At 50.4% G+C, this 102511-nt stretch overlaps 6 protein-coding genes across 15 annotated transcripts; 4 read left to right on the forward strand and 2 right to left on the reverse strand.

The window, feature by feature from the left end:
- The first annotated feature begins 658 nt into the window (after positions 1-658).
- NRROS (negative regulator of reactive oxygen species) lies at positions 659-10055 on the forward strand. 2 transcript variants are annotated; one of them, XM_038146241.1, is made up of 5 exons: positions 659-1105; positions 1242-1426; positions 3678-3788; positions 4227-4350; positions 4585-10055. In XM_038146241.1, the coding sequence occupies exons 4-5, from the start codon at positions 4243-4245 to the stop codon at positions 6541-6543; spliced, it is 2067 nt and encodes a 688-aa protein (XP_038002169.1). In that variant the 5' UTR covers positions 659-1105; positions 1242-1426; positions 3678-3788; positions 4227-4242; the 3' UTR covers positions 6544-10055. The 2 variants fall into 2 exon arrangements, with proteins under 2 accessions (XP_038002169.1, XP_038002168.1); XM_038146240.1 differs by lacking the exons at positions 659-1105; positions 1242-1426 and adding an exon at positions 2169-2986.
- Positions 10056-10186: 131 nt separating this feature from the next.
- CEP19 (centrosomal protein 19) lies at positions 10187-13057 on the reverse strand. Its single transcript, XM_038146242.1, has 3 exons — positions 12757-13057; positions 11212-11373; positions 10187-10940 (listed from the first exon to the last, which is right to left on the reverse strand). The coding sequence occupies exons 1-3, from the start codon at positions 13040-13042 to the stop codon at positions 10579-10581; spliced, it is 810 nt and encodes a 269-aa protein (XP_038002170.1). The 5' UTR covers positions 13043-13057; the 3' UTR covers positions 10187-10578.
- PIGX (phosphatidylinositol glycan anchor biosynthesis class X) lies at positions 13041-17702 on the forward strand. Its single transcript, XM_038146088.1, has 5 exons — positions 13041-13110; positions 13736-13799; positions 14219-14351; positions 15039-15299; positions 17559-17702. The coding sequence occupies exons 1-5, from the start codon at positions 13041-13043 to the stop codon at positions 17700-17702; spliced, it is 672 nt and encodes a 223-aa protein (XP_038002016.1).
- Positions 17703-23518: 5816 nt separating this feature from the next.
- PAK2 (p21 (RAC1) activated kinase 2) lies at positions 23519-65529 on the forward strand. Of its 6 annotated transcripts, none has more exons than XR_005257976.1 (16): positions 23519-23600; positions 44108-44318; positions 49299-49399; positions 49871-50021; positions 50588-50619; positions 50976-51083; positions 52345-52477; positions 52918-52981; positions 53410-53458; positions 55301-55413; positions 55578-55695; positions 57543-57642; positions 60096-60292; positions 60956-61093; positions 62003-62593; positions 63220-65529. XR_005257976.1 is itself a non-coding variant. In XM_038145777.1 (16 exons), exons 2-15 carry the CDS (start codon positions 44132-44134, stop codon positions 62087-62089), a joined length of 1578 nt encoding a protein of 525 aa, XP_038001705.1. In that variant the 5' UTR covers positions 23519-23600; positions 44108-44131; the 3' UTR covers positions 62090-62117; positions 63220-65529. The 6 variants fall into 6 exon arrangements, 5 of the variants coding, with proteins under 5 accessions (XP_038001705.1, XP_038001700.1, XP_038001704.1 ...); XM_038145777.1 differs by having other exon boundaries at positions 62003-62117; XM_038145772.1 differs by having other exon boundaries at positions 62003-65529.
- A 4585-nt stretch (positions 65530-70114) lies between these two features.
- Positions 70115-73259, forward strand: LOC119704805 (aquaporin-12-like). 3 transcript variants are annotated; one of them, XM_038146555.1, is made up of 3 exons: positions 70115-71113; positions 71430-71546; positions 72364-73259. In XM_038146555.1, the coding sequence occupies exons 1-3, from the start codon at positions 70392-70394 to the stop codon at positions 72488-72490; spliced, it is 966 nt and encodes a 321-aa protein (XP_038002483.1). In that variant the 5' UTR covers positions 70115-70391; the 3' UTR covers positions 72491-73259. The 3 variants fall into 3 exon arrangements, with proteins under 3 accessions (XP_038002483.1, XP_038002485.1, XP_038002484.1); XM_038146556.1 differs by having other exon boundaries at positions 70125-70998; XM_038146557.1 differs by lacking the exon at positions 71430-71546 and having other exon boundaries at positions 70118-70998.
- A 1678-nt stretch (positions 73260-74937) lies between these two features.
- On the reverse strand, positions 74938-78820 carry LOC119704527 (galactose-3-O-sulfotransferase 2-like). Of its 2 annotated transcripts, XM_038145906.1 has the most exons (3): positions 78291-78820; positions 76704-77625; positions 74938-76038 (listed from the first exon to the last, which is right to left on the reverse strand). In XM_038145906.1, the coding sequence occupies exons 2-3, from the start codon at positions 77466-77468 to the stop codon at positions 75211-75213; spliced, it is 1593 nt and encodes a 530-aa protein (XP_038001834.1). In that variant the 5' UTR covers positions 77469-77625; positions 78291-78820; the 3' UTR covers positions 74938-75210. The 2 variants fall into 2 exon arrangements, with proteins under 2 accessions (XP_038001834.1, XP_038001833.1); XM_038145905.1 differs by lacking the exon at positions 78291-78820 and having other exon boundaries at positions 76704-78143.
- Between the last annotated feature and the right edge of the window lie 23691 nt (positions 78821-102511).

The following is a 102511-nucleotide window of genomic DNA, read 5'->3' on the forward strand; positions in this document are numbered from 1 at the left end:
GGACACATCCCTAGCTACCCCTGCGGGTAAATTCCCTTTGGGAAATGCAGCCAGATGAAACTCCAGAGCTCAACTTTAAACTTCAGGCATCCAGCTGTCCATTTTAGCTTTTCCCTTTTGCCCATGGAACAAATTCTGTTTTCTTTTTTGTGTTCATAGTTCCTCTTAAATTAAAGGCAACTACTGTTGCTGGCAGCTCCTGAGATACAGGAGACCTCAGGCTTGTTTTATCCCAAGCAGGTGATTAAATAAAATTAATTAAATTAATGATATTTTGCACCATCATCCCTTGCAGAACCATTTTTTAAATTCGTGCCAGTTCTCCATCCCAGTGGGAGTCAAGGAACCCCATGGAGAAATATTTGTGTTTCCCTTTTCCCCCACTCAACAGGTCCTGCTGCTGTGTGAACCATGAGTGACCCTTCTGGTGCTTCCACTTGGGAATAAATCCCATTTCCTGCAGGAAAACACATGTTCAGTGATGGGGTTGCTGTTTCCTGTTGCAGTTTCCCTTTTCCCAAGGGTCCTGTGCTGGGTGCATTCCAGGAGAGACCGGGAGCCTGCCTTCTTATCACAGCTTTGCTCTTGGAGCGTGTTTGACAACTTGAAGGCTGTTAAGGGGAAAAAGATTGTTTGGAGGAGGAGGGGGGAGGAACGGAAGAAGCTCACTGGGTGTAAAACCATAAGGGGATTCCCAGTCCTCTCCTACAGCTGCAGGAATTGCAGCTGCGTGTTTGGACATGGCTCCAAGCAGCTGAAAATCCTTCAGTTTAACCCAGCCGTGCCATTGAGCTGCCCGGGAGCTTCCTGAAGGGCTGATCAGAGGAGCAGCTCCTGGCAGCCCAATCCCTGTCCCTTCCCCGTGCTGGTATTAAAAAGAAATTACCTCCCCCTCGAAGCACACATCAAATCCTCACTGAGAGGGCTGGGTGGGGGTGTGAGGGAAGGAAAAGGAGGGGACCAAACAGCAGCTTCAGGACCTTTTCAGAACCATCCGGCTGCAGGATGTGGGGAAAGTGTGAAGAGCAGCAGCGCTGCTGCCGATGCCCCAGCGCAGAGCCGTGGGGTCAGCCCTGACGTGGGGCTGCTCTCCAGGAACAGCAGGGTGGGGGAAAGCTGGATGGGCCCTGCAGGGGCTCTGCCAGCCCACGGTGCTGCTGGGGACAGGGGTTACACTGCCCGGGCTTTGGGGATGGGCTGGGGGCAAAGCAGGGGATGAAGGAGGTTGTTTTCTCTCGCAGGTCCTGCCTGCAGGGCTGCAGGAGGAAGCTGGTTTGACCCCCAGGACATCACCTTGACGGTGGCACCACCAAAAGGAATCCATCAGAAGGTCTCCCAGAGCCTCCCGATCCAGAGGGCGGAGTGGTCACGGCTGAGGATGCCCAAGTGCTACAGCTCTGCCTGCTCCTGTGTCTCCAGGCACCAGGTGAGGGGTTTGAGTGTGGGCTCCTGGCAGGGTTTGGGATGAAGAGTTTGTGGTCATCAGCTGGTGTCAGCCTTTTGTGTGCCCTTGAGCAATGCCATGGGAATTTTGCCCTTCTCTGAGCTTCTGCCAACTCCTGTTCGCTTCTCTCTTCTCCTTCTTGATTTTTATACATCAAACTTCCTTGAAAATGGAGGAAATGAAACCACAGGGCTTTTTTGTGAGTGACAAGGGAGAGGTCAGCCTCCTCCCAGAGAAGAAATTAAATTTAGGGGGAAGGCAAGACAATTATTTCCCTGGCCACTTTTGCTGGTTTCAGGAGTTTGGGGGCCATGTGGTCTGACAGTTCATCTCCCACCTCTGCAAATATCCCAGTGGCTCCATGGAACACATGGCATGTGGAGCATGGACCTGCTGATCCCAGACAGGTCCTGCTGCAGGGCCGGATGGATCCTTTCTCCATAGTTTTGAACCCTTTCCCAGCTAGGTAGATCTGGGCAAAGTTTTCCTCCTCAGAGGCTGGATTTGCTGGAGACTTGGGGGTGTGTGAGGACCGTGGGAAGGGGGAGACAGGAACAGAATGGGGTGGGGAGATGGAGAGCAGAGGTGATGGGGCTGAGGAGGAAGGTGCATAGTGCCTTGGAAATGTGGGTCTTTGTTTCCTGGCAGCTGGAGGAAAAGCCATTTCTGCTGACTTTCACGTGGAGACTAGCACTCAGGAGGTCCCTCATGTGAGTGGTTCTGACCCGGGCCCTGCGTGCTGGGTTTGCTGAAATCCTGAGCAGCCCCAGGGCATCCAAAGGTCTGAGAGCAGGAGGATAGGAGCGTCCTGAATCTCACTTAGACAATGTGAGGGACAGGCACTGTCTTCCCAAAGTTACTGGAGACTCAGCACCTGGGACGTGTCCAGCCTCGGCTTGGGATGCAACAGGAAATAGCAGCACCTTCTTCCCCCATGGGACACACATCCCTTGGCTCCTGTCGACCCCCTGAGCTGGGTGCTGGAGGCAAGAGGGGTCTGGAGGGACACAAGGGGAATAGGTGCCATGCAGGGTGGCATTTCTCCATCCTGCAGGAGCGATGGCATGGCTGTGCAGGGCAGAACCACCCCCGGTCACCATCTCTGTGGGCTGAAACCCCGGGCGGGGGTTCTCCTGCTGGAGCCACGTAGAGGAGTCAAGGCTTGTCCCCAGAGCTGGCTTGTCCCCAGGAGCTGTGTGACACCCTGTAGCCCTCGCTGCCTGCTGGGCCCCGTGGTTCCTCCTTGCCGTGTGCGAGTGCATGACCCGGGCTGGGAGTGCTGCGATCAGCGAGCCAGAGCAGCAGGGCCGCGCTCGCTGCCTCCATGTGACTGCAGCTTCCGTTGGCTCCTTCCGCAAAGGCTAAATTGGTGCTCAGCGAGAGGGCGGGTGGCACACGGCCCCGCAGGGTGGCACACGGACCCCGTGGGTGGCACTCGGACCCCAGGGGTCACCCCTAGCCCTGTCCCCAGGACCCCCCTGAGCGCAGCTGAGGGGCCGCAGGATGGACCGTGCCAAAGCGCGCGCGGTGCTGTTCCACGCGGTGAGTAACTGCCCCCGATGCCTGTGCTGGGGGAAACACCACGGGGGTTCCCTGCGCCAGGCTGGGGACCTGTGGTGGCTCTGTGTCACTAACAGCCATGCTCGAAGGGCTGTGGCTGCGTAGGCTCACGCCGGGCTGGGTGTGAAGCGTGGGGAGCACGCCGGCAGCTCCCAGAGCTCTTGGATGTGGGCTCTGGTGTAGGGCTGCGGGCAAGGGTTTCCTGCTGGGGCTGCTCCCTCCTCTCCTGGCTGGCCGGGTGCCATCCCACCAGCTCCAGGGAGCACTGGGAGGATGGAGGTGCTTCTGGTGTTGGAAGAAGCTGAGGGAGGTTGAGCTGGGTGAAGGAAAGTGGAGCTTCTTCAGAGAACCAAAACTGGTGTTCTTTGGGTGCAGCAAGGACCAAGGTCCAGGACAGCAGGGTCCCTCTCCTGCCGCCGTGCCTGGGATGAGTTGCTGCTGGACTCCAAGGACTTGAGAGGGCAAAAGGTGCTGTGTGTCAGTTGCAGCCTGGGGAAAGGGGACTACCTCTCCATCTTTGCCAGAGTAATAAATCCTGCTTTGATAAGGCACCAGCTCAAGAGTTTGGCTGTCCCAAGGAAGGACACAGCCCAGGACATGCCCTGCTCCCTCTGTGCTGCGAGGCTCTGGCTACTTGGGCTGCCCAAAATAACCCTGTTTCTCCTTCATGCAGTGGCAGCTGTGAAAGTGCCGTGTGTCAAACACTCGCTGAGCCCTCACTGCTCATTTGCCTGAGTTTCAGCTTTTCCCCAGATGCAAATGCCGTCAGCTCCGCTCCCACCAGGTCAGTAATGGAGCAGCTCCTGCTGGAGAGCCTCTACTTCCCTGGAAGGGTCTGCAGCAGGGATGGGCACTGCGGGGACTTGGTGGGGGGTGGGTTGGTGTCCCCTGGGGGAGTGTTTGGTGCCGAGAGGGGGCACACGAGCCCTGCCGGGGGGACACCCTGCTGGAAGGATGCAGCTCAATGGCCTTCACGAGCAGCTGTGCAGCAGTGACGGTGCCTTCCCCCTGTGCGCTGCCAACCCTGTCCCTGCTCTTCCCCTGCCTCCCGGGCTCAAACTGGGGGAGCCCCACGAGGGCTTCTGCTGGCTGGCTGGGCTCAGTCCCAAGGCTCTGTGCCCCTTCTTCCATGGGCAGCTCACGGTGGCCCAGGTCACCTGGGCCTTTTGGGGTGGATGGTTTGCAGCTCCTGACCTCCTCACCTCTGCCTCCCTCTCCACAGGAGTGCCGCCACTGAGATGGAGGCCCCGCTCCCTGGTCTCTCCCTGCTTCTTCTCCTCCTGGCAGTGGGATGGGGAAGCAGGATGGACGCAGCCTGGGCACCATCTCCTGGGGGCTGTGAGCTCGTAAGTCCTCTTTTGTGAACCCTCACCCCTCTGAGTGCTTGGTCCTGCCTGGCAAAGCCCAGGCAGCTCAGCATCTCCAGACCTTCTCCATCCCTGCTACTGGCTTGGAGTGGACTGGTGTGCCAAGGCTACAACCAAAGAGCCGCCTCCTCCCCCCTTACTGTGCTCCCCAGACTTCTCCCTCTTCATCTCCTGCCTCCCATGGTGGTGTTATATATTCTCCTCTTCCTTCAGGTGCAGAGCATCATGGACTGCACTGGCAGATGGCTGAGTTCCATCCCAGGAAACCTTCGAGGCGATACCGAGGAGCTGTTTCTTGATGACAACACTATCCAGGTCCTGGGCAATGCCTCTCTGCTCCTGTATCCCCAGCTCTGGCATCTCAGCTTGACCAGGAACCGGCTGGAGCTCATTGAGCCCGGTGCTTTCCTCAGCAGCCAAGGCCTGGAGGTGCTCTCCTTGACAGACAACCTGCTCTTCACCAACTACTCACTGACAGCCGCTGCTCTTTCTGCTCTGCCGGCCTTGAGGGTGCTGGATCTGGCAGGAAACCAGCTCAGGGAGGACATGGTATCAGTTTTAGTCTCGAACCTCTCTTCCTTGGAGTCCCTGTCTGTGGCCAGGAACATCATCATGAGGTTGGACTCATCCATCTTCACAAACCTGACAGAGCTGCTGGAGCTGAACCTGGAGAAGAACTACATCTTTGAGATCGACAATGCTTTCGAAGGGCTGCAGAGGCTGCAGAGGCTCAACATAGCTTACAACTACCTCCCGTGTCTGGTGGGGTTTGACCTGACCCAGCTCAGGGTGCTCAATGTCAGCAACAATGTCATTGAGTGGTTTCTGACTCTGGAAATTGATGACCTCTTTGAGCTGGAGGTGCTGGACCTGTCCCACAACCGCCTCCTGTTCTTCCCTGTGCTGCCCCGGCAGAGCAAGCTGCACTCCTTGCTGCTGCAGGACAACAGGATGAGCTTCTACCAGCGTCTCCCCAACGGCACCTCCCTGGCCAACGTCACCATGCAGTTCCTGATCATTGATGGCAACTCCACCAACATCACGACGGTCAGGCTCTGGGACGAGCTCTGCCACAGCAACCTCTCCTCCCTGCGCCTCCTGGACATGAGCCAGAACGAGGTCTGGGGCCTGCCAGATGATTTCCTAGCACAGATGCCCTCCCTGACCCACCTGAAGCTCAACCAGAACTGCCTGGAGGCATTTCACCTGTCGGAGGAGGACCCCTTGGCCATGCTGACAGAGCTGGACCTCAGCCAGAACCAGCTGGTGGAGCTGGGGGTGAAGGTGGGCGCTGGGGACATCCTGCCCAGCCTGCAGCTCTTCAACCTCAGCTCCAACAGGCTGCAGGCTCTTCCTCCCGGGATTTTCACCCACACCAGGAAGATCACTACTCTGGACCTCAGCCGCAACCGGGTTGACCTCTGTCCCCAGCCAGGTGAGACCGAGAGTCTCGCCTGCGTGGACATCAGGGGTGTGGAGACCTTGACCCATCTCTCCTTGGCTGGCTGTGGTCTGCAGGGGATGGGTGGCCGCCCCTTCCAGGGGACATCGCTGATGCACCTGGACCTCTCCGACAACCGCCAGGTGCTGTCTGGAGACCTGGGGTGGCTGCAGGACATTGTCCTGACACTGCAGGTGCTGTCCCTGAGGAACACCAGCCTCTCTTCCACCGCCGTGGACTTCTCTGCCCTGAGCAGCCTCGTGCGCTTGGACCTTTCCGGGAATTGCTTGGCTGCGTTCCCCACCTCGCTGGGCACGCTGAGGCTGCGCAGCCTGGACCTGCGGGACAACTGCCTCCCGGCGCTGCCGCGGGACGTGGCGCAGGTGCCGCTGGGGAGGAGCCTGCGGGAGCTCTACCTCAGCCGAAACCCCTACAACTGCTGCACGCTGGGCTGGTGGGACGCCCTGCAGCAGGCCGAGGGGCTGCGCGTCCCCGACGGGCGGGAGGTGACCTGCAGCCACGGCTCCCGCGCGCTGAGCCCCGGCGCGCTGCCCGAGCCCGTCCTGCAGAGCTGCCGATGGCAGACGGCCGACCTGGCGCTGCTCTACCTGGTGCTGGCTCTGCCCACCTGCCTGACGCTCCTGGTGGCCTTCGTTGTTGTCTTCCTCATGCTCAAGGAGAGGCTGCTGAAAATGGTGAAAACCCAGTGTGGGGTGTCCAGCCCTTACTAACGGCTGGGGAAGAGGAAGGGCTCGGGAATAGTCAATAATAGGGGGTAGTCAAGAGTACAGGAGTACACCCTCTGAGGTGGTCAAGATGGAAACCTGATGGATGCAGGACAGGAGGTGCTGGGAGAGCTGCCATTCCTGCCCTAATGGTACCCAAAGGGTGAGGGCTGTGTCTGGTGATGGAGCACTGGGAATCCTCAAGGAACACATCTTCATCAGAAACCTTCAGCTGGTGCTGGTGAGAGCTGAGTGGACACAACATCAAACATTCCTTGGCTGAAAGGACAGGTCGCCCAGAAAAACTGGATGCCCCATCTGTGGAAGTGTTCAAGGCCAGGCTGGAGTGGGCTTGGAGCAATCTGGTCGAGAGGAAGGTGTTGTAACCAGATGGGTTTCTAAGGTCCCTTCCAACCCAGATCATTCTGGGATCCTGTGACAGTTTTCTCTAGCTCTGCTTTCCCCTCACACCTTCCAGCAGTTCCTTTTATTTATTCCCACCTGTAGCCAACTCAAAATGTGCTCCAGATCTGCAACCAGCCTCCACAAAGTGCTGGAGCTAACATCACCTGGGCGCTGTGGAGAAGGGTCTCTGTGGTCACAGCTTTCCACACTGCTCTTGCTGGCACTGCCAAACTCGCAGGCAGCCCTGATCATGCACCGTGTGTGCGTGCTGATAAAGACAGGCGTTGTCAGCAGGGCCGAAAGACACATTTTGGGATGTTGTTTCTTCACTAAGTCACAGGCTGGGCTAGAAAAGTCCATTAGAAACAGCCCAAGTTGCAACGACAGGAAATGTTGATTGAAAAGCAGGAGAGTAAATTATATCCCTCGGTGGTATTTTATCATGGATTTATGTTTCTCCAGTGACTGCTGGATTAAACATACAAAGGAAACAAGAGAAATCCTTCCTCCGTGTTGTGCAAGCCCTGCTCCTGCGGGCAGTGCCCGGGGGTTTCCTCCACCCAGCTCTGCCCACAGCAGCTCTGCCTCTCCCAGAGCAGCAAGCACTACCTGGGGAAGTGCTGCTCTGTTCCTCGGGGGTCACTGAGGGGAAAGGAGAAGTGGTGGTGGTTTGTGCTAACTCAAAAGCCCTTCTGAGAACTGGAGTGCCTTTATTCCTGTGGCATTGTTGGGATTTTTCTAGTGAAACGCGTTTAATGGGAATGGGGCACAGAGAAGTGTGCAGCAGTGTTGGAGTGGGAATTCCGGGGGCTTGTCCTGCCTGGGTGTGGGCAGGCTGAGTCGGTGATGTGGGGTGTGCTGGGGATCAAGCCCAGTGGAGTTGTCCTGCGAGGTGGTGGTGGGAGATGCCCAAGGCTGCCCTGAAGCTGGGAGGATGCCAGGATGGTGCAGGTGGGGGAGCCAAGGCTGGCAGCAGGGCAAACCCGTCCCAGGCACGGGCGTGGGACTGGGGTCATGGGGAGCCTGGTGTGGCTGGTGGCTGTGCAAGGCTGGAAAATGGATGGGTCACACCATGCTAGACCATCCAGCAGCTCCACTGGGGCTGAGTGCAGTACAGGCTCTGGAAAACCACCTGTCCGATCTGGCTCGGAAATGACCGCTTTCTGCCCCAGTTTTAGACCGAAATAGCCAACACCAAAGCAGGCCCCAGCTGGGGAATCCCTCAGCCTATTTCAACCCTTCTTTTGCCGTAAGCTGCACCCTGGGGGACAGCAGTGACCTATAAATACATCCCTGCACCATCCCCCAGCTGCATTCCGGCGTCTCCCCGCCAGCAGGGTGAGCGGGTGCCCCTGCGAGCTCCTCTTTCCCTGGGGCTGGGCTTGGAGGGGATGTGTGTCCTTCCCCACCTCCACAGCCACTGCTGCTGCTCCATCCAGCGTGGGGTGCAGGGTGCAGCTGTGGGAGAACACACAGGGAGCAACCCAGGCACCTAGCACTGCCCAGGACATGGGTAAAAGGAGGGATTCTTAATTGTATGGAGCTGATGGGGATATTCAACATTCCCTCTTCAGAGTGACTGGAAAGCTGTGGCTCACCTGGAGCTGTGAATGGGATATTGGGGCAGCAAGAGGAGATTCCACTTTCTGAGGTGTCCTTACAAAGCTGCTCTCAGCATCTTTGCAAGGCCACGGTGATCAGGGAAGGTCCTTGGTGACTGGAGAACCCAAGGGTCTCCCCCAGCTTCAGTAACGGCCAAAAGGCCATCCCAGAGAGCACCAGGGCAGTCACCTTCGCCTTGGGAAAACCATGGAATGAATGTTCTTTGTTTGGAGCACAGCTCTAGAAAAAGAGGGTGGCTGGAAGAAGTCAGAATGGACTGCTGAGGCTAAGTTATGCCTGCCCAACCTGCTTTCCTCTCATGAAATGGATGGACCTGTAGGCAAGGGGAGAGTGTGCTCAGCAAGGCTTTGGACACAGAGTCCCACAACGTTCTCCATGCAAGTGCAGATGTCACGGTCTGGATGGGTGGGCAGCCAGGCAGGTCAGGATCAGTGGGAGTGAAGTGCAGAGGGCTGTGCTCTACCAGGAGGCTGCTGAGGGGACTTTTTGGGATCTGTCCCATTTCATGTCTTTATGCATGATCTAAAGCTGGCTGTGAAGTGCCTTCCTGTCAAGTTCCCAGAGGATCCCAAACTGGGAAGACCAGAATGGCTCCCTGCTGAAGGTCTGGGGTGGGCTGGAGGAACGGGCCAGCAGGGAGCTCACAATCCAGGCACTCGTTTGGCCTCATGTAGCCCTCACTGGAGAGAGGCCATGGCTGGGGCTGGGCACAGGCCATGTCCTGGTCAGGATGAAGCTGGTGGCAGGCTGGAAGTGAAGGAGAGGTTCCCAGGGGAACCCTCCCAAGTGGGAGATCTTTCTGTGTTATGTTGCAATTGTTGAGGCAAGGCCTATGCCAGACCCCTGCACGCCCTTTCCTGTCCTAGCAGAGCTGAGTCAGCCTTTACATTTTCTTGAATTTTGGCAAGTGAGGCCTCATCTTTCATTTCTCTCCTGACTGAAGACCCCTTTGGCCAAGTGTGAGCTCCCTCATCCTCTCTGGTGACAGAAAAGCACTCTGGTTTAACTGACACTTGCTCCGTGTTTTTCGCAGCAGCGACTCATTTTGGGGTGTAGGAGGAGAGCTCTTCCAGCTGCTCCTCCAGCCACTCCTCTTAGTTATTATGTCAGGCAGCAGTTTGCTGAAGCCCCTCAATTTGGGATGAAGGCCCATCTCACCCACAGCCCTCACAGCTGGCTGAGTTCAGAAGGCCAAAACCCAGGAAACTTTTGGAGCTGTAAAATTTCCCAAAGAATCCTAATCTCAGTCCTCCAGTTCTTACGAGAGCAGGACTCATCTAGTAGAGACCAGCCAAGGTAGACAGCTGGATTAAAACCTTCAGTGGGACGAGTTTGTCTTACTCTAGAACCACCCCCAGCCTCTGACCTTCTACCACTCTGTTTTTTCAGACACTTTAAGCACATTCTCCCAGGGTTGAGCACTTATGAGGAAGCATCACCCACATCAAGGAGTGTAAGGATCCAACTATCCCATTGCAGCAGTTTGAAATCACTGTGTTTTAAAAAGTACTTTCAAGACAAAATTAATTTCAAGATATTCATTCCCTTACATGTAAGGACTTATTTTTGTGTAAGCTGAAACTGGGGATTTAAGCATTGCTAGGGAAACGTGAGAGTAATATTCTCAATGCAGAGTTGATTTATCCAGAATGACTGATACATATTTAACTTCCCAGCAGGCAATAATAATCACCCTATTTGTACAGTACAGCTTTAACAGTGTCCTCAGGACATGAATATTTCATGCCTCATTTTCAGCCAAAGCTGACTGAAATGTAAAAAAAAATGAAAGATTAAATAATTTAAAATTCTTTTATGTAGGAAAAGACTAAAACCAGCCAACAATTTCAGCTATGCAGTTTCCATTTAATCAAGTCTGGCTTCTTAAACAAAGCTCACTTAAGCCTGGGATTGCTGTGGCACCTCGGGTTCTCCCGAGCCAATGGATGATGACATTGTTCTCTCTGCTGGGACACTGAGATTTGTCTCTGAACCGCCCATCTTTGTCTGCAATCAGATTTCTTCATCTGACTCCATGTCCCAGGCACAGGACTCCAGCTGCTCATCCTGTGGGAAATCCACCTCAACGTTGTAAACAAAGTCAGGGTCATCCTTCCTCTTCCTGTTCTTTTCATAGAGCTTGTCCATGATGCTCTTCCTTTTGGCCAGTTCCTTGTCATCCAGTTTGTTCATATCCTCCTCTGGGTCAATGGTCTCTTCCTGATGAAACCTTTCCAAGCTCTCAGCCAGGCTCTGTCCTCCCAGATGATCTCTCAGCAAGCTGTAGAGCTTCTGGAGCTGCTGCAGCGAGACCCCTTCCAGGTAGGCCTTGTGCCGAGGGTTGTTCTTCAGCTGCTCGGCAGCCCGGCCGCAGTCTGGGGAGAGCCAACACAGGCACCCGCAGCTCCAACAAACCTCTTCCCATGGCACATCTCCTCCCAAACCCTTCCCAGGGGTCTCTCCAAACCCTCCAGGCTCAGAGGGTCATTGAGATGTAACCTTGGAGAGGCAGTGTTAGCCCAGCACCCCCTCCCTGCGCTGCTAGGAGGGCACTCAGCGTTACCAACAACTGCCGCCAATGGGCTCCTCTGCAGGCAGCTGGAGGAAAAGAGGGAAGGAATGCATCCAGGAAGGAATGCCCCTCACCTGAGAACCTGGAGAAATTCCTGACGGGCATGATGCGCTGGCGAGTCTTGTCCTGGCTGTTGTCTCTGTAGATGAGGATGATGGACGGGGGCTGGAAGCAGATCCCGCATTTCTGCGCGCTGAAGGTCACCCTGGCTCCATCGGAGCCCGCAGCAGCTCTCCCTGGGACACAGGGGGAAGGAAAACTGGCAGCAGAGCCTCTCAGTGCTGCTCTTTGTGTCAGGAGTTCAGCAAAGTCACAGAACCCCAGAGTGGTTGGGGTCAGAACGGGCCTTAAAGCTCATTCTAATTTAATTATGAAATTAAATTAGAGGGGACTTAAAAATCCAGATGTGCTGCAGATCCCATTCCCAGCTCAGCGGACAGCACTGAGTGCAGGTGTTACTTTTATTTTGAATAAAATAAATTGGTTAAAACAACTATTTTTTATTGTTTTAAATGTTTTTATTGTTTTAAATATCTTTATTGGTTTAAATACTTTTATTAGTTTAAAACCACTGGAAAAAATTGGTTTTAAATGAGTGAAAGTATGTAAAACATGAAGGTGACTTCCAGACTGCAATAAGGCAAAGTAATGTATTTTACCCCAAAAAAATCAATGCATTTCTCCACATCAAGAAAAATCACATTAATGTTGAAAAGCTACTTTGGGGCAGAATTGGAAACACGTCCTCCTTTGTAAAAAATCACAAAGGAAAGAGTTCGAACATGCAGTAATGTCCTTAATAGTGAAAATTTCCAGTGCCAGGTTGGTGGGGATTTGGAGGAACGTGCTGTAGTGGGAGGTGTCCCTGCCCACGGCAGAGGGTGGAACGAGAGAGGTTTAAGGTCCCTCCAACCCAAACCATTCCGGGATTCTACGAAGATGAGAAACACAAACGCGAGCGGCTCTTCGGATCTGCGGCAAAGAGCGTTTGGATCTCCCGGTAAGCCGGGCTCAGCCCTTCCCCGCCGGCCTCACCGGCACAGGGCCGCTTTTCTGTCACGGCCAGGGGCGCGGCCGAGCGCGAACTGCGAGCCCGAAGGGCAGCGGGCAGGGCCGGCTTGGTCACTCCAGCCTGGCCCATCCTGGGAGAGGCAGGAGGGACCTCAGCGCTCACCTGGTGCCACCTCCCTGCTCCAGCAGGGCCATCCCAGAGCCCGTGGCACAGATTGTGTCCAGACAGCTCTGGGGTATCCCCAGTGAGGGAGACTCCACACCCTCTCTGGGATCTGTTCAGGGCTCTGTCACTGCCCAGGAAAGTTCTTCCTCACGTCCAGGTGGAGCTTCCTGGGCTCAGTCCCTGCCCGTGGCTCTGGTGCCATTGCTGGGCCCCCAGAGCAGAGCCCGGGCCCTGCTCTGCCCCTCCCTGCAGCCGGGGACAGCCAGGGCCAGCCAGGGCTGAGGGCCCCTCTCAGCTGGGGCTCCTCTCCAGCCTGAGCAGCCCCAGCTCCCCCAGCCTCTCCTCATCACCGAGATGCTCCAGGCTCTTCCTCCGAAGCCTCCGCTGGCCCCGCTCCAAAACCTCCCTGTGTCTCCCTTACACTCTCACCCTGTCCCCTCACCTCGGGCGGCGCAGAAAGCCACTTCTTCCTCTTCTTCCTCCTCCTCTTCTTCGTCCTCCTCCCGCTGCTGCTGCCGCTCCTCCCCCGGGCCGCTCCGGCCTCTCCGGGCGGTTGCCATGGCTCCGCCGCCGCCGCCGAGCCCCAGCCGCAAAGGCCCCCTCCGCCCAAGGCCCCCTTCGGGCTGCCCACAACAACGCCTGCGGGACCCGGCGCCGCGGAGCAAGGGGCGGGCGGGCCCCGCGCGGTCAGGCGGCGCTGGGGCAGCCCGCGCGGAGCGGGCCGGCATGGCGGGCGGGCGGCGCGGCCCGGCATGGCGGGTCGGGGCCGGGCTGGGCGCGCTGCTCTGCGCCCTCCGTGAGTGCCGCGGGGAGCCGCGCCGGGAAAGCAGCCGGGAAAGCGGGCAGGGCCCGGCCGCTCTGCTCTGGAGCCAGGCTGGGAGAGCTGGGGGTGTTCCGCCTGGAGAAGGGAAGGATTCGGGGAGCGCTCAGAGTCCCTGCCAGTGAATGAAGGGGCTCCAGGAGAGCTGGAGGGGGACTGGGGACAGGGGATGGAGTGAGAGCACACAGGGAATGGCTTCCCACTGCCAGAGGGAAGGGCTAGATGGGTTGTGGGGGCGGAATTCTTCCGCGTGAGCGTGGCGAGGCTCTGACACAGGTTGCCCAGAGCAGCTGTGGCTGGAAGTGTTCGAGCACAGTCCTGGAGCACCCTGCTTTTGGGGAAGGCGTCCCTGCCCAAAGCTGAGGGCTGGAACAAGGTGGCCTTTAAGGTGTCTTCCAGCCCAAACCATCCTGTGACTCTGGATTTGGGAGCTATGGCTCGGCCAGTGAACCAAGAAGCCTCCTCTGCTCTTTGATCACAGTCAAGTACTGCTTCCCTTCTTCGGGGAGAGGGTTTGCAGATGAGGCGTTCGTGAGTTTTAAAACTTTTCCAGCCCCTGTGGACGCTGTGCTGTTACACTCTTGGCTCTGTGTCACCTTAGATGTGCAGGCAGCCTGTCGGGACACCACTGTCACCCAGGAGCTCTTGAAAGAGGGGTTTCACAGGTGAGTCCTCACCCTGCCCTCCACCAGCATAACGTGCCACGGGATTTTCTGTTGGAAGAAGCTTCTCTTCTTTTCATGTGCAGTTGTATCAACTCCCTGGGCCCTGATCCCTGGGCACATAACAGGAATGTATTAACAGCATCAAGGGATTAACCAGCTGTAGTGCAGGGAAAACGGGAGGCCCCTTTCTAAAGCTTTTGTGGGGGCCATTGGTGGTTCTGAGACCTTAACAAAGAAGTGAAACTTCATTTTGGCCATGGATGTGGGATTGAGGTTAAGAAGGCTGGACAGGGAAGTGTGATCAGAATGAGTTGCGCTTGGTGTGAGAGCTCATCTCATCTGAGAAATGTCTCTCGGGGGTCTTGTGCCACACTTTTGACGTGTGGGTGTAAATTTTCTGCTCCTGTTGCTGTTTGAAGGGACCTGCTGGTGAAGGTAGAGCTGGGGGAAGATGCAGGAGGATGTGCAGTGGCCGCTCAGGTGCATCTGCCACCAGGAATCTACGTGGATCCCTACGAGCTGGCAACGCTGCAGCAGCACAACCTGACAAAGGTAATGGCCCCCACACCAGGAGATGATGTGGCACTGAGTCAGGTGAGCACTCAGGGACTTGGAATGTCTGGTCATTATCTGGCTCGTGTAACCAAGGTGATTATTGCTGGGAGGAGCTGCCAAATGCTGTAATCTGCCTGGTGTCTCCGTGTAGCTGAGCTCTCTGGGCATCCCCTGGTGCTGTGCTGATGCACCAGGGAGCTGCTGCTCCTCTCTGAGCCCCAGCTGTGGCAAAAGGGCCCGGGGTTCAGAAGGTGGAAGGGAAACCCCCAGAGAGGTGCTGGTGAGCTCTAAGTCACGTGCTGTGTGTTTGGGCTGAGCAGCTTCCCAGCTTCGTTTTCATCCCAGCTTTCTGTGCTGCTTCACATCAGAGAGGTGTGCAGAGGCTGTGGCTTTTATCTGCTTCGGTGCTTCATTGGTCTAAAACGTGGGAGCAAAGGCTGTGGGCAGCTCCTGCCCTTGAGGTGCAGGTGACACCATCGTTGAGCTGACACCTCACAGGTTGTAGGCACAGTGACACTGTGAACTTTGTCCTTGAGGACATTCTTGAGAAGGTATTTTGGAACAGCTTAAGGAATTCCCAACTCGATCATCCTGACCACAAAATCACTCTCAGTGCTGGGACGAGGGAGGGAAACGGTTTTTGATTCCCATCACAGCCACTCCTGTGTCTCTCCCTGCTTGCAGGCAGTGTTGTTTCCTGACGCCGTTGACGTGGAGGCTCCCGAGTACTCGGCCAAGGCTCTGGTGCTGCTGCTGTTCCTGGAGCCGGACGCGCGCCGCTCCCGCGGCTTCCGCGGCGCCGTGCCCGTGCACGCCCGCTACCACCGGCCAGCCCGGGGCACACGCGAGGCCCTGGTGCTTCTGGAGAGCCCAGAGGTGCTGCTCTGCTGCTGCCACAGTGAGATCCTCATTGCTGCTCTTGGGCAGTCCCAAATCTGGCTGTGTGTGAGATGGAGCTCTTGGTAGTTGCGTGAACGTAAGCAGAAGGCGTGGGGTCTTCTGATGAAGACCTCGTTGTCTTCCTTGCTGAGTGCTGCTGCCTGGCCAAAGGCAGGGGGTTGTCAGAGGCTGCTCTGTGTCAGAGGCTGCTCTGAGTTGTGCTGCTGCCATTGTACCCCCGTGCTGCTTGGGCTCTTCCAGCTGGAGGACGTGGCAGTTGTCACGATCCGTGTTTGTCGTGATCCTGGTTTGCCGAAGGCCCCCTGCTCTGACCACTGTCCCTTGGCAGCTGGAGCTGTGCAGGGTGTGTTCAGTAGCCACTGTCACCTATTTGTAGTCATCAAAGTATTCAGATGGCTTCTAACACTGTTGCTGCATTCCCTTTATATGAAGGGGGAATGTAGGAAATTGCCTGAGGCTTGGAATGGTTGGAGTCTCAAACTTTGGTGAAACAAGAACCTGATATCCACTACAATCAATATTTCAAATTATGTGAACAATGAAATTCTATATTTTTGTTATAAATTTTGTGTCCCTTCACCAAATCATTCCTGCCCAGTCAAGCACACTAATGATTTTCAACTCCTTTTTCTTTACTTTGTCATAATTTGAGCAATGATTTTCTGGGATAAGCACAGGGACAGGCAGGACTACCTGGTCACTTAAAAAAGGGGTGTTAAATCTTCCTGGCACATTTACTAGTTATGAGCAGGAATTATTAATCATTAATGGAGAAGGATTTAAAGTATTGGAAGGGAGATCTTTTATGTGCTGACAGGAGGCCAAGAAGAGAAATGGCCTTACTTATTCTGGGGAAAATTCTAACTACACGCCTAAAGTTGAGAAGTCTGCAGGCTAACCAGGAATTCTTTGCTCTGTTAAGGACAGAAGGGCCAAGATATCACACAGGTGAGATTCTTTCTTGGGTACCTGCTGTATCAGGAAGGGAAGAGTTGTAAAGGCCACAGCAAAGACTGCCCAGTGTCACTTTGGCCATGCGGAGGTGTTTCACCACTTGGCTCCCAGAGAATAGATTCTCTTGGGCTGATGTGGGGGAAAAGATCTCTTATTTGGAAAAAGCTTGCAGGCTGATGGCTTATCCTGCCTGGCTCCTGGTGATGCAGGAATGCCTTCCCTAGGTCAGCTGTCTGCAGAGTGCTGGGAACCTGCTGAAGTGGACACTCCCTGCTCATCTGACACCACCAGTCCCTGTCAGTGGCACACCACAAAACACAGACCCGTGAGTTCCCCTCTGGCTCTTTTTAACAACTGCTGCCTTTTTGCTGTGATTAACACCTTTCTGGGTTAATTTTTAGGATTAATTCCTAGCAGGAATGAATCATTGAGAGACTAGCTGGGTGGTTCTCCCTTTGTCAGGCTCCTTTTTTTCCTTTCTGACTGGCTTTTAGTGGGGGTCTGCCCTTCTGCTGTGTTCACAGGGATTGTGCTCTTCTGGCCCTTTAGCATGGCTGCTCTTCTGACCTTTTTTTCCCCTTACTAGTTCACTTGGAATCCTAGGACATACTTGGCATTGGTAAAATTAAGGGAACTCTTTACAATGCTGGTGCTTCAGAGGAGAAGCAAGGTGGAAGATGATAATCTAGTTTAAGTAATGGTAAAACTGCAAAGATTTAAGGAGTAGCATCCTAAAAAAGGCCACTTCTATTTGCTTGGTTGTTACCTGGTTGGGTAAGTGTCTAGGAATAGTTGAAGTTTCTTATTGTGTTCAAAACCAAGGAAAGTTGGATCTTTAGTGTGGCCAACAACTGTCTTTGATGTCCAAAAGTGCCACAGCAGTGTAGAGATTCCGAAATTAGACTGAGTCATAGAATAAAATAATCTGTTGTTGTTGTAACACATGTGCCTTCCCATATTTTAAGATACCTGCAGACCACTGGTACCTCTGTAGCTGGTGTCCATAAACATTTTGCAGCTTGCTGTATCAATGGTTTCACTTTGGAGAAATCTGTGTCCTTCGTGGTCTGAGCTCACCTGGGGAGCTGCTCTCCCTGCAGCATTCCAGGCATTCCATACCCTCAGTGGCTGGACTAGGAGCAGAGATCCAGGGATACAGATGGCAGCAGATCCATTTCCTGAGCTCTGCCGAGCAGCAGTGGCTGGGAATTATAAGATGTCCCATCCTGGTTCTGATATTGAATCTCAGAAGGAGCTAATTAAATCAGGGTCTGGTTCCTCATCCTCTCGGTAGCAGTCAAAAAGAAACAGCTGGACAAACGAGTGTTATATATTTATTTTTCTTTGTAGGTAAATGAGGAATCGCTGCTGAGGGTTCCTGTGGGGCTCAGGGAGCACGATTCCCTGGTGTGTGCCCTGACCCTGCTCACCACAGGGCTGTGCTCTGCCCTGATCCTCGCTGCTGCCTGCAAGTACGGACACTTCTCGCAGTGACCTGAGGACACGTGGCATGCCTGACCTCCCTGCAGCACAGCTAACTGCAGATTACACTGGGCTCCTGAACGGATCCTGCTCTGCTGGTTTTTATATATTAGGGGGTGCAAGGGGCCCACAATGGATTAGGGTTGCTTTGGCTCATAATGCTTACAAATGCCTTTCACAGCCCAGAAGACATTTTGGGTGTGTTCTCAATATCCAAAGCGGATGGAGAATAGGAAAAAGCCTCAAAAAGCTGAAAGCACTGCTGGGGGCAATGAGACAACAATCAGGAGTGGGTTTGGGGCTCCTGTTCCCTCCTCCTGGCCCGCAGCCTGCTTCCAATACAGTGCTGCTCTTGCAGAGGTGTTTGTATTTCTTCACTCAGGGATTGGTTATTAAGGGTATGAAAAACATCATTGAGTCATTAAAATTTTTGAATTTTAAGCTTGTTGTGCAGATGGGTTGCATATGAATTTGGGAAGAGACGTTCTGTGCCTACCTGGGACACGTCAATAATCTCTCCCATCCTGATGACCCTGAGGGATTGGCTGCTCTTGGCCTAATTAGAATCACAGAGTCGTTAAGGTTGGAAAAGCGCTCTAAGATCATTGAGTCCAACCATTCCCCCAGTGCTGCCAGAGCCACTCCTAACCCATGTCCCCAAGTGCCCCATCCACAGGTCTGTGAAATCCCTCCAGGGATGGGGACTCCACCACTGCCCTGGGCAGCTGTGCCAGGGCTGGACAGCCCTTCCCAAGAGGAGCCTTTCCCGATATCCAGCCTGAACCTCCCCTGGCACAGCTTGGGGCTGTTTCCTCTTGTCCTGTCCCTTGTTTCCTGAGAGAAGCCAGACTGTCACCTGGCTCCACGTCCTGTCAGGAGGTGTGGAGAGAGTGAAGGCTCCCCTGAGCCTCCTTTTCTCCAGGCTGAACAATTGGTCAGAATTGAAAGAGTTTAGAAAATGTGAAGAAATGTCACCCTATTTCATGAGTGGAAAGAAACCCTTGGAAGATGAAAGTGAAGGACAGGATAGTGCCTAGAAGCAAATATTTAGAAGAGGTACATTCAGTCTCCAGGACAGTTGATAAATAGAAGGAAATGGAGAGGAAATGACCTAATGGCAAAGCCGAGAGGCTCCAGAGCAGCGGAGCTCGGGCGCTGGCTGCAGCTGTCAGTAGGTGGCACTGGGAGCCCACGCTAACCCCGTGTGCAGAAAAGGGATTTATTCCCCATTAACCTCGAGTTAATTACTCAAAGCAGGTAATCCGGGTGAGTGTGTGTGTGTGTGTGTGTGTGTGTGTGTGTGTGTGTGAGGGGGTGAATGAAAATTCCTTTCGAGGGCTCCCTGTGCAGCCTTTCATCGATGTCCCTTGGGCATCTCTCTCCTGCTGGAATTCAGCAGAGTGAATTCCTTGTGGCTGCTTCCATGGCAGGGTGGAAACCATCAAAGAGAGATTTGGGCTGTCAGCACTGGGACCAGCACGGTGTCACTTGTCTCCAAGTGGGATGTTTCATTCCCAGAGCTGGGTTTGTTCCTGTGATCTGGAGGTGGCTCTGTGTTGGAGCCTGTCCCTTGGAATGGCAACATCCCAGATTGCCAGAGCTGAGGGACAGGACTTGGCTGCCTGTTTTTAAACACCAGTTGAAAATCACAGGCTGAATCCCTCAGCTAAATCAACCTCCCTGACAAAACCTAGGGAAAGGGAATGGAAATGAAACCAAAAATACTGCAGGTGGAAAAAACATGGAAGTAAAGTGTATATCAAGATTACCTTTTCAACTGAACCCAAGTAATTGATTCTGATTAATGTAAAAGATGAGAGGAATGGCAGAGCTTCACAAGGGGTGTATTACCGTGGGTCTTCAGGGCAGTCAGGACTTGGTGAAGGGAAGGAGAGATCTTGACTCCATTTCAGAAGGCTGGTTTATTATATTATGATATATATTACATTAAAAAAGACCACACTATAACTAGACTACAAAGAACAGAGAGAAAGATTCATCAGAAGGCGAGACAGGAATAGAAAGGAATGAATAACAAAGTTCTGTGACTCCCAGAGAGTCCCAGAGCTGCTGCCTCCTCGATTGGCCACCAAGCAGAAACATCCCACACTGACCAATGGAGGAAGCACCTGCTGCATCCCACAGCAGCAGATAACAAATTGTTCACACTTGAAGCTGAGGCCCTTCAGCTTCTCAGGAGAAGAAAATCCTAGCAAAGGGATTTTCATAAAATATCACAACCACAAGGGGTGGTTTTTGTTGTGGCAAATATTTGGTGTTTGTAAATCCACGGCACTTGTATTATAGCAGGCACATTTTTCCTTACAAACTAAGGAAATAAATAAATCTGTGTAAGTCTGTAAATAAGTCTGATAACCATAGCAGTGTTAAGTACAAAGGAATTTGCCAGTGAATCTCTGTCTCTGAGCAGAAACTGCTGCCACTAAGGCAGCACAGAATTTAGCAGGTGTGCCATGCAGGAGGATTCAAGTGCCAGCTCCAGAGGGATCACAGAGATCTGAGGAGGATCTCTAAGTCCTGTGCAAAAATTCTGGCAGTTTTGGAGACAGGAATGAGGTGTTCAGGAGTTCTTGGCAAGAAACCACCAGGAGGAGGGTTGGACACAAACATCCCCATCCTTAATATGTGTAAGGACTGAATCAGAGCAGGGAAAGAAAAGGGGATGGGGCATTAAAGGCCGCGTTGGGAATTAAGGCTTTCTGAATCACAAAGAAATTGGTATAACAAACAAACAAACAAACAAAAAAAACCCCAAAACCATAATTAAAAACCCTCCTAAAAAGCAGTGTTTGGGGAGTCAGGATTCTCCAAATGGAGCTGGAGCTGAGAGGGGCTGGGTGTAGGAGGCTGAGGCAGCACGGAGAGGTGAGGAGGGATGGGGAGGAAGGCCAAGGGAAGGGTGAAGCCACAAACCTGCTGTGGCTTCTCCAGGGCTGTTGCACAGGTGAGTTAGCAGTGGCTGGGCTGAGTCAGAAAGGGAAAAGCAAACACGGGAAGAGAAGTGAAAGCACGGCTGTGCCCGCAGGGGATCGGATCGGGGTCACTTGGGAATGCTGTTCCTGGGAAATGGGCACATCTGCCGGGACAGGGGTTCTGTGGCTCTGCAGAGCTTCTCTGGAGAGTGAGGGAGCAGACAGCCAGCAGGTGTTGGCTGGAACCCACAAGCTGGAAATTGGGATGTGCCTGGACCTGCAGGGAGGATTGGGATGTCCACGGATCCTTTCCCTGAGAGCTGGGGAAGGGGAGCTCCTGGTGTGCCTCCTGCTCCTTCCACAAGGAAAATGGGCTGTTGCTTCAAACCTGGGTGCTCTGAGGAGCTGAGATCCAGCCCCCGGGGCAAGTGGAAGCTTGGAGGAATCATGGAAGATTAAATGGACCATGGGAATTCTGGGGGAGAAGCCTTGAGGGCATATATGTGCTGTGTTCCTACTGGATTTCTTGGAAGCTGAGTGTCCAGCTGGAAGTGGCAGCACAGAGAGCTGGGCTCTGAGAGCCAGGTGGGCTCTGAGAAGGTTGGTGGGAGGAGGGTTGATTTGTTCCCAGCTGCATCCATACTGAAGATACAAAATGAGCCCCTTCCAGTGCAGAGAGAGCCAAGCACGGAGGAGGAACACCAACAGAAGTCCATGGAACTGTCCTGGAAGTGTTCCAGGCCAGGTTGGACAGGGCTTGGAGCACCCTGGGCTGATGGAAGGTGTCCCTGCCATGGCAGGGGTGGAATGGGATGGGCTTTAAGGTCCCTTCCAACCCAGCACAGTTGGAAATAGGGAACAAGGTCTCATAAGCTCTTGGAGATCTATTTCACACCCAAGATAGCTCAGCTACCTTAGAAGGCAAGAAATCAGCAGGATGGCTTCTGGAAGTGTTGGAAACAAAAATGGTTGTAATAAAAGGCAAAATAACAAAACTCTTTACAGAAAAAAACCGAGCCAGGTGCAAGTTCTTGCTCCTGGTACAACACCTCACAAAAGCGATTCGTGTCTTTGTTCTCTTCTTTTTCCAGTAAATTGCGGGACTTTTTGGCTCTTATCCAATTGGCTATCCTTAAGTTTGAGGTGAAGTCCCCCAAGTGCTATGAGATGTCTTTTCACCTCATTGAAGAGAGAAACTTCTGAGCTCTTTTCCTTTTCAAGGAGACCAAAGATAGTTTTGTCACTCCGTCAACAAAAAGCGCATTCCTACCACATTCCGCGATTCCGTGAAGCCCCGTGTGATTGTGATAGTTTGTGAAAATCCCTTTGCTAGGATTTTCTTCTCCTGAGAAGCTGAGAGGGCCTCAGCTTCAAGTGTGAACAATTTGTTATCTGCTGCTGTGGGATGCAGCAGGTGCTTCCTCCATTGGTCAGTGTGGGATGTTTCTACTTGGTGGCCAATCGAGGAGGCAGCAGCTCTGGGACTCTCTGGGAGTCACAGAACTTTGTTATTCATTCCTTTCTATTCCTGTCTCGCCTTCTGATGAATCTTTCTCTCTGTTCTTTGTAGTCTAGTTATAGTGTGGTCTTTTTTAATGTAATATATATCATAATATAATAAACCAGCCTTCTGAAATGGAGTCAAGATCTCTCCTTCCCTTCACCAAGTCCTGACTGCCCTGAAGACCCACAGTAATAAATGGTGACCCCAGACGTGGCAATAGCCCCGTGGTGCTCTGACACCCCCACACTCCTGGGGAAAGGTGGGGTTCCCCTCCCTGAGCCGGGGCAGAGCTGCAGGAGATGCCCAGACCCAGCAGGAAGCCCCCGAGTGAGGCTGAACCAGTTTTCATCACCAAAGAAAGCACTGAGGAAATGAACTCCAAGCTAAGCACCATGAGATGGGTGGAGGAGAGCCCGTTCAGATGGGTGCTGGATGCTTTAGGGTGGTGGACTTTCCCCCCTGCAGGTGGTTGTTATCCACAGGCAGAGAAAAATAAGAGCTGCAAACAGCCTAGAAAAAGGGAAGTGTTATATATATAACATATATTTTAATATAAGAAATATATCATGAAGCAATAGATATTACATATTATATAATAAATGCTGTTTGTAATATATTTTGTATGTATTATATAATAAATGTTACAATATTTATTTTATATATATTATAAATGTATATACATGCATATAATACATATTATACACATATATTATGTATAACATTACTATATATGATATATATTATATAACATATACACATTAAATAAATGCATTTTATAGATTCAATATAAATTACTATACCACACGATATATATAACATTTATTATAAAACATGCCATATGTGAAATAAATATACGTATATTATATATGTATATATAATAAATATGATATGATGTATATTATACATAATAAATATTATTTATTCATACTATATATGTATAGAAAATGAAAAACAGAAAATATTAATTATATATTAATTAATATATAATTAATTTTTAAATGCCTTCAGCCTCTCTTATTTTTCTCTGACCCTGCTCCAGACAAATATAACATTTTTTAAATATATATTAAAAAACCCCAAGCAACAATAATAAATATTTATAAATAAAGATTTATATAAATTTTATTTATATAAATTTATTATGGGTTTATATCTAAATATAATTTTTCTCAATAAATAAATGCTATAGTTTATAGGTAGAAAAGACATTCCCCACCAGCAAGGAGCGAACTACAACTCCCGTCATGCCCCGCGGTGACCCACTTCCGGCGCACGGCGGGCGGTGCCCCCGCGGCAATGCTCCGCCCGCCCCCGCCCCCGCGGGCTGTGGCCACGCGCGGCGGTTCCGCTTCCCCTCCGGCCCCGCCGCCGCCGCCCCGCCGGCTCCCGGTCCCGCCGCCGCCGCCGCCCCGCTCCGCCCCGCTCCGTCCGTCCCTCCGTCCGTCCGCCGAGGCGGCGGCGCCGCCCCACCCGGTGAGTCCGCTCGCACCTGCCGGCCGCGCCCCCCGCCCTTTGTGCGGCCCCGGCCGGGCCGGGCCTGCGGCGGGCGCGCCCGGGCCGCGGGTCGCCCCTCGCTCCGTGCCTCGCTCTGCCGCCGCTCCCCCCGGCCCGGCCCCGCCGCCCGCGCCCGCCGCGGCCCCGCCGCTCGGCCCCGCTTCCTGCGGGCCCCTGCGGCCCCGCCTCGGCCCCCGCCCCCGGGAGCGCCGCGCCGGGCTGCGGGCAGCGGGGCGAGCCCCGGCAGCGGCGGGGGCAGCGCGGCCGGGGCGGCCCCGCCGGGAGGGACCGCGGGACGGCCGCGCTCGGCGCTGTCAGAGCCCGCCGGCCCCGGGCTCGGCCGGCCCGCGGCTGTGCGTCCCGGCGGAAAGCTGCTGCTGCTCCGCGCCCGCCGCGTTGTACTGCTCCCCGTGTTTCTGCCTGCTCTCCGTGGCTGCTTCTTGTGTTTATCCCGGGGAAGACAAGCAGCATGGCTTGGAATCACAGAAATGCAGCACGGTTGGTGTTGGAAGAGATCTTAAAGCCCATCCAGTCCCATCCCCTGCCGTGGGCAGGGACACCTTCCACTATCCAGGCTGCTCCAAGCTCCGTCCAGCCCGGCCTTGGACACTGCCAGGGATCCAGGGGCAGCCACAGCTTCTCCAGGCAACTGTGCCAGGGCCTCGTAGAGAACAATTGCTTGCTAATATCTGACCTAAACGTCCTTTTCGTAGGTTAACGGCAGCGAGCAGTGAGGAGAGTAAAGCTGGATGTAGCCTGGTCCATGTGGCAAGTGCCCAAAGGCTGGCTCGGGAGCAGAGAGCTCATCAGCTGCTTTCGAGGAGCAAGGCTGTGCTTTGCTGTAGCCAAAATAAACCAGTTCACCAGCTGCCCTACGGCCAGCGCCGTCTGGATGTGTAATGTAAACATTGCTTTGGAGGTCCTGCAGTGATAGCAGTGTTAGGTGCGATTCCAACATGGTATTTTGTGATGTTTTTATCGTTTCTGTCTTTCTCAGGTTTTGCCTTTTTTTTTTTTAGTATTTTTTTAATATTTCAAAAAAGCAATGCTTGCTCTAGAGAGTCTGGGATTTGCTTTGCAGTTGGAGTGTCCTCATAATGTGAGTTCTGGGGTGGTATCTCCTTAAAAAAAACTGGGTTTAGCTACTTTGTGCTTCAGTTTGTTCATTTTAGAGACAATAGTAATGAAATTACAGGGATCTTGTGGAGACTGGTTAAAGCATATGTTACAAGGGAACTGGCTGGTCATTACTGGCTGAAATAAAATAGAAGGAAAGTTGAAATACAAAAATGCAAAGCCGTTGCTTTACGAGCTTTTGAGTAGAATCTTTGAGATAGTAAAAGCGCTTTAAACAAAATGCTCTGGGTAATGTATTTTAGAGGCAGGAAAAACCTCACTCCGAAGTTCACTGGTTGGATATTGCAGTTCTGGAGGGCAGAACAGAAATGCTTGAGGGAGAGTAACTTGGATTTTCTGTGCTGTTGCCTATGGAATTTGGCTGGTCTTTGTACAGAGGTGGTTGTTAAAACAAAAATACCAGGCTGTTAACTGTGGAATATTGGCTCTGTCTGTATATTTAGCACTTTTTATCACCATGCAGTTTATTCAGTGCTTCTGAGGCTTGTGCTCTGCTGGGCAGCTGCTTGTCAGAGGCAGATTTACCAGGATGAAATTTGTGCTGGGATACAGCTTGGACCTTTGACCGAGAGTGGGAGCTTGTTCTTGCACCTGCTCGTGCTCCCTCTCTGGGCTGGATGCTGTGCTGGGTGGGTGGATGCTTCAGCCACGTAAGGCAGCTCCAATCTTGGGCACATTTTAAATCAATACCCTTTTAAAATCCCAAGTTTTAAAACTTGGCTTGTTGTTGGTCAGCATTCTGGTTGTGTTTAAAAGGGAAATTATTCAAGCACCTTTGGTTTCAAAATAACTCCGCAATTAAGAGCATTGGTTGATGCTGCAGGTTTTGTTCTTGTGACAAGAAAGGCTGTAGGAAACCCAGTGTAGGTCTGTGTGTTACTAGCAAGATTCCTCTGCTTCAGAGCCCTCACGCCTGTCCTGGGTTGGTTTTGTTTGGGTTTTCCCTCCTTTTATCTGTTTAGGGCACGAGGAGGTTTCTGTGCTCGGAGGTTTGTGCCAGTGTTTTCTCGCTGCTCACAACACACACAGTTCCTGCGTGCCCGTGAAGCAGCTCTTTGTTCTGCAAACAAGCCCGAGTCACAGGGGCTGCTCCGGCTGGCTCGGCCCAGGGACAGCACCAGCACAGCTCCCAGGCCTGCCTCCCACACCGGGACAGCTTTGGGAGGGAGCTGAGTCTCCCTGGCATCCCTGGGCAGATGGAAGCAGAGGCCTGGTGCCGGGGAGAGCCAGGGGAAGGAGGGGACATGAGCAGCCGGGCACCTGCTGTGGGTTACATTCATCCCGGCCACTGCTGGCAGCTGGGAAGAGGCAGAAGTAAGGTGGTTGTGGAGCTTTCCCTTCTTTCCTGGAAGCATGATCAAAGCAAAGGCACTCCTTGGGGCTGGGATTGATTCAAGGCTGTACCATGCTCCATTTTTAGTTTCCATGCAGGCACCTCCCTCCTAAATCTGAATTCACAGAATCACTGGGTTGGAAGAGACCTTAAAGATCATCGAGTCCAACCCAGCCCCAACATCTCGACTAAACCCTGGCACCCAGTGCCACATCCAGGCTTTGTTAAGCCCACCCAGGGATGGTGACTCCACCACCTCCCCGGGCAGCCATTCCAGAACTTTATCACCCTTTCTGTAAAAAACTTCTTCCCAATATCCAACCTAAATTTCCCTTGGTGCACAGCTTGAGGCTGTGTCCTTTGCTTCTGTCAGTGCTGCCTGGAGAAAGAGACCAACCCCACCTGAGCACAGCCACCTTTCTGGGAGCTGTAGAGAGTGATAAGGTCACCCCTGAGCCTCCTTTTCTCAGAGCAGAATGTGGCTGCCTGGCCCCGGGCTTGGAGGGCACGGTGTCCTCTAGCAGGGGTTTTTGTGCCAGGGACTGAACTTTGCAGGTGCCTTCAGCCAGCTTGCCACTGCCGAGGTTGCCACTTGTCCTCCCAGAGATAACCCGTCAGCTGGCTGCCGGGCTGAGCTGCCAGGCTGGCTCCAAGGAAAGAGAAAAGTCCAATTTATGCCGAGCTGGATTGGTTCTGCTCTCGGCAAGGGCAGGTTGACAGGAAGGCACCTTTGGAGGAGGCAGCATCTCCTGCCAGCTCTCAGGAGGAGGCGGGGAAGAGTCCAGAGTACTCACCTGGGGGCAAAGGACAAGAAGCCCTTGGGCTGGGCACTGGTTCATTTTAGCAAGGAAACTCTGCAGTGTTCCCTGGAGGCCTCAGGATTCTTATCGTGCTGTGCTTTCCTCTGTCTTGAGCTTGATAAGGCTTTTGAAAGCTCTTATTTGCATTTAAATGCAGGTGCTAAGAGGTAGTAGACGCTTTCAGGTGAGAAGAAATCTCCTAGTGACCCACTAGGTATGAAGTGCAAATGGAGCTTTGTGCAAGCTTTATTTCATTACTCATGGTTTGTGAGAACTCAGAGCATAATTCTACCTAAAGCTGTTAAAGTTGTTTCCTTTAAAGGGAAAATACATTCTTCAGTGTTTGTATTTCACTGATGTAGCGGGCAGTGTCTGCCACTGAGAGCTGGAAGTGCAGGTTTTGGTCCTAGTTCTCTATCTGACTTGATTTTTTTTTTTAAAGTGGATCATTCTTAATGTTTTCTCAGCTTCTTTCTGTTTTCTCAGCTGGAAATAGGGATTAACCAGGCTTTGAAAATGTCTCACCTAGCAGGCAGGGATGTAAGTGTTAAGAAGATGCCTTAAAACTGAGTTTCAGTTTTTCTGTTGAGATAAATTTTGATTAGATACACTGTGAATTCATAGTAGGAATTCCTCATGCTTTTTAAAGGTTACAGTACATTGAAATCCTCCAGAAATTGGTGAGGCAGCTCTTTACCTTCAGGCAAAACAAGTGGATTTTGAAATTCTCAGGTGGATATATCTAATTTATGATTGTGAATTTGAACATGCTTTTAGAAATCTTCACTTCAGCCTCTTACGATGTGTTGGTGCTTAAAATTGTTCGAATGAATACATTTTACTGGGGAAATACAATATTTTTAATACTCATGGAAATACTGGGGGCTTTGTGTAATTGATAGATCATCGTTTCCCAAAAGATCTGAGCCCAGCACTGCTGTTGGTGTAGCCCAGAGCTGAGTGATACTTGCACCTTAGGTTGGGGCTAATTAGGTCTCAGCTAATTAACAGAAGTTGTTTTATATCTTGAAAGGAGTTACTTTGATAAGACAGGTTTAATTATTTTTAATTCTGTGGTTTGATTTAACACAGGAGCAGCAGTGGTGAGTGAGATTGAAGTGGTGCTCAGTGTTAGAGAGGGATTTAACATCGTGTGAATCAGGTGTAGTAAGGAATGGAAACACACTGAAAAGTTTTTCCAGTTCAACTTCTACTTTTTTTTTTTTCTTTTCCCCCTAAAGTTTTCTGCTTCCTGTTTTAGGTGCTGGATGTTTGACTCAGTGTGTACCCACTGTCAGCTTTCCCCAGCTTCTTTAACGAGTAGAATTGGAGTTATCTGATGGTGTGGGGTTTATTTTAGAAATGGGCTGGTATCTACTCTACGTTGCACTAGTTTTTCATTTACAGTCAATTTAGAACTGCTTTAGCTGGCAGAGGTATCTCCTGGACAGGAGCAAGAAAAAACTGCTTCTGGAAGATGCTTTTTGAAGTCACCTTTGAATATTTAACCCATTTCCTTTTGAAAAGGTCTCCAGTAAAGTGAGAACCTGGAAGAATGACAGTGTCTTTCCCCTAAGCCTGCCTGCAGCAAAAGGCTGTTTAAAGGGATCTGGGGATTTGGGCTCCAGGCAGGACCTGGCTGGGCAGATTCTTGTGGAAATAGCTCATTGGCAGGGGCTGCAGCTTGTGAATTACCTGCTTTACCCTGAAAAATAACCAAAATAATAAAATAAAACCAAAACCAAATAAAATAACCAAAATAATAAAATACAAATGTATTAATGTTTGAAAGTGAGCAACTTTTAAAATTCAAAACCATTACTTAAAAGGTAAACTTGGTATTTTCTACTTGTGTAAAATAAGCTGAGTTCTTGAGATTTTACCAGGATGTTAAATCCACCTGCTGGCATTAATTTCGACAAAAATACGTGACCATGAATTTGTTACTTGGGGCCACCTGGGCATGTGGCACCAGCCACAGTTTGGGTTTTGCCCTCCCCTGGCCCCAAACCAGTTATTCCAGTCATCCCAAAGTCAGGGAATTGACTGCTGGAAAAGGAATCCCTGATGTTAAACTTGGCTTGGGAATGCTGCTGAGTGATCTGACACTAAAGCTCTGGAACAACCCGGGAGTGTGTCTGCCTTTCTGCTCCTCCTGCCTTTTCCACGTGTTTGCTGAGCTTTTGGGAATGCTGCTTCAGATCAAACACACAGGAAGGAGCAGGATCTCACAAAATACCGCCGTCGTTTTCTGTGGCGCAGCAAATAGGTCCCTAATGTTGTTAAATGATTTTTGGCTTTGAAACAGCCTTTTATTTTCAATGTGTGAAGTGCTAGCTGTCACTACTATAAAAATAAATTATGTGAAATCTTTGATTTGTCAGAGCTGGGGCATTATCACCAAGTGTGAAATATTTTCTGCTTCTACCCCTTCAGTGAAAAAAGCAAAGAGGAGAGCGAAGTTGGGGATTTTCAAAGCTCTTTAGCAGCAAGAACAGTTAATTTTAATCTGATGCCAATGTGCTAAGGCTCTTTGATACCAGTGCCCAAGCTTAGGAAGTAATTCTTTGTGGTAAAGAGAGCTTTGACTGCTGCAGCCAGGAAGTTCAGGCAAGTACCTCCTTGTGATTTTTGGGATGAGGCTATTTCACAGTAACCCAAGTATGTGTTGGCTGAGGACTCATTGCTTTTGTGAGCACTGCTTTTTCTTTTCAGCCCTTTTGGGCCTATTTACAGGGATTTTATGTTTATACATAATTTTTTTTAGAGGGAATTGGTGTTGAGATTTTTAAATGTAGATTATTTTCCCAGGTAGCTGCTGGAAATGAAAAATAAAAATTAGGGATAGTTCAGTAGAGCTGGTTTGGGTGGTTTCTTTGCAAGCAGGGCTGTGTGTTTTACTGTGTGGTTGTGATGTCTTTTATGTCCTTGTTCATTAATAATTATTCCATTGTAAAATATTTTACTTCTGAGAGGCATAATTCTCATTCTCCTTGGCTTGTTGTGTGCATGCTGGAATGTCTTTTTGCAGCACAAGGAAATGTACTCAGTCTCGGTAAAGCTGGATGGAGTTTTGCTGTGGAAGAAGACTTCTGGTCAACCTATACATCCACATCAATCTGACTAGAACTTGGAACATCTCATTTAATAAAGTTTTAGTGTCTTAAAAGAATTAGAATGAAGGGTTAGGGAATAAACTGGAAGAATGAAGGATAGGTTAAAATACTGAGATGATTTTTAATTCAGTTTTATTTGTGGTAGAGATGACTGTTACTCCTGCAAACCAAAATTTTTACAAACACCATTGGGATTTAAATTACCTTTTTTTTCATTCCCTCATTGCTGCTAAGAGATACTTGTCAGACACATGGTTGGCACTGAGCTTTATCTTGTAACACTTTGGGCTGGGCTCCTTGGAGATCTCTCTTGCTCTGGGACTGAGGATCTTTGGCTGTAAGTCTTTGGCAGCACCTTTGTTCCTGCTCGTGCTTGGCTGAGAGACTGATGGTGGATGCACTTTACTTCCTCAGCACTTCTGAAGCCCATGGACCAGAGTGAGATGCAGCTTTCTAAATTTAAACACATCTGAACTGGAGAATTCTTTGTTTTGAGGATCTTGGTCAAGATTTGAAGTAGATGTGACTTTGACTCCACGCTGCTCTGCTTAACAAGAGCGACCATGTATCCTGCACTACTGAAGCAGATTCTGCTGCCCAACCCTGAAGGGTTTTGTCAAATAACTTGTCAATAATCCTCAGCACTTGGGGTCTTTAGTGTCCCTTTCTCTTGGCCGTGTTTTTAATTTCCTGAATGATCTGAGGATGCCATCAGTGCTTCCTTTTGGTTTCTCACTCGCTGCCTCTGCTCTCACACATACCTGGTTGTAGAATCCCAGGATGGTTTGGGTTGGAAGGGACCTTAAAGCCCATCCAGTCCCACCCCCTGCCACGTGCAGGGACACTTCCCACTGTCCCAGATTGCTTCCAGCCCTGTCCAGCCTGGCCTGGGACACTTCCAGAGGGATGGGGCAGCCACAGCAGGTTGACAGTGGATGATGGGTCATTCCCCAGTGAGCAGAGTGGGACGGGCTGGTGGCAAGGGGCTGCTCAGACTGATACTCTGTGGGCTCTGTCTTTGCTGCCAAGTTTAATAGAGATCTCTATCTCTTGTTTTACTCTATTGAAATGGCTTACTGAAATTTGCTTCCTGTTTTCTTAACAATTGAAAGGACCTGAGAAAATTTTCCTTTAGATGACAAACTCTTGGAAAGCTGACCACTCCTAAAGGTATGGCCTTCTTCCACAGTTACTATAAAATTTATGAAGAGAATTTTTTTTAAATTAAAAAAATACATGCATTTGGATTTTCATAAACACAGAAAGTGTAAGCCTTCCATGCTCATTTGTTCCAGCAAAAATGTTTTATGCCCTTGTTTCTATGTTCACCCTTTCTGGTAGCAATTGTGAATTAAAAAGAGGAAGATTTGGAAGGCATCAGATTATTGTGCTGGGTGATGTGAGTTACCCCATGTGGTGACTGCAGTGTCATTGTGATGGGTACCAGCTTAGTGGGAGGACTCTGTTAAATGGGTTTTTGGGGCTGGGATGTGGCCCAGGATTTGCTTGGGCTGCTGTTTGTATTCTTCTGGCTGGAGGAATGGATTATTAGTGCTGCCTCCCCTCACCCTCCTGTGATGAGGGCGCAGTGAGGCTGAAGGTGAAGGCAGTGCTGTGATGTCTGAAGTTTTTCCATAATTATCATCATGCCTCCCTTGCAGTGGAATTAGACCTCAGATAACTGCTGTCTCTCTTATTTCTGTTAAAATAAATAGCTCTGATTTGGAATTGGGCTGGTGTCTGTGTGTGAAGACATCATGGACACACACCTCAGTGTTGTCACTGAGTTTGTGTTTTGTGGCTGTCAGACATTGGACTTGGAGGTCTGCTTTGTGTGAGTTCAGTCTCACCCTCACAAACATCTTCATCTGCTTTAGAATTGCACAGCTGTTACTGGGGCAGGGTAATAAGGTAGAGCAAGGTCTGAGAGCTGCATTCTTTTGGTGTGTAAATGCCTGAGCTTCATGAAAATGCATTTTCTGGAGCTTTACTCCTGCTGTGTCCCATTTCACTGAAATCTTCTAATTTTGCCTATAGGAATGCCATTGATTGTTTAATGAACAGGCACAGTTACCTATGCTTATGTGTTAAACTCAGAATTTGTACAACAATACAAGTAGATTTTTTTCAAGTCTTTTGCAGCTTTCTAAGTGCAGTATTATGTTTTGTCAACTGTTTCAATATTATTTTAACTTGACAGCTTCCTTTGGAAGCTCTTCAGATTCCCAGGGTGCTGGTTATCCTGCCTGGTGGTAGTTTTCACAGGCCTTCTGCCTATTCAGTTGATAACTGTGTTTTTCATTTTGTATTTTTATTTTTTAAAAAGTATTTCATTCCTGAACTGTACAATAAATTTTTGTGGCTGTGGTGCCACTGCATCCTATATAAACAGCCATGGATAGTAACTCCCTCAAAGTGCACTAATATTGGTGGGAGGTATTAAATTCAATTTGTTTAACCACTCACAAGTAGTGTTTAAAGCATTGTACATTTATTTAAATATCTATGTTTAGGGCATTTTTATCATATATTTGATTTGCAGATTGTAAGTAGTGTGTGGGGTAGTGATGTTAACAAAAATGTTGGAGCTTTTAATGTTTTTTCCCTACGTACTGGCTCCTGTACTTGTCCCCTAGGCTTGGCAAAAATCAATTTCCACATCAGCATAAGAATTATTTATATGGTTTTAATTATGATATAGTTTCAGGCTTTTTCTGGCTGTTTAATCTATTTTGATGTGTAGCCTGTGTACCAGTTCTAGTTGGTTTGGATTATTTTTCTTTGGCACTTCAGATAAAAATCTGTTTATGGGCAAGAAGAGTGAGAGAGGTCGTTTTACAGGGAATGACTTAAAAAAGAAAAATCAGAAATTTAGTTTAAAAACTCATTCTGGCAGCCAACATTTTAAGTGGAAATGGTTATTTCCAGTGTCCAAATGAGTGCTCTGGCTCCCTGAAAGGCATGCAAGAACATTACCCCAAATTTCAGGGAATTTGCTGCATTAAGCTGTGAGTGAATGTGTTGTTTATGTGTGTGCAAGTAATTTTAAAGTAGAAAATCTGTAAGACCACACAAGGAAAACTCTGGCAGTGTCACAAAGGAGTACTGGGGTGTGAACTGCAGCGAGTGATTTCCAGAGCACCTCTGCCTTGCTCATTTTCCCTGTTTTTAAAGGAAAACGTGATTACATAATTTAGTTTTTCTGTTGAGGGTTCCAGGTCTAATGTTCAGGTTTGTATCTGAGTATTCAGGATCATTTGAATTTGTGGCAGCTGTGCTTTGTACTTCTTGTACTGTTCATTTTGGCTTGAAATAATGGGCAAGGGGTTGCCTGGGATGCTCTGCACTGGCTGCAGAATTGGTTGTATACCTCATCTAGATACTTCACCTCTCCCAATAGACCTAAACATGCCAGGAAAAAACAAAATAAGAGGTTCTATCCTTGTATGAAATTTGTGAAACTTCAAACCTCACCAGTGTAAGGAAGATGTGGCAGTTCTGAAACACCCGTGCAGAAGTGTGAGCGAGGTTTCACCACCAAGCTCTGAGAGTACTTTACTAAGATCTGATTTCATCCTGAGCTGCTGTTGGCAGGGAAATATTGGGCTGATCCTTCCTGGGTGTGTTGTATTCTCATTTAATGAGAAGATCTCACTGGGAATATTGCATCCAGCTCCTGAATCCTCAGCACAGGAAACGTGGACCTGTTCAAGTAAGTCCAGAGGAGACTGTGGAGATGTTCCGAGGGCTGGAGCTTCTCTGCTCTGGGCACAGGCTGGGAGAGCTGGGGGTCTCCAGCCTGGAGAAGAGAAGGCTCCAGGGAGGACCTTCCAGTGTCTAAAGAGAGATTATAAAAAGAGGGAGAGGCTTTTTACACAGTACAGCGGGGAATGGTTTTAGAATAAAAGAGCAGAGATTTAGATGGGGTGTTGGGAAGAAGTTCTTCCATGGGAGGGTGGCACAGGGTGCCCAGAGAAGCTGTGGCTGCCCCTGGATCCCTGGAAGTGCCCAAGGCCAGGTTGAACAGGGCTTGGAGCAGCCTGGAGTAGTGGAAGGTGTCTCTGCCATGGCAGGGGTGGAAGAGCTGTGCTTTATGGTCCCTTCCACAAAGAAGCTTTCCCAGCTATCAGCAGTGAACTTCCTGGTGCAAAAGTGGGATGCTGCAAGGAACCCAAGTCCTGTAGAAATTTCCTTGTGTGAAGAAACCTGTGTAGTCTGTTGTGACACAAATGGAATAAAGCTCTCCCAGCAGAAATGGTCTCTAGTTTCTGTGTGGAATACACTTGGGAATGAGCTGCTGGAATACACTTGGGAAATGAGCTATGTCCACCAAAGCCATCTCTGGAGGGCAGTTTGTTTTTGCCATGCTTTTGGTATTTTCAGCTCCTGCATTTGATTTCTTGAAGCCTTTTCTCTTTCTCTGCCAGATTTGTGTCCAGTGTGGGTATGAGAAGGGAAGCACCTTGAGCTTGTGTCGTGCAGGGGTTTCAGCAAGCTGGTGAACCTTTCCCAGGGGCTGTGGCTGTGTGATCAGCAGCTGTACTGGTGTCCCCTGGGGTTTCCCTCGTGGCGTTTTGTGGCAGGTTGGCACTCCTGTAAGAAGAATCAAGGTTTGGCTCCAGGACTGCTCTGCTGAGCGAAGTTCCCAGTGTCCTCTGGTTACTGTGGTTGGAGCAGGCCTTGGGCAGCCACTAGCCAGAAACAAAGAGCTCCATTCTGAGTGCCTGTGAAAAAGAGAGCTCTTCTGGAGGGAGATGTTTCATCTTTCCCTTTGTCTTCTCCCTTGTTACTCCTTTTTCCCTTAGCTGACATTTGACAGCTCTTCCAGTGTGATGGGGGAGTACCAACTCCCTTAACCTTGAATTCTTTCTGGTTTTGCCACCCTCATAAACACTTCGTTTTTCAGTTACCTCTAATCTGGATGGGGAAGCCATGGCCTTGTCTTACCATTGCCCAATAATATTTCTGGAGGTTAAAAAAAAAAGCTTAAAAAAGCACTTTCATTCTTTGTCGGCGTTACTGCTGAGCCTTCTGCACTTTGCCAGCAGCCTGAGGTTTTTAGAGCTCTGTTGCATGGTGAATCTCCAGGTTAAAGAGCTGGGAATGCTCTTATTAACACAGAAAATGCACCAAGCTGTACAGGTGCCTGTGCAGGGCAGCCTTTAGTCAAATAACTTTTGCTCTGGAATGTGTGGTCCCTCCCTGCCTGTAAATGTCAGCTTTAATTAAGAGCGAGATGCAAACCTTTTTTTTTTTTTTTTTTTCTTTTTTAAAATTTTTCCTTGTAAACTTTCCGTGCTTGCCCTTTTCCCTATTATCCTTTGATCTTTAGAAAACCTCAGCTATAAAAATAAAGGCTGAGAAGTGTCTGCTAGGTGGTGAAATATGAGTAAGCACAAACACCCCGACTCGTGGATTTGCATGCGCTGCGCCGCCGCCGGCTGCCTTGTCTGCCTTTAGTTGACTCAGGAGTTTCAGTAGGCAGAAGAAGGATAATTTCCTTGTTCGTTGCTGAACGGGCTGGTTCAAACACCTCGGAGCACGTGTTATCATTACGCATCTTTGCACAAGGGTTCCTTGAAGGAAAACTCTGGCTGCGGGCTGGATGAAACGGAGCGTGGCCTGAATCTGGTGGGGAGGCGGCAGCTCCCCAGCCCTGCGGCAGAGGGTGGGAATGGATCCCTTGGATCCCTCTTGCTCTCATTCCTCCTCCACCACGCTCCTTGCACCTCTGTGCTCCTGCAAGGGCTGTCTCCGAGAAAGGTGGGAATGAGCTTTTGTATCCCTCTGGCTCGTGTCTGTGTGCTGCTCTCATCAGCTGCCTTCCAAAGTGAGTTTTCCTGCCAAATTTAGGGGAAATGGGAAATCAGTCGCTTGTGAGGCCCATCTGGTGCTGTCACCTGTGGTGTTTGAGGTCTTTCAGAGGCAATAAAGCAGAGAAGAGGTTCCTGGTTTGCTGGTGGTGAGATGCCACCACAGTTCAGTAGAGCCACATTTATTTCATGAAGCAGAAGTGATGACTCTGGTGGGAGTTGAGTGCTCTGCAGGGTTAAAGGGACAAAGTGAGGATGAATCACAGCTTACAGGTGGCCCCAGTATTCAGTGAGCCAAATATTGTTAATTTGCTTAAATTTGCTATTACTAATGGCTAATAACTTACTGGCTTTTACCAGGACTCTTGCACATCTGGGCCATCTCAGATTTTCCCTGTTTATTTTTATCAGCCATGATCCTCCTCAAAAGAATGCGATCCCTTTTTGATTTCAAACATGGCATTTTTGCAGCCCGGTTGCTCGTTTTTGGTGCAAGACTTTGCACATCTGCTCAGTGCCTTAGGGAGTCAATAATTGCTTCAGGTTGTAATGGACTTTGGCAATAGGTTTGAAGAATATTTTCCTTTAGGAAACCTTAGGAACCTTTCAAATACCCCTCAATACACATTTGTCTTGTGTAACTCAGTTCATGCTAAGCACATTTATTACGGTTTTGGCTATTTCCTTCTTCTGTGCTAAAGATAATTTCCTCTCTGCTTTTTTTATTCCTTGCACTCAACTGTGATTTTTATCTTCTTTTTTTCCCCTAAATCTCTTTATCACTTGGCAATTAACAGTTGTTTGTGCTATGTTTTCCTTCTGTTTGACTGACTCAGCAAAAATCGTAAGGAAATTAATGGGTTGGAAAAAGACAAATTGGAAAGAATTTAGCTGGGTATGTTCTGTGGGTCATCCAGTCAGATTTTGCCAAATCAGGCTGAGGTTCTCCTACCTCTCCACCTTGTTAAGAGTGGGAATATTATGTGTTTCCTCTGCCACCTGTAGCAGTGGGAAGAGGCAAGGAGGGACCTGACCTGATTATAAACTTCATGGTAGGTGGTTTGGTTACTGTGTCCCTTTGTAAATCTTAATGACAGATTGGTTTGGCTCAGATATTTTTTATTTCTGGGTTTTTTCAGCTGTTGTCTTAGCTGCATCATTTGAAGAGTGAGTGTCTTGCCTGTTTGTGGTTGTAAATCTGAGCTCGGAGTATTTTAGGTTAGCGTAGGTTCCTGTGCGCCCCCTGTAAAGATAAGCTAAATAAAAATAACTTGTTTTTCATGGCTGTGTGGTTTGGCATTGACCAAATCCTCTTTTCTGAGACCCCCTAAAGCTGGAAGGAGAGGTTCCAGCACATCCCATGGAAGTTGGTACCTGCTTTTCCAGAGGAGGGCTGGCTCCGAGTGCCGCGTTGGAGCATCGGCGGGTGTTTCCAATAACCGTAGGTGGAACAGATTATCCCGCTGCCTCTTCCTGGCCACTATCACAGTTACTCTTGTCCGTGCCTTTGCACAAGTCCTCTCTTGGCAGGCAGAAGATCTAGGACTACGTTTGCCAAGTCTGCAAGAAAGCAATTCTTTGTCTGCCTCTGCTGGGTTTTTTTTTGCACGGTTTCTCAGTTGAAATGATGAGATAAGTATTTTCAGTCTCTGAAGGTAGTCTCATTCTGTTCCAAAAAACTCCTTTTTGGATCTGATTAAATAAATCTCGTGGATCCAAATGCTTCAAGTTGGAAAGCTAGACATCCCAAAAGACTTGCTTTGTTTTTCATGGAGAAGACAGTCTGAGATGTGCTGGTTTTGTGAGTTTTTCTGCAGCAGTGAAATAATTTCAAGCTGTTGAGCTGCTGAACTAAGAGGCTGTTAGTGATGGGGCAGGAAGCTGTGGCTAGGTAGCACCATCTGAATAAAAACTTGTCAGAAAGCTGCTTTCTGCTAATCCCTGGGAGGAAGTGAGCTATAATCAGCACTAAGTGAGCTAATCACAGGAAATCTATTGCTCAACAGGAGCCTTTGAAAAAAAAAAAAGGAGGGGGGCAGGGAGAAAAGAAGAATATCCATGGAGACTTTTCATTCTGTTTTTGGACTACAAAATCTGTTTGATCTGAAAAAAACGAATATCTGATGAGGTAAGCAGCCCTCCAATCTCCACCTTAAAACTGCACCTCTTTTCCAGAATAATGAAGCATCAAGTCTCCTCTCTTCCAGTGTGGTGATTTTCAGGTATTAGAAGGCGGTGGTGTGGCGAAGCTGGGTTTAGGCAAACTACCAAAACCACAGGAGGCCTGGGGGGGGGAATGGGAATGAGTCTCTAGGCATTTTCAGCGAGGATTTTTATAATATAAAGCAAGACTGGGACATGACTACCTCAAATCTGCCTTGTCATGCCAGTCTTCCCTTGGAGCATCACATGCTAGCTGCTCCTGTATTGTTCTGTGCTCTGTGCTCCATTTCACGTGACACCTTCTGCCATGGAGATTTCTTTCCTGGACGCCTCCTTTGCTCTTTTCCTCTGCTCTGGTTGTGGCTGTCTCTGATGCAGTGACAAGTGTTGCCAGTGGCCCCATGAGGCCCCCGGGGAAGTGGTGAAGCCGCTGCCTGGAGATGCTGCAGTGGAGCCCTGGTGTCCTCTGCAGGGACTGCACCCACCAGCAGCCCTTGCTTCACTTTGGGCCTGTTCTCTTTTCTTCAGTTCCTTCTGTCAGGCCACAGGCAGTTTTGCTGTGTTGCCTTCAAGCTGTGTGTGTGGCCCAAGTGTTTCAGGTGTTGTCCCAAAAGTATTTTGCAGCTGTAGTGGCATATCAAAAGCAAAGTAGTTGTTTCTTAATGCCTTACTAGACTCAAATGTGTTACTCCTCTTTTTTGGTCAGTCATGCCAAATGGACTTAAATGTGATGTTTGTGCTGCTGATAGTAAATGAGCTGAGTAATACTGACCTGCAGTGAAGAGCAGACTTCAGTTTGCAGCTCTCTGAGGCTCCCGTGACAGATTTATTTGATGTATTTCACCGATTCAGCTCTGGCTCCTCAGAGATCAGTGGCAGTGTAAAGCACAGTATTTTGTGCCAGGAGCAGGAATTTAGGGACACATTATCAAGCAGCTCTAATCTGGATGTGTTGTGTTTTGGTTTCTTTTTCCAAGCAGTAGCCTGATGTAGTTTTGCATTGCGTCCCAGGCAGTGAAATACAGGTGCAGCCTGGACTGCTCAAAGACATTATTTTGAACATCTTAAGAAGACAAATTCATGTCATTGTGATGTGAGAACTTTCTACACCAGCTGTTTGATTTGGCACACAGTGCCATCTTCCTACCTCTGCTCAGGGCTTTGTAAGGCTCATGTGTGTGCACTGTAGTCCGGATTTAAAACTGAATCTGCTCAAATACAAGTGCTCCAGGGAAAATGTGAGCGTGTACTATAGCAGAATGATTGACTTCTGTTTTGTTTTATTTACTTTCATTTTTTAAATTCAATTTTCCTTTTATTTCCTTTCTTTGTCTGCAAGTAAGTTGGAGAAGAATAATGTTTGGTTTTTTCCAGAATCAGGGGGGCTGAGCAGCAGCACAGAGCTTCAGCTGGGATGGGAGTGCGTGTCAGGCTCCATCCCTGTCACGAGGGAGCCGGGCTGGCACAAGAGCCGTGCTTAGGAAGTCCTTCAGGAAGCAGCCCAGCTTTATGCTCACACAAGGGGAACTGGGGGGACAAACAACAAAAAAGGGCAAGTCAAAGCCAAAGCATTCAGACTGACGTGCTGCAGCAGTGTGTGTTTGTCAGCTTTGTGACAAACTGCCCAAGCCTCACTTCAGCTTTTACTCACTGGCAGGGTTAGGTTTCTCTGGGTGCTTTCCCACCAGGGACAGGGATGGCTGTCTCTCTCCTGAAACCTGGCCATGGCCGTGGGTTTTCGGGCCCTTTCCATCCCCAAAAGAGGAAAGACAGTGAGCAGCAGGATGTAGATTGTCAAAATGAAACTTGGCGCATGTGAAGGTGGTGGGCAGGTCCCTTCAGGGGCTGGGAGGGACGGGAGGTGGGTTAAAGCACACAAGGAGCTCCCTGTGCATGTCTTGCCTCAGCCTCTCTGGGCAAAGGTGGAAAGGCTAATGGTGCTGAGTTAACTGTTGGACTCAGTGATCTGAGAGATCATTTCCAAGCTTGACGGGAGAGAGGCATTGCAGTTGTGAGGAACCTGGTTCCAGGTCTCCAAGCATTGGTGGTGAGGGATTTGGAACACCCAGGCACTGCTGGATGCTCGCTGCTGCCTCTGCGGAAGAGCTCATTTGTTCTTTGGCTGCATAGGAGAGAGCACCTAATTTTCACTGCCCCAGTGCAGGGCAAGAAACCTTTGTCAAAAGGAGGGAGGAGTGTCGTGTACTGGGGATGGGGACTGAGAATCAGAGCCCTGTGGTCACCAGCACTGGCACCTGTGACTGTGTTTTGTGGGTTCAGCAGAACTGTGGGGAGAAAAGCTTTTAGCTTTTTTTGTCTGTCTTTCTGGGCTGCAGTTGTGTTCTGTGGTGGGACTGAACCTGTCTGAAGGCTGTAGTTAAGTGTTATTTGCAGCTTCTCAGCTCATGTCTGTGGTTCAATGCATTGCTTTCTAGTTCTTGTACTAAATGCAGTGTGAGTAGTGATTGTGGGGGAGCTGCTGATGTGCTTGAATACATTATTATTACTGGCATTTCCTTCACTGGCAAAGATGAAAGTGAATCCCTCTTCCATGTATTACCTTTAGCATATTTTTGTAGGGCTGCTCAAATTCAGGTTAACTTTTTGGGTAAATGCCTTTCAGCCAAGCTAAAAAAACAGCCATTACTGGTGTTGTCTGATTATGTCAGAGAAATACAAGCCTGACAACCCCTTTGCTGGATTACAGATTCCTGGCAGCCACTGGAAAAAAAATCCCCATGTCTTTGCAATTCCCTGCAAATCAGCAGGGCAGGCAGTGGGTGATGGTGCAGGAGTGATTCTGTCTGGCTGCTGTGATCTGAACAGGCTCCTTCACCTCTTAGGAGGCTGAGAGAGCAGAAACAGAGCTTGGGGGGGATATTTGCAGTCTTCTTTTAAATTTCTTTTTCCTTTTTTCAGTCCCTGCTCCAGTCATTGCCTATAATGCCAAACCTCTGTAGCTGTTTCCAAATACTTCCTGACACCATGGAAACTTCCCTTGCGTGAGGAAGGCAGGATAAGGATAAAGGAGAGGGGAACTGCTCTCTTCTTCAGCTGAGTACAGAAGAAAGAGGGTTATTTGGATTTGAACCTGGACAAAATGATTGATTTTTCACTTCCCATGATGACTGAAGAATCAGAACTGTGCTTCATGATGTGCTTGGCCTGAGTGGATCTATTATTTATTTAAATGATGAATTCAAAGCTTTGAAATGGGCCTTTGCGCAAACCAGGTTTGAATTCAGCACTTTTATTTTATTAATGATCTTTGAAACAGCCACTCAGAAATTCTACCATGTCTTGTTAAATAAATCACAGTTTAAATTGTTCCTTGAAGCTGAGGTTTTCCTAGACCACAGATTTAACGAGCTGGGAGGGTTTTGGTGCTGGGGGCAGTCCTCGAGGTGGGAAGCTGATGCCTGAGCTCAGGTTGTTTTCCTGCTGGAGCTCCTGGGCTGTACTTTGAGCGAGGTCAAGGATCTCAGTGAGCACTTGGAAGAGTCAGCAGCTGCTCAGAGCTGCAGCTCTCAGGGTTCTGCTCAGATGCTCTACACCAGTTCCTTGGAGCGCTGATTTTCTCCTGAAATAGATGTGGATTTCCATATCCTTCCTTCCAACTTGTTATTCCACAGTCTCTTCCCTTGAGCGCACAAGATACTAAGGAATAATTTGTTTTGGATCAAGACTGAGCTGCTTGTCGCTGAAAAGGAAGGATTTTTACTAGAGTGAGAATTTTATTTTAAAATTACATCAGCAGAAGTGCAGTTGGTTGGTTTTTTTGGTGTGTTGCTTTTTTGTTTTTTTTTTTTTTAATTTGTAGCCTGAATACCACATGACAGTGTTGTTAATTTAGTGACTGGCCTCTCTAAGGGAGTGTGTGGGGAGTTGCTGTGGGTTTGGAGTCCCAAGTCTGTTCTTGTCCAGTTTCAGATGCAGCTGAGTTGTTTATTCTTACATCCTCCTCTTGCTCTTATCAGACAGCTCAGAAAAACTGCTCAGATGGAGGAACTAATAGGGTTTGCTTTAGAAAAATACAAAAGGCCACTCATGATGTTGTTTTTTTTTTTTTCCCAGTGTACCATTTGGGCATTCAAGTTATGTGATGCACTTATTTACCTGCTAGGGTTTATCTGGCTGTCTAATTGCATTTGTTGCAAAGAGGAAATTTTTTGTTTTACCTGTCCCCATTTGGATACCTAATGACCCTATATCCACCTCTTTTCTGAGTTTTGATTGACAGAAGGGGCATAGATTATGGTTCCCTGTGTTACCATCACTCCAAACTCGACTTCAATATATATCTGTATATATCAATACATATGTATAGGAATATATACATATATATTAATATATCAGTCTTTGCTGCAATGTCTTGTAAGGGAAGCATTTGGAATTAAAATCCCTGTGGATTGGCTGCTCAGGCCTGCTGTTGGGTTGCAGGATACTTAATTTTTGTACCCCATATTACGTTGGAAAAGAAGACAATCTTGCAGATAACTTGCCACGCCTGAAATAGCAGTCAGTGAGTGGATTTGGAAGAGTGTTGGGAATCAGTGCCTGATTCACAGCTGCGTCCCTGCAGCCACGTTCAGGTGGCAGGTCTGTTTGCAATTCCATCAGCAGAGAAGGGCTCCAAGGCAGGGCTGTGCAGGTGGGTGCTGCACAGTTTGGATTGCTCTTCCTCCTGGCCTCCAAGTCATGGAGCAAGCAGCACATGTCCAGTTTCTGCTGCTCTGCCAGAACATTGTGCTGCTTGTGCCTCTGATGATATATCACAGAAATTACATTCTTTCATGGTCATTTATGGGGATAATTAACGTTAATCTCCTTGAGCTTCACAACATAAACCAGAGTGCTGCTCCAGTCCAGGCTGCTGGCCTGACTTGTATCTCTCTGTTGGGATTTGGCAGCATTCAGCCACCCTGTGAAATGCCAGGGAATGACAGCCCACGTTGTTTTAGTTGTGCTGCTGGGCAGGATGCAGGTGTTGTGCTGTTTGGAGCACAGTAATTGAGAGGGGATGGCACTGCCTTGCTGTGGCTCTTGTGAATGGCACTGATCGTGTGAGTCATGCCTTGAGATGTGATGGGAAGCTGGTGGGCACCAGGAGGCCATTCATTTCCTAATGAAATTCCCATTTCCCTCTCCAACTGTTGTGAGAGGAGAAGGAAGTCAATGCAAAGATGTGTTGGCTCCTGTCCCAAAAGGGGTAGCTTGTCATTTGAGTGAACTGAGGAATTGAGGGTACATTTGTTACTGTTTGTTACCTGTCCTTGAATATTTTCTTTCTGCTCTTTACTCTGTAGCAGAGAGGCTGCCTGTTTCCTGGTGATCAGAAAAAAAAATCCCTGAAATACTCCAAGGAGGGAGGAAATGCTAGCAGAGATCTTTTTGAATGGGGAATGTGTCACGTAGATGTTTTATTGTGCCGTGGTTGCAGCTCTAGCAGCTGTTTGTCCGTGTTTTCACTCATGTTTTTGTTGAGGATTCAGAGGATTGTGGTGATACTATGTGTTATTTTCTGCAAGTGGAGAAAGTTTGGCACCAAGCGGGGAAGCAACGCAAGCCTCATTCAGAAGTGGATGCTGTGGATCTCAGTGCTGAGCTCTTTAAGTAGGATGTGTGATTTGGATAGAGATGTTTTGAGTGCCACTTAATGTGGATAGTGTGCTGAATTATGGCTTACAAACATAAGCTGTTCCTTTGTCCCCAAGGTCTTGTCTGATAAATGACAAGAAGGAAAGCATCTAAGGCTTTTAAAGCTGTTTGGTACTAGAGCATGAAGCTTTTTGGACTAGAGCTACCCTCAAAGGATGTTGCACTTAGGCCTTTTGTGTGAACAGAGAGTCAGATCAGGGAATTGTTCATTTGGTCTGGATTACTTTTATCACTGGAAATGTTTGTGGCTCCATCCCACAAATGCTGCTGCTGGCACAAATGAATGGGTGGCCCAGGAGTGGGAATGAGGAAGGGATTTGCTTCCTTTGGTGGAGGCGGCGGTGTCTGCGTTCCTCAGAGTTGAATTCACGCCTCCTTCCCCTGTGCCAGCAGATGGAATGGTACATTCATGTACTCCACGCTCTTTTCCTGTGTTCAAATCACATTTTTTTTTTTTCTCTTCCAGGGCTTCCCCTAGCTATTGAGAACCATGTCTGACAACGGAGAACTGGAAGACAAGCCCCCCGCCCCTCCCGTCCGGATGAGCAGCGCTATCTTCAGTGCGGGGGGCAAAGACCAGTTACCCACCAACAACAGCTTTAAACCCCTGCCCTCTGTCCCAGAAGAGAGGAAACCCAGGCATAAAATCATCTCCATATTCTATAGCAATGAGAAAGGTAAGATGCCTCCTTTTTCCACCCCTGCTTGTATTCCTTTGCTCTCCTTGTAAGTTTTGGTGGTGCTTTAGATGTCAGAGTCCAGCCTGTCCAAGGGTAGGGGATTGGAAAACCAGCCCCCCTGTTTGCTGCCCATCTTGAAGCAATGCATCTCCAAACAACCCGTATCAATGTTTGGCATTCCTGGGGATCATGTTGCTTAGATGCAGATTTCTGGTTCAAACTGAGTACCCAGATGGTTTGGAAGTTAATTCATGTTGCTGGTGGCACCTTGAGGAGGAAAAAAAGTCAGTAAAGAAGTAGTGGTGAAGGTGTAGTTGCACAAAGGAAAACTTTTTGTCAGTGGAACTGCGCTGTTAGGATTGATTACTAGTGGAAATAAACTGGATTGCTGTAAAAAAGACTATTTCTGAGAAAAAAAAACTTGCTGTAATGAATACTAGATTGTATTTGTGTGTTATTTATCCTCTTTTCTGTATGGGAAGTCATGTAGAGCAGTGGAGCTCTTGCTCCTGGCTCTCCAGGACGTGTGTCCATGTACAACAAAATAGTGCATAGATAGAAACACCACCTAACATCTGAGATGGTAAAACTGCACAGGGACTTAAGCCTGACCTGAATCTGCTAAGCATTTTATTAATCTACTGGTTAACATTACTTTTAATGTGCACCTTGGAGAGGACCCTGCTGCTCTTGATGCCTTCCGTGCTCTTGGCTCCCCGTGCCTCGCTGCTGGTGTGCTGGGCAGGACTGGTTCAGTCATGCTGACACAGGTTTGGTTGTTTGAAGAGATTCTGCTCCTCTGGTTGATTATTCTCTTGGCTGAGTGTTTTCCCCAGGGCTGGTTTTCACTCTCTCTCAGCTGTGTGAGCAGCTCTGCAGCCCTGCCTCTCCCTGGAGATCAAACCCAGAGACAGGTTTCTCTCTGTTCCCAAGATCTGGCTTTCTGCTCTCAACAGTAGGTGTGTTTCCTTTTTTGGAGGATGGAAGGATTTGCCCAGTGCAGCTTCTGGAGGCAGAACAGTTATTTCACAAGGTCATTTATTGTGCAATAGCCTGTCTGTGGCTGGGCTACAGCAGTAGCAGTGGTGGTCTTTCTACTGACATGGGTGAGCCCCAAAGTACAAAGTCTGTAAGGAGAACATGAGAAGCTACCACAGGCTGGTGGCTGCACCCCAAGAGAGAGTCCAGCCCTTGGGGTGCTGAATTTGGGTGCTGAAGGTGGTAGGTCTGGGTGCTGTCAGGTCGGTGTAGTGCTCTGTGTCTGGAGCAGCTTCTGCCTTAACCTTGCAGTCCTGCAGAAATGGGTGTTTGACCATGTTCTTGTTGGTCCCACGAGGAAATACTGCAAGGAAATCTCGTGGAAGGATCAAATCTGTCCATTTTCAGGCAAATAGAACAGTTTAGGAGCTGGGATGGCACTTGTCTTTATGCTGTTGCATTGGTGGCTCATCAGAGCATTTGAGCCCTTTTACAGACGGGGATGAAGTAGAACATGATGAAGGAGAACATAAATCCCACGTTAAGGAAGGTTGTCCTTGCTCTGAAATAGTAACAAATGAATTATTAATGCAAGTGAGAGCTTTGTGACATTCCATGACACCTTTTCTCTCCAGGGACATTTTCTCTTTTCATTTTGATGGTGGGTTTGGTTGTTGCTGGAATGGGGAGGTGGTTGAAGAATTACCTAAAGTTGTATTGGCTCATCTCAAGTTGCTTTGGAGTCCTTTGACGATTATTCAGACCACTCTAGATATTGACAAGTACCAAATTTAGGCAAATGAATCTGCATATTTATTTAGCATCTACCTACTGATTCTTTGTGTTGCAAACTGAAAGTAGGAGAAAGGATTTCTGCTGAGAAAACTACATTTTAGAGGAAATGGGTGTCAGTTTGTGTTTTCTAGATGTTAGAAAGTAATTCAAGTAATGTCCTCCTGAAAGAAAAGCAGGCTTTCCTGCATGGCAAGATAGTAGGAAAAGTGGAAATTGAATTACCCGAATTAGAGAAACTATCTGGAAGTTGTATCTTTTTAATTTGGAAGAAACTTGTCTATTGCATGACCTGCAGCAAGGCTAATATAAATATCCACAGAAGGGATTTTGGCCCTCAAGTCTGCAAAACTGGCTGTTGAATGTAAGCAGAACAGAAGTGGGCACAGTGTCTTTCTGGCACTCACACAATAGTCAGATGTTAGTTGTTTTCTTCATTAGCATGGCTGGGACGCACCCTCCCCAGAAATGCCCATTTAAATCCTTCTTTTCTTTAAATTCATCTGCTGGGAAGCTTTACAGAAATATTAACTTCGTGCTCAGATTTAAAAAATACATCGGGACTAGATGCAAAATAATTTGTCAACCTGGGGTAGAAATTTTGTCATGGGAAAAATGTCTCCAGGCTTGACAGATCACTACAGAAATGTTCAGTTTTCCTTTTCAGAAAATGAAAAAATCCTTGCCATTATCCAGGAATGTTGTTTGGCTCTGCACATCTCTGTCCATATGATTTTGCAAGGTCCCTCCTGGCCAGCCTCATCTGCTCCTGGGTCCTCTCTTGGGAGGTTCTTGTGCTTTGGGGGACTTGCAGATGAAGAGATTTAGCAATTACACAGTTTCTGTCCCAAGTCTGAGCTAGTTCTGTGCTGAAATAATCCTAAGGGTTTGAAGGGATTATTTAATCACCAGTCATGGAAGATTTTTTCCCCCTGGTTCCATTGTTTAGGATAAATGAAGTGATAGTCATCTTCTTACTAGAGCGCTTTATTGCCATGAATTTTCTTGGCCTGACTTCTGAAGTGAAAGGAACCTCTGTGTGGTTTTGGAAAGCTTTAAAATAGTCCCCGAAAACCAGAAATGTTTGTCTCTGAGCAGAAAGTATTGAAGGAGGTGCTGAGGGCATCACCCAGATCGTGCATATCACGTGTTTGGGGGCACATTTTGGTGTGGTTTCAGCTGGAGCTCAGCAGCTCCAGGTGCACATCTGGAGTCAGCTGCCTGCTGCCTCCAGCTGTTGGGAAACAGCTGTGTTTCTTGCCTTGTGTTGGGATTTGGTTGGTGGGAAGCAAGGGCAGCCTGAGGTACTTTGCCCTGGGAAGTACCAAGGCTGACCCCTTGCTGGGTGCTGGTGGCTTCACTTGGGGAGGAGTCCAGTTGTATTTGAGGCACCTTCTTAATCAGACAGAGCCTTTCTCCAGCTCACCAAATCCTTCCAAAGGGCCAAATTCTGGGTCTCGTGACCAATAACAAAATGATGAAACATCCCTTTCTGCAGGACTGAAAGGGTAAGGCAGAACTTCCTCCAGACAGAGCGCTGCGCAGCACCCAGACCTGCCACATCCAGCACCTTCAGCGGGCTGCAGTCTCTCTTGGGGTGCTGCCACCAAGCTGTGCTAGCTTCTCATGTTCTCCTTACAGACTTTGCTCTTCGGGGCTCACCCGTGTCAGCAGAAAGACCACCGTGTGCAGTTGGGAAGGAGCGTTGCCCTGCACTGAAGGGATTCCCGTTTCAGTCCCGGGCAGGGGCCGGGCGGCAGCGTGGCCTCGCCGTGGCCTTGTTCTCGGGGCTGAGGATGTCCTGCCAGCACATGACTCACCGGGCTTGCCTCTGGCTGGGGCTGTTTGTTTGAAGTGCTGCTCTGCTGTTCCTGTGGGCAGAGCAATGGGTTTGAGTGCCCTTTCCTTGCCTGCTCATGGGATCTGTGTGTTTTTGGAAGGAGTGGGTTTATTTACCCGGCACATGCTGAAGGGCTTGAGCACCAGCTCCTGTTCACTGCACGTCAAGTGCTCCCAAACAGGAGCCTTCCTGAGAAATACAACTTTATATATATATATAATGTTCTCCCTTGCTTCCACGTAAAAATCTACAAGGACTAGGGCAGAAATTGTTCTTCCCTTGGTTCTCACAGCAGCGAGTTTCTCCTGTGCTGTTGATGAAACATCTGACAGCCCGATTGCTTTTTGGCTCTGCCCTGTGCAGCCATATTAAAGATATCCTGTTTATAACAGCCGTGTCTTTCCACGGCATTGTTCAGCTGGAGGCAGCCCACATGGCTTTTCGTTCTGGAGTATTGTCCTCGCTCCCCGTGCTTCCCTTCCCAGCAGGAGGGGATTTCAGATGGATTCCTGGCTCTGAGCAGCACCATCTTTGCCTCCTGTGTAGTAACCAAGAGAGTGCTGGCTTACCTGCTTTTTCTGTACTCAAACAAACAACAGGACTTTTAAGGTGAATTTAGAAACAAAGTAGAAAAATTAAATTAAAACAAACCCCTCCCCCGAGCCACGCCCTGAAAACTCCCAAAACAAACAAACAAAAATCCAAAGCCCGAGGTGTTAGAAAATATCTTATAAATTCAATTGACTCTAGGTTGGATTGTGCACGTGGTCCTCCTAATTATTTGTTCCTGCTTCTGGTACTTATTATGCTTCCCCCCACCTTTAATTTAAATTAAGTAATTGCTCTGAGGCTATAAACTCTTATCTTCATCACAGGAAGTCTTAGTTTGCATTAATTACCTTGAATTGAAGCAGTGAGGCAACTGAGTTTTAAGTGTCTTTAGGGTGAACTTGAGGTTGAACTGAAGTTGTCTTTTCTGCTGTTCTTAATCTATATTATAATATCCTTTTTTGCATTGTAAACATTTAATATGTTTAGATTTCATGTGCTCAACAGAGCACTCTGGTGCTCTTAATAATCTCTTATTTTCTTGCTGCCAGAGAATAAATTATTTGAATGGAACAAGGAATCACAGAATCCCAGCACAGTTTGGGTTGGAAGAGAATTAAAGCCCATCCAGTCCCACCCCTGCCATGGCAGGGACACCTTCCACTGTCCCAGGTTGCTCCAAGCCCTGTCCAACCTGGCCTTGGACACTTCCAGGGATCCAGGAGCAGCCACAGCTTCTCTGGGCACCCTGTGCCAGGGCCTCACCACCCTCACAGGGAAGAATTTCTTTCTAACATTGAGATCTTTGTCTTTTTCAGGAAGCAAGAAGAAGGAAAAGGAAAGGCCAGAAATCTCCCCGCCGTCAGATTTTGAACATACCATCCATGTTGGCTTCGATGCTGTCACTGGAGAGTTCACTGTGAGTATTCCTGCCTTGGAGCAGCTCAGGGAGTAACACCACGGGTCAGTGCTGCAGTGAAGCCGAGGCAGAGCTTTAGAATAAAGTGCAATTTAGTCTTTATTTCTACCGAGGAGCTGTTTTTCCTTTGTGCTTGTACAGCACACTGTGACCTGTTAGTGCTTCTGCAATGCCAGCGGCACATCTGATGCTTTGTGTCACCTCCCTGACAAACCCTCTTCAGTTTGCTTTCTTCGCTGGGTAACACTGGATCTGTTGAGTGTTTTTGTGTTCCCACTCCTCACATCTGGCCCAGCATACCTGGAGGAGTTGTGTCCTCTGATCTGTGTTTCCACCTTTGGCTCCCCATCCTACTCCGTCGTGTGCTTAAGGCTGCGCATGTTATGCTTTTATAGAGGGAAGAAATTTGTTTTGCTTTCAAAAAACCTTTAAAATCCAAAAAGGATGCTTTAAATCCCCTGGTTTTTTCAGGGAATGCCGGAACAGTGGGCTCGGTTGCTGCAGACCTCAAATATCACCAAGCTAGAACAGAAGAAAAACCCCCAGGCGGTACTAGATGTGCTGAAATTCTACGACTCCAAAGACACAGCGAAACAGAAATATCTGAGTTTTTCTGCTCCAGGTGAGAGCCAAGCGTGCAAGACACTGGAGTTGGGAATTTGGAGCACAGTCTTCCTTTATGTCAGAGTGATAAATCAGGTTCAAGTGCTCAGATCGAGGTGCATTTCAATGAGGCACAAATGTACAAAGATGGATTTAAGACTGACTGGAAACTGGCGTTGTCCAGTTAATTTCCTGTTTTAAGTGGAGAGGGGAAGAAAGGGAACTGGATCATTCAGAACAGCAGCCAAAATGAGCTTGAATGGGCTGTGTTTATCAAGCTGGGGCTCTGGGACTGGGATGAACTGGTTTTGTGCTGGAGGCCTTGCTCCTCACAGCTGTCTCTGAACTTGATGTCACCAGCTGGTGACATCAGCCATGCAGAATAATTTGTGACTCCTAGATGGGGGGCTGAGAGAAGGACTGTCCCACAAGCAGGTGCAGTTTTACAGCTTTTCTTCCAAATTCTCTCTGAAAGTAGCTTAGTTAATAAGGTTTTGTAATATTCTTACCCTGTACTCGACAAAGTTCACTTTTTATTACTGCTTTTCTGATGATTTTATGTATTCTGCTATTTGTCCTGTTTAGAAAAAGATGGTTTCCCTTCAGGAACACCAACGGTGAGTGTGTTTACTATTATTTGGATATTCTGGGGTGCATACAGGTTCAGGTTTTCTGTACTTGTTATATCCTGAATCTTGAAGTATTAAACTGTATAAAGATTAAAAGTATAAAAATTAAGAATTTTTTTGTGGAATAGAAGCACTGAGTGGTCAATTGCATGTTTCACTGCAGCAACAGTGTTTGAGTCTCATAATAAAATGTAATGACTGAAGGATAGACTGAGTGGTTTATTTTCTTTTGACATTAGTAAGAATTATTTTCTCTTAATGTGAAGAAGAAAACATGAAGTCTTTAGTACTGTGGGAGAGACAATTCATTTATTTGTCTTTTTTAAACTTTGGTAAAAATGTAGACCAATGCCAAAGGTTCAGAACCATCAACAGCTGTGGCAGATGATGATGAGGATGATGAAGAGGCTCCTCCTCCTGTGATTGCTCCACGGCCAGATCACACAAAATCGGTGAGCAGCTGTAAAACTGACAGACCTGCATTTCTCAGCATTGCAGAACTTCTGCCTTTTAGGGAAGTATTTTATTTGGGCAATGAGCTGCTGTTAGTTTTTAAGGGAAAAGTTCTGTTTCTTGAATTTGCTAAGAAAATACCTAATTTCTGAATATCAGTTGGATAAGAAGTCCTGTAGTTAATAGAATCATAGGATCATTTAGGCTGGAAAAGACCCCTCAGATCGTTGAAATTTGTCAATTTGTTTGTCAGCCTGTGTTGAAGATGTCCAGTTACGCTTTCCTTCAACACAAGATGTGAGGAGGAGGAGGATTCTTATACCTGTAGGCTGTTTGTGTGACTTTGTGTAGCACAGTGATACAGGTGTAATGTATTTGCTTTCCTTTATTTGATTGGGTTGCAGTGTGGTAGCCCCTCCAAGTACACCACCTAAACCCCAACCAATGCAAATTTTGGATTTGAAAGCTTATTTCCCTCACAAAGTCCTCAGCACTACAGGAACAGTGAAATCCTAGAGAAGATGTTAATTAAGTTTTAGGGCAGCCCTCATCTACACACCTTGGTAATGGTGTCCCAGGGGTCCCACTTACTCCAGCTCTTTGTTTTGGCTGTGAGAGCTGTGCATTTTGCCTCTCTGCTGCCCGCTTTTTCCAGGAGTGCAAATGTGAATTATGTTTATTTGTCTAGGGATGTTGCTTTATAATTTCCCACTCTTGGGATTTAGACATATAAAAGGTGAGAGATCTACAGCTGGATATTTCTGGAGTAGCTGTGTGTATCTGTGAAAAGTTCAGGAGGAAATTAACTAAAGCTCCAAGAAATTAAATCCCTTAAAAAAACCTTAAACTGGGGACAACACGGAAATATTTGAGACTCTCATCCTTCTTTTGGTGGCATCTTTTTGATGGTAGTCAAGCATCTTTTTCCTTTAGATCTTAGTAGAGGTTGATCTCACTATTAAATAGTGGTTTCTGCTCTGTTAACTGGTAGGGGTTATAAAGAATAAGCAGATAAAAAACTGAGAAAACCCCTGTGGAATCTCCTAGCATCCTCTCTGTTCAGGAGGTGCCTGCACCTCTTTGAGAGGTCAGTAATGTTGCCAGCATCTTGTTTTGTGGAGCTTTAACGTGTCTCAGGTCTAATTTCTGCCTTACACCTGTTATAAAATGTTGCTTGGGGATCTTTGCAGACTGTGGTGGGTTTCAGCTGCAGGTCGGTGGTGGCAGAGCAGGTGCTCAGGTCTCTGGTTTCCCTTACAGATTTACACCCGCTCTGTCATTGACCCCATCCCCGCCCCGGCCGGTGACACCTGCGCCGACAGCGCCTCCAAAGCAGGGGACAAACAGAAAAAGAAAACCAAGATGTCAGATGAAGACATCATGGAAAAACTACGTAGGTGCCTTCATTTCGGATAAGCAGGGGAGCAGTGTCAGAGTTTTGGCCTCACCCTTGCTTTGTGTGCAGTGCTTGGGTAGCTTTGTGTCCAGCAGCAGCTGAGAGCGCTGCGCTGCCTCGGGGGGGTTTGTAATGCTTGGAGCCCTGTGGGGTGGAAAACAAGGATAGAACAGGTTTGGGTTTGTGTCATACACGCACATCACAGTGTCACAACTGGACTTCAATCAAACCATAGTAACACAGAATAGTTTCTGCTGTGGCTTGTTCCATAACCATCTTGGTGATGATTTTTCACTGTGTTAATGCTCCCCTGCAGCTTTGGTGCACCAGCTTTGCTACTTGAGCTGAGCCACTCTTGTGTCTATCCTGGCCAGGCCAGCCCTGCTGTTGAGGGGCAGTGGAACTGGACTGACTTTCTGATTGTTTTTTTCTTTCAGGCACTATTGTAAGCATAGGAGATCCCAAGAAAAAATACACCAGATATGAAAAAATCGGGCAGGGGTAAGTATTGACCCAGCTTTTATCCCCAGTGGGCCAGTGTTAGCAGCAGGGTGCTGTTTTCTGCCTCACACCACTTCCTGTGCAGGCAGAGATGTTGGCTGCATTCAGCAGACAAATCACAGAATTCCACCCTAGTTAGGGTGCGAAGGGACCTTAGAGCCCATCCCTAAAGTTCCACCCCCTGCCATGGGCAGGGGCACCTTCCACTATCCCAGGTTGCTCCAAACCCTGTCCAACCTGGCCTTGAGCACTTCCAGGGATGAGGCAGCAAACAGTAAAGCAGATAAACAGTGAAGGCATCACTGGAAAAGTGGTGGAAATTTTGAATTGAAAACTGAAACAGTTTTGTGGTTTTGACTTGGCTGTTCATGTGTGTTTGTTGCACAGGGAGATGCAGCTTGCTGTAACATTTTTCTTTCTCTTCACAGGGCTTCAGGTACAGTTTTCACAGCTATTGATGTGGCAACAGGGCAGGAGGTAAGATTCCTCTGTTCATTTTTTGTTTAAATCTTCTTCTGTAGGTGCCCAGAATTATTTGAGTGCTTTCCTTCCGTGGCTCCCATCTCTATCACCTCTCAGATCTGTTTGTCATAGTCAGTTGTAACAGTGTGCCTTGCTCTGTAGTAATCAGATGTTGAAAGCTAGAAACAGAGTCTTTCCAATGAAAAGCAGAGAGAGTGAGGTGTTCCAGAAGGGGGTTTGTAAAATGGTTTATCCTTTGAGAACTGCAGGCATTGTTGTGTTATGTTTTCAGAAGTAAAATTTTGTTTAGTCTTTGCACTTGGCTGTGTCTGTCTCTAGGGAAGCAGTTTGTCTGGTGTGATGCCCTCAGAATGTCTTCTCCATGTCTTCTCTTTGCTTTCATCCCTTGGTTTCTCCAGTGAAATGGGTGGCATCAGCAGTACTCTGCATGTTTGTCATCCAGTGGCCATATCTTGGGAGACAACCCAGAGGGCTTTTGGGACTCAGATTTTAGGAATTATTTGTCTCTGTTTAACTTCAGATTTCCTTAATTTTCTTTCATGTTTTTTTATTTAAGTTCTTTCCTAAATTTTCCTTTAAATATCCACAAGTAGGCATTCTTTAGGGCAGTGATAAGTAAATGCCCTTTCAGCAGTAACCACACTCAGCAGTCCTGCAGTGGAGCACTACAACTTGATGTACCATGAGCCTTGCCATCACCTCCGTGTCTCTTAGTTTGCTCTCTACACGCTGCAGTATTTCATGTCCTCTTGCTGATTGCAGAGTGAATTTTGGGGTCCAGGGCCTCTCTTTGCCCTGCTCTGCACTTTGCCAGGCAGTTGATGGCTTGCAGCCTTCATGCAGTGCTCGGGTTTCCTCTGCTTAATGCCTGAGGATAGAGTTAGGTTTATTCATCACTAAGAGGAACACTCTTCTCAGAGCTACACAGTGACAGGACAGGAGGGAACAGACAAAAATTGCCATAAGGGAAATTCTAGTTAGATATTGGAAATTTTTCCCTCTCAGGCAGGATGATTTGGCATGGCACAGGAGCTCGAGGTCTCCGTTCCAAACTCCCACAAGACCCTCAGCAACCTGCTCCACCTCCAGTCATAGTTATTTTGTCACTCCGTGCTGCAGAATGATGAGAATTTATTACTTTCATGTCCTTGGCAATATAATAACAATCATTTTTACAGGATAATGTTGGTTCTTGTGTTTGGTTTTGGAGTCAGCCCAGGTTGTCTTGCAGAACTCCAAACTGCCTCCTCCAAGTGTTGGAGTTAACAGAGCTGGGATGTTTCTTCTCCATTGTAAACTCTGTAGTACTTGGCCTTGTTAGCTTATTTCCTGGATGAGGTGGGCCTTTATCTTCCCTTTTCTTTTTTGGATAGCTCATTAATGACTTTGAGAGGAATTCCTTCTGCCTCCCAGCATTCCTTATACCCAAACACCAGTTTGGTCAGAATAAAGAACAACAAACTGCCCCACCTTGCAATGGTGGGCTCAAATTTTCTCTCTGAGTTGCTACAGGATTCTCTTCTGCTTCAGGCCTGTTGATTAGGCATTGAGTGAATATCCCTCTGTCTCCTGAATGCCCTTTGCAGTCTGGTCTGGCCTCTCTCACTGTTAGTGGATCCTTTCAGCTGCAAGAGGATGATGGCTACAAGTTGTGTGCTGATCAAGCTGGATTCTTTTAAGTTGGGTGCTGATAAATAAGCAACTTGCCAGCCACAAACTGTTCTAAACTCCTTTAATCCTGTTACAGGGTTCCTTCTGCCTTTTCACTGTATGAAGTGTGACTGAAAGGTTTGGGTACTGAGGTTTGAGATTGCTGTTTTATTTTGCCCTATTCAGGTGGCTATTAAACAGATCAATTTGCAGAAACAGCCCAAGAAAGAGCTGATAATTAATGAGATCTTGGTAATGAAGGAGCTAAAGAACCCCAACATAGTCAACTTCCTGGACAGGTAAATGCAGCCAGCTGGCTGATTCCTCATCCCCAGGGTTACAGGAGGTTATCCCTTGCACAGACCTGCTCTTCCTCTACCTAAGGGTCTTGCAAGCAGACGAGGCTCTCTGTAGACTGTCACCCTGATGGCACAGGGACATGCTTTTGGTTTTCTCTTTGTAGTTACCTCGTAGGGGATGAATTGTTTGTGGTGATGGAGTATCTGGCTGGAGGCTCTCTAACAGATGTGGTCACAGAGACGTGTATGGATGAAGCACAGATTGCTGCTGTCTGCAGAGAGGTGAGTGTGAGGGGCTGGGTTGAGGAATGAAAGTGCTCCCTGTTCCCCTAATTTTTATGGCATGCTCAGGTTAGCACTAATTGCCACAATTGCTGCTGAAGCTGTTGAGTAAAGAATGAATGGTACCGTGAGCAGAAATCAAAATTGCAGAAAATAACAAAATTAAGTTAACTCAGGAAACTGGGGCTTTGCAAGTTGTAAGACAAAAGAGCTACAGTGGCTTTTGGGAACGTTTGGTGACGGAGCAAATAAAGTCTGTGGGTTTGGTACCTGGGGTGCCTCGTCCTGCTGACAGTGTTAACAGAAAGATATGAATAATGTGGACTGTTATTAACAGAATAATATGAACAAAGTTCAGGGAGGAGCAATAGAGAAGTTTAGCAGCTGGAAGGAATGGCTTTTTTAACTTGGACTAACAAAGAACATTCAGAGGCACTAAGAAAAAATCTGCATATTCATGTATGGGTAATGTAGAAAGGAGAAAAAAAAAAGAAAAATAAAAACTGAAAGCTTTGAAGCGTTTTCCAGAAGGAAAAGGGGAATGGTGTTTGCTCACAGTTTGAGCGTGGATCTGCTGAAACAGGAGTATGTTTAACATACACTAAAATAAAGATGAACTGTGTGCAGACTATCCCTTTCCCACTTTATCATTCCCATAGTGTGTGATATCTATAGTTCTGTGTCAGCTAAGCTTTCTTTATGGATTTCTCAGGAAAATAATGCTCCAGAAGGTTGTAGATGGAATAACTTTGAGGTTGCAGTAAGATTTCAAATGAAAGTGTTAAAAGCAGCTGATATCACATCTTATCAGTGGTTTCTGCCCTGAGCAAGTGCCAGTATCCAGCTCAGGCTTGATTTTATCGTGGCAGAAGGAGAATTGTGTTATCTGCTGTGCAGGAGAAACTGGAGGCTTTTTAAAAGCCCATCTGACTCCATCAGCATGACGAGAGGTTTTGTGACTCACCCCAAGGGAGGGGAGGGAAAGCAAACTTGCACAGTAACGTGTATGGACAGGGAATGGTTTCCAGAGAAACCAGAGCTGGAAGCAGAGAACCAAAAGAGTAACTATTTACTGTGACAGTAATCAACTTTTCTGAGGAAGAAATCAAATATTGAGCTATTGTACTCTGTCAAAACTCTGCTGCCCAGTGTTTTAGGTACATTTAGTTTTGCAAATCAGTGTCACTTTGCTAAAGCAACCAAGATTAAAAAAAAAAACCAAAAACTCAGTGGGGACATCTGTGCCAAGCTGCAAATGGCAAATGTTCTGCTTAGATGGAAAGAGAAAAATCTGGCTTTTGTTCTTTTGCCTTTTATTCTCAAATAACAAAAGTAAATTTCATTATGGCTTTGGGCAGCAACTTAGTGTGAAAGGTTTTCATCTAAAAACAATGCAAACCAGTATTAGAGCCTTTCAGAATGAAGATGTTTTACAGCCTTCACTGGAGAAGTTGTGTGGATGTTGGACATGAAGCCTCACCAATTCCTCTTGGTGAGACCTCAGCCTGAAAAGCTTTCACTTAATCCTTTATGGTTCCACAGCAGAACCTGTGGGATGTGCCAAAATTAACATCAGGGATTTCTGAGAGCATCTTGGGTGATGAGGAATTTCAAGGATTCATTTGTTAAGATAGGGAAACTCCGCGGTGAAATGATTTTTGAGCTCCTGAAATCCAGAGTGTATTTTTTTTTAGCCCAAGAGCTTCCTCTGCTGGTTATTTTCAATAATACCTTTCTTTTCTTGCTCTCGGAGCTGGCTGAGGGTGTGAACATGGCTTTGAATTTGTGCTCGTGTGCAGCAGCTCTGTTCCTGAATGCTGAGTGGTGTTTTTTTCTCTCCTATCCAGTGCTTGCAAGCGCTCGAGTTCCTCCATGCCAACCAGGTGATCCACAGGGACATAAAGAGTGACAATGTGCTGTTAGGAATGGATGGATCAGTTAAATTAAGTGAGTAGCAGACAATTGTTTCACCTTCTGTTTCCCTTTTGCAGGAATCTCTGGCTCGGAGTGTGTAAATCGGTAGAAGGAGAATTGGCAGGGAAATTTAAGGTGGTTTTTATTGACTGTGAGTAATAGAAACCAATTCTGTTATAAAATATGTATCAGACAGCAGGTGCTGATACTCTGAGAGCCCTCAGACTGGGGCTGTGAACGTGTTGGCCCGGAAGGATGTTGAAGCAAACCTGTGGCCCCATGAATTCGTTGGTAAATAGGAAGTAACTGGCACAGACAGTGAAGCAAAATGGGAATGATTGCAAGAGCAAAGTTGCAGCAAACTGCAGTGGCTTTGTTAGGATGATGGGAATTGATGTTAATGCTTTGGTCCATTCATGAAAAGGCCACTAACAAGAAAAATGGGCATTATTGGTCATTTAATGCAGTCTAGTCTAACCCTGTACCTTTTCTTGGACTGGAAGCTTAACACTTTTATGAATATAATAATGACAAAACAAACTACTTGCTTTTCAGGTAATGGTTATGCATGCATGGGCTTGGATAGTAAATCCTTTTCTGGTGTGTGTAAATAAAAATGATGTGACAGCACTGGTAGCTGTCAGGACTGTTGAGAAAGAGGTGCATTATCTGCCTTTCTTGTATGTAGGAATGCACATAAAACAATCAAAGAGTTAAGGCAAAAAGGAGTGAAGCAAAAAGTGTTTCCAGTAGGAATTTGAAGTGCCATGAAAATGTGTCTTAGCAATATTCCTGTTCTAGATGGTTTGCAGTCTCATTTTTATTTATGAGATGGAGTGTGAAGAAAGATTACCAGCAGCCTGATTTGCATACCAGCATTGCTGGATGCACTGATGTGTCTGTGCACAAGCTGTTGAGTCAGATGCTGAGGAGAGGTGGACACTTACAGCAGAGGATGTGGCTGAGAAGAGTTAGCTGGAGAGGGATCAAAATTGCAAAAGAGGTGTCAAAGCAAAGTGGCCAAAGGACTGAGTTAATATCCGAGTCAAAATCATCATGCCAGCACATCGGGGGAGGATGAGGAGGGAGGAGACACAGGAGAAGACAGGAGTCAGCTGCAAAAATTCCCTGTATGAAGGGGAGGTGCTGTATTCAGTGCTGAACAAGCTGTTCTGGGGCTCTTCTTTAGCAGAAGTTTGGGGTGGGAGAAGCTGCACCTTCTTTTTGAACTCTTCCCCTTCTCTGAGGGAGTCTGGTCACAGGACAGGTGTCACCACTGCAGCTACACATGCTGCTGGTGGGTGAAACTGTATTCCTGCCTGTCTTCTTCCTCTGTGCTGGTGGCTGGTGCTGGAGGCCTGGCTGGCAGGTCAGGAGAGCACAATGCTACTGCATCTCTGGGCTGGTCATGGAAATGGGCCATGCTGGGAGGTGACTGTGACACCTTGATAAGGCAAAAAACCTGCAGGAGGAACTTGGTGACTCCTATAGGGTTGGTTTTTATTTGGTGGTTTTTTGTTGTTTTTTTTTTAAGGCTGCATTTTGACTGTCAGAGTGGGTTAGTTCTGTGTTAAATGGTCTCGGTACAACTTGGCACTTCCATGTCTTGGCACTTTCCTCAGCACTGCTTGGCATAACACTTCCAAAATCACCCTGGAATTTAAATTTCTCTCTCTCTTCTCTCCCTCTCTCTCTCTCTCTTTCTCTAACTCAGTGTCAGTGATAAGGTAATATCTGTCTCCTGCCTTAACTGTGTTCTTATTGATGCTTTACATGCCTGGGAAGTGGGAGTGCTGCAGCTGGATAAAGTAACATGATGGGACATGCATTGCTGCTGCACCTGAAGGCTATAGGAATAGGTGACTTTTCTCGTTTTCTTGAGTGTGGTTGTTCTCTTTGGTAGTTACCTTGTGGAAAGGTTTGTTTGTCCAGGTTCCTGCTCTTGAGTGGGGTAGCACTGCACTTCCCTGGAGCCTTGTTTCCGTGTCTGTCGGCTGTAGTACCTGTATAGATGGCCAAAGTGCTGTGAAATGTTGACCTCAGTAGCTGCACAAGTACAATCTGTTTAGCAGGGCAGAAGCCGTGGATTGTGGATGGATTTCTTCTAATTCAGGCTGTATAACATGCCAGATGCAGAACACTCTGCCTGTGTTCTGCCTGATTGCTTACTTTGACTGTTACCATTCTAGAACTCTTGATGGAAGGACTGGGCAAAACACCATTCTTCTGCAGGGTAATTCTTGTTTCCAGAGGACAAAAGCCTTGTCTTCACTCCACGGAATTCTGCCCTGCTTAAGCACCTTCAGGTTTTGTATTTTCATTGCACGTTGGCTTTTTAAATCCGGAGAATGTAGCGGGGGAGGAAAGAAGAAACTGCCCCCAAACCCCTCTCAATGAAATGTATGTGTAGCAATAGAACAGTCTTCTAGGAAAACCACTTCTTGGGGTGCACCAGTTTAACCTCTTAAACTTCTGTTGTCCCGCAGCTGACTTTGGGTTCTGTGCCCAGATCACCCCTGAGCAGAGCAAGCGCAGCACCATGGTGGGGACTCCGTACTGGATGGCTCCCGAGGTGGTGACACGGAAAGCCTACGGCCCCAAGGTGGACATCTGGTCCCTGGGCATCATGGCTATTGAGATGGTGGAAGGAGAGCCCCCGTACCTCAATGAGAACCCCCTGAGGGTAAGAAGCCCTGGTGTTGCTGGAACTGGGTGTTCACCACTGTCAGTAGTTGTTCATTAATTGCATCTGCGTTAAAAAGGAAATGAAATGAAAAAGCCAACAAGCTTCAGCAGTACAAGAAAATTCCTCCAAAGGAAGAATTTGCAGTCAGCCTTACCCTGACTCCTCATCCCTGGAAGTGTCCAAGGCCAGGTTGGACGGGGCTTGGAGTAACCTGGGCTAGTGGAAGGTGTCCCTGCCCAAGGCAGGGGGTGGAGCAAGTTGGGCTTTAAGGTCCCTTCCAACCCAAACCAGTCTGGGATTCTGTGATGGTACTTAGAAGATTTGCCTGCCTGTAAATAAAACAGAGGACTTTGACCTCAGACCTCTGTGATAGTCTGGGGAAAGTAAACCCAAGAGATCATGGAAAGTGCTGCTGTGTCACAAACTGATGTTTTCTTTGCTAAGGTCAGTATCTGTTGCCAAAAGATCTTGAACATTATTTTGGCTACTAGCAAGAATAGGTCATAAGTGCCTATTCATGTGGCATTTTTACAGTTCTGATCTCTGAAGCTGAGGAGAAGTAGCTGCAGAGCCCTCTCATCTGAGGGCTTGCCACAAGGCAGGTCAGTTTGGCATCTTTTAAAGCTTGGTTTTGGCTATATCTTATTCTTCATTTTACAGGCTTTATATTTGATAGCAACTAATGGCACACCAGAACTCCAGAACCCCGAGAAACTGTCGCCAATATTCCGAGATTTCTTGAACCGATGTTTGGAGATGGATGTGGAGAAAAGAGGATCAGCCAAAGAATTGCTACAGGTGAGACTCCACTTCTTCTCACAGTGAGGTCCAGAAGGCAGAGTCAGGTCACCCTGTGATGAACTACACCATAGACTGGCACCCTTTCTTCCTCTGTAGTGTGTGTTTTCTCCTGGGAACTGCAGTGAGAGCAGTTGGTAGGAAAGATTTATAATACACTCCAAAGTTATTCCATCATAATCTGTGATTTCACTCTGCCACTGCCAAAGTGTCCAGCAGTTTAGGAACTCCTTTCTGAGGGTGGCCATTGATAGCATTTGCATTGCTTTTCATACTTCCGCTTGCAAACGTCCCCCTCAGAACTCCTGATGAAATAATCTGCTGGTTTGACATCAGTGTTCAAGCCTTGAAGAGAAGAGTTTCCTTTCTCCCTGCTGGATTCTGCCCTACGAGCTGGAGCAGTGACACCATTTCTCCTTTTAGTTTTGATTTTGGATACTTTCTGTGCGCTGGGAAAAGGCTGGTTTGTTAAATGAGGTCTGCTTGTAGGCAGCATTGTGTGAAGGTGTGAGGGAATCACCGATGCCATTCCTGGGGAGAGCAAGGAGTAGCTCTGAGGCAGACGGTGTAGAGGCTTTCCCAGTAAAGCCAGCTGCTGCTTCTCATCTTTCTCTGATTATTTCTCGTTTAGATCTTTGTTTTGCTCATTGCAAGTGTAGCTTCAATACTCACCTTTTCCAAAACCAGTGAGATACTCCAGGAGAAACTCCATTGGGCAAGGCAGTGCTATCCCAGCCAGCTTGGGATGGTTTTGTCCTTGTAACCATCAGGAGAAACACATGACACAAGTCAGCAGCTAAAATGCAGAGTCACCGCTGCCTAGCTCCATGGAAACGTGAATCCTGCTGGAAATCAAACCTTTAAAGGTGTGTCTTTCACTGATTCCTCATGTTTCTGTCTTCCTGGCAGCATCCCTTCTTGAAACTGGCCAAACCTCTGTCCAGCTTGACGCCACTGATCCTGGCAGCCAAAGAAGCAATGAAGAGTAACCGCTAACATCCTGCCACAGCCTTCTTCCTTTTTTGTTCGTTTGTATTTTACAAATCTTTATAATATATGAAATTGTTACACTTCGGGGGGGAGGGAAGGGGTTTTTGTGGGGGTGGGAAACGTCTGCAAAAGGGAAGAAACTCTCATCCAGAAGACACCCAAATACATTGTGGCGACTCTATAGAGATCCCTGTCTGGGGTCCAGAAGGAATTGAGGGCTGAATTACTGGCCTTTGTGGGGTTTTTTTATTCTGATTTTTGTTTCCCAGACAGCCCAGAAATACCACTTGCTGTGCCCGGGGCTTTAAGGGGTTTTAACGACTTCGCTGTAACAGCTCCCGTTGTACCCTCTGGGTACTTTCAATACTTGAATGACAGATTCAAGCTTTCAGAGAGCAGTACTAATTTTACCTGCTGATCTCTTTGACTCTCCTCTTCCTCCCCTCTACCTGCAATCCCTGTGGGAAGCTCCCAGTGACCAGATTCGTGGCAGGTGTGGCGAATGTGAAGGTACATCTTGCCCCTCATTTCTTTTTCGGATTAGCTGTCGCTGTACTGTAGAACCAACAACTCGGTTACTTAAGGAATCACAATGTGTGGAGATTCTTTTCACTTTTTAAGATGAAAAAGGAGAGAGAGCGAGAGAGAGAGAGGGGGAAGAGAAGTATTCAGCTGTTTCTCATACCTGTGCTCTGCGGACATTTTTTTAAATCAAAAATGTGGCCTCTTTGTAGAACCTTAATGATCGGTCAAGTCTTTGGATGTGGGTTATGGATGTGTAGGTTGGGGTCAGATACTTTATTTATGATCAAATGATCAGTTCTAGTCAGGGCAAGAAAAAATTCCAGCTGTCTTCCTGTCTGCTCTTTTTTTCCCCTGTTAGACTTGCTGGCCAGAAGCTTGAGGGATAACGTGCTTGGTGCAGTGGGTGGTTCACAAACTTGTATCTGTGCTCTGACTTGGGCTTTGGAAGTTATGCTGGTGCCTTTGACTTTTTTTATTTTACATTTCCCTTCTTTGTATCAAATACATTTTTGTATATGTTGTAATTTCCCCCCTCCTCCCCCCGCCAAGCAAATAATGCATCAACCTATGGAGTTGTCAGAGTTTAAAGTATTAGAGCTATTTTTTTCCAGTTTTGTACGTGCTCCATTTGTACTAATGAAACCAGAAGAACAAATAACCAGATCTGAGGACACTGACGATACAGGATTTTGGAAACATGATCTGAACAGATGATGATGATGAACACCTGGAGATGCCAAAGTTGTGAGATGAAGCAGAGGGGAAGCAGTGCTGTCAGACCATCGTGGGGCCTGTTGGACTGGCTGGTGTCGCTCTGATCCTTGTCACTGAGGACTCTGTGCTAGCCAGGATGGCTGCAGCCAACCCTTCAACGCAACAAAAAGTGCCTCCTTCTGAAGGACAGCGGCAGCCTGAGCGGTTGAGTTCTTGGGGTGTTGCCAGGGTTGAGTTTAGCAGAGCCTGTGCCCCTTCTAATGCTACAGTCTGTGCATTTCAACCTCCCCAAGTGTTTAAGGAAGAGCCAAGTAGTACCAATGTGCCAAATGAGTCTGTGAAAGAATAACCATGACTTTAGTGGGATTGTATTGCATTCCCAGTGGGGCAGGGCCTGGGACAGACAGAGCTATGGTTGGTATGGACAGAGGACCCTGAATAACAATTTTTGCACACTTTTCCAAACATTGCTGGCAGGGGATAGAAATCATTTTCAGAGAATTTCAGTATCTCTATAGAGAGAATGACATTTTGGGGACTGGTAGCCAAGGTATGACAAAACAAACTTCCAAGTGAGAGTGGCTGGCAGGATGGCAGAGGCAGTTTGGGGGGTGATGGTGGAGGGGAGCAGGGCTGGGGTCTCACAGCCCCTGGGGGTCCTGTGGGGCCAGCAGGGTGCCTTGTTGGGGCAGGTTCAGCTTGTGTTCTGCTCCTGTCTGGTAGTTAACTATCTTAACTGTTCCTCACAGCGATAATCCTCTTTTGCTGTAAGTGTGAGAACAGTTATGGCTTTAAATTTTAAATTCAAGGAAGTGTCTCATGCCAGGTAAGGTAATCCAAGTGCATTTGCCTGGAAAAAAGTTTATTATGAGCCATGGGCACTGTAATCACCCTGTTTTGAGTGTGTCCTGGCTCCCTGGTCAAATGGAGCAGTGAGGAGGCTTGGCTGAGGGAAAAAACCTGTTGTACCAGTGGTTCCCTCTTTGTCCATTGCTGGCAATGGACTTGGTGAAACTCCTTGTGCCAGAGTTAAAATGGGAGCTTTTCTTTCTTTCATCTTTTTTTTTTTAATGGCACAATCTAGATAAATTTAGCTTTTTTAAAATAGAAAACAAGAAATCATAAGTAATTTTAACTTATTAGTTCACTTTTACTGGGGAATGAGAACGGTTTAAAACATATGTTGCAAAATTTGTCCAATTTAGCCTGCTTAGGAGACGATTTCTGAAGATTCAGCCATCCTAATGCACAAAACTTGGCCCAGCCCCAAGTTCCCAAACTGTGTGTGTGACCTGGGACAGCGCTCAGCTCCAAGGCTGGGAAGTGCCAGCATCTCCCTGGCCGCATGCAGCAGCTGTTCTGTGGCGAGGTTTCCACGGGGATCAGAGGTGGGGCTGGCAGGAGAGGAGAAGGAGAAGGTTTTTGTGCTGTGCTTTTGTGTCTGGAGGGTCAGGCATCGCTTTTCTGAGGGTGTCTGCAAGGTGAGAAGCTCCAAGGCGTGGGTTTTCCCTGGTGGGAGCAGAGCAGAGTCCTTGGGTGGGTGCAGGGCTGTCAGCTCTGCTGTGGCACTGGGGCAGGTGGAAATGATGGCAAGGGATGAGTTGCATCCAAATGTGGGGATTCCTGTGCATCCCTCTTGGGTGCCCACCCAAGATCCTGAGTGGGGATCAGATGTGCACACGATCTCTGTGGAGTGTCAGCTGGGCAGCTTGTGGCTGAGGTGCCAAGTGTGCAGGGAGTGTGAGATTCCTGGGATGTTGTTATCATAGAACAAACCAGAGTTTTTATTAAAAATAACCATGGGAATGAGCACTTTGCCCTGCCTTAGGTGTTAATGAGACTAATTGGAGCCTTCCCCCCTGGCTCTCTGTGCAGGGAGGTGCAAAGTTTTGGCTACGGCAGATGGGTCCCGTTGTCAGAGGGGCTGGGGAGGGAGCAGAAATGTGATTAAGGGTCTCTCCAGCTGGAATTGAGTCAATAAATCTCTCTGGTCTGTTTTTCCCTCTGTTCCTTATGCTGTTGATGGGAATGGAAGTAGGTGCAAGCTTTCTTTTTATTTTTTTAACTGTCTTCAGATGTTAATGTTGCCTTTTGTGTAATTTAATCCCATTATGTTATTTAATTGTTACTGCAATATTAACTACTGTATTTGTTGACTTCGTTTAATAACTGTTCTTTCAGGGCTAGAAATAAACTTTTAAAAAACCTTTGGGGTTTTTTTCCCCTTCTCCCTGTCATGAGTTTGTACCTTTGATAACAAGAGTATCTGAAAGGGTTCACGTGTCAGTGTTTTACTGAGATTAACAGATTGTATTTGTAATTAAGCTTCTTAGGAATGCCCAAATGATGGTGGATAGAAGTTTATGCTATACCAGCCTGTTTCTTTAAAGTTTTACTACTCATCAGTGTCAGTACCAGCCTTGGGATCCCCACAGGCTTTGCTCTGTGTGCCTCCCAGAAAAACTCTGGATCACTGAGGGGAGGAGAGCAGCTCCAAAACACCTTTTCACCCACTGTGGAAGAGATCCCTGGCCCTCCATGTGAAGGGAGCAGAGCAAACACCAGCCTGGCCCATCCCAGCTGCATCTTCCCCTGCCTTGGCCAGTGCTGGGCTGGGACCGATGGGCCCCGTAACCTCTGGAGATGTGGTGATGGTTCAGGAGCTGCTCCCAAGAGCTCTGCTGTGTTGCACCATGTTGATACCATCCGCCATCCTGCTTATAGACATTATGGCACAGGATCCATGGGAACTGAGCTGTCCTGCTGCCCGCTGGGAGGATTTGGCTCCCGGGTTTGCTCCGTCGCCAGCGATCGCCATTGGACTGTGGCAGTGAGGGCACCAGGTGCCGACAGCTCTTCGAGGACTTGGGATGAGATCTGTGCTGCCTCCTGTCCTCCAAGGCTGCAGAGAGCCACTTTTGCTTTCCACTGGACCTACAAAAAGGCTGTGGGATGTTGGCCTGCCAGTCCAGCCAAGGACAAGGAGGGATTTGCTTTGGGGTCGAGTCTGGGTCAGTTGGCTCCGGATGAAGCTCCTGCCTCGGTTGTGAATGGCGAGGACTTGGCATGTCCCGTGTTCCCCGTGTGCTGCTGGGAAATGGGCTCTTCCCCTTTCTTGCATGTTGTACAAGCTTTGCTGCCACACCGGCAAAGGGAAATGAAGAAACCACTCATCTCCAGCAGCTGCTTCACCCTCACATGAGAATGTTGGTTTGCTCAGAGCCTGTCCCTTCAGGGTTACCAGTTTGTTGTAGTGTCTTTGTCTTCCTTTGTGATCCACTCTTTGTTCATGTGAGCTGGTGTTCTAACACTGCATTTAAGTGATTTGGCATTTAATTTCTGGGGGAAAAGTGGACAAGAGGAGAAGGTGGAACTCAGGACTTAGAAGGCTTAGTGGAACTCAGGACTGTTGGGATTTTGATACTTGAGGGAGAGCAGGGCTTTGGCTGATTTTGGCTTGCACGGCTGAAAGTTGCAAGTCCTTGGTAAATCCTCCTAAATATTGTGTGAATTTGCTCATCCCTTGCATGTACCTGCCTGAGACTAAACCCAAGAGCAGCCCCATTTTTTGAGATCAGCTTATTCAAGATTGGATATTTAAAACATGGTTCTTGAAGGCAGTAAATTTGGGGGCAGCAATTTCTCCCTTTCTGAGCCGCTGTTTGGCTGCAGTGAGTTACTGCAGAGCTGAGCACAACTGCTTGGACTGCACCAGGAGCACGCTGGTCAAAACCAGGGTGGGTGAAAAGTGAGGATCACTTTAGCACATTAGCAGCATTTTCATGGTGGTGCCTGAAGAGCATTGTTGGGTTTCAGTGCAGTTCCAGTGGCTCCTGTGCTGGAGCAGAGTGCTGTCCATAGATCCCTGCTCCTAGGGATTTGTACAGCTGCATTTTCCCCCCTTTTTTAAATATAACTTGCATTTTGCTCTCAAGATTATTTTTAATAAAAACAGCTGTGCTCAGTCATGTGAGAAAGCAGCACGAAAGTTTGCTGAGCTCAGCCAAACTCTGGCTCTTGCTCTCCAGATGTGTGGAGGAAGTAGGTTCTCTAAGAGCTGTTTGCCCTGCTTTGAATCCAGCCTAAGGAAGGGGTTCTTTTCCTTGAGGGAGGGAAATACCACCAGGTGAGAACAATGACTTTGTGACTTCTCTACCTGCAGCCTGTTAGGAGGGAGCAGGGCAGCACCAACACAGCTTGTCTTGCTTTTCCCAGCTGGTGTCTGCAGTGGGACTGTCCTCCAGCACATCATCACTTCAAATCACAGAATCAGCAAGGCTGGAAAAGACCTTTAGGATCATCAAGTCAAATCCATCAAGATTTCAAATCCCCATTGACCTGAGTGTTAAAACAGCCCGTAGGGACCAGCGGTTTGGGTTTTCTAATGGGATTTTCCCAGTGGGAAGTTAGGAGTTGCTCATTCTCTTTCAGGGCCCCCAGACTTCTGCTTTGGAGCTGTGTTGAGGCAGTGCAGAGGAGGGAAGAGCAGACAGGCTGTGTCGAGGCATGGATGTGTCTCAATGCACAGGCTCCACATCCTGGTGTTCCCTGGAGGGCTCGTGGACGGTGAATCCAGCTTGGTACAACTGTGGGTCAACGCTGAGGACACTGCGGGGCTCAGGGCAGCTCCTCGGAATGGTCTGGAGGGGGAGATGGGCCCACACCGTGTGCAGGGCTGAGCTTCCTCAGGACAGATGTCTTCTGGAGTTCCTTGAGGTTTCTAGAGCCAAGGATGACTGACCCATCTTTGTTATTTTTTCCTCTCAGTGAATGCTTGTTCTAAGGATCCAGGTTCTCTCACAAAACACAATTAACTCTTGGATCCCCTGGAGCCTTTTTCCTGCCTGACCATGAAGGGAAACCTGCCCCAGGTTCCTGCTGCCTTGTCACAGCAGCTGGGAACATGTGGCAGCTCCTGGAAAGCTCTAACCCACCCCCTGCCCAGTGAAACTTCCCTTAAATAACCTTATCACTCTTCTTTTTTCCTGTAGCTGTTGCCTCTTTGAGGGCAAAAACAGCGAGGGAGCCTGGGTGGCTCTGCTCAGCTCTTGTGCCTGTTCAGTGTTTTTGGGGAGTGTTCATTTTGCTGAAATCTGGAAGTGCCAACCTGTTCCTGTCCAGTGGTTAAACTTAAATATCTGCATTTTAAGCCCTGAAAGCATGCTTGGTTTAGAAGGACACTGGGGTTCCAGCTACAGAAAAGGGGTTTTTGGTGGGAATGTTGGAATTTTTAGATAGTTTTGTTCCTAGAAGAGCAGCCCTGCAAAGCTGCATGGAGCCTGTCGTCAGCACTAACACAACTGAGGGAATGAGCCCCTGGCCTTGTTTAATCCCATAGTTATCCTTGGAATCAACAGCTCCCAGCTCCTCTCTCCAGCCTGGGTTAAACGTCCCACAGCTGTGCCACGGGCAGAATTGCAAGCAATGGGTGGGAAATAGTTTTTAAACCTTGGAATATTTATTTCCTAAGGCCCAGCTCTTACAATGGTTGAGAAGAAGGGGAAAATGCATTTCTGGGGGAAGGAAAACATGTTGGGATTTCTTTCCCAGTTTTGCCAGTCTGTGTCCCGTGATCTGGTGGTTCTCTTCCAGGGACTGGACTGGGGCTGTGTTGCTGGGTCCTTGAGAGGTTTTGTTTTTAAAGAGGAAACTCTACTGGTTTCTCTACTCCTGGGAGGGGAGGGGGAAAGAATCGAGTTGGATTGTGATGTTGGGTATTTCAGGGCTTATTTTGCAGTGATGAGTAGCTTTGACCAGGACTTTGTTGCTGCCAGAGGTCACTTTTCTTCAGAACAAAATTGCTAACTTATGAGACTCTTAAGGAATATTTCATTTCTGTAAGTCAAGCAAAGTAATTTGTTCATTTGAGGTGAAAGATGGGTGCTTGTCCTGCCATCTGGAGGGTGAATTTGGTAAAGAGGGCTAAACTGGGAGAAGTTCTGAGGCAGGCTGACCAAAAGGTTTTGTGGGGGAGGAGAGGGGGGCTCAGATGATGGGTGCTTGCAGCTGCTCCCTCTCCTTGCCCAGACTTCCCACGGTTTCCAAAGCCAGGGCTGTGAGCAGTGATCCCATGGACCCTTCCCCAGACCACTGCAGGGTGGGCACTGGGGGGTGGAGAGGAGTGGGGAGGGAAGATGGAAGCAGGGAGGGTGGTGCTGAGCTGTGGCCTTCACAAGCATCCCCACAATGCCGTGGTTCTCTGCTGTCAAAGCTGTTGAAGGAGAGGCTCCAATGCACTGGCATCTGCTCCTGCTTTTCGTGGCTTGGGCTGCACTGCTGGAGCCGCCTTGAACTGTATGAAGAGCCTCATCCCTGCCCAAGCGTGCTTCAAACCTGGGTTTCCCGGTAATTCCTTTTATAAATGACTTGGAGGGAAATAAAATGGCCCAAATCAAAGCTGTTGGCTCTGTGTGTGTGACGGGGCAGTGAGAGGAGCTGGGTTACCTGCCAGCACTGCCTGCCCTGGGGATGCTGGAAAGCCTGTAGGGATGGCAAATGTGGGCTCAGAGTGGTGGCACTTCTGCTGCAGATCAGGGAAATGACCCAGAAGACGCATCATGTATTGTTTACTACGGAATTCCAGAATGGTTTGGGTTGGAAGGGGCCTTAAACCCATTTCTTTCCACCCCTGCCATGGGCAGGGACACCTTCCACTAGCCCAGGTTGCTCCAAGCCCTGTCCAACCTGGCCTTGGACACTTCCAGGGATGGGGCAGCCACAGGCATTGGAGCCAAGCAGAAAGAAAATGAAGTTTTTTGTTCCTTCTGGAAGAGCTGTCAGCTCTGGGGAGCTGCTGTGGCCTCTCAGGTGTGAATGCTGGGGTTGGGGGCTCCGTGCCTGGTGGAGATAACACCAGGATTTCCTGGGACAAACAACTTGGTGGCTGCTCCAGCTGCTGTGAGTCCAGCAGCTGCCTGTGGCACTGGCATTGCTCTGCGGGGGCCACACGTGTGGCCCTTCCCAGGCCTGTCGGGCTGTGCCACGTTTGCTTTTGCTTGCCTTTATAAAGAGGAGGTGCAGGAGCTTCCTCTGCTCCTTCCCAGGCTCTGTCCCCAGCACAGCCTTCGCTATGGACGGCTTGAATGTCTCCATTGCTTTTTTTTTCCTGGGTTTTGGGGTGTGCCAGGTGCTCAGGTGGCTTTCCAAGAGGCTCCTGTCCCCCGGGACACATGGCTGCCTCGCCAGGGAATTTGCTGGCTCGTTGCAGCTGTGCATGAGCTGCCTCGAGCTGAGGATGCTGATGGAGATCGGCCCCTGGGGTGGTGGCTTTGGCCTGGACGTCGTCCTGACCCTGCTCTTCCTCCTCTCCGCCGTCCACGGCGCCTCTTTGGACGGAGCATCCGCCAACCCGACCGTGTCCCTGCAGGAGTTCCTGCTCCTGGAGTCCAGCCTGGCAGCCGTGGTGGCCAAGCTGCTGGCGCAGGGTGTGGGTGCAGGGGCGGGCTGGGCTCTCACCCGGCTCTACTGGTCCTGGGAGCTGACCCAGCTGCACTTCATCCAGAACCTGATCGCGCCCGAGTGCAGCTCCTCCATCCGCGCCTCCCTGCCCCACGCTGCCTTCGTGGAGGGCTCCTGCTCCTTCCTGTTCCACCTGGTCCTCCTCAAGGTGCGACAGAGCCACCCCCTGTACCGGGTCCCTGCGCTGGCAGCGACTGTCACCTTCCTGACCTACACAGGTGAGCGGCGCTGGCGTATCTTCTCCCCAGTCGTTTGGAAAAGCACCTCACTTGTGGGGGAGGAACGGCCCCCTGTTTTTCATCTTCCAGGACTGGAGAGGCAGGGGTTAACAGGGTAACAACCACTCAGGTGTCTGTTGTCTGTTATTTTGGAGAGTGTTCATTTTGGGATGAAGGTGGCAGTTTGGGCTGTCTGGGCTGCAGGTGAGTTTTGGCTCACGGCCGTAGCTCAAGACTGGGATCACCTCCCTGGAACCTCCCCTGCTGCAATCCCCCAGTCCTGCACTGAGCTTTTCTGCTTCCCACAAAGTTCAGCGCCACGAGGGTGGGATTTCCCCGCTCTGAGAAGGCAGGCAGGAGGGGTCTCAGCCCTTTGTCAGTGTTCCAGAGGATGCAGTGGGACTGTTGGCCACCTTTCTCTTCCCACACAGCTGGACCGTACACGGGGGCCTTCTTCAACCCTGCCCTGGCCACAGCCACCACCTTCCACTGCTCGGGGAGCAGCTTCTGGGACTACATCCAGGTGTACTGGCTGGGGCCCCTCACAGGTGAGACCTTCCCAGGGGGCAGGGCAGAAGCGCTCAGTGTAACGTGGACTGTTCTGGCAAAGGGCTCAACTTGGGGTTGCCAGTGGCAAGTGTCACTTTTCATCTGGCCTCGTTGACCCTGGGGTCATCTCTTTGCTCTCCAATTTTTTAAATTCCAGCTTCTGCGTGGCACAAGGGCAGAAATCTCCCTGAAGCCAAAGCCTGGGGGAGGTTTAGCAGAGGTGTTCTAGGGCAATGGCAGGCTGAGCTATGCTTTGAGGTTGTCCCCAGCTCCAGCATGGTCATTGGGAGCTGGATGAGAGTGGAGCCAGGTGGGGATCAAGCTCTGCTCCCAGGTAACTCTGATGGGACAAGAGCAAACGGCTTCAAGTTGCCCCAGGGGAAGTTTAGGTTGGGTATTGAGAACATTTCTTCTCTGAAGGGTGGTCAGGCACTGCTGCAGACACAATCCCCGCAGGGATTTAAAGCTGGATGTGGCACTTGGGTCATGACCAACGGTGACCTCGGCAGCACTGAGGGACTGGTTGGGCTTGATGGGCTCAGAGGACTTTTCCAACCTTAACGATTCTCTGCCAGAAAACTGGGGTGGATTATGGGTCAAAACAGGCATCGTTTGTTGTGTTAACCACAGAGTGGTAAATTCTCCTTAAAGCAGTACAGCGAGGGTCCCTCAGCTCTCGGTGGGGACTGCAGTGGTGCCCAGCTGCCTTTTGGTCCTGGTGAAGGTTGTGACAAGGACCCGAAACCGCTGCTGAGCTGCGGGGAGGGTGGAGATTCTCTGCACAGCGCTCGGAAGGGGTCTGTGCTCTCATTCCAGGGATGCTCGCTGCCCTCCTGCTGTTCCAGGGCAACATCCCACGCCTCTTCCAGAAAAACCTCCTCTACAGCCAGAAGAGCAAATACAAGGTGCCCAAGGCAAAGGTGACAGCGCAGGTGGAGGGTGACAAACCACAGAAGAAGAGGAAAGGAGGGAAGAGCAACTCGGAGCCCCGTGCCTGAGCCCAGGGGTCCTGGCAGCCCTTTTCCTGGGAAAGGGTTTCCCGGTGTGGGGGATTTTGCAGCTCGTTCAGTCCTTAAAGCATCACAAAGGAATCTTCGCAGGATGCCCGAGCCCCTGATCTCCTTTGGGAATTGCTTTGAAAGCCTCCCTGGAGAGCCCGAAATGTTTCAAGCCCGCAGTGCTGGCTCAGAGAGAAAACACGGGACACTTTTGCATAAATTGCTGGTTGCCTTGAACTGCCAGGAATCTTACGGGGAACTGGGACCGTTCCATGGGCAGGCTTGAGCAACCCGGGGTTACTGCATCGTGCAATGCCTGCAATAACCCCACTGGGTCTCTTGCAGCCCTAAAAACAAAGTGTAAGCCAGTAACTGCCTTGGACACTTGGGATGGGGAGGAAACAGGCTTTGATCTTTCGAGTTATTAACGGATACTTGTTAAAAATTGGTGGGGTTTGAGTTAAACTTGACCTGAAGTCCTTGAATTGCACAGGCTGAACCTGGCAAGTCTTGGAGAGGAATTAAAAAAGCCTCGAGGCAATAAAGTTCACTGGCCAGGGGAGAACCTGCTCCTCTGGGGATGTGCTTAGCCTGGGTTTTGGTGCTGTAAGAAATGGTGTGCAAAGGGTCTGTGGTTAGAAAAAAAATAAAAATAAAAAAGAGACCCAGGCAGCTGCTGTGCATCCCTGGGCTCTGCTCCGTGTCTACGTGAAATATTCATAACTATAAAATTACAGTTTGTGGGGGGGGGGGAAATAAAGTGCTGTGGTTGCCATTTGGGTGAGTGATGTCATGGAGACATCCCCCAAAATGGGAGTCACTGTGATGCCCAAACCACCTCTGCCCTGCCTGCTGTGGAAAGGGGGGAAATGAGGATCCTCCTGGAAACGGGGATCCCCCAGGCTGTGCTGGGCCCGGGGCACCCCATGGGAGCTGCACCCTGGGTGACAGCACAGGGACATTGTGATGCTCTGGCTGTCCCAGCATCTCTGCCCTGGATCAGAGTTCCTGACAGGAATGACCTGCTCCTATTTCCTGAGGTGAAAACAGGGAAGAAGTGGCACACAGTGAAAACCTGGAGTGGAGGTGGCAGGTGCAGGTTTGGTACCATGCCCAGCCCTGCTCCTCCCTCCCCTCTGCTGTGTCCATGGGGAGACAACCCCAGGGTGCTGCTTGGCCTCTAGGCTGCCCATCCCAGGTGATTTCCTCTGGGATTGCCCTCTGGAGAGACCGGCAGGAACCCCAGAGCTCTGGATGAGCCCACCCCACATCCCAACACGAGAAAAGAGGGAAGGGACCAACACAGCCATACTCGGATGTGCCCCAGAGATGAAACTTCGTGGCACACCCCAAAGCCATGGTGCAAAATCCCCAAAAGGTGCCCTCTCCTTGTGCCTGGCTGGATGCTTGGCACTGCCCTGGGAAGGGCACTGGGAGCACAGCCTGGCTTTTTTCCTGGTTAAACTGAGCAGGAGCCCTTTGGGTGGAAGCTGAAACCTTTGTACGTGCCCCAGGGACACCCTGGGATGCTCAGATCCCCCTGAGCAATTTTTTCAGAACCTTTTTTGGTTTGGAAATCGTGCTGAAAAGCCAGAGATGGGGCCTCTGTTTATCCCAGCTGATTTGCTGGCTCTGCTTTTGATTCAAGGAGAAGTGCAGGATGAGAAAAGTCGGGCTGAGTTGCCCTCCACAAGCCATTCCTGCAGGATCTTTCCCAGGGCACAGGATATTCCCGCGGCAGCAGAGAGTGGTGGCTTGGAGTGTCTGGCTGCAGGGAGGCTCACGAGATGTCTCCCTGTCACACAGGGGTGGAACTTGAGTCTGACACTGCAGAACAGGATGCTGATCCTATAAATTCAGCATCCAAAGGCAACCTGTAACCACAGAGTCAGCACAAAATAATGATGGGGGCTCCCTTTTTTTCTGGTTTGTTTTCTTTGTTTGATTGTTTGTTTGGGGTTTTTTGGGGGTTTTTTTTGGTTGTTTGTTTTTGGGATTTTTTGTTTTGGTTTTTTTTTTTTTTTTTGGTTCATTGGTTTTTTTGGGGGGGTGGCTGTTGTTTTTTTGTTTTTTTTTTGGTCTTTTTTTTTTTTTTCCCTCCCACTTTTCAGGACAAATTAGGACATCTTCAAATGCTTGGGGTGTGCTTCTGGGGCTTTTGGGGAGGTCGTCTACTGGGCGGACTGATGCAATTAAGAGGAATTTAAGGAGTGACAGCGACCGTTGTTATTTTTAATTAAGAGGCTGCTTTTCCAGCATCAGCGGAGCAGGGGCGAGGTGCAGCTGCACAGACAGACAGACAGACAGACAGACTCGTTCCCACGCTGTAAATCGAACCCCGCAGCTCTGATTTACAGCTTGACCCCGTTCTGTCGCAGCACAGGGGCTGAGGATCTGGGCTGCCCTCCCGGACCGGCTCCTGGCTCCTGGAGCCGGTGCTGTCCCGAGGCTCGGGCTGCTGTCTCGGGAGGGGGTTTTCCCTCGGGACGAGCCCCGTGCAGCCGCCGGGAGCCGCTCAGCGGCCCGTGCTGCCCCGGCAGCGCCCGTGCTGTCGCCCAGCGGGGCAGGGACGGAGGCTCCGCGGCTGCCGGGGCAGGGCAGCCCCGGCCGGGAGGGCCGAGCCTCGCTGCGCTCACAGACGGAGGATGCCCGAGGGTTCGGGGGCTCAGTTTCGGGTGGCTCCCGGGCGCTGCGGCGGGGCTCGGGAGGCAGCGGGCCCGGGGAACTGCTTCCTGTAGAGGAGGCTGCTGTACTGCAGCTCCGGCGTCACCAGCCGCCGGCAGGTCCGCTCCAGCTCCGGAGCCAAGCCCTGCTTGAGGTTATAGCCCAGGATCCGGGCCCCGCCGTGCTGCAGCGGCCGCAGGGAAGAGTCCTTGATGTCCTTGGGGGCCACGCTGCCCGTGCCCTGCAGGCAGGCCCGGGCCAGCTCCGCCTGCCGCCGCCGCAGCGCCGCCACCTCCCGCCGCAGCCGCTCCCGGCCGATGTGGCGCTCGATCCTCGCCCAGAAGGTCCTGTTAAAGTGCGTGTAGATTTCCCAGTCCAGCCTGTTCCAGGCCTTCAGCTTCTCCACCACCGAGTCCGGGAGGGGGGACTTGGTGCTGCTGTCCCTGATGTTGAGCGGGAAGGAGACGACGCTGTCCAGGTCCCAGCACAGCGTCTCCTTCAGCAGCACCATGGACTCGTCAAAGTACTCGGAGATGAGCAGCAAGTCGAAGGACGCCTCGATGGCCTTCAGCATGAGCTGCACCCGCTCGGGGGACGCGTCTCCGTCGGGGTTGAAGCCGAAGTCGAAGGTCATGAGGTTCCTGGCGTAGTGGCGGTCGCCGCTGGCGGGGTCGTAGTAGCGCCAGGGCTGGCTGAGGAACTCCTCCAGGCTGCGGACGCGCGAGAAGGCCGACGCGCCCTTGTAGTACACAAAGGAGGACTCCATCAGCTGCACGGGGTTCCTCAGGATGGAGAAGTAGACGGCGGAGCTGGGCACCACTTTCTGCACCTGCGGAGGAGAAAAAGGAGGGTTTGGAGGTGGGGCGGGGAGAAGGGACCCGCTCGCCCACAATGCCGGAGAGCAGAGGCAGCTGCTGGGGCTGGAGCTGGGGGCGCTGGGGAGGATTTCAGGGTGCAGCTCATCGAAGGAGCTGTGGGGAGCTCCAGAAGAGTCACACGGGGAGCGCGGTGAGTGAAGCTCCCCACAGTGGGCTGTCACAGCTGTGTGGCCGGGCTGGGATGGAGACACTGCCCGTCTCCTTCCCTTTCCCCATGTCCCCGTGTCCTCAGGGGGCACCCAGAGGGGTGCATGCTGGGCACGGCTGACCCGAGCTGATGCACTTTGGTTGTTCTCCTCTTGCCGCTGGTCCTCTCTGGGCCTGTCCAGGGAGCAGGACATGTCCCAGGGCCCACCAGACAAGAAAGAGATGAGAGTTGCTGGCTGCTACAAATGCTGTCTCCCTCTTTGCCCATGGCTCACAGCACAGGGCTTCATCAAACCTGCTCACAGAATCTCTCAGGAGGTGCCACCAACATGCCAGGTACCCGTGAGCAATCCTGACTCTCTTTAGTTCATCCCTGCAGAGTTTATGTGCTCGACAGGTGCCCCTCCTTGTGCCCCCTGAGCCCCTGTCCCCCTTCCCTGCCCGTGCCCCTGAAGGGTGGCAGCTTTACCTCTGGCTGCAGGAACCGCATGTGGTGGCAGAGGATGTTGAAGCGCCGGGGGCTCAGAGGGGAGAAGCCCTGCACGAACTTGGCCAGGAAGTGGTGGGGGTAGTAGAGCTGGAAGCCCCCGCCCTGGGGGAAGGCGAAGGTGAGGTTGTGCGTCTCCCCGAAGCGGAACAGGATGTTCATGACGGTGCTGCTGGCGCTCTTGTGGACTTTCAGGAACACAATGTCCGTCTTGGGCTTGCACGTCTTCCCCAGAGGAGAGGTGACTCCTCTGGCCTGCTGGCCCTCTCCAGCTGCAACCTCCTTGGCCTTAAAGGCTTCTGTCCAGCTTGGGAGAAATCCTGTCTCCAGGTCCGTTTTGTAAGAGTCCTCTGCCTGCAGAGGTTGAGGTGAGTTTGGGATGGGCTGTGTAAATGAGGTGCCCCACTCAGGGTGGGGAGACCCCACAGCTCGAGGCTGAGTCTGGCTCTGTACCTCCACCTGCACCATTCCAGGTGGGGACATTCCTCTCTGCTCCTCCGTGCTCAGCCTGTTTGCAAAGATGATGAACTTGCTGGTGACAGCTTCTGCCAAATCTGCGGCGACCCTCCCGGGAAGGCTTGGAGAAGGACTTTCTCTGGCTGCATTTTCCAGGCCAGGAAGCTGGGGTTTCAGCTCCGTGGGTGACAGATGGGCTCCCACCTTCTCGCTGCTCTCCTCAGGCTGCTGCATCCAGCGCTCCTCTCGGCTGCTTCCCGGAGGGGTCTCCTGCCTGAGGTACAGATGCATCCTGAAAACATCCTCGGTCGCAGCAGGGGCTGGCTCAGCTTCCCTCTGCTCCTCAGGGGAGTCATCCTCCCACAGCAGGTCGGGGCTGTGGAGGGCAGAGGCGAGCTTGTGGCCCGTGGTCTGCTGCAGGCCCCGCTCCAGCTCACACTGGCAGCTCCTGTGATGGGGAGGACACAATGCTCAGCTGCAGGAGGTGGGAGGACAGTGCAGAGGCAGCTCCTCTGCATCCCAATGAACCCCCTGACCCCCTAAAGCCACCCCAAAACACGTTCCCTCCTTTTCCTGGGGTGGGTGGCATTGCTGATGGGCTTCACTGCTGCCCTGAGGGATGGGGGCGGGTGCAAGAACTTGGGCTTGATCATCTTGGAGGTCCTTTACAACCTGAATGAGCCTATGAAGAGGAGAAGGACAGGTCAGCAGTGAGGTGGCAGTGTCTCTGTCGTGCTGGAGCATGACAGGACGGTGGAAGGAGCCCAGCAAGAGGAGGCAAGGAGAGAGAAGAGCTGGTGGTCTGGAGAAGCTAAAGGAGCTATTGCAAATAACCCCAGACTGGGAAGGCTGGCCTTAAGGGCTGTAGGGTTTTGTGGTGAGCCAGGACAAAGCCCAAAGCAGCTTGTCTGACCCCAGGGTAGGCTCAGCTCTGGCCAGGGCATAGGGGTGAGATGTGGGACACCCAGAGGGCCCTCTCTCACCTGAATTTTCCTCCCTGTCTAAGGAAGACCCTTCTGGGTGGTTTTCAGGAGGGCAGTTCTGAGCCCACCTCAGTGGCCAGCAGAAGGCTGGAGAACGAGGTGCAGGTGTATAATTCTGCTCGGGACCTACCCCAGAGGCTGCAGCTTCTCCACAACCTGAAGTGTGACCAGGAGGAGGACGAGGAGACTGAAGGAGATCCAGAGCCGACCTGGCTGGCACCTGTAGATTGCACTCAGCTTCCTGCAAGGAAACAGACGTTTGAGCCCATTTGTGGGGAGGAAAAGCCAAGAGCAGTGGTGTGTGTGAGGCAGGCGGGAGAGGTGCCTTGAAGCTTCTTTATTTTTATCTTTATTTCAGGTAAGGTCACGTTTTCAGGGGCGGAAATGATGCAGAGGCAGCGATAACCGGGGAACCTCCGAGCTGTGCCCCAGCGGTGCAGCCTCATGGAAATTTCCAGATGGGCCACAGGCATTGTGCTGAAAAGCAAACAGTGATAGCCACTGAGTCCCTTGCCTGCTCAGAGCCACCTTCCTGGAGCAGCCTGAGCTCCCCCCAGGCAGCAGGAACAGGGCACTGCCTGTGTGTTCCCTGCCCTGCCTGGCCAAGAAGGATCAGGATCTTGTCTTTGTCAACATGGACAATAAAACTCTTTTTTCCTGCTCTCCCCACTCTCTGCTGTTGGACTGCCATCTGCACAGGCTCCAGCTGTGGCTGCAGATGTGATGCCACTGAGGGCCCCAGCAGTGCCTGGATTTTAGTCTGATTTTAGCCATGTCTGCAGCAGTAGTGTGATTTCTTCAGGCCATCAGAATTGTGCTGTGAGGATTTGGGTTGTGTATGGTTACATTAAGGCCATGGAAATGCTGCCACAGGACTCCTTCTCTTTGTAAGGGCTGGCTGCAAACCCTGGTGGAGCTTGGTTGTAGCTTTAATCTTCAGTGGGACAGTCGAGGGGCTCAATTTCCTGGAAAAAAGGATTTGTTTGTATTTTTTTTTTCACAGAAAAGTTGTCCAGTCCCTGCAGATGTGACACTTGGAATCATGGGTTAGTGGTAGCCTCGGCAGTGTTGGGGGAAAGATTGGACTCGATGATCTTTGAGGGCTTTTGCAACCTGAATGATTCCGTTATTCTGCTGGGTTTTCCCCAGGGAGCTCATTGTTGCATAACAGGAGATGATTTGTCCTGAGGATCCGGCTAAAGCCTCTGGGATTGGGCTCTGCTGTGGGGGAAGTCCAGCCAGTCAGCCTCAAGTGGCTGCTCTCCTCTCGCAGGGAGGGAGAATCACCGGCAGCAAGGATCTAAATGGGAGAAATGAATGACGGCAGAAATTTGGGCAGAGCCTGCTTGGGAGCCACATTCCACCAGCCAACCCGGGTTCCTTGGCATTTCTGCCTTCCTGCATGGTCAGCTTTGGACCAAGGCAGAGTGGGACTGGGACTGCACAGATTTGCTTGTCCCAGAGCATCCTCAGCTGCATGGTGCCTTGCCTGCTGCTCTGGGCAGTGCTGTGACACGTGGGAGCAGAGCTCTCGGTGAGGCAGCGGTGACACAAACGTGGGCTGTCCAAAGGGGTCTCGTGCATCCCACGGGTACAGGTCAGGAATTCAGGTTTGCTATTGAGCGACTGGGTTTGTTCCAGGAAAATCATCAGCTGTCATGATTAAGTAGTAGCTTGATAGTGACAGCACTGCTTGCAGTGGTTGGACACTCATGGACACGGTTCTGCCCTGCTCCCAAAATTGTCCCTTCACTGAGCTGAAACTCCCAGCTCCTCCCAGGAGGATTTTAGTGTCGGAAGTACTCAGGACTGGAAAGGCTGGGAGGTCTTAGGCCGTGGCAGTGCTACTGAGGATTCAGAAGGTGTGATTACTGCCCATCACAGCATCCCCAATGGCAACCTGGAGGCATCCATGCCCTTTGCCACTTGGGGAGCAGGCTGCCAAGCTCAGATCAGACAGGAGGTGGCAAATGCACGTGTGGGTCACTGCCTGTCCGTGCACAAGGAGACCCTTGTGAGGTCAGAGATAAACAGATGTGACAAATGACAGAGCAGAAAAATGCCAAAAATGCTTAAACAGAGCTTAAAATGCCAGGAGGGGTTAAAGAGGGAGGGTTGGAGCAGATACCTGAGGCTGCCCCAGAGCTGGTGTGAGGAAAGGTTTGTTAAAATAACTCCATGCTGGAAGATCAGAGAGACCACAGAGGGAGAAGGCAATGGGGGAGGAGATGCTCCAGAATGAAGCGATTCCTCTGGACCTGGTTGGAGACTCAATCCAGCTCTCCCATCACTCCAGGCAAGGCTGGTCATCATTTTGTCTGGCTGACCATGGTAAGACAAGCAGCAGGACGGGAATGAAGAGCTGCACCACTGTGATATTCAGTGATACACACAAACTCTCAGGGGGACCTGAAGGAGCGCCCAGTAATGAAGGCAGAACGATGGAACACTTCCCCCCAGGCAGGGCTGGGGGCAGCACCCTCTGCCACTCCCTTATCTCATCTGTTGCAGGTATAATCCTGGCCTTGCTTCTACAGAGGTCCTAAACTTTCAACCTGTGAGAATCTGTAAAAGATCCAGGTCCTGTGGCTCTTTTGTGGTGCTGGTGTGTTGGTGGAACACCCAGCTGAGAACACACGACACGTGTTGGGCTGACATGTGTCGGGGCTGGACAGGGTGGCACAAAGCCACAGCCTTTCCTTCCTCCTCTGGGCTGGCTCTGTGGGATACATGGACATCCAGGAGGTGTGCTGAGAAAGTGGCAGTGTTCAGATTGCCAAGAAGTTGCATTTAAGGCAGCAGAACATCCATTAAATGGAACATGGTGCATGAGCAGCCCTAGTCTTGGAGGCTGGAGCAGGATGGCAAGATCTACCTGAACAAACCTTCCAAAGGCTCAGCTGCCCTCCATGGGTAACCCCTGCACAGCCATTGACACCTGGGATGGGATCAGGGATGTGTACCTTGGGGCAGAGTTACACACCTGAGACCAGAGCACCAGGAAGGTGTCCAGGCTGCACTTGGAGCCCTGCAGGGAGGACTGGGCTGCAAGAGCCCAGCTCCTGCAGAGTCTTTGGAGATGCCTCCATCTGCAGGCAGGCTACAGCTGAAGAGCCCCCTCAGACTGAGCCTGGGTGCTGTCACCCCCAGAAGTGACATGCAGGGTGCAGAGCTGGATGCAGCACCCTAAGGATGCCTTTGGCTGCACAGGCTCCGTGGAAGAGCCAGAGCAGCTGGATCCCCCTATGCTGGCTCAAGGAATTGAATCCAAACCTGAACTGATGGTCAGATCTTTGCAAGGGATGGTGTTCCAGCTGTCTCAGTGCCAGCCCCAGCAGGGGAGAGGGTGCCACTGGTTCTCAGCAGGGCTGCAGATTTCCCCTCTGTTATTCCCCACCCTGCTCCAAGCAGATCTTCCCTCCAACCCGTGCCCCTTCCCTGTCCAACCCACAGACAAAAGCCCCAGCCAGGATGGGTCTGTGGCTGGGAGTTTCAGGGCCCTCAGGGTCCCAGCCAGCTGCAGGAGGTGCTGAGGCTGAGCTCACCAGGCAGGTGAGTGGCAGAAAAAGATTTTTCAGTTTTGCTGTGCCCAGATATTCTCCAGGCAGTGAGCAAAGCTGCACAAGGAATTAATGTACACAGTATGTTCACCAGTCACAGCCTGCTCCCTATGACCAGTCACTGGAGCCAGTGTTTTTGGCAGTAAATGAGAAATTGGGCAAAATGGTTAGCAGGAGGCTCAGGTAGCACAGCAAGGGCACAATGGCACTGCCTGTGTCGGTGCCCACCCCACACTGGACAGCTGGGCTGGGAATAAGCTCGAGCCCTCTCACCCTGCAGCTCTCCCCCAGCCAAAGGACTCTGCTGCAGAGTCAAGCCTCGCCCTTCCCTCATCCCTCCTGTCCAAACCAGAGCCTGTGGAAGAGGGCACCTCACCCTAGGGGCTGCCGTGTGAAAAACTTGCACAGAGACACATTTCTGCTCCACATCTACTCCTCTGGTGATCCCTCGCCTGGGATGCGGCAGGAGGGACCAGCATCCCAGTGCCCTGCCAGGGTCTGTGCCATTCCCCTTCCTTTGTGGCAACAGCCTCACAAAAGATGCTGTTTTCCAGCTGCCCTTGGAGCATCAGCAGAAGGGAAAATCCCCATCACCCCAGACTGCCCTGCAGTGATGAGGAGCAGAAACATCTGCCTGCCCATTCCCATCACCACTTCAACTGTTTCCCAACACGGAGGGATCCGCAAGGACATCGGGACATCGCCTCCGGCTAGGACAGAAAGAGAATTTTACTTAGGGAAATAGTATTTTACTTAAATAAATACGTAAAAATATTCCACTTACGTGATCAAATACCTCTTGAATTTCAGCATGGTGAGCTGGAGCCTTGGCTGGGAGCGGGTGGTTATCACCCGCCCGGGAGACTGGAAAGCAAACACCTGGAGCCTGCCTTGTGTGCTGTGGCCAGAGGCCCCTCCCCGGGGGGGGGCACCGGGACAGAGATCCCATCAGACCTTCCCACCGGTGCCCCGTGCCTGCCCCAGGGAGTGCCCAGACTCTGGGAGGGTGAGTGGCACCTTCATCCCTGCCACGTCACACAGAGCGTTGGGCACGCTGTCTGCCCATGCCAGTGTCCCTGCCTCACTCCTTGGTTTCACCCATGGCTGTTGGTGTTCCACTCTGACCCTCTCTTTTCCTTCCTCGTGTCCTGGTTTTGCCTCTTGACGAAGCTGAGGCAGAGCTGGTTGTGACTGCTGAGCTCTTGGCAATCCTGGTGTCTCCAGGGCGGTGCTGCTGAGGCTCTGTGGTGGCTGGGTCACCCCGGCACGGCAGGGACCTTGTCCTCTGCAGTGCACCATGGCTCCATCCGTGCTGGGCTGGGCATGTGGCTGTCCCCAGCTCCCTCCTTTGCTGGCTTCGGGGCACAGGGGGCCAGTCTGAGCATGGCACAGGAAAGACATTGATGAGTGAAGTGGTGTCTGGAGAGGTGAATGGGATGAGGGAAAGCAAAGCTGTCAACCGCCTGTGCTGGGACTGTGCTGTGCCAGGATGAGCAGCCCTGCCAGGACCAGTGGAAAGTGGTCGCTGGGTCTGCTTCTTGCTGCCTGGTGGGCAACATAAGACAGCTCAAAGGAGGACGGGAGGCTGCCCTCCACCATGGAGGTCCTTTGGCCATGTCCTTCCCCTTCAAGGCTCATCCCAGCATCCTGCACAGCATCAGCCGTGCCCTTGTGTGACTGCCTTGGGGCCCAGGCAGTTTGGCAGGGACTGTGCGCTTCTCCTGTTTGGGCACGGACTCCCGGGGTGGTGTGGAGGTGGAGAGGGTGGAGGAGGGAGGAGGGAGGCTGGGATATGGGACACGAGGGCCAGTGGCTCCAGCTGTGTCACACACAGTCTGCAGGAGCAGATGTGCCCCGTGTGCCTGCTGGCCTTGGAGGAGAGGACCTGGCCATGTGTGCTTTCCCTTGACCCGTGCCCATGGGGCTCAGGAAGTGCATAAAGGGTGGATAAGTCACTTTCAGCCTGGACCCTGGCTCTCTGGAGGGATAGAAGGGCCCAGCTCCCTCCTTCCCTGTTGCCAGCTGCTCCCCTCACTCACCCTGGCACAGGCAGGTGCTGCCTCTCCCCGTCCACCTCATCAAAACCACAAGTTTGCTGTGAGGCTCTCGTGTTCTCCACCCCTCCTGGGCTCCAGCTCTGTGCCTGGGCTGCCAGCTTCCCTGGGAGTCTGGGGCTGCCTGAGAGCCATGCAAGAGCTTGCAGGGATCAGATCCTCTCTGGTGCAGGGGCTGAGGGTCAGGGCTTCTCCCCTGTGCTTCCCTCTGCACAGCCATGCTCTGTGCACTCCAAGCTGGATGAGCCTGCTTGGGGTTGATGGCTGAGGGCTCTGTGAGCATCCCCCATGCAGGATCTCCAGGGAACATCCTATTGCTGCAGGGCAGGGGGCACCTTTGCTGGGAGCATCCAGAGGCTCAGCAACATGAGGGTGTCCAGACAGGCTTGATCTTGGTCCTCTTTGATTGTTTCCTTTTGCTTGATGGTCACTGGTGGGATTTGCCACTGCTCAGCTCACTCGTTTCCTTAAGGACAAACCTGTTAGTCCATGGTGACTCCATGGAGGTCTAATTTCCATATGTAATCCTGCTCAAGATATCCTCTTTTCCTGTCTCCAGCCTCTTCTTGAGTACAACTTGAGGCACCTGTGGAGGAAAAACTCAAGAGGCAAAGCTGTCTGTTCCTGCAGGAATATGGTGATGGGAATCATGGCAGTGCTCTCCACTGCCTGTGTGCTTCCTGTGCCAGAGGCTGCAAGGCTGCATCGGAGGCACCTCTGCAGCTCTCTTGGGATCCTTCTGCTACCTCACACCTGCATCCTACAGAGGCTGTGCTGGACTGACCTGGGCGGGACCAGTGTCCAAGGGCCTTGGTGGGGCTGTCATTCCCCTGAGACTACACCTGGTGGTCTCCTCCCTTGCACAGGTGCTGGACTGGGGCCAGGACACGGCCAGGTAAATGCACCTTCTGCACTTGTGTCTCAAGAAGAAAAGGTGCCCTTGTAGGAGGGACTGGGCACCTCCTCAGGTGGAGGTGAGCTCGTTCACTGCTGGCCTCAGCAAAAGGCAGTTCAGGCCCAAAGGCTCCAGTCTCTTCCTGTCCCCTGGGCACGACAATGACCAAGGACGAGGCATCAAGACCCTCAGGACCTTGCCACTCTCAGGCAATGGCCTTCCTGCTTGGCCTGTCTGTGGCCCAGAGGAGCTGCTGGTGGGTTTTTCCCAGGATTGCTGGACAAGCTGCATCTGGAGAGCAGCCATCCCTGGTGCAATTGTACCTGGGGTGGAGGCGAAGAGGAGCACATGGGAAGGTGCCTCTCTGGTGAAGAGGAAAGGAAACCTGGGAATGTGATTGTCCCTCCAATGAGGAGGAGAGCAGGCCTGTGGCTTGATTTCCAACCCGGGGCTGGACCAATTGCCAGAGCAGTGGGTGGTGCAAGGGAGAGCCCTGGGGTTTGCAAGGGCTTGAGCCTTGCTGTAACTTCAGCCAGCCATCTGCCTCCCTTCATCTTCCTCACCTTATTCCTTTTTCTGCTGGATGTGGAGCACTCCAGCGTGAGAACAACCCAGCAGAGAGCTGTGTGTGGGTTTTTGTTTGGGCTTGCTGAGGGCAGATTCTGTTTGCCATCAACAACACTCCCTGCTGAGGTGTGAACAGCAGCCTGCAGGTGGGCGGCACAGCAGCGCTCCTGGCAAGGGTGACAGCCGGGAAGGACCTTCCAGGCAGGAGCAGGGGAGCTTTGTACTCCTCAGAGAGCTTCCTTGTTCTCCTGAGAGAGCTTGGATGGCAGGAAACTGCTGCAGAAGTGAGGAGCGGGAGAAAAGCCACCGTTGGTCCCTGGGACAATTCCTTGGCTAAGGAGGAGTCCGACATCCTCGTGTGTGTTGGCAAAGGGAGGCAGCTGAGCCTGGAGGGTGCAGGCAGCAGGGAGGAGTCTTTGTTAGCAGCAGAGTCTGGGATCTTGGGGGAGATGAAACTGCTGCAGGGCTTTGCCAGCTGGAGCAATATCTGGGAATTTCCTGGGTCTGGAATGGCCTGCAGAGTTTTCATTAGTGGGGGGTGGAGAGTGATGGAGAGCCTGCTGGAAATGGCTCCTTGCTTCGAACATCTGCAAAATAAACAAAAACCTCAGGAAGGAGTCCATGCTGCTTAAGTGAACCCATTAGCTGGAGCAGGTGAACTGGAGAGGTACAGAAATGTCATATCCTGGGATAATTTTAACCCTGGGAAGGTCCAGGATTTGAGTGCTACTCATGAGCTCATGTCAGAGGGGCCTGGATGATCTCTTGGCAGTGCTGTGATGGTGGGGCAGACTCCAAAGAAGCCTGGCTGGTACAAGGGGACGAGGAGCCATCCCACAGGGCAGTACCAGGGTGGCACTGGCTGCATCCACAGTGGCAGCCCAGGTGCCTGAGCCCAGAGTCTCCTGGCTCCACACTTGTCCCTTTGCCTCCTGCAGGTAGCCAGAGTCTGAGGACCTGGAAGAAGGTTGTTGCCACTGGAATAAGACAGGGAATTAATGCCTGATGTGGGACTGGGTTCCATTCCTCCCTGCAGATGACCACAAGGACCCTGCTCACATTGCTTGTCTTTTTCTCCCATATTTAATTTTTTTTTCTATATTTATTTTTTGGTTGTGTGTTTGCACTTGTACTTTGCTTAAACAAGGATTTATCTCCATCGTTTTCTGCCAACCTGTGGTCACTTTGTGATTCGTACCCTGGCAGCCTGGAGCTTGCTGGATCTTAAAGGGGGATGAGAAGACACAAGGACTGTGTGTGCCGTCCCGGCAGGAGTCAGCTGGCAGTCCCAGATGCAGGGACAGACTGGGGAAGCTGAGTTTTGGGACGCTCCAGTTTCCTGGGTCTGCAGTTATTCCCACAAAACTCCCAATGGAGAGAAACTCTAAAAAAGGTCCCCTCGCTGCCAGCGAACCATTTTTCTGTTTGCTTTTCAGGCCAGTTTCCAGACAGACCTGTTCCTGGACTGCCCCATGATAATTTCTGGATGACTCTGGGGTATCCAGCACTCTGCTTTATCAGCAAGGTGCAAGTTTGCTCTCCCAGTCGTTCTCCAATCTATCAGCCCCTGGGCCTCCCCTTCCGCCGCTGGGCACCGCGCTCCAGCAGCACCCACCTAAATTGATCTCTAGTTAATTTTACACTCAGCAGAGAGAGCAAGGCATGCCCATTTCCCATTAACTCCAGCAGCTCTCCTGGACATTGAAGTGAGCCTGGCCTGCAGTGACCATGCCCATGGATACCAGCTCTCTGAAAGGATGCTCAGGGAGAAAATGCATCAAGCTGGGAGCAAAGCGTGGTGGGAGCTGGGTGCAGGAGCAGTGCTGGGGCTGCTGGGCTCTGTGGGACATCACTGTCCTGGAGACCTTGTCCCAGAGACAAGGCAGAGCCTGTGCCAGCACTGGGCAGAGCTCCTCTTGTCTGGGAAGGCTGAGGAGCAGCTGGATAAGCGTGGCTTTAGCCAAGGAGTGCATTTTGTTGCTCTGGCTGTATGGTTTTGGCTGGAGTTGGGACTTTGGCCCTAATCGTACTTTTATTTGTTCTTTAATCTCAGTCACCTTATCAGAAGCCTTTGAACAACCAAACACATCTCTGCTCAGCTGGAGAACAGGCTTTGCTGTGTCTTTTCGGTTGGTTTTGTTTGCTTGCCAGAGACCTCCAGGAGATAAAGTGATCCCTCACAAACCTGGGCTTTGCCTTGAAGCCTCTGGAGGCTGCAGCACTTGGGTGCTGAAAGACTGTATTTTAGGGTGACTGACATTGGACCAGATCCCTCAGGGCCTTGTAGGATCCAGGATGGGAACCGTTCCTGAGACTATCCGTGTTGTCTTCATCAAAGACAGCAGGTTATATGTTGCTGTTACATGTTGCTGGTCTATCTGCAGAAGAAGAAATGAAAGTGGGCATCCCAACCATGGGGTGCCATGGGCTCTCCTCAGCAGAGGCGGGACAAACCTCCCCTTGTCAGTTTTGGGCTGTCCAGAACAAGCACCTGAAATGGGTCCGATGGAGGACGACAAAAATGCTGAAGGGCCCGGAGCATCTTGGTGCCCAGGAAAGGCTGGGGGAGCTGGGACTGCTCAGGCTGGAGAGGAGCCCCAGCTGAGAGGGGCCCTCAGCCCTGGCTGGCCCTGGCTGGCCCCGGCTGCAGGGAGGGGCAGAGCAGGGCCCGGGCTCTGCTCTGGGGGCCCAGCAATGGCACCAGAGCCACGGGCAAGGACTGAGCCCAGGAAGTTCCACCTGGACGTGAGGAAGAACTTTCCTGGGCAGTGACAGAGCCCTGAACAGATGCCAGAGAGGGTGTGGAGTCTCCCTCACTGGGGATACCCCAGAGCTGTCTGGACACAATCTGTGCCACGGGCTCTGGGATGGCCCTGCTGGAGCAGGGAGGTGGCACCAGATGGACTCACTGTGGTCCCTCCCAGCCTGGCCCATCCTGGGATTCTGTGGGGCAGCTCCCATGGGTGAATTTCATGCAGTTTAGTTTGCTCCCATTGCCTCCTGTCCTGTCGCAAGGCACTGTTGAGAACAGCCTGGTTTCTTGCCTTCATTCCCTCCCATCAGAGGTTTATACACATCTACAACGTCCCTCCAAGACTGCTGTGCTCTGGGATGAGCAGCTCCAGCTCTCTCAGCTGCTCCGCATGTGAATGATGCTTCAGACCTTCACGGCCTTGCACTGGACTGGCTCCAGTCACTGCGTCTCTCCTCTGCTGGGGAGCCCAGAGCTGGCCCCAGCAGTGCAGGCGTGGCCTCACAAGCACTGAACAGAGTAGGAAAGGAGGCTGCTGGGGCCAGGGAAGCTGTGTTTGACCTAGGGATGGCCAAGGATGTCTTTAGGACTCTCCATGGCCAGCAGGAGCCGTGTGCTGTGTCTGACCCTGAGGAGTGGGAAGTGGTAAGGGCTGGGTCCAGGCCCAGCTTTGCCTTAACCAGAGCTTGGTGCCCACAGGAAAACGGGGGACATGGTTCTCAGGGGAAGCCTGGAGAGAAAAGCTGTATTGATCGAGGGAAACTGGGTGGAGCATGTGTTTACAGAACAAATGCCTTTTGAAACATATCAGCAGGCAAACAGGGTGGGGACCTCACGAGCTGATGCCACCTCCTATTTATGGAAAGTGTGACAGGATGTCCAGATAAATGTGATGCCTCACCTGGTGGAAAAAAAAAACAACCAACAAAACAGTGAAATCTAGGAGAGATTTTATGGTTTCTAGGAAAGTTCAGCATCTCCATGTGTGTACAGAGCAATCGCTCCGGTCAGTACAAGACAGACAGTGAGGGGCTGGAGCGTGTCCAGGGAGGGGAATGGAGCTGCAGAAGTGTCTGGAGCCCCTGGCACAACCAGGACCCCTATCAGCACTTTCCCCTCTCTGTACTGGGCTCCACAGTTCATCTTCCGTGCACAAGGGGATTCCAGCCACACGGGGATGTCTCTGCATCCTCCCCTCCCTGCCGGCACTCCCGGGCACGCCGCTCTCGGCACCGCCCTCGGCTCCTGCCGGGCAGCAGCGGAGCGCGGCCCTGCCCGGGCAGAAGGTGGGAGAGCAGCCCCCACGAGAGCCTGCCAGGGCCGCTCCCTTTGTTCCTCCCACCCGAGGCTCTCCTGGCGGTAGCCAGGGTCAATCTGGATTAAAAGTCCCCTGCAAGTGCCGCCCTTGGGGCGTGCTGGCAGCAGCCGGGGCTGCCGGCCCTGCAGCTCCCCGAGCTCAGCCGGAGCGGCTGCGCTGAGCTCCACAAGCCCGGCCGTGCAGAGGGAGAGTTTGATCCCAGCCCACGGGAGCCTCCCCCGGCAGGAGGCCACGGGCAGCTTTCCTCAACCCAGACTGCCCCGCTCCTGCCCAGCCTGCACACGGGGCTGCAGGTGCTGCACGGCCAGTCCTGGGCAGGCTCAGAGCAGGCAGCTCCATCCTCCTCCCCAGCCCAGCTCCCTTATGCTGCTCGGGCTGCAGTCTGAGCCCCCAGGCCACCCCGTGTACACAGGGGCTCTCTCCTAGAGATGCCAGGGGACAAAAGAACAAACTCCTGCCAGAACACCCAGCTCCTTCCTTAGAGAACAGCCTTACTTCCATCCCAAGCTCTTCCTAACACCTGAACATCTCTAGGAACAGACTCCCCCTTACAAGCCCAGCAAGAACCCGAGGCAGTGCCCATGACTGCATCACGCACTTCTAGGTAAGGAAGGAATTAAAATTCAAGACCGTTTCTGCTTATCCCTGCAGGGGTCATCAAAGCAGCGTGGAAATCCAGGTATCTGCCCAGGGAATAGGCACACCGAACTAGTTCCTGCTCTGGGTTAGTTCTTGTAGGAAAAAAAAAGCCCCTGAAATTTGTGTTTTCTATCCTCAGTTGCAATGGAGGAATCTTGATATATTTTAAGGGCAAGAAAATTAATCTTTGGGCCTTGGAAAGGGGATAAAATTCACAGACAGCCTCACTTTACACCTTTGCTTTTCCAGGTCTTTTGTGGCCTGGCTCCTTCATCACCATCATCTTCATCCCAAGAAGGAAGGAATTTTAAATTGAATCCTCATGGGAAGTCCTTCAGGTCTGAGTTGTGCTGGTCCCACCAGCTTCGTGGTCTGGTCCTCGGAGCTCCCACAGGTGAGAGTGTGACACTCTCAACTATGAATGAAAAGCTGATGCTCTGTTCCTACAACTGCTCTATCACACCCATAATGACCCCAAAAGGTAAGGGTGCCCAGTTCTCCTTTCTCCAGCAGCACTCGAAGCTCTCCTTCAAGGGGAGTTGGTCCTTTGTTGACCCACTGATGGATCAATCCATTTATTTATCTATTTAATTATTTATTAATTTTTGAGGCTTTTCCATGCGATGGTGCTGCTTTAGGGGAGTTCATGGCTCACGGTGTCGGTGGGGAGTGTTTGCTCAGGCAGGAGCTGCAGGTCAGGCTCCTGCTGAGGCTCCCAAGCTCCCGGCTTGGTTCTGCTGGCATCGAGGCTGTTGATAAACCACATTCCCATCCCTTCCTGCCTTCAGGACAATGTTGACACGAGGGCATCCAGGGCTTGGACATTGGCCAAGTCACTGTCATCTTTTCCAAGACCAACTGGACAATCTTGTCATTGTTTATGGTTAATTAGACCATCAGCCATATGGTTAATTAATTAACTATAAACCATTGTTTATGGTTGATTACCATATCCAGCTCCAGTAATTGACCTGACTGGGGGGTCAGTGCCCCGTGGGACAGTGTGGGGTAGCTGAGGAGTCACAAGGTGACCCTCAGGGGGAGCCTGGCCCCCGTGGCCACAGCGAGCTTCCGCGGGTGCCTAAGCTGAGGTGGGGGTGCTCAGTGCTCCACTGTGATCCCGCCATGGACAGAGGGAGGTGGTGGCACTGCTGGGGGGGCTGCAGAGCCAGCTCTGGCCATTGTGTTTGAGCAAGGGCTGTGCAAACAGCACTACGTGCCGGGCCAAGGCTGCCGCTGCCATTTCTTGTTGGCAGCAGAGGGTCGGAGGTTCAGAGGGACAGATTTGGGTCCAGAGTCTATGTGTGAGGAGAGCTGTGACTCATGAGAATCAGGACAGCTGCTGGGGACCGAGCGGGGTGGCCTCAGGAGCAGAGTGGGTGCACCATGTAGGGCTCTGGGGCAGGAGAGGATGAGCAGATTGAGGTGGATGTTGTGAGGAAGAGGAGCACAATCCGCTTGTTTCCTTCCTGCGCGTTTGCCCACACGCACTCTGCCGCTGCACCGGGTCTGTGGCTGCCTTCATTCCTTCCTCCTGCCCTGTCTCTCTGGTGTCCCTTCTCCTCTGGCTCTTTGGCCTGGAGAGATCTCTCTTTCCGTGCAGTCTGAGGGCACGTTTGTCCCACGGGAACCGAAGGGAGTCCTACAGAAAGCCAAGGCGCTGAAGAAGGTGGGGATGGAGTCCCTGATATGCTGTGGGTCAGTGAGGGGGATGGGGTGCACTGGGGCTGTGTATGAAGGTACGTTCTGCACCCCACAGTTGCAAAAGTGGCCCAAATACCAGTTCTTTGCAGATGTTCAAACATCCCCTTCTCCGAAAACGCTGTCAGGGCTGCGGCAGCAGCAGCAAGGCTGGGGCAGGAGTGTTTGCTGAGCAAGCAGTTGCTGATTGCACAGATGGGACTCACTAGGCTCCAGGTGGGTTGAACTTTGTTCCAGGAATCACCTATTACAACTTGTGCTCCCCTCACCTCCGCTGCCTTCGCTTTGGATTCTTTTCTCTACTGTGGGCCAGGGGAATGATCTGGGCCATTTGTCATGAAGTCACAGAATGGTTTGGGTTGGAACAGACCTTAAAGCTCATCCTGTTCACCCCCCTGCCATGAGCAGGAGCACCTTCCACTAGCCCAGGTTCCTCAAAACCCCATCCAGCCTCACCTTGGACACTCCCAGGAATGGGGCAGCCACAGCTTCCCTGGGATAAGTTCTATTTCAGTCTTTGCTGCCTCATGGTTCTTCCTCGCAGTCATCTTCTGTATCCTCTGCAATACCCTGACTCAGGGCAGCTGGCAGGACTGCTCAGAGGGGCTTCTGTCCCACCAGATGTGGAACTGGGTAGAGTTGATGCATTTTTTGAAGCCTGTCCCTGGGATGCTGTAAGGAGGCAAGAGCTGATATTTAGGAAAACATCCAATACCCTGCAAAACCAGGGAATGCAGATGGCACATAATGTGGGTGAAAGCAAGAGGTTTGTGCAGGCGTGGGGGGCATGTTACCACTGCCCGCACCGGTCATGAGACATCTTTCCCCAGTCAGATCCATGCTGAAGAATACTCACCATACTCAGCAAAGCTTGGCTGGGAAGCAGGGAAGAATGGAATAGAATCTGTTGCAAACAATTACCTGGGACACCACCTCCCAAAAAGAGCTGTCTCCTCTTCCCCCTGGTTGAGCCCATCTTTGAGAAGGCAATTTCTGAGTAAGGAGAATGCAGGTCCAGGTTGGGGAGACGTGAGGAGATGAGGAACTGAGCCCCCAGAGAGAGACTGGAGCACTGCGAGCTGTTTGGCATTGAAGGGGCAGAAAGGGGAAGCTGCAGACATACAACTGGTTGAAAGTGTCTTAGGATGAATGACAGATGTGAGGGCAGGTCACAAGGAGTGGAGGAGCTCTCTGGGTGTCTGTGTAGCTGCAGTGGTTTCCACCAGCCTCGGAGAGTCTGCAGACCATCTCTGCAGGGTTGGTCTGTGTGCTCCCATGTGTGGTAGCTCCACGGAGGGTTGGGCATGTTGCCCCTCCAGAACTACACCCCAGGGAATGGATATGGACTGTTCAGAGGCCTTCAGATAGCTGTCCTTCTCTTGGTGCAGGAGGTGTCTCTTTCCAGGTGTTCCTCAGCCAGTCTGGGAGAATTATTTTCTTTTGAACAACCAACACCAGGAGATACTGCATAAAACCATTCTCCACCTTTACACTCCTCCTTAACCTTAGCTGATCTTACAGATCACAACCTTCTAGATGTCCCCTGCCTTCCCTTTCACCATCCAAATCTCCGAGTAGGACGTGCATGAACATGAGAATCTGACACCTGTGAACTGAGGAAGGGATGAGTTAAAGAAGAGGGGATAGTTCCTCCAACTGAGAACCCAAAGTGGGAATCCTGCAGTGTGTTAGAGCTCGAAGAGCAGCCCCAGGTCCAGCTGTATGCACTGTTCCTGGGGTAGGGCTGTGTCTTGTGCCCGAGAGCTGAAGTTCCATACTTGGCTCAGCCAAGAAGATTGCAGATGGAGGAAAATTACTTCAGCAGAGCCAGCACCGCACTGAAATCCTTCAGAGGATGATGATGTCCAAGGTTTGGGTTGGGATACTGTCCCCTGGTTTGTCCCCTCAAGCCAGGACCTTGAGTGCTGCCAGGACTGGAACAGGAGCTGGCCACAGTCCCAAACTCCAGGTGCCCCAGCTGGGGGCAGTGTCCCTGCCACAGGACTCTGGCCACAGCACATCTTCTGTGTTCCCCTGGTGCCCTTTCTGCCTACACCTCTTTTATTTTGGGTTGGTCACCTGTGACCAGGAGAAACTGCACCGTGGCTGCTGGACAAGTGAGCAGCCTGTACTTTGGCATTTGTGAGCACAGCAGACATAACCCTGAACTGCTCCAGGTGCAGTCTCTCCTTAAAACCAGAACAGCTCGACTTGCAGTTAATCCTTTAATTCAGCTTGGATTGCTGAAGGTGAGAATAACCTCTGAGCCACCACCTGTGCTCATTAACAGGAGATATTCCATGGTACCCCCTACTGTAATTACCCTCTTGAAGGTGTCAACACTCTGGAATGAGAGAGGCAGCTCAGATTTATCTTTTAGGGGCTAAACCAGTGCAACCTGCTCCCTTCTCATGCCTTCTCTAGTTTAGTAAGTCCTCTGTGACAGCCAGAGCCTGCAGGAGTTGCTAATGGAAATATTATGCTAATGAGAAAAAAGGTGATGGCTCATTTGGTGTAAAGCTGTCCCCTGGGGAGAGCTGCTGGGAGAGCTGCTGTGCTCTGAAAATCTGTGCTGGCATCCCTCGTGGTAGACAAGGAAGGAGACACAGGTTGGTGGTTCCAACTTCCCCAGAGCCTGCTGTCGTTACACAAGGCTGATGACCTTGACTAAAGGCCCGGTCCTTTTTTGGGGATTTCCCACCTCAGAGAATGTGCAAAAGGAACAAAAATATTGCTTGTAACAGGATCTCCACAAAGCTTTTCCTGCTGTTTGTTCATGTTATGTCTCCATGGCATGTTTATGAGGGTGGTGTTGATGTCAGCTTGGGGCTGTGGGACTCCTGTGAGAGCCAGGACTCAGTTGAAACGTTTGGTTTGATGGAAAAATCTTACTGCTGCATACAAGAAACCACTGCCCAGGATAAAGCGAGATGGAAATGAATTGAGGTATGGGATCAAAGCCCTGCAAAGAGCTGGGGTCTTGTTTCCCATTCCTTGGTCTAACCAGAGGAGAGGTTTGTGTTCTTGCCTGCATGCCAGGGTACCACAAGGGCTGATTGCTCCCAAAGGAATGGGGACCCCAGCATGATCCTTGTCCCCCACAGTCCCCATCCAAAGTGATCAGGATGGGCCCTGGATAGCAGCTGGACTCAGCCCAGAGTCCAGATCTCCTGGGATCTGTTGGTGACGAGGAAGGTCTGAGCCTGGGATCAGATCTGGGGACAGTGGCAGGGTTGGAGACACCCTGGGGACCACCAGGTAGGTTCAAGATCTGGCTGAGGAGTCTGTCTGTGTGTTGGGGTCAGGACCAAGAGGGCCATGGCCAGGCAGGGCCAGAGCTGAGGTGGAGCTGGGGACCAGTGCTTCTCCAGCATTGCTCAGGCAGAGAACGATCAGCTGAGCATGAACAGACTCCTGAAAGATTTTAGTGGAGGTCCCCAGTTAGGCTGGAAAGGAGGGAGAATGGGGTCGTAGGAGCAGGTGACACCTTTGGGGAGGGGTGTCTCTTGCACAGCTGACCAGAGTTTCTCCAAGGCTTGTTCCCTCTCTCTGCCCCCAGCGTGTGGCCCTGCCACTCTCTGGCTGTGGTGTCCGTCCAGGTTCCACCTGGCAGAGGTGTGGCAGGACCTGCTGTCTGCAGTGGATGACAGGAGGAGGAGGAGGATGTTGGTGGCCAGAATGTGCAGGTGGAAGAGCAGAACCTCTGGTGAAGCAGGGACCAACAGATCAGGTCCTGCAAGGCTGTGGACATGGCCATGCTGAGACCCTCAGTCCTTGGCAGTGAGCAGACACCCCGAAAGGAGTTAATTTTCCTTTCCCACTGCAATTAAAAGGGAATTGCAGTGGAATGAAGTCATTTCTCCCCATACCTTGCCTAGAACATAACTGATCTTTACTGATCAATCACCATTGTACAACAGCAATGGTCGTTGTTGCCCAGAGAGGTTCTGGACTCCCCATTTCTGGAAGTGTCCCAGGCCAGGTTGGACAGGGCTTGGAGCACCCTGGGATACTGGAAGCAGTCCCTGTCAATGGCAGGAGGGCTGGATTAGATGAGCTTTGAGGTCCCTTCCAACCCCAACTATTCTGGGATTTTATGATTACACCTACAAAGTGCAGCCACATCCCTACACCTTGTGCAACATCTAACAAAGCATCTGAAGCAAGAATTTTTCTGGTTCCTTCCTTATTCTTGCAACAGTTTTCAGGAGCTGTTAGAGCCATGTCACACTATAGCTGGGCCTTGCCATCACATTCCCCAGTGCCACAGCACCCACATGAGCAGAGGGTGGGGACAAGAACCCAGTGGATGATGCTGGGGGGCTCTGGGAGGATTCTGCTGCATCCTGATGTCCACCCGAGCCTGGAGCTCCCTCACTGAGAGCAGCCTCCACTGGTCACAGCCAGACCTGTGTCCTGAAGCCCCCCATCTCTGCTATGTTTTCTGCTCCTTTATCCCTGCAGCTGGAAATGCAATGAGGATTAAAATGCCACAGAAGTCTAAAAGCCCTCAGGAGGGGGTTTGAAATCTGCTCAGCTGGGTCTTTTGCTCCCCCCTCTCTTCTCCTTCCAGAGCTCTTAACAGTCCCAAGACTTTTATTATTCTCCACATTGCAAAACAGTAATTACTGGAAAGGACGAGGTTGTTTCAGAGCCAGGGGCCAGCGGTGCCTCAAGGCCGTGCCAGCCCGGGGGTGAGGACAGGAGGAGCCATTCCCCTCAGATTTTATCTTGATGGGAACATCTTGACCAGCCAGCAGGAAACAAATTCCTCTGACACTTAGGAGTGAGAGGAGGCACCAGAAGGTCAAGCCTGCCCCTGGGCACCTCAGCAAGCCCTGGGCAGGGCAGGTGTTTCACTGGTGGTTTGGTGGTCACCAGTGCTGGGCTGGCAGGGAGGAGATGCCCTCCAGGTCCTGGGGCCAGTATTTGCTCCCTGGTATCATACTCAGCTCTTGACCTCTAAAGGGTGAGATGTTTGCACAGCTCGTGACAGATCTGTCTTTGAAAATCTCAAGAGGGGGAGGGAAATTATTTTAACTAGAGTTCAAAGGGTCTCCAATAAAGACTAAGCCTTGCTGTTATTCTAAAGTGTTGTTTCCATTAATTCGCCTTTAATGCTGCTTTAAAATTACAGAGTGGAAGGGAATGTTGGCCAACAGATTTTTTGGTGGTTTCAAAACAACCACTATTAATCAGCAGGGAATTATATTGGCTGTAAGAGTGTTTAAATGGGAAGGTGGCTTCAACCAGGACACATGTAGCAGCGTGTAGCTGTGGTGACAGATTAAAAATTAGCTATTGTGAAGCTTCCTGCAGGGACAGGGCCTTGGAATTAATGATTACCATAAATTAACTAACTGAAAAGGGGTTGAACAGCAAGTGGTAGAGTTCAACTTGACCCACTGGTGAGCTGACCGTTTTCCCGTTCATTTAATGCCTAAATCTCATTTCTGGCCAGAACAGCTCTTGGGTGCAGCTCTGGGTGGCTGTGCCAGCCCAGCTGGGCTGCCTGGCCACTGTGGAGGACAAGAAGAGGTTCAGTCCCTGCTCCCTGGGTCAGATCTAGCAGAAAGAGCTGCTCCAGCAGATGGACAATGCTCCAGGCCCCAGGTGGTACTGCTGGCACTGCTCTGGGAAGCTGCTTCCCCAATGCTTCTGGCTGTCTCCCCTTGCCTTCTCCTTTGTGTCCTTTTGGCCGCTGGGCTCTGCTGTCTGCTCCACCTGTAGCTCCATGCCCACAGCAAAGTGACCCTTGGTCCTGCAAAATTCCCAGCATCACTCTGCAACAGGCTCAGAGCTGCTCCCTTGGCTGCATCTACCAGGACCTGTTTCAAGTGGTGTCCCCCTGCTCCCTTTTGGTGGTGGAGTAGCAGTGGCTCACCCCCAGGTCCACCTTGTGCGCCTCCGCTCTTCCTCCCCTCTCACTGCAAGGTCTTCTTGGCCATCTCTGTCCCCATCCCAGTGTCCTGGGCTCTGCCACTGCAGGAGAACATCCCTGGATGTGTGCCCGGTATCACACAAGAGCCACAGCTCCCTCCTCCTGGAGATAAGCCACTTTTTCTCCTGCTCTCGGCCAGCCACATCTGTGGGATGGTCCAGCATCTCGCTGTGGGGACATGTCCCTGTGGAAGCTGTCTGGCATGTCCAGGGAGCTGGACACAGCCCCTTTGTGGACAGAAGAGTTGTGCAACTGCCTGGTGCGTGCCCCGGCGTGGGACCTGGGGTCCTGCAGGAGAGGAGCAGAGGGTGCTGTGGCCACACAGGGCAGCTGGCCCTCCTGCCATCTCTTTCCCAGATAGCAGTATTTACTTGTTCATTCCCACAGATCTTTGGAAAATATACAGGAGGCAAGGCTGAGTGTTATCAGTCTCTAGCTGCTCTCCTTCCAAGAGTGTCTTCAGCAGGAATTCATCACCTTTCCTTCCAAAATCCTTTCAGGAATATCATGGGTCCTGATGTTGTACAGAGTTGCTGGTAATCCTGTTAACTTTTAGGTTAATTAAGCAAACAGAGACCCTTCATTAGGAGGAACAGCGCTGATTGCATGTCTGGGAGGGTGAGTTTTGCATGGACCGCTGGCTGGTGGAGCAGAAGCCACTGCTGACTTCAGCAAGGGGGCTGGGGAGTTAATGGGGGCCTGCTTGGGAAAGGAGGTCAGGAAAACCTGTTTCCTCAGCACTGCAGGGCCAGCTGGTGTTTGCTGGAGCGGGGGATGTGCACGGGAGGATGTGGGGCAGCGGCACCATCCTGCAGAGCTCCCATGGAAGGCACAGAGGGTCGAGCTGCTGGCACCTGGCTGTCGAGCTGCCTTTAGTTTCCAACCTAAAAAATGCAAATCTATATTGGTATCACCTGGTAAGCAGCTCTGGACAAGAGGCCTCACTCTGCAGCTGAGCTTAGCACTCCAAGCCGGGAAGAGCGGCTTACAATCGACAGAGAGCTCTTTGTTTGCTGAGTGCGGTTTAGAAATTAGGCAATACTTAGAAGCAATACTTAGGAGCAAATATTGGTTCAAACAACACCAGCTCCAACTCTCCAGTGGCCAGTTTGGCTCATCCCAGGTAGAAAACAACATTTTGCAACACAGTCAAAACCTGATACTGAATATTTCTCCTAACCAGCGGGGAAACAGGTTTGTGGCATTTCCTGAAAAATAAACTAAACGCAGTGACTCTGCAGTTGGAGCATGGCCCCAAAATTGACACATGGGTCCAAACACGGCCTGCAAGCCTGTTTCTGGAAAGCCAGCCACAGCTCTCCAGGGATCTGTCAGGCCTTGGGAGCCATGGGGAATGCCAAGCTGGTCCCGGTCCATCATCAGCCAAGGCCATGCTCTCAGAGCTGGCACTCCCAGCTGCAAGCCCCGTGCTGACCTGTGCTCCAGGGCAGGAGGGACTTCCTCTTCCAGGGGAGACTTGGCATAGGCCAGAGGGCTGGGATTTCCCCCAGGGTGTTCTTACACAGGTGAGGTAAACCAGTTCTGCAGAAGCCCCCTGACTTCTCCCTGCCCCTCCTGGGTACCTGAACATTGAATCCCAGAATGGTTTGGGTTTGAAATGAGTGTTAAAGCCCATCCCATTCACCCCCTCTCACAGGCAGGGACACCTTTCACTACACCAGGTTGCTCCAAGCCCCTTCCAATTTGGGCTTCAACACTTCAGGGATGGGGCACCCACAGCTTCTCTAGACAACCTGTGCCAGGGCCTCTCCACCCTCACAGGGAAGAATTCCTTCCCAATATCCCATCTAACCCCGCCCTCTGGCAGTGGGAAGACACCCCTGCTTGCCTTGTCACTTCATGCACTTGTCCACAGTCCCTCTCCAGTTTTCTTGGAGTCCCTCAAGGCACTGGAGTGGTTTAAGGTCTCTCCAGAGCCTTCTCAGTCCTGCTGCTCACACTGCTTTGGATGTGGCCCTGCAGACACTTGGCTGCCATTGCACAGTGATAGCTCATGTCCAGTTTATCACCCATAAGTTCCCCAAATCCTCCTCCACAAGGATGCATCCCCAACCAAGGATGCTCCCCAAGCCAGGGCCACCGTCTCCCATCTCCTGAGATAGGCACCTTTGCCACTTTAGTGCCAGTCTCAGCTTGTGTCCCACCCAGGCTATTGACAGAAGATGATCTGGGAAAATGTGTTCCTATCAGGCTGCTCTTCCTGCCTTCACCTGCCTCCACATGTGGGCCCAGGGCAGGACAAGAACTTGAGCCCAGCTTTTGTGGTTGACCATGCTGACATCTTTGCCTTGGGCATGCTCCAGCCTTCTCCAAGTCACAAACTGGAAATTCCCATTTCCTGAGGGAAACGAGTTAGCCCTGGAGAAGCTGTGACTCCTGGTGAGTGTATATTTTGCTCTCTTCCTTCAGCCCACCACACCTCGAGGTTCAGTGGATTCCCCTTGGGTTCTTTCTTCCATTTTTCAGGGCATTTTCTCCTTAGTCACTCAAGGTGAGCTGGGTTTTCATCACAACTGCCAGCCTGGTGACCCCCTGGGAACACCAACCTTAGCTTCAAAGGCTTCCACAGCTGCCTGGGAGCACCTCTATGGAAATAACTGCTCCAAAGGGTTGGGTGAGATACCTGTGATGGTGTGGTGCCTTGATTGCCTTTTTCCCTATTTCCCTCCTTTTTTGCTGTTTTCCAGAGGCCCAAACACAACCAGAGCTCATCTACAGCCCCGTTTAGCTGTGGGATGAGCTGTGCCATGGGCAGCAGCCAGCTCTATAGCAAAGCCAAGCCTTCTCTCACACAGCCATGCCAGCTCTAACTTTATCCCAAAGTCCTTTGGATAGAGGACAAACAAGCTTTCCTTAGGACACAACCAAAACTCCAGTGCAGCCTCATCTCAACCACAAACCACAGGGCACACACATGACCTTGCAGTAATGAGGGAGATGTGAAAATAAACAATATTACTTTACCTTCTCTTTCACTTGGCATTGTTCTTTCCCCAGGGTTCAGCTGTGTTTATACATCACCAGTGATCCGTGGTTGGGCAGAGGGTGTGTTAATTTGTATTTCTTCATCATTCATGTAATTTTTAGCATTAGCATCCTCTTTTGGAAAACACAACGGCCGGTGTTGCAATGCAACGAGCTTGGGATGTGTGACAATAATTCAGGTCGTTCCATGAAGACGTGTGCTACAGAAGGGTGGATGTTTCTGGGTAACCGGGACAAAGTCTGAGGGGCACTGACTTAGCTCTGTCCTTTCTGGTGAAGCTGCTCCTGCTCACATGAGCCAGAGCATGGAGCTCTTGCCTTGAAGGGCAGCAAGAGTTTCCAGCGTCACTAAAAATTGGTCTTTGCTGTTCAGTCTCAGCTGAGTCAGCCAGACATGGGCATTTGGGAATGGGACCAACCATGCACCCAGGCAGCCAGGTCTGAGTCAGACAGAACCTGTAGAGGGAGGTGAGTGTACTTAGCAAGAGGCAGGATTCACCATGTGACTAAACATGCATTTTCTAACACAAAATTTGGCAAAGCAGATGTCTGATGGATGCTCAGGGGAGGAAATTGATTGCGTCATGCGGTTCATCCCTCCTGGACTCGAAAACTAATGGCATTTTGCAGCTGGACACCACCCAGGACACTTTCCTTTTCCTTCCAAGGCTTCCCATGGTGGGCTGTACTCCTCAGAAAGAACCACCTTGGAGAGCTGTTGGGTCCTTTGGAGAGCAAGGCCTGAGCCCTCAGCCCAGGTGGCCTAGAGGACACAGCCATGGCCTGCTGTGCTTCTGCCATGGGGGAAAGCTGTGTGTTGGAAGAGTTTCTTCTCCACAGGCTTGGCCACAGGAGTCAAAGCTGTTGAAGGAGTGTCCACAGGAAGGATGCACACCAGGAGGAGAGTGGAGTCATCTTGGAGAAAGGTAGGATTTGCTAGCACCAAAAGGAGAAGCACCTCTGCATGTGGCTGGTGATGTTCCAGACAACTTGTGGCTGGAGATCTGGAAATGCAGGAGGTTGCTGCAGTACAAGAGGTATTGCAATCCAAGCCTCTTCCTTCACCTCTGGGTTTGCCCTGATGCCATCTGGGAGAGCAAGGGAAAGAGATGTGACGTGAACACCACCCATCCCATCAGCCCAGCACAGCCATCCCCCCGGCAGGCAGAGAAGGCATTGAGATGCAAGCGTGATGTGAGAAGGGAGAGAGGAGCAGTGAGTTGTCTGTGGAAAATCGTCTGAGATCCACGTGCAGAAGGCAAAGATAGTTTGGGCTCTTCCAGCAACTACTCTTCTGTTATTTGAGTGGATGCTTTATGTTTTCCAGGCTCTCTTCTGCATCTTTCCCCTTCATCTATCCTGTGGTAAAAGTATCTTTGGGCAGTGCTGTAACTACTTGTGGAGTCAATATGCCCAAGCATTTCCACCAATATTTAGGTGCTCAGGTGTCTTTGTTGTTTCAGCTGCAGCTACAGTTTCTCAGTATGTCTGTTAGAAGAGGCATTTTGGAACAAATCAGCAAAAGGCTCTGGAAGAACCATGTGGGACAGTCTCCTGCAAGCCCTTGTGCTTCTTCTTCCCATGGGTGGGGATGTTGCTAAGGCTGCATGAGTGAGGCAGGGATCAGTGAGACCTGCAGGAAGCTGGGCATGGACTTCAGTGACATCTACCTGTCTTGGTGGAAAAAAGACCTTAGAAGGCCACAGCTTGCTGGAGTAAATATGGATGAGAGATCTTTTAAAAGGAGAGGCTTGAGGTGGGGGAAAGTTGGTCCCCCTTCTGCAGTGTGTTTGGAGACACTCTGGACACAAGAAATTCTGCTCTCCTGGGAAAGCAGGGGGTGAAGAGATGAGAAATAGGAACCAGCCACGCTGCAGGAAGTGCTGCAGATGATGCTGATATAACCAGTGTGGCCAGG

Source organism: Motacilla alba, chromosome 9 (assembly GCF_015832195.1).
Source record: "Motacilla alba alba isolate MOTALB_02 chromosome 9, Motacilla_alba_V1.0_pri, whole genome shotgun sequence".
Taxonomy (NCBI): Eukaryota; Metazoa; Chordata; class Aves; order Passeriformes; family Motacillidae; genus Motacilla; species Motacilla alba.

Coding starts and splice junctions, on each gene's coding strand:
- NRROS (XM_038146241.1), top strand. CDS start 4,243: ATGGAGGCCCCGCTCCCTGGTCTCTCCCTGCTTCTTCTCCTCCTGGCA. Junction 4,351..4,584: donor CTCCTGGGGGCTGTGAGCTC/GTAAGTCCTCTT, acceptor CTCTTCCTTCAG/GTGCAGAGCATCATGGACTG.
- PIGX (XM_038146088.1), top strand. CDS start 13,041: ATGGCGGGCGGGCGGCGCGGCCCGGCATGGCGGGTCGGGGCCGGGCTG. Junction 13,800..14,218: donor TTGAAAGAGGGGTTTCACAG/GTGAGTCCTCAC, acceptor TGCTGTTTGAAG/GGACCTGCTGGTGAAGGTAG. Junction 15,300..17,558: donor AGTCCCAAATCTGGCTGTGT/GTGAGATGGAGC, acceptor TTTTCTTTGTAG/GTAAATGAGGAATCGCTGCT.
- CEP19 (XM_038146242.1), bottom strand. CDS start 13,042: ATGCCGGCCCGCTCCGCGCGGGCTGCCCCAGCGCCGCCTGACCGCGCG. Junction 11,374..12,756: donor GGCTTTCTGCGCCGCCCGAG/GTGAGGGGACAG, acceptor CCTGTGTCCCAG/GGAGAGCTGCTGCGGGCTCC. Junction 10,941..11,211: donor GAATTTCTCCAGGTTCTCAG/GTGAGGGGCATT, acceptor GGCTCTCCCCAG/ACTGCGGCCGGGCTGCCGAG.
- PAK2 (XM_038145772.1), top strand. CDS start 44,132: ATGTCTGACAACGGAGAACTGGAAGACAAGCCCCCCGCCCCTCCCGTC. Junction 52,982..53,409: donor TATGAAAAAATCGGGCAGGG/GTAAGTATTGAC, acceptor TTCTCTTCACAG/GGCTTCAGGTACAGTTTTCA. Junction 61,094..62,002: donor CAGCCAAAGAATTGCTACAG/GTGAGACTCCAC, acceptor TCTTCCTGGCAG/CATCCCTTCTTGAAACTGGC.
- LOC119704805 (XM_038146555.1), top strand. CDS start 70,392: ATGGACGGCTTGAATGTCTCCATTGCTTTTTTTTTCCTGGGTTTTGGG. Junction 71,114..71,429: donor GAGAGGCAGGGGTTAACAGG/GTAACAACCACT, acceptor CTTCCCACACAG/CTGGACCGTACACGGGGGCC. Junction 71,547..72,363: donor CTGGCTGGGGCCCCTCACAG/GTGAGACCTTCC, acceptor CTCTCATTCCAG/GGATGCTCGCTGCCCTCCTG.
- LOC119704527 (XM_038145906.1), bottom strand. CDS start 77,468: ATGCATCTGTACCTCAGGCAGGAGACCCCTCCGGGAAGCAGCCGAGAG. Junction 76,039..76,703: donor TGCGGTTCCTGCAGCCAGAG/GTAAAGCTGCCA, acceptor TCTCCTCCGCAG/GTGCAGAAAGTGGTGCCCAG.